The following is a 144,179-nucleotide window of genomic DNA, read 5'->3' as shown; positions in this document are numbered from 1 at the left end:
CTGAGGACCCAGAGGTAACAAGAGGGCTCTCAGTACCAAGTGTCCTATGTCATTTAAACTTTCCAGTAACCCCATGAGATAAGTATTTTCACTCTTACTTGGCAGATGAAGGGGCCAGCTCAGAGCAGTCAAGAGATTCTCAAAGTCATACAGCAGGACCAGAATTTAGTTGTCACCCAGCACCAAGAGAATTTTTCAGCCCAGCCCAGCCCAGGATTGCTGAACCCCTTGAGGTTAGCAAGTGAGGGGTGGCACATGCCGGGGGCCTCAGCCACCTGGAGATCAGGGCCGGTGGGTGGCAGCAACAGCCTCCTCCTTCACCTTGCCCTGTCAAGGCTGGGACAGATGGTGCCACGCAGGCCCCCGAGGACAGGCTTTTCTCCTTCCTGTCTTTCTACACACAGGACAGAGCAGGGGTGCCACCTGACCTGAGCAGGGGAGAGACTGCCGTAAGAGAACCACATGCAGTTGAGAGTCCCACAGGCCACCTTCTCTGTTTCAGGCCCTGTGTGGCAGTATGGCTGTCTGACCAGACTGTCCTTCTACCCCACCCCAGGACCTGTGCTGCTCTGGCTGGGGCACCGCAGAGGCAAGAGGACAGTGAGGCTTGAGGATGTTCCGGTTTAGAGGGTTGGTCTGGATGCCCCCTGCCGCCCACCAAGCCTCCAGCACCCCAGGACTCCCATGGTGACCAGAGACGTCGACAGAAACGCTGGGCTTTTAGAGGTGGGGGGCACCACCCCAGTGTGATTTGGGTGGGAGAGAGGAGCTGCCCACAGTGTGGTGTGACCTCCCTAAAGGCAGGGGTCACCTGGGCCAAGAGCTCCCTGCAGAAGACAGGAGAAAGGCCCCGGAAGGACCCCGGGTGGGGGAGACCATCTCGGGGGCGGGGGGGGGGAGCCTGCTTGTCTCTCATCTTTGCAGGCCTCAGACGCCGCCTCCAAGGCCACATCAACCCATAGAGCGTCCCGGGCTCTCGCCCTCACTGCGGCCCATCCACCTGCACACTCCACTCAGTCACATCCACGCTTAGCCCAGAAAACCTCAGAGGTTCATCCTGAGGGTTTGTGCCCATTGTTCAGATGGGAAGATGGGGGTCAAGAAAGTGCTGGGGTTCGATTCTCTAGCCTGAGGGCTGCTGGTCCTGGGATCTGTCTGCAGCCTCCTGCTGGCTCTCATAGGACACATCAGGGAGGGTCCCCAGGAAGGCCGGAGCATTTGACGGACACAGAAGAGAAGGCAGACGTGCAGAGCTCAGAGTCCAACCGTGGGCTCTGACGTTGGATCCACCAGTGTCTGAGGTCTGGGTTTGTACTGCTGATTAGAAATGGCCCTGAGTCTACAGTCACCAAGACAGGTGGCTGCTCCAAACTGGGGTCATTCCTGACCCGAGTTAGTGCCTTCTGCACTTGTGGAGGGAGCACTCCAAGCTCCCAGAAGTGGACAGGGTGAGGGGCAGGGCGGGACGGATCCAAGGAGAGAGGCCCAGTAGGGAGCATGGCCTGGGGAGGTCTGGGAGTGGGCTGTGGCCGTAGGGTCATCATCCCAAACCCAGTTTAAAAACACATGGCTCCATACTTCTGGTCTCTCCCTGATTCATTTTATCTGTGGCTCTTACATGTGCCCTGAGCCTATAGCTCACTTACCGGGCTGGGGCGGGGGGTTGTACCTGCTGCTTGTTTTCCCACGGGGCCCCTGAGCTTAGAGCATCACCTGCACCAAGGATGCGTGACTGGGTAAAATGGGTGAGCTGAGGGCAGGGGCACCAGCCACCGAGGTCCTCCGTGCCCTCCTGGGAAAATCACCCCACAGCCTCGGCTTCACTCCTCTGTAGAAAGGAGGTGGTTGCTCTCCTGAGGCTGCTCTGCCAGAGCCCCTCGGACTGGGTGGCTGAGACACAAGAATGTTTGTCTGGGGTGCCTGCTGGGTGGCTTCCTTCTGAGGGCTGTGACGGAGACTGTGCCCGGCTCTCCCTCAGCTTCTGCTGGTCCTCTGGCTTGGAGGTGCCTCACCCCCGTCTCTGCCTCCTCTTCACACTCTTTCTGGGCATGTCTGTCCCCATGTTCCCTTTTTACAAGGACACTAGCCACAGTGGATTAGGGCCTACCCTCGTGACCTCATTTTAACTTGATTACCTCCGTGAAGACCCCATCACATTCTGAGGCACTGGGGGTTAGAACTTCAACATATGAATTTTGGGGTGTGAGGAGGGTGGCAGATTCAAGCAAATTACCTCCCAGGCTCAGCACCCCCCCAACCCCGGCGGCTACCATGAGGACCACATTATGGCCCACAGGGATGGACCTGGCGTTATGAACTTTCATAAGATACTGATGCTCCACTCCCAGAGAGTCTGGTTTGCTTGGTCTGGAGTGGGCCCTGATGTGGAGATTGTTTATAAACTCCCAGGGGAACCTGATGTGCAGACAGGGAGGAGAGCCGGGTGCGGCCTGGACGGTACCTGGGCTATATCTGAGGAGGAGGGCCTTCTCCAGGTGGCAGGTCTGGGAGGTGTGGAGATTTCCAAGTCACTGCTTTCCTGTGGATTGCACCAAGGAATCCTACCTGACAGCTTGGGACAGGGAAGGGATGGAGATCTCTGGACCAGTGGTTCTAAGGCAAAAACTGGAGGAAGTCAGAGAACAGGATGGTGGAGTGGGAACTGGGGAGGGCAGGTGCTCAGAAAGGGAGTGAGGCCATGGAGCATGGTGGTGGCCTGGGTCACCAATCGACACAACTTCTCCAAACCTCAGCTTCTTACATCTGCAAAATGTGGAGTGCAGAGCCTGCGTGTGTGGAGCGAGGGTGTGGCGACGTGAGAAGAAGCGCTGGAGCTGGCCCACGTGGCCCTTGGCTTCAATTTCCATCCTTCTTTCCCCGAGATGGAGTCAGTCCCTCTGCGGCACTCCTCTGCAGCCCTGTTGGGGCCACGAGGTCTCCCACACAGGGCAGGCTGCTTGCAACTTCACACCTGTCTTCTGCCCCTGGAGGGAGGGGCCTGGGCATCATGTTCTGTGCCCCAGACCCAGGGTTCATGCTCAGCTGTTGGTCCCTTCTGAGAACCACAGCTGAAGTGAGATAAGCATCTCTAAGGGTTCTCGAGAAGTCCCTTGCGGAGCAGAGCAGCTCGCTTCTGTGTGAAGCAGGCAGTGCTGGGCCTGAGGCTTTGTTCCAACAGGTGCTAGGAAGTGTGTGGCAGAGGGATGGACGGATTTCCCCATGGGGTCCACGGAAAACAGCTCTGTGGGGTGTTTGCGAACGAACATTTCCTGCGCGACAGAGCTCAGTGCTCTACCTGCAGGCCTCGCCGGTTCCTCACAACAAACTCACTCAACAAACAGCTTTTTTCATCCCTGTTTTGCAAACGCCTGGGAGACAGGCTAGCAGTGGCACATGGCCCACTCCCACCTCACCTTCAGGACAGAGGACACCAGGCATCATCTCACCCTCGCAGGGCCAGTGCTGGACACCACATCTGTGCCTGGTTGTGACCTCCCAGCAGACTGGGAGTCCCTGGGAGACGGCATTGAATGCCATGCTTCCCTGTGGCCCGCACACCTGGCCCAGCACAGAGCCCCCACAGTCAGTGGTTCACTAAGAGTGAGTGAATGAGTGAGCGAGAGAACGAAGGGAGAAGGCGGGCAAGCCCCAAGGCCCTGTGACCCGGGGGACACACTATAGTCATGTTCAGAAAGCAGAAGGCCCTAGAAGCATCTGACTCCCCGTCCACACCCAGGACAACTGAAGCTCTCAGCTTCTGTGCCCAGGTGAGGTAAGGAGGTAGGTTGGGGAAGGAGGAGAAGGGGCTTTGGGCACCGTGGAACAAAAAAAAGTGCCCTTTCAGGAACTTCTGTGACCAGGAAGAAGCGAAGGCACAGGAGGAGCAGCTGGCCCAGGCCACACAGGTACTTAGTGTCGGAGCAGGCTCAGGACCTGGGTATCCCGACTTCCTGGCCAGCTGGAGTCCTCTCTCCTTGACTTTGATGACACCGTAGTGACTACTGCCACTACACTCAAGATGGCCCTGTAGGAAGTGGCCTTGAGGGACTAAGCTGGCCCAGCTCGGGGACAACAGAGCAGCTCCTGGCTGTGCCTCCCTGACCCAGGCCGTGGCTCCGGCTCACTCCATTAGCCTTCCAGCTCGGAAGCTGGGTGACACTCCCTGGCTTGGAAACCAGAGGACGAGGCTCAGAGGAGGGGCTTCACTTACCTGAGGGCACACGGCCACAGAAAGCCGAAGGGTTAGGGATGATGAAAGTGTCGCGGGCTGGGTCGTCTCTGTGGTTGCACCACAGTGTGAATGTCCTCTAGGCCACTCAATGAACAGTACACTCAAAAAGGACCCAAGGGATAAATATTATGTTATGCAAATTTTTCTGCACACACCGCACCCATGGCCAGGTGGGATGCATACCTGGGACTACAGGGCACCACGCCCTATTGTCTTTGCCCTCTTCTGCACAGAGGGATGCGTTGACCTTCTCAGGGCCTTCTGTCACCCCAGCCCCCCCCTCCCTCTGTCCGTTCCTTCTTCGCAAGCCTTTTCCTGGCTCCTAGTCTGAGCCGGGCCAGGCTGGGCACTGGAGCCTGGTCCAGGGATGGGCAGGCTGGGCACACCCTCCAGGGGCTCAGCACAGAGACCACCCAGCTCATTTGGGCTATGGGTGCAGGAAACCAGCCAGCAGTGCCATCCAGCCAGGGCCAGAATAGGGACCCCAGTGTCTGCAAGCCACCAGACTTTGCTGGACACAAAAGATGAACTGGTCGAGGATGAATCAAGTGTTATATAAATCACCGCAGTGTGCCGCAGTCCGGCTGCAGCAAAATAATCAGGGGGGTGACGAGCAACTTGTGTAGATTGATACAGCAGGAGAGGGAGCCATTTATTGCAGGACAGGAGCAGTATTTATACATTCCACACAGTTTACCTAATTAGCATAAACTAGATACATCAGTCAACCAATAAGGAATCTCCACACTTAATGGCTCGCTTTTGTTACTTCTCAAACCACTCCCTCTGGCATTTTGCCAGGCACCATCCAGACTTGTTTACGAACTCTAACATTCCCCTGGCAAAATGCCAGGTGTTATTTTGACTTGTTTACAGACTCTAACAGCAGTGCACACCCAGGGCCACCTGGAAGGTGGAACCCAGAGGCCAGGACTCTATGAGAAAGGACACGGAGGCCAGGCCAACGCCACCCAGCCTCACTGGAAGATGAGGGGCGTCCCATGAGTATAGACTGGAACATGGGCGTCCCACTCACCTGCCGCGCGTCTCTTCCTCTCTGACCCTCTGTTCCACAAGGTAAGACGGAAGGGGTGACGCGCTCAGCTCCAGGCTTCTGGGAACTTCGACTCTGTGCCTAAAAATGACTAGCTCAGAACTTTCTCCCTCCTCTCGAACTCCCTGTGTCTCTGCCTTGTCCTCTTTGCTCTGACTGCCCCCTGAAAGAGGACAGTGTTCTCATCTGTGCTGGCCTCAGTCCATGCCCAGGGACTGACCAAGTGAGCCTGTGGCCTGAGCCGGGCTCCTGCTTGGGCCCCGTGTATGTGCCCTTGGCTTTGGGTTTCATCCTCCAGTGAGGTGGATTTATCAATATTCCTCCTACAGAGAACAAACCTGGGCTCCGACAGCCATTTGCTCTAGGCCATCTGCCTCCTAAGCATGGGGTCCTCCCCTCCTATCTTCCTGCTTGGGTGTGTGCAGTGGACCCAGGCCCCAGGGCTGTCACACCCCTCCTTCTGCCACACTCCATCCTGGGTACTGGGCTCTGAGCCCTGTAGCTCGTCCTGCTGTTGGGCAGGGCCTGTGCCCTGGACAAGCTTCCCACAGCCCTGCTTTCCTGCCACCCTGTGGCTGGACCCAGCATACACACACCTGCGGGTGGACACCCAATGCCACTGCCGGCCACTCTGCTCTTGCCCTGGTGAGCACAGCTTGTTGAAGCCGGGCCTTGACCACACGGTGTCCCCAGCTCATGGCAAGTATTCCAGGCTCCATAAGTATTTAAGAGAATACGGAAAGAATGACCCGCTGACATGTCCCTGGCAGCAAGACCCAATGCAGCGGGTGCAGGGCCGCCTGCTCCAGAGGCCAAGTCAGAGCCCTGAGCTGAGAGGAGCCACTAGGAGGGTGTCCAGAGGTTTCCACCTGTGGGGAAGAAATATGAAACCTGGAGCAGGTTCGGAGAAGGGACAGGAGGCAGAAGGTTCTGGAAACGACAGCCAGAGAGGATGGCTAAGGGTACTTGGGTTGCAGGGTGTCACCCTGGAGTCAACTCCACATTCACTGGATCACTCAACAGCTCCCCTGAGCAGCCTTCCCAGGTCACACCTGGGACACGTCATGAATCTGACCCACCCCCCTGCTGTGGAGAAGCTCCCAGAAGTGGGAGGCAGAGCTGTGGCCAGGCAAGAGCGTCCTCCACCCTGTGTGAGCAAAGTACCTCCCAGGAGTCTGGAGACTGCTGCGGACAGGGAGAAAGCACAGTGACGTCCTTGGTTCAGACGGAGCTGGGGGCAGGCTGGAGCACCAGGGACAGATGGCAACTCCAGGACCTGTGGGACCTGAGGCTGCCAGGCCAAGGACACAGCCCTGGAGAGAAACAGGATGGAGAGGGTGCTGAGGCCCCAGAGCCCCTGTGAGTGCCGGGGAGCCATGGAGGGACAGAGTTGACAGCCCTGGCCAAGAGGAAGCTCCTCCCCAAGAGAGCCCAGGCCACTTCCGACCTCTGCTTGGAGCTGGGCGGTGGATAACAGCTGGCCTCGGGCCTTGAGGCAGTGGGGCCTTCCTGCTCAGCACACGGAGGAAATAACTTTATTAGCTGGTGGATGAAAAACAGGAAATGTATGCGATGACTCTGGCACCGGCCGTGGTTCACTCACATCTAGTTTCTAGGAAACAGTTATGAGGCCTCAGACTAGGTTGGGGTTTTCTCAGCCAAGTCTTTCTGGAAATGCCATGCTTTTCTCAGGAAAAACCATGTCCCCCCAGACTAGGGGGTAATAGTGACATACAGCCCAGCCCTGCCACAAGAAGAAGCCCCACTTTCCTTCCCAGTCCCCCACCTCCAGTCTCCACAAGGCTCAGAGTTGGCATTAGCTCGTTTCCTGAGCACCTATTATGTGCTTATAGTAGAAGTCAATTATATACATCAGTTATCACAATAACAAGATGAAGATTGTCAAAGTGCGCAAACAATAATAATTCCAAAACAATAATAATTTTCCAAGAACCCAGAAAAGTTGAAAGTTAAAGGATGAAACAAAATACTCCAAATATTAACTAAAAGAGACTTGAAGATAGAAACATTATTATAATGTTTATATAAAGTCATCATTAAAGAATCAGTTAAGAAAAATAAAACTGCTTAATTCATATATACACAATAGCCTGACATTATGATAAACAGTAGAAAGTCTATCAGGCTTTGAATAAACAAAAATCTGCAGGTGTGGTGTAATCCTAGCTACTCCAGAGGCTGAAATAGGAGGATTGTGAGGTTGAGGCCAGCTTTAACATCTTAATGAGACCTCATCTCAAAATAAAAATAGCTGTCTGGGGATGTAGTTCAGTGGTACATCACCTCTGGGCTCAATTCCCAAACTTCTAATTAATTAATTTAATTAAAATAATCAGTAGGACTTCAGCAACCCCAATAAGAAGTACTTAATGCATATGTATAGAACCCCATATCCAATGACCAGAAAACACACCCAATTCTAAACACACATGGGCCTCCTTTACACATTAGTAGTGAACCAAGCTATGGATCAAGTCTCAACAAAAGTCTCAAAGACCCACCTTTATACAAACCATATTCTCTGACCAGAGAATTCAACATTTGAAAAATTGATAAATTAACTGTTTTATTAACAGAATAAAATTTAAAAACTCATAGAATTATTTCAAAAGGTACATTTGAAATTTTGATAAAATCTGATATGCACTCATGATTAAAAATAAAACTTTTAGCAAATAAGTAACATAAAGAAACCTTCTAACTCTGATCTCTAACCTTGCCTCCCCAAAAGCCTATTGGAAACATCTTACTAAATTCTGACTCTTGAAAGTACCTTTTTAAATCAAGAAGAAGACAAATATTGCCATATTTATTCAACATAGTATTTGAAGTTCCAGAAAAAAAAAGTATTAAGAAAAATGAATGGAAAGTTAAAAGGATTTAAAAGAAGGAAATAAAGCTGTCACATGTCTGAGATGGTGATTTTCTACATAAGAAAACCAAGTAATCTACAAATTGTTAGACTTCATAAGAGAGTTTAGCAATTTGATATAAAATCAACATACAAAGGTCAATGGCACTTCATTTTAGTATCTCTTTTTCACTTAGAAAATGTACTTTAGAAAGGGCATGATTTTTATTAGGAATAAAAATACACAGTATTTTGGAACAAATCTAACAAAAAGATGTGCAAGATCTTGAGTAAAACTTCACTGAAAGACAGTCAAGGAGTCCAGATAAACAGGGATGTATACCACCTCCATGAACAGGAAGGCTCACCACCTCAAAGGTGTCAGTTCTCTCCAAATTGACCTATGAAGTCAATGCAACCCCAGATGAAATTCCCAGTGATGTTTTTATTGGGGAAAAAGTCAGTGTGGGCTTGTTCCCTTGTGATTGACATGTGTTAGGGTTCGGATCTGGAACGTCCCTCCCACCCCGCCAAAGCTCGTGTATGAGGCGCTGCAGTAATGTTCAGAGGCGGGATGACTGGATCATGAGAGCTGCAACCTCTGTAATCCATTTGGTGGATTAATAACTTGAATGGACGACTGGGTGGTAACTGCAGGCAGGTGAGGCCTGGAGAAAGTAGGCCGTAGAGGTGTGGCCGTGGAGATTATATCTGTCCCTGGCCCCTTCCTGTCTCCCTCTCTCTCTCCCCACTCCCCCTACCCCCTCCTTCTTGGCTGCCCTTAAACTGAGCTGCTGTCCTCTGCCACATTCTTCTGCCAGGATGCTCTGCCACACTCAGGCCCAGAGTGATGGAGTCAGGCAGTCACGGACTGACGCCTCTGAAACTGTGAGCCAAAAGCCATGTTCCCTCCTCTAAGCTGTTCTTGTCAGGAATTTCAGTCACAGCAATGAAAAGCTGATTGACCCATAGGGCAGGGTAAAAGTTAAAACAGGTTCCCACTGGTCACTGGGACAATTTGGACATCGATAGAAATAATGGCAAATTGACATACATAAAATTAGTAAGTTTATAATAATATTAAAATTACCTTGCTGAGCACCTTCAGAGAAGGCTAGAAAACCAACTCATTATTATGAAAACTGAGGAGTGAAAGGAAAGACTCATTTGTCCCAACATCTATTTTTACTGCACTTCAAGGAAATGAACTAGTGTAGTTGATGAAAGGAAGTTGTTATTGTTGTTTTAAAGAAAGGAATTCTAGCTAATAAATAGAGAATAGTACAGTTAGAATATCACAACCCTTCCTTTCCTAGAGAATGCCCATATATAGGATGGGGACAGGAGAAATATAAAATCAACATGGAACATCCTACAGTGCCAGAAAGTAAGGACACTACTTTCTCAAAAGGGGTTTCTCAAAAGGAAGCAGGAGCCAGCTTGAAGGGATTCCCAGTGGCCACACTGCAGACATTTGAAACATCAAAATGAATCATGATAGCAAGAGACTACAACTCACTGAATAAAACAGCAGGTTATATTTTTTTTTTCTGAACAAAACAGAAAATTACAAGTCAAACTCTGAAACAAATGAATAAATTAAAGATTTGATGAGGAATGAGATTCTCATTGTTTCAAAGTATTTCTTTAGAGAATCACAAAGGACCTGGGCTTGTAATCCCAGCAACTCAAGAGGCTGAGGCAGGAAGATCCCAAGTTCAAAGCCAGTTTCAGCAATTGAGTGAGGCCCTGTCCCAAAATAAAAAGGACTGGGGAGGTGGCTCAGTGATTAAGCACCTCTGGGTTCAATCCCCAGTACCAAAAAAAAAGAAAGAAAAGAAAACAGTAACTTCACAGTGGAGAAAACTGGCAGACATCACCTTTATCATCCTGAGCAGGCAGACCAATCAAAGTCACACAGCACTGGGTAAGATACCATGAGGAAAATGCAGGACAACTGATACAGTGTCCGCACTTGGCCTGAGTCCACGGGCTGTAGGAGGCGCTGTTGGGCAACCGGCAAGACTTGAAGGAGGCCAACAAACCCACACTGGTCTCCTGGAGTGGCTGGTATAGAGGAGACAGTCCTTATTTGTAGGACGCATGAAAGATTTGGGGGGTGATGGGGAAACAGGTCTGTAGCCCAGTCTCAAGTGGTTCAGTGTGTGATTATTTAAATTTGTTTTAAATTTTTTTAGTTTGAAGAGACGGATTATGTCTGGCTTTTATTTTGGATCTTATTCAAGCAAATTATTTTTTATTTTTTTAATCAACAAATAAAATATATAAATTTATAGTGTATGACATGATGTTCTGACATATATGCCATGAAATGGCCACATCAAGGAATTTAGCATTATCTCTTACACTTACCTTTTTTTTTTTAGGTGAGAACACTGAAACTTCCACTCTCACGGAACAAAATTCCTGCCGTCTAAGTGAAATTTGCAATCTTTGACCAACCTTTCCCTAATCCCGTAAACAAATTTTAAGAAAAAGACAACCAGAGAAATTGACCATATTAGAAAATCATTCATTGTTTAAGGTGTGGAAAAGAGTATCTTTTGGAGACACTTGCTGAAGCATTTATGGATGAAATCATGTGATGTCTGGCATCTGCCTGGAAGTAATTCAGGCCTGGGGTCTCGATGGAACACAGCTAGGAACGGATAATCACTGCAGTTAAGGGATGATTTGTTATCCCATCCAATCTGCCTTTAAAATTTCCAAAACAATTGTAATAAAAGCTGCTGTAGGAACAGTGAAAATATAGAGGGTGGATATACAATGTGTATTACATTCTTTATCTGTTTAATTATTTCCTCAAAAAAAAAAAACACTCTGTACAGGTGCCCGTGTGATCCCAAAAGCAGCGTGATTTAAGGCTAGTGAAAGTATAAATGGTGCCATCTTTCTGAATGGCAATTGGTTAATGAAAGCAAAGTTGATTTAAAAATCAAGCCGCTGGAAGCAACACCAAAGTGTCTAATAAGGAATTGGTTGACTGTTATTACAGTCCTTCCCCAAATGGGATACTCTGCAAGCATTGTTTTAAAAATAAGGCAGTTCTCTTTTTCCACCATGAGAATATATCTAAGACCTATTTATGAAAAAGTTAATGTCAGATCAAATACCAAGAATGATTCCATCATAACATATACACAGATGCATTGTGTAGATGTTGGTATATACACTGAAATTTTTCCAGAAGAATGTGTACCAAAAGATTGAGCTTTTGCTGCCTCTTTAAATAAATTTTAACATAAATAATTCAAATTTGTAGTGATACCAATGCTATTTTAAGAGAATTTTTATATAAATGAACCACTAAGAATTCTTCACATGACTGTTAATAGATATAGTTATAGTGCAAAGATATTCCAGAGGAACAAGAAGAAGTTGGGAGAATTTGTTCTACCTGCTGTCAAGGCTGACAAAGTAAACTGGGAACAGTAGCGCCACCTGTAATCCCAGCAGCTCAGGAGGCTGAGGCAGGAGATCGTGAGTTCAAAGCCATCCTCAGCAAATTAATGAGCCCCTAAGCAACTCAGCAAGACCCTGTCTCTAGCTAAGATATATATCTATTTTTTTTAAAGAGAGAGAGAGAGAGAATTTTAATATTTATTTTTTAGTTTTCGGCGGACACAACATCTTTGTTTGTATGTGGTGCTGAGGATCGAACCTGGGCCGCTCGCATGCCAGGCGAGCACGCTACCGCTTGAGCCACATCCCCAGCCCCAAGATATATAGCTATTTTTTTAAAAAAGGCTGGATTTAAGTGGCTCAGTGGTTAAGCACCCCTGGGTTCAATCCCTGGTACAATTTAAAAAAAAAAAAAAAAAAAAAAGACCAATAAAGCCAAATGCAGTCAAATGACTAAAACTCTAGAAGTTAAGACTACAAGGTATTGAGCAAGGACAGATGCAGGACTAAGATGGCCCTGAAGATCAATTAATAACCCTAACACTGGAGGATGAGGATATAGCTCAGTTGGTAGAATGTTTGCCTCACATGCACAAGGCCCTGGGTTCAATTCCCATCACCACCAAAATAACAATAATGATGGTACTAATGCTAACACAGATGTTAATCTATTCTTTAAAATCAAAACTAGATCCCTTTATTACACCTACACCAAAATCAATTCCAAATTAATAAAAAGGTGTTTGGAGGGCTCTGGTTGTGGCTCAGTGGTAGTGCATTTGCCTAGCATGTGTGAGGCACTGGGTTCAATTCTTAGCACCACATATAAGTGAATAAATAAATAAAGGTCTATCAACAACTAAAAATATATTTTAAAAAAATGTTTGGAGAGGCATTTAAATTTTTCAGGAAAATATAGGAGCATCTCTTATGACCTTGGAGGAAAGGGGGGTTTCTTAAAAACAGATAATAAAAGTTCAGAGCATAAAGAATAAGGATGGACAAATTTGATGACATTAAAATGAAGAACTGCTGCTCATCAAGAGACACCATAAAGAATGTGAAAAGACAAGTCCCAAACTAGGAAGCATGTTTGAACATACATAACAAGCTAATGACACAATAGCCCAATGCATGTCTTTATATATTTATACTTATGTATGCAGTTATAAATTCTCAAAAATCAGTAAGAAAGAGACAAGCACCCCAACATCTCCACCAGATGGCCAGGCACCCTCTTTGTACATATGCCCCGGAGGCAGTCCCTCCTCTGAGGACAGCTCTGACCCGGAGGAAGTTCTTCCCCTCATAGTGCTGAAAATAGAGCCCTGCTCCCTGTGCCTCTCCTGGATTCCAGTTCTGCTTACTTTCTGAGGGGCAGCTAGGCCAATGCCAGTTGTAAGGGTTTTGTAGAGCTGTGGTAAAGTACCACAAACTGGGTGGCTTTAAAACAACAAAATTTATTCTTCCCTATTATTATAGGAATGCCAGTCATGGTTGGGCATGATGGTGCACACTTTTAATCCCAGCAACTCGGGAGGCTAAGGTAGGAGGATTGCAAGTTTGAGGCCAGTCTCAGCAAATTAAGGAGGCCCTCACAATTTAGTGGGGCACTGTCTCAAAAAAAAATAAAAATTAAAAAGAACTGGATGCTAAAGTATTCTTGGGTTAAATCCCCAGTACAAAAAACAAAAAACAAAACAAAACAAAACAAAAAATAGTCAGAACAATGAAACTAGATCCCTTTCTTATACCTACACCAAATCAATTCCAAATTAATAAAAAGGTGTTTGGAGGGCTCCGGTTGTGGCTCGGTGGTAGAGCATTTGCCTTGCACATGTGAGGCACTGAGTTCGATCCCCAGCACCACATAAAAATAAGTAAATAAAGATATTGTACCAACTACAACTAAAAAAATGTTTTTAAAAAATACCAGTCATGTTGGATTAGGACTTGCACCAATCAACTTATTTTAACTTGATTACATGTGTGAAGATTTATTTCCAAATAAGAACACACTCATGAGCACCAGGAGTTAGGATTCCAGCATATGTTTTGGGGGAATAAAATTCAGCCCACAATCCAAGCTCACTTCAGCTGCCTGATCACTCTCAGGACCTGAGAGTTTCCCAACCCAAGGAAAGAGAGAGAATTTTGAGCACAAGTGACGCTTAGGCTCATTGAACCCACAGACCAGCCTCCAAGGGGGCCTTCCCAAAGCCCACCCATGACCATGCATGGCCTTAGAGCCAAGTATGTAAAATTAAGTCCTGATTACGAAATCTTCAACAGTCCATGCCCATTCCAAGCCTCAGGTTCTTCATCTGTAAAATGGGAAGTAATTCTAACTACCTCAAAGGTTTTTTGTTAAGGTCAAATGGGTTGATGCCTGAGGAAGTGCCTGCTGTGGGCCAGGCACATAGTTGGCACTCAGTAAGAACCCTCCCTTCAGCCTCCTGGTGGACAGAGGTGTGTCCTGAGCCTCCTAACTCCCCCAGAGTCCCTGTGGCTGTCTCATCAGTGTCACCATGTCTGAGGCCTGTGACCCGAGGGAAAGGGCAGCCTGACACTGAGAGCAAGGCCTCTGGGAAAGCAGTGGGAGTCTCCACACTCATGTCAGGAAGCGAAGCCTTGACCTCGAGAAAAGAACGAAAAGGACAAAACCCGGACTTCTCAGTGGGCGGCCAGCCACGTCTTCGCTCCCCTTTGCTCCTCCGGAGTCTGGCCCCGTTGAGATTTAGGGATGTTTATTTTGTGTGTGGCTGTGGTGGGGGAAACAGTGGGACGCGATCTTTCCGTGTGTCTGGGGCTATTTTGAGCCGGGTGATGCTCATGCTGATGGACGATGGCTGACCCAGGAGGGCGCTGCCTGCTGGTGTCTCTCCCTCCCAGGACCCAGAGTTCTGTCTAGGTTCCAATCCCAGCCCAGGGGCTCAACCCCTGGGGGGTCTGGGGAAAACCTTGTCTCCCAAGGGGGAGCCTGAGACTTGTGCTGCCCCCTGCTGGTGATTTTCACAGGGGAGGTCAGAGAATGGCTACTTTGCTCTCCAGATATTTAGGATATAGACAACAGGATTGTCACACAGCCTGCTCAGGCCACCATCCCAGAGCTGAAGGAACACCAAGGAGGAGTCTCTCTGACCCCCACCAGTCACCTCCCCTCCATTCCCACTCAGTAGCCACACTGGACCACCTGATTCAACCCCAAGCTCCCGCACCCCTTTCCCAGCCTCCCACTGTCCTCTAAAAGAAGTCAAACCCCACCCATGGTCTGCAAGGCTCTCTGAGCTGGACACCCCTCCCTTCCCAGCCTCATCCAGGTTGGCTTCTGTCCACTCCTCAAACTGCTGACAAGTTACCCAGGAGTTTCCCATGCTGCCTCTTATTTCATCACCAGAATGACACTTAAAGACAAGCGTACCTTACGGTCAAGGGTTGGCCAGCAGCAGTGTTTTGGAATGAGCCTGCCTGCCGCACAATAGGATCTTAATAAATGTTGGTTTCTTCCTTCCTCACAAACACACGCCCTCTTTTCTTTACAAAATCGCAATGGCATACACACAGATCTCCCTCCAGCAGCTGCTGATGCTGGGTGGGCATGGAGGGAGGGGCAGGAAAGTGGACTGAGCGAGGCTGCTAGGGTGGGAGACCTCCTGGCATCCGGGTTCTCTCAGTCCTGCGCCTGCGCCCTGGAGCCTGGAAACTGCCCTCCAGAGATAGGGCTCCATCTACAAAAAGCAGGAGGAGGGCTCTCTCAAAGGCAGGGAGAGAGGAGCAGCCAGACTGAGGTAGGAAGGAGGGAGAATCCCTGAGAAGGAAAGGCACCCCCCCAGTGAGCAGTTTCAGGAACTTCAGGATAGTCTATTGGTGGGATGCAGGAGGGAGGAATCTGGGACCCCAACAGCCCTCAAATATGTGACTTGGGGGGCTGGGGATGTGGCTCAAGCGGTAGCGCGCTGGTCTGGCATGCGTGCGGCCCGGGTTGGATCCTCCTCCGTACCACATACAAACAAAGATGTTGTGTCCGCTGAGAACTAAGAAATAAAAATATTAAAAAAAAAAAATATGTGACTTGGAAGCCCTTAGGGCATCTCCAGGCCCTTGCTCTTAAAATCCGATCCCAGGACCAGACGCATCAGCTGACCCTGGAAGCTTGTTGGAAATGGAGAATCTCAGGCCCAGCCCCAGGCCTGCTAAGCCAGAATCTGCCCATTAACAAGGTCTCCGGGATTTGCAAGCACATTACAGTTCGAGAAGCTCTGCTCTCAGATTCCTCCACTTTACAATAAAGGAACCAAGACCCCGAAAAGGAAATCCTCTGCCCAGTTTCCTGCAGAGAGTCAGTGATGGTCGTAAGCCTGGAGACCAGGGCGCCAGGGCTCCCTCCAGGGGTCCTTGAACTAGTTCCGCCCCAGGAAGGAAGCTGCCCCCCTTCCTGAGTGTGTTGAGCCAGAAAGGGGCTGAAGCTGGGGTAGAAGGTCCTGGTTGCAGAGAGAGGAGGCCTGGAGGCCAACTTGAGGTGTGACTTGTGCTCTCGAAGCCTCAGTTTCCCCCGTGGTTTTGAGATGAGCTGAGGCAGGAGATGTAAACAGGCAGGACAACCAATCACATTTATTTATTCTCAACTGCCTGGTGAGGCAGAGAGCCAAGAGATATCATCCACATTCCATAGACTGGGAAACCGAGGCCTGCCAGGCCGTGGCTCATCTGAGGTTGCCAGACCCAGCTGCCTTTCACTGTCTGCACAAACCAAGTCACTCTGCAATTTGTTCCTCAGCCCAGCCTCCCTCTCTCATGGTCTGTCAGCTCCTGTCAGTTATCAGGGGCCCTGGCTCGGCTGACAGCCAGCGAGCCTGTCTGCTGCTGGTGCTTGGATGCCCACATTCTTGGGTTGTGACAGGGTGTACACCCAGGACCCAGGCTGGAGGCACCCAGAGGGGATCCGCTTGGCTGAAAGCCCTGGGGCCTGGTTGTCTGGGGAATGTCAGGAAGCAAAGAACTTTCTCTTCTTCCTGATGCAGCAGGGGAGATGTCTCCAGTTGCTGGTGTGGCGAGGCTGCATAGAGGGTAGATTGAGCCAGGCCTTCCTCTGGTATTGTGAGCCCAGGAGGAAGAGAACGGCAGGGATGAGCTCAGGACCCAGCTGATCCAGGGACACCTGTCCAAAAAGCAAGACTGAAAGAACTCAGGCTAGGAAATCAGGCCTGGCTGGGTTTTTATCTAAGCTTTGTCACTTTTTAGCTGTGTGGCTGGGGGGCAGGTCACCTGCCATCTCTGACCTCAGATTCCTTCCTTCCTTCTTTCTTTTTACATGTTGGAGATTTGATCCAGGGCCTTGCACATGGGAAGTACACATTCGACCACTAAGCTACACCCGCAGCCCCCAATTATAACTTCTTTGAATCAGAGATCTGAAATCAGAGGACAACAAAGTACCCTAAATCCCAAAGAAGGGCAGGCACCTTTGAGGAGAGATGAAATTGGGACAGAGCACAGGAGGATGAGGCCCTGGCCACCAGAAAAGCAAATAGGAAGAAAACAGCTTAAAGCTTAACCAGCTGCTAAAAGCTGAGTGTTGGCTAGCATGATAGTGTGGAGCCCCACACTCCAAGGGAATTTCAACATACTTTCAGTCTCTTTTCTTGGAAAAAATGTTGAAGGGTGAATGAGACACACAGCACAGAGTGCCTGGCTTGGAGCATCTGTGTGGGAGGTCTTCAGAAATAAGGAGCACAGCCTGGTGCTCCCACCAAGACCCTTCTCTCACATGAACAAAAACCCTAAGCTACCTGGGCAGAGATAGCAAACCTGTTGCTCCAAGGGCACAGGAAAAAAAATCTCATTGCTGATAGTGGAGGACAGAGGAAAAGAAACTGTCCCAGACCCAGAATCCTAAATGAATACCACCAGGAACCTCTTATTAGGGGAGGAGGGCGGGAAATCCTATCCAGTACAAGAACTATCTTTGATGTTTGCAGCAAAGAAGGGGCAGGAATGCAGAGAAAGCCCCTCCCCACCCCTGAGGCCCAGGACTGAGAATGAAACCTAACAAAGGGAACCCTCCAGGCCCCCACTAGCAGCCTGCAAGAACCGGGCAGGAAGCAACATGAGCCTACCAGTGGAAGAAAAGCAAGGGTGTGGAAACAGCCCCTCCGTGGTGCAGAAGTACAGGGATCACTGAGAAGACTGGCAGGGATCACGACATGGTTCCTCCAGCATCTCAGTTCCAGCCCTAATCACGAAGTCATTCTAGAGGAATCTAAAGCTGTGATGCACTGAAGAAGACCACAGTATCAACAAAACCAAATCCAACTCAAGTCCTGATATTAACTCCTCTCCATTTATTAATAGCCCTGTAGAAGACATACCTATTTCCAGATGTAAGAACCATTTATTTCAGTTTCTATACTGTTTCTGACAGTTTTTGACATCCAATCAAAAATAAAAGACCCACCCAAAAAAGCAAGAAACAATCTACTGTAGAGACAAGGCAATCAATAAATCCAGAGATGGAGATGATCCAGATGTTGGAGTTATCACTAGGGGGCTTTTAAACAACTGTATTTTCATAACTGGAACAAAATACGTGAGAAAAACAACTTAGAGGAGGAAAGACTTATTTGGGCTCATGGTTTGAGAGGATTCAGTCCATGTCTGCTGGCTCCATTGCGTTGGGCCTAAGGTGGGGCAGAATCATGGTGGAAGGGCATGGTGGAGGAAAGCTGCTCTGAAACTCAGGAAGCAGAGACAGGGAGGAAGGGGCTGAGGACAAGATATACCTGTCCAGGGCACACCCTCAGTGACATACTTTCTCCAACCTGGCCCCAACTCCTACAGTTTCTATCACCTCCCGATAATGCCATCAAATCATTAATCCATCAAATGGATCGATCGAGTAATGAGGTCAGAGCCCTCATGATCTAATCATTTTCCAGGAGTTCAACCTCTGAACACTGCTGCACTGAGAACCAAACCTTCAACACACCATGTCTTAGGGGACATTTCATATCAAATCATAACAATAATAAAGAGGAATATGTTGCAGAATTTAGTGGAAAAGGTGGACAATATGCAAGAACAGATGGAAGAGCTTAAGTTAAGAGATATAAACTATAATATGGAGTCAAACTGAAATCCCTCAAACAAAATTTGCAATACAAGAGATGAAGAATTTTCTTTTCATAACTTTTCAAAAAACTCAAAATAGCTGAAGAATAAGTCAGTGGACTTGAAGATAGGTCAGTAGAAATTATCCAACCTAAAACACAAAGAAGAGTGAAAACAAAACAAAATAAAAACCAAGCAGGGAATCCAAGAGCAGTGGGATGATACCAAATAGTCTAAATAAGTGCCCTTGGAGTCCCAAAAGGAGGAGAGACAGACTATGGGGAACGAGAACTATCAAAGAGATAATGGCTGAGAATTTTCCAACACAATGAAAAATACACATACATCAAACCACAGATCTAAGAAGCCAAAAATTCCCCAAATTATTACATATAAACAAACAAACAAACAAACAAAAAACCAAGCCCTGAAGCTGATACTTCATATTAAATACACACACACACACACACACACATACACACACACACAAAGGGAAAATCTTGAAGATCAACAAAGGAAAAAAGAGGATACATAACTGTGAGAGGAACAAAGGTAAAAACTGTGCCGGACACCTTGTTACAAACATTCAAACCAGAAGACAGGTTAGTGATACCTTCAAAGCACTGAAAGAGAAAACAGTAGTAACAGTAAGAACTGCTACCCAGTAGCCTATTCCCAGTAAAATAAACACATTTTCAGACAAAAGAAAACCAAAACTGAGAGACACCATTGCTAGAAGACCTAAATGATAAGAAATGCTAGAAGTTCAGACAGAACAGAGGGAATGTCATGCTGCTATAACTTGGATATGGAATGTCCCGCAAAGCCCCGTGTGGTAAGGACTTGGTCCCCAGCATGGCTGTGTGTTCTAAGCTCCATTTATTGCTTGAGAAGAAAGAGGTAAAGATACTGACTACATTGGATTTTGGTAAGTTCAGGAGTATATTTTCTTTCCTAAAGAAACCATTTGGAAGGTAGAGTAGAACAAAAAGGAAAGAGAGGGAGGATTCCTTCCAATTTTCCCAGTAGAATGAAAAATCGAAAATACAAAATAGTCCAGGTGAAGGTAAGAAAGGGAGAGCAAGAAATAAAACAGATGGACTACATAGAGAGCACAAAATAACAATAAATAAATAATAGGTATATATCCAGGATATCCATATTTACATGAAATGTAAATAGAGCAAATGCTCTAGTTCAAAGACAGGTTTTCTGTTCATTGAAGGGCATTCAAGAATGAAAACCAAGCCATACAGTAAGGAAAAACATTTGCAATATACAACATCAGAAGAAAAAAAAAAGTTAAACCCAGAATACATAAAGAAATAAGAAGAAGCCCAGCATGGTGGCACATGCAGCTCAGGAGGCTGAGGCAGGAGGATCACAAGTTCAAAGCCAACCTCAGCAATTTAGTGAGGCCCTAAGCAACTTAGCAAGACCCCATCTCAAAATAAAAAATAAAAAGGGCTGGGATATGGCTCAGTGGTCTAGCACCCCTGGGTTTAATCTCTAGTATAATAAATAAATAATTAGGAAAATAATAAGAGTCAAATGGAAAAATGGACAAAATCTTGAACAGCTATATTTTATAAAAAGAAACATCATATGACCTATAAATATATGAGGATCAAATCTACTTTTATAATAATTAGTAAAAATAAAAATATAATTACACTCAAAATCATTTGTCATTAGGGAAAAATGCAAATTCAAACAACAATGAGATTCTACTACACGCATATTAGAATGCATAAAATCCAAAATCCTGACAATAACAAATGCTGGTGAGAATGTGGAGAACAGGACCATTCCCCAGTCCTGGGGGCATGCAAAACAGAATAGCTACAATGCAAGAGAATGTGGTGGTTTCTCAAAAAAAAAAAAAAAAATAGACTTACAATACTGCCCAGCATCACACTCCTAGTAATTTATTAATGTGAACCAAACATGTAAATAAATACAAAATCCTGAGCATGAATGTTTCTAGCTTCTAAGTGATGGGATGAGGCCACCCACATTATGTGATTTAAAATCAGCTGGTTGTGAATGTTAAGCACATCTATAAAATACTTTCACAGCACCACCTTCATTACAGTTGGATTAAATAACTAGGCCTATAGCTTAACCAAGTTGACACATAAAATAAACTGTCACATCGTGGTACAATAGAATAATATTCAGTGGTAAAAAGGTGCAAACCCTTAATTAATGGGAGAATTATTTATTTGAACTGTATTTTGCTAAGTGAAATAAGCCAGACCAAAGAGGCTACCTGTTATACAAATATAGGTGTGTGTGTATATATATTTTTTTCCTGAAAAAGGAAAATGATAGGGATGGAAAACAGACCAGTGGTTGACAGAGGTTTCGGGACAGGAGCTGATAACAGACAGGAAAGCATAGGGGAGGTTTTAGAGTGATCGAGCTACTCTGTATGGTTCTGGAGAAGTGACATTATGCAGTTGTCAAAACCTATCAAAATTTACAGCAAAGTGAACTTTAATGATTGTAAATTTTGAAAATCAATCAACCAGAAGGTCAAGGGCTCCCAGGATGGAATGCAGACTGCGACAAAAGAAGCTAACTGTATTACAAATGTATGAAACAACATTTGAAGGGGGTAAAGGAAAAAGGAGCTGAGCTAAGTAACTTTTTGAAAAAAGTGTTTTGACTGAAACTGTAGAGGGTAAAGACAAGAGGAATTACTCACAGACACTGTTTTCTAGTTGGTAAAGTTTCTTGCAGGGATATGGGTTCACAACTGTGCATAAGTACTGAGGTTGAACAAATAGATAAACAGATGGTGGATGGGAGATTTCTCACTGTTGGGGCAGAGAGTTACATTTAAGCAAGGGGGAAGGCCAGAGGGAACAGGGTAATACTGGATTTGAGTCTGAGGCATCAGCATAGTTAAGATACATGGACATATACAGAAATGATTAGAGGTGTTGTAGCCATGAATCAGTAGGTTTCTCAGCATGGGGACTGAAAGCAGTGACACCCCAGTAATAGTGATCACACTCCTCACTCAGATCTTGGTTTCTAATACCACTCTCCATTAAAAGGAACCAGGGCTACCTGGAGAGATGGCTGCTTCTAGAGCAGGGTTAGAAAATATGCAAGATGAGCCTGAAGAATTTAGTAGTGCCAGAAAAGAAGGAAGTATTACAAAAACGAAAGGCTGGGGGACATGCCAAGGGACAAAGGTTCCAATCTGAAGGAGTCTCCAATGATCAAAGCTAAAACAACTCCAGCAACAAAATAGTGTGGTAGTATATTATAGCCCAAATTATTTTTTAAAAATTATGTCATATTGATATAAATAAATTATTTACTACAGTAAAAAAATGGGGAGAAGAGACAAATATTTCAAACAGAAGAATTCCAAATAGCTTACATAGATATTCCTTGTCTCCAGAAGTGGAGCATAATATTCTCCCACTTTAAGTGCAGGGATGGTGTGTGTGTGTGTGTAATTTTCTTCTGAAGAATATGGAAGGGTCATCAGCAGTGATGAGTCACACTGATAGCAGGTACACTTGATCAAATGTGATGAGAATTTTGCTTCTCTGGTATTGTTCCCCCAAATTCATAGCCCAAGATTAACCATGAGAAAAACATCAGACAACACAGACTGAGAAACAATCTTCAAAATACCTGACCAATACACCCCAAAATTGTCAAGGCCATGAAAAACCAGAAAGTCTAAGAAACTGCCATAGACAAGAGATGACTAAGGAGACATAAATGGATGGAATCCATTTATGGTATCCTGGATGGAATCCTAGAACAGAAACAAAGGACATTAGTGGAAAAATTAGCAAAACACAAATAAAGTGTATTGTTTAATAGTTGGTTCCTCAGTTATAACAAAACAGCCATGGTAATGTCAGATGCTAGTAATAGAGAGAATTGTTACACAAGACTTCTTTCCTATCTTGGCAACCACTCTATAAATCTACTCTAAAATTTGTGTGTGTGTGTGTGTGTGTGTATTTTTGCAATATGATCACCTGTTCATCATATTGCAAAATATAATTAGTATAAAATGATTACATTTTGCCCAAGATGGGGAATATACTCTGCTGCTAGAATTATAAATTAATACAATCACCTGAGAAAATTATTTGGCATTATCTAGTAAAGCTGAATCAATTCATATAAATTCCTGAGCCTGATAAAATTGCACATGTACAAAAACATTTCTAGCACAATTTTCATAATAGAAAAACTAGAAACCATTCACCTACAGTAGACTGGAAAATCAATTGTGGTATATCTAATAAAAAGAACACTATAAGGCTGGGGTGGTGGTTTAGTGGTAAAGCACTTGCCTAGCATGTATGAGGCACTGGGTTCAGTGATCAGCACCACAGAAAAATAAACAAATTAAATAAAGGCATTTTGTCCATCTAGAACTAATAAAATATTTTTAAAAATAACACTATAGAGGGGCCGGGGTTGTGGCTAAGTGGCAGAGTGCTTGCCTAGCATGTGTGGGGTATTGGGTTCAATCCCCGGCACCACATAAAAATAAACAAATAAAATAAAGGTATTATGTCCATCTACAACTAAATAATAATAATAATAAATTCTTTAAAAAAGAACACTATATATACAATAACAATAATGAATAGTCATATCCTTCCATGCACAAGAATCTTATGAACATAATGTCAAATGAAAAAAGCAAATCATGGAAGACTACATCAGCATAACTCTATTTACATAAAAGTTTAAAAAAACTGATTAATATATTATTTAAACACGCACAAGTAAGTAGATGCTAAAGTATTTTTTAAAGCAAGGTATTATAACAAAAACCAGGAAAGTGGTTTAGTCTTGAGAAGATAGGAAGAGTGTGACCAAGGAGGAGCACACAGACTTATACAGTAGCTAATAATATCTGTATTAATCAGTTTTGCATCACAGTGACCAAAATACCTGACAAGAACAACTTTGATGAGGAAGGATTTATTTTGGCTAATAGTTTGAGAGATCTCAGTGCATGGTTGGCCAATTTTATTGCTTCAGGTTTGTTACTGTTTAATCTACTGTGTATACAGCAAAAAAAAGATGAGAAACCATTTTCTCAACAAGTTAACACGATGATCATGATCATAACATGCTTAGTGGTCTTCTGTATATCAATTCTGGAGAAATGTTTATGCAAATCCTTTGCTTATTTTTCAGTTGGGTTAACTTTTTATTAATGAGTTCTAAGAGTTCTTTATATGTTTTAGGTACTATGTCTTTATCAAATATTTGATTTGCAAATATTTTCTCCCGTTCTGTAGTTGTTTTCCCACCTTTTTTTTTTTTTTTGGTGTGGGAGGGTAGATATTGGGGGTTGAACCCAGGGCCTTGTGCATGCTAGGTAAATGCTGTACCACTGAGTTACATCCCCAGCTTCACTTTCTTGATAGCATCCATTGATGCAAAAAAAGTTCCTTAGTTTTGATGACGTTTAATTTATCAAATTCTTTCCTTTAGATTGTTTTTGGTTTTATCACCTAATGCAACATGACAGAGGTTTAACCTGTTTTTATTTTTAAGAGCAATTGATTTTGTATAGTTCATCTTGGATTCTTCAAACTTAATAAGCTCATATACTAATGTATTTCTAGTTTTCAATGAATTTTCTACAAAGATATTTATGTCATTTGTGAATACAATTTTACTTATTTTTAATTTTTAAATGAAAATGCATTTTCTTTTCTTTTCTTGCCTTATTGCATTAGCTGTAACCTCCAGTGCAGTGTTGAATAAAAGTGACATGAGCATCCTGGATTTGTTTCTGATCCAATGGGAAAAGTATTCAGTCTTTCACCATTAAATATTATGTTAGCTGTGGGGGCCTTTGTAGATGCCCTTTATCAGGTATAGGAATTTCCCTTCTGTTTGTAGTCTTCTCAGAGATTTTATTGGGCATGCATCTGGATTTTTATAAAGTTTTTTTCTACACCAATTGAGAAATATATCATTTTTTTTTTAATTTGTGATTGTGTTGATTGGTTTTCAAATGTTAAGCAAACCTTCTCTCTTGGAATAAATTCCACTAGGTTATGATGTATTCGTCTTTTTAAATTAGATTTGGTTTGCTAAAATTTTGTTTGGAATTTTTACAACTGTTTGTGAGTAAGATTAGATTATGGTTTCAATTCTTGTAGTATGTGTGTTTGGGGTATTAAGGAAGCACTATTTCATAGAATGAGTTAGGATGTACTTCCTTCTTTTCTATTTTGTGTAAGAGTTTGCATAGAATTTGCCTGATTTCTTTCTCAAATGTGGGGTAGAATTCACTACTGAGCTCATGTAAGCCTGGACTAATCTATGTGGTAAGATTTTAAACTACAAATTCAATTTGCCATTTTTCCATGCAGGTCTATCAAATTTCCCCCTGATAGAATTTGAAATTCTATTATTAGGCTTATATGGTTCTAGATTATATAGTCTTGATGAATTGATCTTTTCTTGCTGTAAAATAATACTCTTTATCCCTGATAACATTCTTTGCCCTAAAATCTACTTTATCTCTCATTTATATAGTCACTTCAAATTTCTTATTGTTAGTATGGAATATATTTTAATACATTTACTTATTTTTTCCTCTTTTTAAAATTTTTTAAAAATTTCTTTTAACTAGTTATACATGACAGTAGAATGCATTTATGGACTTTGATGTATCATACATAGATGGGATATAATTTCTTATTTTTATGAGTGTACATATTGCAGAATCATATTGGTCATGTAGTCACATTATACATACAGTAATAATGCCTGTTTCATTCTACTATCTTTCCTATAGCCACATCCCCTCTCCTCCCATCACTTTCCTCTACGTAATCTAAGGTAATGCTATTCTTCCCTAGTGCCCCACCCCATACCTTATTGGGAATTAGCATCCACTTATTAGAGAAAACATTCAGCCTTTGGTTTTTTGTGATTGGCTTGTTTCACCTAGCATGATATTCTCCAACTCCAATCATTTACTGGCAAATGCCATAATTTTACTCTTCTTTAAAGCTGAGTAATATTCCATTGAGTATATATAACACATTTTTTTAAAATCCATTCCTCTATTGAGGGACACCTAGGTTGGTTCCATAGCTTAGCTGCTATAAACATTGATGTGGCTGTGTCACTATAGTATGCTGATTTTAAGTCCTTTGGGTATGAATCAAGGAGTGGGATAGCTGGGTCAAATGGTGGTTCCATTCCCAGTTTTCTGAGGAATCTCCATACTGCTTTCCATAATGATTGCACCAATTTGCAGTCCCACCAGCGATATATGAGGGTACCTTTTTCCCTACATCCTTGCCAACATTTATTGTTGCCTGCAATACATTTACTTTTAACTTATTTATGTCTATTTTGAAAATGTGTAATTGGATCTTGCTTTTAAATCAAATTAAGGATCTATGCCTTTTTATTAGGAGGACACCATTTACATTTAATGTGATTGATTATGTGATTAGGTTTAAGTCATCTTGCTCTTGGATCTCTCTCTTCTCTATTCCCATATATACTCATCAGATTTTCCTTAATGACAACAACCTACATAATAGTGTATTATCTATTTATTTTTTTATGTGGTGCTGAGGATCAAACCCAGGCCCTTGCACGTGCTAGGCGAGCCAGCGCTCTACAGCTTACTACAATCCCAGCCCCATAACAGTGTATTATCAAAATCACCTTCAGTTTTGAAAAATATTTTCAGTGGATATAGAATATTGGTACTGATTTATTTCAGTATTAGATATTGTTCCACTGTCTGCTTGCTTGAATGATTTATGAAAGGAAATCTATTTATTTAATCTTTGTCCCTTTGTATGTAATATGTCTTCTCTCCTTTGACCTTGATGCTTTTAAGATTTTCTCTTCATCATCAATTGTGAGCAGTTCAACTATGAATTATCTTGGCTTAATTTCTTTCATATTTCTTGTGCTTTAGAGTTTATTGAGCTTCTAGACACATGTGTTTATAGCTTTCATCAAACTTGGGGAAATTTCAGCCATTATTTTCACGTACCTTTTCTCCCATATCTTTTATTTCCCAAGGTATCCACTTAATGCATATATTAAACTTCTTGAAGTTGTCTCCCAGTTAACTGAAGATCTATTCATTTAAAAAATTATTCTTAGTACTCTCTCATTTTTGGGTAGTTTTTGTTGTTTTAAGTTTATTAGTTTTTCTTCTGAAATGCCTAATCTGCTGTAATTCTGTTCAGTGTGTTTATTGGTAGCTGACCTTATAGTTTTAATCTCTGGAAGCTTGATTTGGGTCTGTTTTATTTTGCTCACCTCTTCACTTAACTTGTGAATGTATCTAACTAGGCAGCTGTGAGAATGGTTTCAATGTTCTTGTCTGCCAGATTTCACATTTGTGTCAATCCTGGGTCAGTTTCGATTGAATTTTCTCATTATGGGTTGTATTTTCTTCCTTCTTTGCAAGCCTGGCACTTTTTATTCAATCTAACATTATGAATATTACCTTGAGATTTGGACATTTTTATATCTATATAAATATTCTGGGATGCAGTTATGTTGCTTGGCAACTGTTTGGCCCTTTTGGTCTTTCTTTTAAAGGATGAGAGTAGCATTTAGTCTAGGGATTACTATTGCCTGCTACTGAGGCAAGACCCTTCTGAGTCCTCTACCTCATGTCTTGTCAGGCATAAGGCTTTCCAGACCGGACCGGCAGGAAAAGGCACCATTCCTGGCCAGCTACCATTTACACTAATCCTCTCTGGTGCATCTTTCCTTGGCTTTGGGTAGTTTCTTCATATGCACGCTCAGATCTCTTCTGAATGCTTGGTGCGTCCCTCTGCAGGTTCCTGCATGTTCTTGCTACCTTGGTCTTTCTGATTCAGCTGTCTGCTCAATGAGTGGAGTCTACCAGGCTTTGCCTGGGTTTTGCTCCCTTTGCTGGGACAGTCACAGGCTTCCCCTTACTTGTTTCCCATCTCTCAAGAATCTAGCCTTTGTTGCTTAATGTCCAGTGCCTTGAAAACCACTGTCGTATATTATTGTTTCAGGCAGAACAGAAAATCAAGTCACTGTTATTCCATATTGGCCAGAATTGGAAGACTATGGCCTGAGAGGTCATATTGAGGTATGTTCAAAAGTTAGAAAGATCTAAGAGAGAGAGAGAGAAGGAAGAGGAAGAGGAGGAGGAGGATGAGGATGAGGAGGATGATTATGTTGTATAGATTGGGAGGGGGGGCAAAGTGAGGAGGAAAATCTTTGAGAAGCCAGGTCCTTGGTGGAGGATGTGACCTTACCAAGGAAATGGAACACTTCTCCAATGTGACTAAAGTCAGGTGTGTGGGTTCAGCTGTAAGTAGGTCAGTAGAAATCGTGGAGTGGTTGGAAGAAGTGGGTTCCCCAGTAGACTTGGAGACAGGTTATTGATCGTTTATCATTGTTTAGGATGAGATCCAGGAATCCGGATTATGGGAAAGAGGAAGAGGAGGAGGAGGAGGAGAAGGCAGTGAATAAGGGAAACACTATCAAGCAAGCTGCCACTGTGAGTGAGCCTCAATAGAGCTGAAAACACTTCAGAGTGGCCCAGCTTAAGAGTTGGCTTAATTTTACTCCAGCTTCCATTAGCCCTTGGTCGAATGAGGGGCATGAATTTCCCCAGCACTTCAGTGCCTTTCACAGGGCAAGGTGGCCACTAATGGCCAGATAAAACCCTTAGGCAGAGAGGCAGATGCTGCAGATCAAGCCTGCCCAGACTGCCCCAAATTCGATGACTTAAAGGGCTGCGGCACTAACAGCATCTCGGCAGGTGCTACAGGGGGTCAGTCACTGCTGCTTGCAATGACAGTATTTTGGTAATAAAATAAGGCAAGGGCATCATCTGGGGCGGAGATTCAAGCAGAGAGGAAATGCCAGTCCCAGGGTGTCCCAGGGGAGCCTGCAGGGCCCCCCAGTGCTGGTGCTGCTAGTGGAGATCAGTGTTTCGTTCTAACACAGGCACACACACGTGGGACATGAAGCTGGCCTCCATATTCCCACAGTGCCAAGAGTCCACAGGCTGTCTACAGTCAGCACAGACACGCCAAGAGGCAACAACTGCAGTGACACAGCCCTGAGGAGGAGCCCTGATCCAGTCTGGGGAGGTACGTCAGCGGGGACTTGGCTTCCCAGTTGGTACAGTGCTGCTACCTGAACTCCCAGGAGCATTACGAGAATGAAGGGAAACAGGGACTGTGTAAACTTGAGAGCAGGTGCTGTGGAGGAACATGAGTCCCAGGGTTGTGTGCGGATGCCTCAGAGCCAACTCTAAAGATCAGCCTCCCAGTAAGGTCCACCCAAGACCACAAGAAAACCTCAGAGGTCAATTGAAGATTTGAAACCCAAAGTGTAGTCCGTGGCCCCCAGCACTAGTCTGGACTGAGACCTTGTTAAAAATGCAGAAATCAGATCCCAGTCCAGAGTCCAATCTGGATCTACTGGATCAGAATAAGCTAAAATTTTAGCCAACGTGACTCAAAGGTACGTTGAAGTCAGGGATTCACGGGCCGCGTTTAGGGTCAGGGCCAGCGTCTTTCCCTCACTTGCTCCTTTAATTTCTGTGGCTGCTCAGCTATCAAGACCTTGGACTTTGGCCTATAGTTCAGATTCAGGAGAGAGACTGAGCTGCCTCCCAGGTGATAGCACTAAATTACCCCTCCTCCTCCAGCAAGTCTCTGTATACTCAACGCAGGGCTGGAAAATTAGAACTATGTTTATCGTGATTTTGAAGAAATGAGCCAGTGGAATCCTGGTCAGGAAAGTATGATAACACATGTCTGAAATTTACTATCTAAAATGGTTAAAATTAACAACAACAAAAACAACAACAATGTCCTGTTGCTTAATTTATTTGAACTGCAGCAATCCGGAAAAGTCGTCAATGCAAAATGAGTCACTCACTGAAGGTTCTGAATAAGATTCTCAAATCACCACCCATGGTTTTCCTGTACTTTGAAGTAACAGAACAAATGACAGCAGAGATGGGCACTGTCCCCTGAGTCCAGAATGGATGATACACAAACATCTCACAACAATAACATCCTCATCTAAAAACAACCTGAAATAAGGATGTTATTTCTGCGATTTGCTTGTGCCTTTCAGTTAGTAAGAATCTGTGCACCTGTGTGCAGAGACCTAAAACCAGGATGGCTTGTGGGTTTTTTTGTACAGTCAGTCAACAAACTTGTTGAGGCTTCCTCCACACAGACCCTGTGCTAAGGTCAACTCTCAGTGTGAAATGCTCATGGAGGAAGAACTAGGATCTCAGGTGAGAACCATAAAAGAGGAATCAGTGAGGAGGCTAAGGGGGAGGGAGACAGGCAAGGCCCAGGAGGTGAATTTGGAGATGCAGGGTCAACAGGGGGTTTGATCAACAACTAGAGGTAAATCACCACACAAGGACAGAGCAGCCTGTGCCAGGTCCAGAGGGAGAAAAGGCCTGATTGTCAGGGTTCTCCCAGCAAGAAGACAATCCAGCGCTGTGGAGGAAAAACTCAAGCAGCTCTTTGGATCATGTAACAAACAATGGGTAACTCTACAGATCCTGACAAGGCTTTGCTGTTGTGCACTGGCCTCTGGGTAACTGCTCCCTGGTCACCACACACCCAGCCCGTTTCCCACTCACCTTGAGGTGCCCTGTCTGTGTCTCTTCCACCTCTGAACCCCTGTAGTAAATGCCTAATCATCTTCCAGCCTCAGCTCTGGGTTGCCATTTTCTCACGGCCTCCACCATGCTCGGAACACGGACACTTCCCCTCCTCAGCATGGATGAGAGGCCATGGACAGGAGGTAACAGCAGAGCTGGAAGGAAAGGAGTTGGTCTTGGTTTTGGACAACTTAAAGCTGGAACACTTTTAGGAAATCCAGTCATGGGTATCCCAAGGTTTTGACTCAAGGAAGAGTAGCAATTGCAGATATGGATTGGGGAGTCAACAGAAAATTGAAGAAATGCATCTCTCCACCTGCCTGATTCTGTCTCCTCACATCGTCTTTTTCTGTTATAATAGATGCGTCCAGCACCCCTACTAGACCTCACCCCCTCTCATTATTCAAGGACACTGCTCCAGTAATTCTCTTTCCTGCATCATGAACTTGAGATCACCTCTTCATTAGATCAACCTCATCCCAAATCCTCACATTAAAACAAAACTCTTTAGTCCCAGCAACTTAGGAGGCTGAAAGAAAGGAAGAAAGAAAATTAAACAAATGATCAAACAATAACAACAAAAAACACCTCTTGATCCCACCTGCCCTTCTAGCAACTGTCTCATTTCTCTGTTCCTCTTCACAGTGAATTGTTGAATTATCTGTACTTAGCCTCCACTTCTCCCCTCCCATTCCCCTTAGTTTTTGCTCCCAATTCCACCAAAACTTATCTCCCCAAGATCACCAATGACTTCCATGTGGCCAACAACACAAATCTTCTTACTTGACTTAGCTGCAGACACTATCTAAGACACCACAATCTCCAGCTTCACCTCCCACCCTTCTGGCTACTCCTACTAAGTCTCTTTTCTAGTGCTGATTTATCTTCCTGACCTGTGTGTTATCCTACCCCAGGACTCTGTCCTTGGTTCTCTTTTCTTCTCTGTCTACCTTCATTCTTTATTTGATGCCTCGTAGGCATCTTGAATTGAATATACCCAAAACTGAATCCGTGATATTCGTCTGCCAAATGCAATCTTCCCCCAGTCTTTCCCATTTTGGCTAATGGCCATTCTACTGGCCATTCCAAGGTGTCCAGGACTAAAAGCTTGCTGTTGGGTGATGTCAGCAAAATGGCAGAGTAGGCAGCTCCAAGCTCCTATCACTGCAAACAGAATCAATAAACTAACTGAATGTCAGATTTTAGATGAACAGTCATCCAAACACTGAACCAAGAAGAAAAGGAAAATCAAATAGATAGTGGTTACCAGGAACTGGGGGAGGCAGGAACAGGGAGTTAACATGTAATGAATACAGTTTCAGTTTGAGTTGGTGAAAAAGTTCTGGAAATGGATAGTAGTGATGATGGCACAACAATGAACATACTAAATATCACTGAAATATCCACTTATAAATAGTTAAATAGGGGCTGGGGATGTGGCTCAGCAGTAGAGCGCTCCCCTAGCACATGCGAGGCCCTGGGTTCAATCCTCAGCACCACATAAAAATAAATAAAATAAAGGTATTGTGTCCAACTAAAAAATAAATATTAAAAAAATAGTTAAATGGTAGTTTTGCTACATATATACACTATATATATATATATATATATATATATATATATATAGTATATTTTACCACAATAATAAATAAGATGAGAAAACACTTTGTGACATTTTTAATAGGACGTGCCCAATTCCCTGACTTGATGACAGTATTGAAGATGTTAGCCCATGTTTGCACTGCAGGACCCTGCTCCCTAGTTCTGGAAGACGAGAGCAGACTTTACTTACAAATTATTCTGCAGGTGTATTCTAACCTATCTCAGGGCTATTTGAAGGATGGATGCAAGATGCTCACCTCAGTTTTGTCTCAACTTCAACTCACCTAGACCAGAATAGCACCAGACAGCACTCTGGAACACCGTCAGGCTGGTGAACAATCTGCAGATGCCTGAGGCAAAGGATTTTGGTTGGGATATGTAAAAGATCACCTAAGTCCAGAAAGGAAAAGCAGGGAGTTTCCTTGGGAAATTAGGACATTTAAAAGCACCCTTGTGTAAGAGGAAATTTAGAAAGTCTCATCCCATAAGACCTCGCACCTTCACTTCCGATTGGTCCTAGGCCCACTGAAGTCTGGGTAAGGTTAAAAGAGGGTCAGAGCACAGAGGCCATCTGCAAAGACTGGGAGAGGTGTTTTTGTTTGTCTGTTTAGCTTTTGACATTCAAGATCTGTCAATCACTAGCTGATCACAAGCCAAGGAACAGAAATTTAAGGAACCACATTTGAAAAGAAATATAATCTATGAAAAAAAACAAGTAGGAAAAGTCACTAAACAAACAAATTAGTATAACCTCCAACAACAACATCAATAAAAAGCCCAGAAAAACCTGCAGCAGAGTCTAAAAGACAATGATTTACATGGTTTAAAAGACAAATGCATTAAAAAGTAATGATAAATATGTTATTGGCATATAAAGATGTAATCTGTAACAACATGGTGGGAGGAAAGTTTTATAATTTTTGTATACTGTTGAAGTCAGTATTGGTTCAAACTGGACTGCAATAAATTTAAGACACTTTATATAAATACCCATAACAACCACAAAGAAGATATCTAAAAACAATGCAAAAACAATGAGAAGGGAATCAAAACAACTCTTTCTTTCTACACACAAGTACACACAGGGTGGGGCAGTAATGGAGGAAATGAGGGATTAAAAAGGTGCCAGAGGATTAAAAAGGCATAAGACAAATACAAAATTGTAGAAGGAAGTCTTTCCAATCGGTAATACATAAATGTAAATCAATTAAAATCTCCAATCCAAAAGCAGAAATAGTAGAATGGATTTTAAAATCGTGATCTAATATGCTATCCACAAAATACTTACTTTAGACCCAAAGATACAAATATACTATAAGTGAAAGGATAGAAAAAGTATTTCATACAAATTTTAACCAAAAATGAGTTGGGATGGCTATCAGACAAATAGACTTCAAGTCAAAATGGTTTCAAGAGACAAAGGACAATATATACTGTTAAATGGGTTGATCCATCAAGAAGACATAACAATTATAAGTGGATATGTACCAAACAACAGAATCCCAAAATATGAGACAAATATTAATAGAATCAAAGGGAGAAAAAATTCCATGAAAATGAAAACTTTTGGAAATGTCAGTAACTGCTTTCAATAATATATAGAATGCCTAGGTAGAAGATCAATAAGGAAATAAAAGATTTCAACAACACTATAAACCAACTAGATGTAAAAAGAATACATATAGAACACCCCATCCTCCATTACCAGTACACATCCTCACATGTGCATGCACATACCTGTATCATTAGCAAATAGGCCATATGTTAGGCCACAAAACAAGTCTCAATAAGTTTGAAAAGACTGAAATCACACAAAGTATCTTCTCTGACCACAATGGAATGAAAACAGAAATAACAGAAAGAAAACTGGAAAATTCACAAATGTGGATATTACACAACCTATGGGTCAAAGAAGAAATCATAAAGGAAATTAGAAAACACTTTGAGATAATGAAAAATGCACAACACACCAAAAGTTACAGGATGCAGTAAAAGCTCCTTAAGAGTAAAAAAAAAAAAAAAAATGGAAGTAGGGACATTATCACTGATTTTATAGGAGTAAAAAGAATTATAAGAATACTATGAGCCAGACACAGTGGCACACGCTTATAATCCTAGTGACTCTGGAGGCTGAGGCAGGAGGACTGCAAGTTGAAAGCCAACCTCAGCAACTTTGTGAGGCCCTAAGCAACTTAATGAGAGTCTGTCTCAAAAAAAAAAAAAAAGAGACCATGAACAATTGCACATCAACAAATTTGATTGATATAAAAAGTAAAGAGCCAGGTGTGTTCAATCCTCGGCACCACATAAAAACAAACTAATGTATCCACCTAAAACTAAAACTAAAAAGATACATAAATAAATAAATATTAAAAAAAAGTAAAGAGCCAGGTGCAGTGGTATACCTCTGCAATCGGGCAGCTTGGGTAACTTAGCAAGGTGGGGATGCAGCTCAGTGACAAAGCACAATGTTCAATCCCTAACTCTGCCAAATACTTAAAGAATTGACACTAATCCTTCTCAAACTGCTCCCCAAAATAATAGAAGGAACATTTTTCTACTTCATTCTACATGGCTCATATTACCCTAACCCAAACCAGATAAAGACACCACATGGAAAGAAAGTTACAAACGAATATCCCTTATAAATATAGATGTAAAAAATCCTCACAAAATAATAGCAAATTAAATTCAACAACATATTAAAAGGATGATATACCATAACCAAGTGGGACTTTATCCCAGGAGTGCAAGGAGGGTTCCACATAGAACAAAGGGGAAAACCCACATGATCATCTCCACTGATGCAAAAAGGCATCTAATAAAATCTAACACCCTTTCATGATGAAAACACTCAGAAAACGAGGAACCATATGTATGTTGTGTGCACATATGAATATATTACATCAAACCCCATCATTATGTACAACTATAATGTACCCGTTTTAAAAATGGGGGGGGGGAACTAGGAACCAGCTCTCCCCCTCCCCTAATGTCCTACTCTTCCCTCTTCCCTCCCTCTCCATTCACTCTAGTCCTCTCTTTATTCTCCTTACCCTTGTGCATGTGCCAGGTGTGTAACTCAGGGCCTTTGCATTTGCTGTTCCTGCACCTGAACACTCCTCCTGCAGATACCTGCAGAGCTAGCTCTGCAGGTGTCTTCCAATTTTTTTCAAACCCCTTTCTCAGTGAGACCTTCCTTGTCCGCCCTATCTAAACTTTCACATAGACCTTAAAATTTTATGTTCTCCTCCCTTACTTATCTTTTTTTCTTGCTATCGCTAAGATTGTATGCATTTTAAATTTATTGTCTGTTTAGAATGTAACATATGGCGCTTTTTTTTTTTTTTTTTTGCTATTTTGTTTGTTACTATATCCCTAGGAACTGGAACAGTGCCTATGATAAAACTCTTAATAAATACATTCAATGAATTATCAATTCATCTATATGTAGGTGGAAGTTGAAAGCCCCAGGAAGACTGCAGAGCGAGGGTGTGGGATGAGCACAAACCCTGATGAACACCAGCTACGATGCAGGAAAACAGGCGATCCTGTGCAGAACTAAATAGGAATGCAATTAGCTGAATAACAGTGAATCTTATCAAGATTAATGATCTCACTAACAGTAACAAATGAACACTGGCCTAAGAAAAAAACTGAGAAAGCTCAGGGCCTATCACTTAATTAATGCTGAAAGAATGTTTTAGGAAGACTCTCTAGAATATTGTATTTCAAGGACTTCGAGAGGTGTGTTGTGGGGGATTCCAAGGAACCCTCATATTGTATTACAGTGCACACCTAGAATTTCTATCAGGTATCATGAGTTCTGGGTAACTTCAAAACATATTTTTTAATGTGAATCCTTCCCTATATGGAATCCTTGTATACTGCAAGTCATTCACAGAAAGTAACCTGGGTAAGTACTATTAATCATGTGTTCCTCCCCCAAATGCTAGAGAACCCAGCAGTGGGGAGGGACGGTTCCTCACTGAAGAGATCTGGGCAGCCTTGTTGAAGGAAGTGGAATTCATCAAGCTGAACTTTGAGGGATGAGTGAGACTCTCAAGTGCAGGGTATAAGGTGTGTGTGGGTTAGGGAGGTGTGCAGTGGGCAGAGGCAGTGCAATGGATATGAATCTAGAATGCGAGTTCAGGCTTTGGCTCAGAGCCTTAAATGCCAGAATCATACTGTCTTAGGAAACTTTAGAAGATGTTCCAAAAAATGACAAGGAAATGAGACTGACACAAAAAAGACATGCCATTTTTTTCCTCTAACAAAACAACATGAGTTCATCTTGCCAGTTCCAATGGCTTAAAGTTTTCTAAGAAATTGCCATTGTTCTTAAAATAAAGGCACACTTTCCTGAGCAGAGTTGTGCACCCCTATGACTCCAGTGACTTGGGAGGGTGAGGCAGGAGGATCACAAGTTCAAAGCCAACCTGGGTAACTTCTGAAACCCTGTCTCAAAAAAATAAAATTAAAAGGGATAGAGATATGGCTTAGTGGCAGAGCATCCCTGGATTCAATTCCCAGTACTGCAAAAACAAACAAAACAACAAAAGAAAATAATAACACACCTTTATCATAACCTGCAAAACTGTTTGGCTTCTGCCTTCTGCCATTCTCTTGCTCCTTGTGCTGCAGCCATACACGCCTACTTGAGATTTTCTCCCAACAGAATTTTGAGTCTGCTGTCCCTACTACATGGACAATTGTCCCCCCTCCTCTTTGCCTAGTTAAATTGTAATTCTTCTTCTTCCTTCAGGTCACAGTTCATATACTCCTTCGTGAGAGACACTCTCCTCAACCTCCCCATTCAAATGTTATCATGGTACAAAGTATTTCTCCATCATGGCTTACCAGGTAATACATTGTCCTTCTTTGAATAATATGCCTCCTTAGTAGGCTTGAAACCCCTGGTCAACTGCATGCCCAATGTCTGCACACAGAAAGTGTCCAGCGACTGTTTGTTGCAAGGAGGAGAAAGTCAGGACACTGGGCAGAACTATGTGCAGGGAAGACTACTTATCATTTATTTTAAGGAATCAAATAATGTAATGCTGCTCTATCCCCTGCTGTCTTAAGCTTTTTAGAGTTTGTCCTAAAACTTCACATATTGTCAGCTTGTCTGGTTTAAAAAAAAGTACTTTCAGTTAGTGTATTTATGAGCAGGGAAGAGGGAAGAAGGCAGTGAGCCTTCTTACAAGTATAAATCTGACCCTATTCTTGTTTCAATTCTTCTTTTTCAATATATAGGTTGACACAGCTCAAAGGCTTGCAAGCCTTCAAGCTGAGGCAGCAGACTGTTTTTTCACTATCTTTTCTGGGAAAAGTCTTGCTTATATGGTGCTTTTTCACTTTACTTCCTCTTATATGGGATTTGTGACACATAATTGAACTAAGAAACAAACACACCTGAACTGAGCACCTGTGTAAAGACCCTTATGGCCAACAACAGACATGCTCAAGAGTCCCACACCAAGTTCCTCTATCCTTCAACGACCAGTCTCCTTTGGTGGCACAAATGTGGCTTTCTAGAGACAGCACTAATTCAGTGGTTCAGCATGATGCCATCTGCATTTAACCTGTGAGTTCTGGTACAGTCTTCAACTTCTCTGAGTCCTTGTTTTCTATTTATAAAATGGGAGTGTTGTAACAAATGGACTCAAAAAAAAAGAAAAAAAGAAAAGAAAGAATGAAAGAAAAAAGAAAAGAAAACCACCAACAACAAACTGAGTACCAAACCCAATAATTTTACATGAACAATTCATCTATTCTTCACTTCTCTCATGAGGTCAGAAATACTTTGGGTTATACAGAAACTAATGTGGAGAGGGAATGTGACTTGCTGAAGTTTACATGACCAATAATTAGAGGAGCCTGGGACTCAAATCCAGATCACCTAACCACTATTTCCTTTGTGCTGTCTCCTACCCAAGGCAGGTGACTGTGAGAACCTTACAGAAAGAAATGCAAAACAAACAAGTTTTCAGCTATAAAACTATACTAATTAAGGGGCTGGAGTTGTGGCTCAGCGGTAGAACGCTTGCCTCATATGTGCAAGGCCCTGGGTTTAATCCTCAGCACTGCATAAAAATAAATAATAAAGTTACTGTGTCCAACTACAAAAAAATAAATATTAAAAAAAAACTATACTAATTAAGAATGTTAAGCAATTTGGTACATTGTAGAGGAAGAACTATAATTAAGGTGGAAACTTACCAGAGACAGATTACTTTTCTCTTTAGAATCATTTCTTATACTTCAAAAGTCCTCAATTTAAGTAAGAAAAAAGAAAATAATTTGACTGAAAAAATGGGCACAGGGCCTGAATAGGTATTTCACCAAAGACATACCAATGGCTAAGATGCACCTGAAAAAATGCTCATCGTGTCATCAAAGAGATGTAAATCAGAACCACAATGAGGTACCCACTCTACCTACTATGATGGCTAAATAAAAGACAGACAGTAGCAAGGGTCAGCAAGGATGTGGAGAAACTGGAGCTCTATATAGTGCTGGTGGGAATGAAAAACTGGCATTCTCTGTGGAAAACAGTCCGGCAGTTCCTCAAAAGGTTAAACAGTTACTGCATGACCCAACAACCCCATTCTTAGGTATAAACCCACGAGAACAGAAAACATCAGTAAAATTTATACACAAGTGTTCACAGCAATATCACTCATAAGCAGCTCCAAAGTGGAAACAATGTCCATCAACTGATGGATTTTTAAAAGTGACATATCCATATGATGGAATAGTCATAAAAAGCCACTGATGTGTGCTATATAATATGAATGAGTTTTGACAATATTGTGCTAAGAAGTTAGTTATGAAAGACCATCTATTGTATGATTGTATTTATGATACAATAAGAGGCAAATCCACAGGCAGAAAGTAAAGTAGCTACCACCATGGGCTGGAGTTGGATGTTCAGTGGAATAGTGTTTCTTTGGGTGTTGATGAAAATATTCTAAAACTTGATTATGGCAATAGATAATTAGTACTCTGGAAATGTACTAAAACCCACTTAACTGTACACTTTATATGGCATATGAGTATCCCAATAAAGCTATTTTTTTCTATAAGTTGTCTAAATTCACCAAAAGCTCTATCTGAAGTATTAGGCACTTATTAAAGTTTACTTTAAATTACATGGTTTTATTTTAAACCCCATGATTCTTTCTTATCACTGCTTAACAGTTCTTAGAATTCTAATAACTGGGTAGAATTGCATCATAATCTCTGAATATCCTTCAAAGAGATAATATAAAATTACTTTGAACTTATGAGAATAAACATGAAATACTAATAGATACAATGCTAAGACTTTCAGTAAAAGAATGTCTGAAAATCCATATATGGCGTCACCATTAATCATTCAAGAAACCTCAACCTCATTTTGGTTTTCTCCTTCCTTCATTCCTCACATCTATTTCATCAGCTGGAAGCCCTGCCCATGAACTTCTGTAAGGGTAGGATTTTATGTTTGTTCACTATGGTATCCCTGCTTAGAACAATATCTGGCACACAGAAGAGCCCTAATTAATATTTGTTAATAAGTTAAGTTTATGGTCTACTTGGCATTAGCACCTTTGAAAGAAAAAAATATCTTAAATCTCTTACTTGATTTTGTACATAGACTATACCAGTTTCATTTGCCATTTCAGTTGCTGAAACATATTAAGGCTGAATTCTCAGAAGGGATACAGGTATGCTACGCTGTTAGAATATGAAGAACATAACTTTATTCAAGTTCGCTCTTGTTATCTGACCCATGAATATTTAGAAGATTTTATTTTATAAAAACTTACATCTGTAAGTAATGGACTGACCACAAGAGAGGGCTTAACCTGGAATACATGGACACATTTAGGGACCCAAGAGTCCCTAAAATTGTATGTGAAATCTAACATGTATATTGGCATGTGTATCTTTTTGGTGAGAGAGTTCATAGCTTAATCAGATTTTCAAAGAAGTCTATAACCCAGGAGAAGTTAAAAAATTACTCAACTAGAAACAGTCACAAAGTTTTTCAAACATGAATTTTTACAATGAAATGATATCCAACAGCTCCATCTATGGGTAAGTCATTATCACCTAGTAGAAATATTGACAACCACCATAGACCAGTGCATCTGCTTCTGAAAGTTTGTGTTGAAACCTTCAGTGTCATTCTACGGGGAATTTATTAACCATAGTATCACAGCTTTTTTTCTTTCCTGATGTAGACGCAAAAATTAGGAGACTGTTGATAAATTCTACTTACAGTACTTCAGCACCAAAAAATTGGGCAGTTATGCTGATCTATGTATGTACAGTTCAACATTTGTCAGTCTTAAAATGCTTATTTATAATGAAATTTATATAAAACCGTTAAAAATTTTTCTATTTACATTTTTTAAAAAATGAAAAGTATAGTTTCCTTTGCCACAACTTGTCCAAATTGATTCTTACCCTCCACCCCCTTACCCCTCACTCTACTTGTGACAGTGATCACAAGACTTTGTTTAAACAAACTGTGTCTTAAAAAGGTAGAATGCTTAAAATCATTACATTGAGAACTACAGATGAACTTTCTATACATTTCAAAGGGGTTTAAACAAAAGTATGTAAAAATTATTTTCAAAGTCAGTCAGTCTAACATGAATGTGCAATTTCAACATTAAGAGAGCATCATATGATTGAATAATTTGTTTTCCTTAACATAAATGAACATTTCCTTTGGGCCAGAAAATGTTTCTTTTCCTCTGTTTCACAATGAAACATTTTCTAATAAGTTTTTTTGAAGCAGGGAGCCAGCTGAGGGATAATGGGAGGTGGAAAGGGTATGCAATTCTGGTTTACAAGAAATGTGTCAGAAGGAATATGGTCTGCATTGAAATGTTTACACTTAAATAAATAGAAGGCAAGTGTGCCACCTAGAGCACAAAGGAACAACACAATAAATTAGCATACAACAGATGAGAATGTACAAGCCATCCAAAAAGCACTTCTCACTGGTTAGGGATCTGGTTTCTACCATCCAACAAGGAATCTTTAATGCCAGTACTTTCCTAGATATTTATAAACTAATTATGAACTGAGCAAATGTAAAACTTCAACCAATTCAACACTTCCAGGGATTTTCAAAAGCATACAAGATTTTTAAAAAAATTGTTCCTGACACATCATTTCAAAATACAAACTATTCATGTTCTCTTTTTTTGATGGTATTTTTTTATGACATTTTGCTCAGTGGAAACCAGTTGAGAAACATTCACAGGAAAGGTCTCTTTCCACTGTAAGACAAAACTTTTCCATTGGCCATGGTCCAACAGAAAAAGAGTATCAAGTCTGAAGTCTCTGTAGATGTGCATCTTTTTCTTTTCTTTCTTTCTTTTTTTTTTTTAATTTTTATTTTATTTATTTAAAAAGTACATTCCCCTGTGAGCTTTTTCTTGTTAAAATGCTGCTCCTGCAGCAATATCTTGTTGAAACACTGCTGTTTCAGGGTCCACAGCCTACGTACGGGCAAAGTGCTTTTTTTTAGACATCAAAATACAAGTTTCCCTGGACACTTGGTAACCAAGCAGGTTTTAAAGTGCACTCCTGTGTCCAAAACACTAGGACCGTTCGGCAGAACTCTGAGACGGGCTGGGCTCGGTTCCATCCTCCGTGCTACTGTCTATGTCCTGCTCCATTGCTGTCTCATCATCATCCAGCTGCTGACTGGTGAAGTTGTTTAGCTCCAGAAGCCCACTGGGCTCCACAACCACATTGGAGCTGGAGTGGCAAGGAATAGCATACTGGGGAATGGCCTGGAAGAGAAGAGGCAGGAGAGAATCTTTATGGTAAGAAAAAGTGACAAGGATTTCCCCAACGACATGAAGGAAGGAAGGAAAGAAAGAAAACAAAAACAAAAACAAAAACAACTGACATCTTGGACATCTACACGCAAGGCACTGTGCTAGGTGCTTTCACATGATTTTTTACTACATCCCATAACAACGTTATAAGGAAATTACTATTCCCAATTTACAAATGAGGAAACTGGAGAGGGCAAGGACTCAATCAGTCACACAGCTGTCAGGTTTAATGCCAGGATTGAAATCCAAGTTTTGTGCAACTCAAAGTAATCTTTCCTCTCTTTTATGGCACTTCTAACAAAGGAAGTTAAAGTATACTGACAAACTCAGGAAACATATTTTAAAGGATATTTTCATTTGATCATTAAGTCAAATCTTAGTCCTTATTATCTGGAAGATAAATAATTTGCTAACTTCACAATATATTTCAAGCCTCTCTGACAGTTCAAGGGAAAGTAATTTGTTTGGGATAATGATCTTTATTGAAAATGAGAGTAGTGAAAGCATTCAGGTGCAAGAGAACCCAAAACTTGCCTTTTAAACAATAAAAACACCAGTAGATGGAACACCCTGGCTATAGGTCTGTGGGTAAGTAAATATAAACACATTGCCTTGTCATATTATTCTTTTTCCTCACCTTTATCAGATAACTTTAAAAGGATTATCAGTTCATAAACTATATCTGCTAAAAACTCTGTAATCATTACCTTTTGTATTTACCATGCAATTAAAACTCCTCACCATGGCTCCAGCCTCTGGCCAAATTCACTTTTGCACTAGCTTTTCCCCAATTTGGAATCCTTTTCATCAAAAACTCCAGGAGGTTAGCTACTCTGTCATCTGCATCTTAGCTCAGAGGCATAGAGAAAGGCCTCCCTTCCATGACCACTAAACCAAAAGTAATGGGCTGACCCACCCCCCTTACTTTCTGTTACATTTTGTTCACTGCATTTATCATTTGCTGAATTGATCCTGATCCTTGAAAGGTAACTCTGAAAGCATGGATGGCACACAGACTTGGCTATCTTAATTAACTGTTAGATACCCTGATCTTTGAACAGAGGCTGGCACATATTAGATGCTCAATAAACATTTGACAAATTAATAACGTTATTAATATTAAAAACCCAGAGCAAAGTTGAATATCACCACTTTACAAATTATCTAATCAAAACAACTTTCTATTTGGGGAGAGGTAAATTTAATTTTAACACTATCAAGAAAATAATCTAAGATGCCTAGGATTAGTTCCCATTCCATATAGTTAATCACTATTAAAAGGTATTAGATAGGGTCAGGTGTGGATTTTAGTTCAGCTCTGGCTGACTTGCTGTGTGACTCTGAGTAAGTCAGTCCACCTCCCTGGGCCTTAAGTTTGTATAAAGTATAATGGTTGGAAAATATATTCTCTAAAGATCCTTATAATTCTGAGAGTCTGTGAATTCCAATTCCATATATATAGATTCCTTTGCAAAAGACAATATATCCCTCTTGTTTACTGCTTTATTCTCAGCACTTAGCACAGGGCTTAGAAACACAGTGGTTAAAAAATATATGTGGAATGAACCAATGAATGAACTCAAGATTGTCTACAAAGAACAATGCTTTTCCTTCAAACATGTAATATCAAAGATGCTGACTTTTGGGGACTGGAGTTGTAACTCAGTGGTTGAACACTTGCCTAAGTATGTGTGAGGCACTGGGTTTGATTCTCAGTACTACATATAAATAAATAAAATAAAAGGTCCATTGGAAACTAAAAAATATTTTTTAAAAAAAGATGCTGGGTTTTTTTTTTTAAATATTTTTTAGTTGTTGATGTACCTTTATTTTTTATTTTTTTATTTATATGTGGTGCTGAGGATTGAACTCAGTGCCTCACACATGCCAGGCAAGTGCTCTGCCACTGAGCCACAACCCCAGCCCCAAAGATGCTGATTTTTAAAAGAGCATTCTTCAAGGAATCAAAGCACTTCAGAATTTCTTCTTTCATTCCCATAGATATTATTGAATCAGTAAAATCAATTCTTCAGGCTGAAGCTAAGCATAACTAATCAGATATGAAATGTGTTAATGATGAAAATAATAAGAGAACTAACTTTACTGTGCATTGCTCTGTATCAAATATTTTTTTAAAGAGAGAATATTTTTTAAATATATTTATTTTTTAGTTTTTGGTGGACCCAATATCTTTATTTTATTTTTTATGTGGTGCTGAGCATCGAACCCAGTGCCCTGTGCATGCCAGGCAAGCGCTTTACCGCTTGAGCCACATCCCCAGCCCTGTATCAAATATTTTATATTTGATATAGTGCTTTATATACTCCCCCCACCCCATTTAGTCCTCAAAACAACCCCTGTGAGGTAGGTCTTAACTGTCTCCATTACATAGGTAAAGAAACTGAGATACAGAGGTTAATTCGGCTGCCCAAAGTCACAGTGCTATTATGTAATGAGTATAGGTGGGAATCAAATCTGGGGAACCTTGGCTTCAAAAGTGTGGTTCTTAATCACTGTGTTGCCTGTCTTCTGACACAGAACACCTGGCACAAGGGACATGCTATAAGTTAAGTTAGAGTTCTTTAGAGAACCTATTCATTAGCTATCATCCTTGATGTGAAAAAAAATTATATTTTCACTCCTTTTCATCAAGTAAGAAAAATAATTTCCAAATAAGCTATCTAAAATGAAATTTCAATATAGTGAGCATATCAATCTAACCCCCCCAGTAGCCACATTAAATTCTCATAACATTAATAATAGTTACCATTTATTGGATAATAAGTATGAGTCAGGCACTGTGCTAGGTGTTGAATTTTGTGTGAACTTCACATCAATTCTATAAAGTAGGCATTACTTATTCCTATTACTAATAAGGAAAACAAGGTGGAGTGAGGTTAAGTAGCACTGCCCAAAGTAGTGAAAGGCAAAGGCGTAATACCATCCTTTTTCCATCATATACCCATCCTCTTCAGAAAAACATTTTTAAAAAAATCACAATAAAACCTTTTGCCAATAATTAATTAATTCACTGAATTTTTTTATATAGAAACAAATGTTTTGAATATTAAATGGCTATTTCTACTCACCTTAATTATTATTAAGCCCCCATAGTTAATTATGTCTCAATTGGTTTAACAGTGGTCGATTTGTATTATCTCACAGCTTGGCATCATGGCAAGGGGAACGTTTACTACAACTTCCAAGTTACACAACAGTGAATTTATGGTAAATCCTAAACTAGCAACATGTCAATAAATCTAAATTCTCAATTAACTAAAATGTGCTGCCCTGATACCTTTCACACTATATAGCAGCTTAGCAAAAAATGACAAGAGTCAAGAAGATAACCTAATTCCTTGCAAAGCGAGAGGGAATAAAAACACAACTTCTAAGGGCTAGCTAGTCTTGACTCAGTAATTCTTCAGACTTGATCTTTTATGCAGGATGACAGATGCATGGCTTTTAGAATGAAGAAAATGTGAAGCACAGGAAGATATACTGTCAACAAATAATTCCATTATGTTAACTTACCAATGCATGACAATAACCTTAACAAGGTTATTAAAATAAAAATGATTGAAATTAAGAAAGTTTACAGTTAATCTCAAATTAAATATAAAAGTAATTAGAAACATCTCTGTATAATATGTTTCTCCAGATATTCCAGTTTATTGGGTTTTGTTTGTCCTAAGAAGCATAAATTAGATCAAGAACAAGAACTGTTTTTTCAAGGAAAAACAATCCCTGAAATTCACTTGAATAGAAGTATCATCTAGTTAAATTCCAAGATTTTTTGAGCAAATACTGGGATCCCAAAGTGTGAACCCAGGAAACTACTGATCTTTTGGGTTGATTTGCTGAGTTAACACATTGGCAAGGATGGCCATAAAATCAAGCTGAAACATGGGCTTGGGGCCCTTTGCTACCTTTACACTATCTTTTGTAACAATATCCACCAATTTTCTATAATTCTCTTCCATAAAATAAATACAAATTTGTAATTTATAATAAGTAGTCAATGAAATTTTTCAAATACCACCTTGAAGATAATCTCTCAGTATTCTTACCATCTGGGCTTGACTCTTTTCTGTGATATCCCCAAAATGCACCAAACCCACAACCTCCCATCTGCCCAAGAGTTCTCATTTTCCTTCCAATTCTTACCTGGATGATAATTTCTGCTGGGCTCTCTTCAGCTTTCTTTTGGCCTACATTCTGAATACGCATGAATTGGCCTGTCGCAGGCACTCCTGGTGCATCGATTTTTCTGGCCGTTAGGGGAGGGCCAACAGCAGATGGACTTGAACAGGACTCTCTACATTTCTGTTGCTGGGGAGTGGAATTCGCCATCCCTGCCACCACCATGTGGGTGGAGGGTAATGATCCTGCTTCACCCGTGAGCATACTAGTGGCAAGAGCCTTCTTTGGGGGATCCACTACCATATGCTCTACATTTGTATCAATCTGAGCTTCCATCAAAGACATTTTCAATATGTCTGACACTGCTGTCTTCTCAGAGGCCTGAATGGGAGATATGCTTGTAACTGGTGATGTCAGCTTAGGCACAGAACTGCCACCAGTTATCTTTGTAACTGTGGGAGGCTGGCGCCCCTCAAAAGTTATCTTTGTAACAGAGGATCCTTGAGTTATAATTGGCTGCTCCACCTGAAAATAAATTGGGGTTGTGTGTGTTACAGCTACATCTCTTTGAGAAAAACTAATCAAACACCCCAGACAATATGGCAAAAGAAACATTCGTGCGGTATACTAGGAAGACATTCTGAAGCTCAGTGTTTTAGTAAGAGGGCCGGATGGGAAGGATCTGGTTACTTTTAAGGAACCTAGGGAAAGAGGAGGGGTTGAAAGAATTTTTGTTCAGCCAGCCAAAGTTTATAGTAGTAAAGGAAAAAAAAAGTAACAGCAGCCTAGTTTTCCTTTGGGATTTACATCCCTAAACAGTACACATTCAACCTGGCTCAAATTAATTCATATAGTCTTCAGCTTTTTAAAATTAAAAAAAAAAAAAAAAAGTAAAGTTTTTTTTTCCAATCTTTTGCTTCAAAAAACATTTATACAAACATATTCTATTTTATATATATATATAGATAGATAGATATGTACTTATAATACACACACACACATATCATTCCAGGGTCACTGATTTTTTCCTAATAAAATTTTTGTTTTGATTATCCACAAATAATTCCTTTGCAATCTAGAATATAAATCTAGATGATAAATTTATTAACTAGATGGATGATGTAAACTACAAAGGAAGATATTCTGTTTAAGGTAAAGTTCCTTAAAAGACTTTAATTTACTTAGTGTTATTGCCACAGAAATAGGAGTTTACAGGCATGGAGGTAAATTTTTACACCTAAAAAATAAAAATAATTTGGGGGATACCGCTTCTATGCACTGTTGATCACTGCTGAAGAGATTTCATTAAAAACTGCCTGGAAAATAAAGTTCTGAGTGCTATGCTTTTTTTTTTTCTTCCTATGTTAATGAGTGCATTTCTTCCCTAATGTCAACCTTCTGATGGGGCAAAGTAATACCAGCGTAATGAGGCTTTTGGTTTCCTCTTGCCAGGAGAAAGCACTGCTATCATGATAGGGTCCTGATGTTCTCATTTTTTTCCGTGAACAGAGAAGTAACTTTGCATGCTATCAATATTCCGTTACCTGGCTTGCCGGCTGTTTCTCTGACGAGGCAGGGAGCGACATTTGGCTCTGGGGGGTTTGGGGTTGCACGTAGATTTTTGGTTGGTTCGGAGCTTGCTGCAGTTTAGGGAGCTGCTGCGTGGTTTTCACTGCAAGCACCTGTACTACAGTTTGCGGGGGCTGTGCCATTAAAGTAGGAAGCTGCCTGTCTTTGGCCACCATGGGATGCTGTGTGTGCTGTACATCTGGCTTGGGCTGTGCTTGTTCTTGCTGGAGAGGGGTGAGTTTTTGATGCCTGATGGAAAGCTGGGGCATTTGCGGGAGTTTGTGCTGGAGCTGGTCTGCCTGCAGGTGGATGGTCTGCTTCTGTTTAGTCTGGAAGCACTGCAGAGTTTTCACTTGCAGCTGAGTCTGTTCCAGCTGGGACTGGCTAAGTTTCTGCTGTTTAGCTGACTGTGACTGAGTCAGGGCAGATCGGTAAAACAGACCTGTCTGAGGGTCTAAAGTGTCCATCTCTTCAACCTCGCCCTCCTCAGTTCCAAGTTCCTCGCTGTGTTTGGTAAAAGCAGTGTGACTGCTTAATGCCTAAGTAAAAGAGGCACAAAGTAAGAATAAGAAAAACACCTACATTGCTACATTTTCCTTGAACTGGAGAAGACTTTATGAGATCATTCAAAAATTTTCACAAGAGCTTAAAAAAACCAAGAAACCCCAAGGGGCTTTAGATCAAAACTCCTGTCATTTGAATTCTCAGGCATTAAGTACTTCAAAATCTGGTTTGCTTGATAGTACAGGAAAAATCCTTGAGGGCCCAGAACTTATAGATCAGAATTAGAGGAATAAGGTGACCCCTAAGCACAGCCCCCAAATAAGACAGGATCCCAAGCTAAGGAAACAGCTCTGTGGCCTAACCATGAGAAACACTCATCTATCTAAGGACAGAATACAGCAACTAAGGAGTGAGGTGTCCAGAGAAAAGCCAAGGCTCTGAGAAGCCCACTTTGGCCATGTGCATGTCCAGTGCTGTACAGGTCAGGGATATTGCCTGAGACATGCCCAACCAAGTCCCCACAGAGGGCCTCCCTGAGGAGGATGGAGATGGCCCATAGTGTCTACATGCACTCAGATTTCAGATCTACTAGGGAACAACTTCCTAGTGACCTGGCTCCCAGGAGGGAGGGAGATGGGAAGCGGACAAGAACACTGCTGTCAGTAGAAAGAAGACTGCCTAGTGTCACTTATAATTGTGTTAGGAGATCCATCTTGAGTCACATGTTTAGGGACAGCCTGACTGACCTTTAAGTGCCTTAAGAAAGGTCAATGCCAGGACCTGCAGGGTGAAGGTCAGGCTGAGATGCGCTACCCAGCAAAACCTGTAGCTAACTGGCTTCCCTCTGGGACACAAGATCACACTACTCTCAACCTTCCCTCTGCCTTGTCACATACTACACCTCCACTCTAACTTTAAAACTGAGATTCATTTGAAACTTTCAATTCAACATCTCTTCATTGCCTTCCAGAGAGCGTGCCTACAATTAGGTTCTACTGCTATCAGCTGAGTGACAGTGATTTATGTGACTATAGAAAAGTCATGCTTAAAGCTGATATCCATAATACAACTATGTAACAGAGGAAGTTCACTTCAGGTTTAAATCCTGGCTCTGCCACCTGGGGCAAGTTATTTAACTTCTGTGAGCATGAGTTTCCTCACTTGTAAAAGAGGGATAATTCACCTTCCACGATCATGGTTGAGAATCAAACAAATTAATGTACTTAAAGCTCAAAGCACAGTGTCTGACTCAAATCAACTTATCAACATATTTTTTTTCCCCCTCATTACCCTTAATATCAGATGTTTCCATTTTATATTAGCTCACTCTCCTTCCTACTGAGTTTCTTCTTTCTTAATTGGTCACATATAGTTAAAGAGGTCAAATATTTATTTTCCTACTTGTTTATAATGTTTCCATGAGGATTCATTATACAAGTATAAAACAGAACAAACAAAACAAACCATAGCAAACAGCTAACAAGCCAAATACTATTTCATTTGAAAATCTTAATTTACCTTGGTGATAAATGCTTCCATGACAGTAAGATACACAGTTAACAGTGACCAATTCTGATATCATAGATTCATCTAGACTGCCCATCCTTCTGATAAGCTAAGAGTTCACAGAAGGTTCCAAAACACTGTTTCCTATTTTCTGGCATTAAAATCCTCCCCAACTCAGTTCTTCTCCACTCCTCACAGATGCAAGAATTATACAACAGTCTACAATTCAGTTATTTCTCCTCCTAAGACAGGAGATGAAACTGAACCTTATTTCAGGATTGAGGCGGATACAGAAGATAGGAAGGAAAAGAAGATATACAACCTGCTGCATAATGTGGGTGATTGCTCCTGGAGAAGAGGCTGGGATGGACTTCACCACCACTGATGTCTGCGTTGCAGTCTGTGACTGAGCCACGTGTTGGAGCAGGGTCCGCTGGGGCTGGGAGGGCTGTTGGGGCTGGGATCGATGGCTGACTGAAAATAGAGGAGGTGATGATATTTCTCCAGAAATCACCACAGCATCTGTAACCAGTAGTCATTTTAAACAAATGTCTGTGAGCTTGCATCACAGAGAAAGAGAGTGGTATTTCAAACTAAGAGGCAGAAGAGCAGAATGTGCCCATCTATGAGCAGTGTAATTCTAAGAAAGTCTCTTATCTTCTCTGAGACTCTCTTTTCTCATCTGTAAAATGGGAATAACAGAGTTATTGTAAGGATGAGAGGAGAAATGTATATAGAAGTGCTGTGAAAACTATTATCACCAAGGAGGAACAAACCCTTTAAAGTTACATCCTCCTGGGAGTTGTCTCACTTTCTCCAATGACTTTTTTCTCATTAAGGGAACAAAGCAATAAGGAGTCTTTGTAATCCCAGACATATCTTTAAGGAAAGTAGGCAATACAAGTTCTTTAATCCCTTCGTCTCAATTCCAAATGCAATGTGAACATCAGAGACACTTCTTTATATGAATTGACAATGTCTCATAGCTTTATGGTTCCTAAAAATGTAAGAGGCCGGGGGTACTGCAGAAAGAAAATTAGACCAAGGGTCACACTAAGATTCTGTACCACTCTGTCACCAACCAGCCATGTGATTTGAAGAAGTCACTTACCATCTAACAACCTCTAAAAACCCTGAGGTTTTGTTTGATTTTTTTCTTTTCATGGTGCTGGGGATTGAACCCAGGGTCTGTCTCTTAAACAAATATATGGTAAACAAAATAGAAAAATCTGTCATCTTAGATTTAGCTCATCTGACATAAATGGGCTGAGAGTGTAGTGTTTCTACTTCTTATTCTCTTGCTGAAAAGGTCCCAGAGAATAACTAAAACTATATAGGCGCCAATGTATCATATTTTACCTGCCTCGATTTCAACTTTTTAAACAGTATAAACATTTGCCACTTCCAAATCTATAGAGCTTTAAAAATGACATATGAGTCAAACTATCTCTTTGAATCAGAAACAGAAAAAGTAAAATAAATCTGTTAATTAGCTAAGGATTTTGAGATTATCAAAACTCAATAATGCATGATCCTACTGTTCATATAACTTTAAGTAGCATTGGTCCCATGTTTAGAAAATAAAAAGGTGTCTAAGAGTAAACTGGTCACTAAAGAAACTAATGTAAAAATACCATTTATGTCCTAAAGGACAAAAGTTTAAAATTATCTAGTGAAATACATATAAGCTTTATTATCAGCGATACTTTCTCCTATATTCACAAATGCAGTATTTTTCCTGTTGCTACACATATGACTACATGTGATGGGAAATTTTATAGGCAGTATTTTTATAACTGTACTGCAGTACCTTACTGTATTTCACAGCATACTTTATATATACATTTTAAATTATAAAATTTAATAAAATCTTCCATATGTACTTAACTGAATTGAACAAAAGGAAATCAGAGTCTGCATTAAAACAACTACTAAAATAAATTATAATATGACTGAATAGAAGAAAAAACAAATTTGAGTAATATTTAAAGTGAGCAAGTTATTTTTAATGGAAGCATCATTGAAAATGCATGGCATTTAAAAAATAGAGAATTTCTGATAAAATTAACAGAAAATATGAAACATTTCTGCTACCCATACTAATGTTCATAACTGTTACATTTTTAATAAAAAAATAAATTTAATAGAATATCAAGTAACTATTTAAAAATAATCTTCTTCAAGACATGATAAATTTCTTCATAGCAAGTCTCCAGAGATTAGGAAACTGAAGTTTAAGAAAGTCATAAAACTAACATCCACTACAGAATTATACAGCAGGCCAGGGCAGCCAGTCTTTGAAGTCAAAGTAAAATGCTCAATACGACTGGACTGCTTGTATGATGGAAGGAGACTTTGTGGGATGATGTCACAGAGTGAACATTTGGAAAACAGATGAAGTGACCTTAATTGGGCTATATAAACACCATAAAACACTTATATCTTTCAAATAGTCCTCTGTTTTCCAGCATTAAATTGTTCAGTTCTGAGAAAGAATCTTGTTACTCTGCAAAGGAAAATTTCTCTTTCACTAAATGGAGCTTACCTTTCCTCTACCAGATCAGAGTAGAGCGCATCCATTTAAGTGTTCCCCCGCCACCAACAATCATCTTTTACCTTCAATTATACTACAAATGGATGCACACCACTTACCTAGAAGGGGAAAAGCAACCTCTGTTCCCTCATCAGTGCGTTCTGAAAAGGATAAGTAAGGGAAGAAATCATAGGTCTTTTCATCTACTTTACAATTTGACAATTTAGTCTACCCCAGAGTTTAATACTCAGTTCCCAACATAACAGTCACTGCTTTAATTAGCTTTCTGCTAAACAATTCTAAAGATTCTAGATGGCTTTCCATACTATCAACTGTATTTTCCTTTTGTGCAATTTTAACCCATTGGTCCTAATATATACCCTAAATGATGCCAAAGAATTCCTTCTCCTCTACAGTATTTATATCCTTTAAATACTTGTAACTTTATGTTCTCCTTTAATCACTGCTTAAGAAAACTTAAGACAGGAATTCTCTACATCTTGCCTCATTAGTCATCTCTGCTAACCCTTTAATTATTCATAGGACTCTCTAAACTCTTTCAAATCATAAGGTAATGAAGTGTCCAAAACAGAAAGCAGAATTCCACGTGTGGTCTTGCTAAAATATGAGAAAAAGGACCTATTATCCTTCCTATTTTACTTCTCCATATGTGCCATCCCAAAATCTCATTCATGTTTTGCTGCCAGACCACATTTAAACAAATATCTAATCTGCTTTTTACCAGAACTCATAGATTTAAGGTTTTCCACATTTTTGTTTTTTATATAAAAACAAAAGTAGGACTGGATTTTCTATTTTCTTTCTCTCCTAACTCAACTCCCCCCCACCAAAACTAAAAAATCCAACTACATACAAATACTTAATCTTCGACAAAAGATATTTTGTGCTCTTCCTACCAGTGTTGCTCTATATTCACAAATATTATTTATGGCCAACTTGTAGTTTTATATTACTTGTAATCTTTCTAACATCCTGTGAATATTTTTTTTCCACTAAAGGCAGAGCAAATTCCAAGGATGGTATGAGTTTGCTCTAAAAACAAACAGGAAAAGAGCTAGAATATATTCTCCCCCAAATGACCATCCCATGAAATCCAGAAAGGTAGCTTTCCTACTTTAGTACTATGTTTTAAGAGGACACCTACCAGTAGTGATGTATTCAGCAACTAGTTCTGACTCTACCACAGCAATTGATGGACTCTCAGGAGAATGTCTCTTTTCCTGGGTCATCTGAATAGGCACTGCCATTTGACTCAAGTCAATAGTGGGTTGTCTTGGTTTAGATTCCAATTTTTCCTTCACTGCATAAAAAAGTCAGGGGAAAAGTTAAATTTTATTACAAACAAGTACAAAACCAGAGTTGTCCACGGGAATAATGAACCAGACCTCTGGGATGCCACACTGGCAGCGACTATGGAGACAATGAATTGAAAACAGCAGACTGCTATGTATGGCTATCTAGAGCATAACTTGCATAACCATATCCAGGCAGCCTAACAAGGGCTCAGATGCCATCACACAAAAATCCCCTGCCCCACCTATCTCTAGGTCAAACAGCTGGTTCTTTCCCTTCTATATACTCCCCTCAGGGTATTTCCATTACCCTTCAAGGTAGTCCCTGGAGTTCTCCAACCTAAAAATAAGGGGTAAGTCAGCAGCACATAGCATGATTTGCTCTAGGGCACATCTACTCAGAAGAGTACAATCCACTGACTAATTTAATTTGATCTATTAAAAATTTAAGATATCTCCAAAGAATGTTACTAGGTCTTTAATGACAAAAGAATAAAAATTTTCATTGTTAGGAAAAAAAGAGCTGTTAAAGCAAAAACATCTCATAGAATGATCTGGAATCAAGAATGATTTCTGAGTATAGATTTACTATCTATCATCACTTTTTCTATAAAATCTATTCATTCAAAGTTTCTACCTCTATAAACATTAACAGAAATGGCTAAATTTGTCAAAGACAAGCATACAGTCTATAAGGCCAAAAATAACACCAATAGAAGAATTAACCTAAGATTTACATTAAATGCTAGTATTCTTCAGCTAGTAGATAGTCAAAGTTGGAATAAACAGTAACCAATTACTAAGTCCACTGAAAGATTTTTCCCTGCAAAGGACATAATGTGACAAAATAAAAACAATCATTTTAAACAAAGAAAGCAAAACAACTGTAAATGAATACAAAGTCACCCATAAGCAGAGAAGGACTTTTCAACTAGTGATCAACCAATGTGGTGCCTCATTCTGTCACTAACCAATACGATAAACTCTCTTGAGCGCAACTTTCTTATCCATACAATAAAAAGGTTATATGAGGTCATTGCTCTGTCCCCTTAAATACTGATAATCTTTGACTTATATTATGAAAACTCAGTATCATTATCTAGTTTTGTCCTAGAGTTTATTAAAAATATTTAGTGACTAGAAATAATGATGGGATCTTGTTATAGCTTTGCATGGAAATACAAGTGGATAACCCATACAAAGAAATCTGAAAGTAAAACAAATTAGAATGTTAGTAAGAGCTATTAATAATGCTTTATGAGAGCAAAATTGTACTACCAATATCAAAGAGTATAGCAGGAGTCCTTCCATCTGCCCAAATGTAAGTGGAAACCATACTCATCTATCCTTGTGCTTAGAAGTGACAGACCTACTCCTTTCTGGTGGCAAGAGGACTGTACTATTTAAGCAGGAGATGGAGAAGACAATTCTTCCAACTTCTTCCCCTTTTCATTGACTAAAGTCCATCTGTGCTCCAGTATTCCTATGTACACCTTAAAGAACTAACAAGTAAACAGACTGTACCAATGATTAGACAAGTCCAGAGGGGGAAATGTGCTCAAATAATAGCAAAAAATATATAACAGTGATAGTATTTTAGCACAACCCGTCTCCAGAAAAAACATGCTTCACTCAATTGAGCATGTGAATTCATACCTGTTGTCTGTTGGAGTTCTAAAAGAGCTTTGATTGTTGAAGTAGCTGATTGTGATTCACTGGATACATCCTGATATATTATGGTGGGGCTAGTCTCCATTGCAATCTCATGTTCTGACCAATCCTGACGCCGGGAAGCAATTACATGAACTACAGGCTGGGAATCTGTTTTATATTAGTTAAAAAAAAACAAACCCTATAAACAAAGTTTTTCTTTAAAATAAAACAATTTGTTGTTTTTTCTTTTTTGCTTTATTTTAGTATTTATTGTAAAGTTCATGCTTTATCTCCCCAAGAAGACTGTAAGCCCTCAAAGAATTCCTCAGAATTTCAATTCTGAATTCACTTATTTATTCATCCATTTATTTCATAAACTGGACACCTATGTGTAAGAATCTATATTTGGCACTGAGGACATAAAGGAGCTTACAGAATTATCAGAGGATGCTCAAGAAGCATACAGTCTGGTTGGGAAGACGAACATGTAAAAGACAAAATACAATTCAATGTGATTATTGCTATATAAACAGGTGTGCATTTGCATAGATGAATGTATGTTTGGGTATTAGTAAAACAAAATGTTGTAGGAGTCTTATTTCCCCCAATGCACCTGGAAATGTATTGTTATTACAGCTAAACATTCAGTCAACACTTATTAAATGGCTGAATTACTGAAAGGAAATCCTGTTCACTGATAACAAGAAAAGTTAGATGATCTAGAAGCAGCATGATGTAAGAGGACAAGCGCAACATTTAGAAGTCAGTCTTGGGGTAGAGCCCCAACTCGATCAATTATAAACAAGTTGATTCTTTGGGTCTTAGTCTCACTATTTTTAAATTAAGAACAATAAAATTACCTACTTCAGGATTTCTGAGGATGTGATAAAATGATATACGGTTACATGTCACTTAATAACAGGGGTATGTTATGAGAAATACGATGTTAGGCAATTCTGTCACTGTGTGAACATCATAGAACATACTTAGACAAACAGATGACAGAGCTTACTATACATGTAGGCTATATGGTATAATCAGTTGTTCCATCATTGTATATGCAAGCCACTAATAACCACAATGTGATGCAGAGCATGGCTATATGTAAACAAGCTTTATAACTATGAGGGACAACTGAAATGTTATTGTTGTCATTGTGGCCTGGAAGCTCTCAATGCTAAGACTTTTTGTTAGTTTCAAAATAATTAACACCCTAATTCAAAGGTTTATCATATTCATGGTATAAAGTTACACTATAAACACTAAATGTGCATCAACTCAAGTAACAAATTACTGAGTTTTCTAGCTATAAAATAAGCATGTTGGACTAGACTATTACTTCCTAAACTCCTCTATTCAAGACACTACACAGGAAGCTGAAGAGGCTATAAAGACATGATCTTACTATCAAATTTAGATTTTATAAAGGAGAGAAACATAAAGATAAATAGCTTTGTATCTTAAGGCAAATATCAAATTTTTAGGGAAAATAGATAAATATATACAAAGAAACTACTTTGATTTGGAATAGTCAAATGAAAATATCATAGAAAAACAAAAAAGAATTCAAGTAGCCCCCAAACCAAGAATAAACATAACAAAAGTTCCACACTGTAAGAGCTTCATATTTTCGAAAGCCACAAAGTTGTCCAAAAATATTGGGGTAAAGGGAACAACTCCTCAAACAAAACAGTCTTCCTGAAGAAAACAAAATCATTATACAACAATAATTTAGAATTTTCAAATACCATTAACAAACTATTTCCCACCACAAAATACTAAGTGACTATATACCACATCAGGGATGTAAAATTTCCACTAAACTTCCAAGAAACAAACAATAAAAATAGTAACAACAAACCCAGATGATTCAAGGACACTCACTCTCCTGTAAGACCAAATGCTGGGTAAAGGACCTAACAGTTTTTCTTTATTCATTCTAAGTAGATATGCAGAATTAAAACTTAAAGATAACTGATTATATTAGAGTATCATTAGTTTTATATAACTTAAGCTCTCAAACTTAAGAAATTATCATGATGATACAAAGAATGACTTTGCAACCCAACTCTATGAGACACACTGAATATCCAGAAGGAGGCAGGGATTTGTAGAGATAAGGTAGAGACAGACAAAGGACAACAAATTTCCAAACAGGAGCAACAGAGACCATCATCCCAAATAATATCACCCTATAGGGACTTGGAGATTGCACCATCTCTTTCTGTCCATACTCAGAAAGAGTCAACCCTCACCAAGTATCACAGTAGCAACTTCAACAGCTATGACACAAAATTAAAGTGTGACTATATGTGAAAATCATTGCTTGAATGATTCTCCACCTTAATTTTGGCTTGGAGCCTAATCTAAGAATATCATCTGCTTATGCAGCATGCATACATCTAGACTTCTCTGCCTCTCTTGAGGACAGTGCCTGCTGTCCCCCACCCCCATATATTTATTGCACATCTATATGTTGGGTAGTAGTATTACAACCAAAGGCAGACTGGGGCATCTCTATGGGAGAATATCTCCTGTGTCATTATTACAAAAGGTCTACATACATTTTCATATAATCTTAAGATTTCTTTGTTAGAGGGAATCTTGAAGTTCGCTTAATGCTATCATCAATCCTACACTAAAATATTCACAACAATATCTCCAGTCTGGGAACTCCAACACCAGGGAACTTATTATTTGCTGCACAGCTATGATAATTAGAAAGTTTTCTTATATTGAGTAAAAACAGGTCTTCCAGTGGTTTTTTTTCTCAGTGGTTCTAGTGTATGTCCTTGTATCAACAAAGACCAATTATTTTTTCTCTTCCACAACATAGTCCTCAAAATAACTGACAACAGCTCCCATGTTCCTGCCAGCTCACTTCCATTTTCTCTTCTCCATGACAAATCTCCTGTCTCTAACCATTCCTCATACAAAACGATTCCCACAGCCAGGCGTAGTGGTACATGCCTGTAATCCCAACAACTTGGGAGGCTGAAGCTGAGGAACCCAATTTCAAAGCCACTTAGGCCCTAAGCAAAGCAAGACTCTGTCTCAAAATAAAAAATAAAAAGAGGTTAGGGACTTCACTCAGTAAGTAGTAAAGCACCCCTGGATTCAATCCCCAGTACAAAAGAAAAAAAAAAAAAAAGATTCCCAGGTGCCTCACCTACATAAACCATGTCTTCTAAACTAGACTTAAGATGTCTATATTCCTCCAATGACGTACAAGATATCCTTCCTCTGAAGCACTATCATAAAGCTCAAGGCCTTCACAGTATTTGATTGCCTAGGCAGCATTGCCCAAAATATTTCAGAGTACATTATTTTCTCAAAATGTTCTGCAAAAGGAGGGTTTCATGTTCAAAAAATTTGAGTAACAGTTTATATTTTATATCCCATTCTTCATCCTTCACAACACAAATGAGCACATAATGGTTCTGAAAGATTCTGCAAAAAGTATATTAGTAGTTAACCTAGATTTATTTCCTACCTTCATTCTGACCTACCAAGATCATGAATCTTTAGAAAAAAAATCATCCTAGAAACTCAGTTTTGATTTACTCAAAGCAATATTTTTACAATATCATTTTTGTATTTGCCTCATGCCCTGCTCCATTTTAATACTCTACCTTTGATTTTGTCTCCTTGTTCTCTTCCATTTGACTTAATATAATCTTCTATTTAACCCACTTTAAAAACCTTTTGGGAATAAGGCTGAATATAGATGAAAAAATATTTAATACTTTGAAAAAAATCTAGAACCCAATAAGGATGGCCCATTCCTAAATGAGAAAGGGAAAAACAGAAGAGCCAGTTGGGGAGAAAATAAAGAACAGGACTTATAGGAAGCATACAGTCCAATCTTCAGTAAGTGACCTAGCCAAGTAAGGCCTTGATCCATTAGACTTGGTCATCAAGCTATTTATCATTATCTCAGCAATAGTCCAAGAATTATACAACTTAAAAAGCCTATCCATTAGGTTAGGGGGAACTACAAAAAGGAAACATTTTGGATTCAGACAACAAAAATGAATTTATAAGGCTAAAGTTTAACCTTATGCCATAGTCAGTTATAGTTGCTCTTCCACTGTTTGTTCATTCTGAGAAACTTTTACTGGTTACCTACTCGGTGGTACCTAATTTCTTTGCCAAATACAAGATACACGGAGATGAAAATTATCCTCGCTTGCCCTTGAAAAGGTGGCAGACTAGTAGAAAAGAAAACAATTATAATAAACCCAACAAAAGGTACAGAGTGGTCACTGTTAAGACAGCTGGTAGAAAAAAGCAATAATGGCAGCATAAAAATGTAGAAGGAGTTACGAATCCTCCCAGGTGATCAAGGGAAGTCTCACAGTGGGGTAATAAAACTTTTATTCTAGCCTGTGAGGAGACAGTGTAGGAATAACACATAAGGCCTAAACGTCTCCTCTTTGGGGAGAAGTATAGGAAGCACAGGTGGAATTGAGGCTATTTCTTTGGCATAAGATATCCTTACACCAGGACTTGCTTATATAGGGAAGCCTCCCCCGCCACCCCCCAAAAATATCTGAAGTCAAGAAAAGGTTGAGTTTTCCTTGGACTAGAATGTCAACCATCAAATGTACCAAAAAAAAAAAAAAAAGACTTTAATAAATCACCTAAGGATGTTAAAACTACTGGAAAGCAGTTGATGAGAAACATGATATTTAAGGTCTCAAAGCACCTTTCCACAAATAACTATTCATCTCAAAGGGAAATATATTACCTTCATAATGGTGAAAACTGTAAGACATTATCTAAATCAAGTGACATCATGTGTCTCCTGATAAAACTGAGGATACGATACCTATCTGTGAAATTTCTGCTCAATCTAATCATAACAAAATATAAAGACAAAACTAAATAAAAATATTCTACATGATAACTGAAGTACACTATTCAGAAATGTCAAGGTCAAAAAATACAATGAAAGGCTAAAAGACTATTCCAGGCTAAAGGAGAATAAAGAACAAGGACAGTTAAATGTAGCTATATGCAACGCACAATCCTGAATTGGAATGTGGATGGTGTAAAAGCTATAAAGAACATTACTGGATAATTGGTAATATTTGAATATGGATTATTAAATATTAAAATTATAATATTACGACAACATAATATTTCTTGATTTTGATAACTGTACTTAGTTATAAGGAGAATAACCTGTAAGAAATATAGACCTACAAATATGTTAAGGGGCAAAAAGCTACCTATAATTTACTCCAAAATGGTTATGAAATTTTAAAATTATACACATGGAAGAGAAAAGCAGAGAGAAAATAAACAGGCTGTAGGTATAATTCAGTGTAGAGTGTGCACTTAGCATTCACAAGGTCTTGGGTTTGATACCCACTCCCCACCAAAAAAAAAGCGAATAGGGCAAAATGTAAACAAACAGTGTATCTAGATAAGAATACATACTGTATATAGTTCTTTTTACTATTCTTGCACCCTTTCTATAAGTATGAAATCTTATCAAAAGAAAAGGTGACCAGGCATGATGGAACATGCCTGTAATCGCAGCAGCTTCGAAAGCTGAACGAAGATTACAAGTTCAAGAGACCCAGCAACTTCAAGAGACCCCATTTCAAAAAAAAAAAAGGGCAGTTGGGGGCTGGAGTTGTAGCTCAGTAGTAAATCCCTAATATTCAAACAAAACAACATCCAAATGTGGCTAAAAACATTGAAAGCAGCAATGTAGCGGGGAAATGGATTATTAGATACTCCTCACATTCCCAGTAGGCATGGCCCTCCTACACTTTAAAAGTCAGCATGATTCTTTACTGATTAAAACCTTAATCCCTTTCTCTTTAAATGACAGCATATACATTCCCAGCCCTGGCCTTTGTGAGAATGCACTCAAGGAGTTATATAAGCAATGGGGGAGAGGGGCAAACAGAGTATAAAAACTGGCTTTATAGTCAACTCTAATAGATACACTTACTCTAAATTGAGAAAACTTTCTGTTACAGAATACTTTTAATATGCAAGTGGGGCATGGTGGTGCATGCCTGTAACCCCAGCAGCTCAGGAGGCTGAGGCAGGAGGATCTAGAGTTCAAAGTTAACCTCAGCAAAAAAGCAAGGCACCAAGCAACTCCGTGAGACGGTCTCTAAATAAAATACAAAAAAGGGCTGGGGGTGTGGCTCAGTGGTCTAGTGCCCCTGAGTTCAGTCCCTGGTATCTCCCACCAAAAGAAAGAATATGTAATGAAAGATATGGAACAAATAATAAATGAGGCAGAGATCTGACTAAGGGAATGGCATGTTGGGGAAGTACTAATTGTCCTTTAGCTCCCTTAGGAAAAGACTAGCAATTTCAAAGGATAACCTGTATAGTGACATTGACTATTCATGACCCCCTTTTAGCACCAACTCACAAGCTAACCATTTTACCTGCCCTCCATGAAAAATTTCTTATGGGGAAAAAAAAAAGATTAGTATTACTTAAGGAACTACCTGAAGACTTAAAAATAAAAGAGGAAAAAGCAGTTGACTGGTTAAACTAAGAACAGAATCTATAAATACCAAATTAATAGGCCCAAAAGAAATGACTAGAGAATAAACATCACTCCACAAATAGTATATACACTGATTTTATAATCAATACAGAATGATAAAGTGAATCAGAACATCTTTGATAATATGCTGAAAGAAACCATACAGTTTCTAAAATGAGTACTATACTGTTTGTTAAAATCAACATTTTCATTTATTTTTAAGACTGTTTCAAATGCTACCTCCTTCATGAAGATTTCTCATCCTGTCCTCATTGGAGTATGCACTTTCAGCCTTTGACATTTTTTTGTTGTTGCTGTTTATTAATAAAACTGTTACACTGGAGTTGTACGTGTATTTCCTTTTTTTTTTTTTTTTTTAAATTCAACCTCCTCTTCTAGATTTTAAGCTCCTGGAGGGCAAGAACTATATTTTACTCAACCTCTACAGGATCTATCACAATATTTAACACATAGTACACTCAAAAATAGTTATCAAATTGAAAAAAACAGAATGATCCACAATGTAAACCATATAAAACTAATGTGTGAATACTCCAATAAAGAGTTAAAATATTCAAGTGTTGCCAGGCATGGTGGCAAATGCTTATAATTCCAGCTACCCAGAAGGCTAAGAATGCAGGATTACAAGTTTGAGCCCAGCATGGGCAATACAGTGAGACCCCAACTCAAAATAATGATGATGGTGAAGAAAAAGTATTTGCACAATGTGAAGAATATATTTTAGAAAAGTGATGATGCTAAGAAAGCATGCTAGTAAATCTAATGGGGAGGCAGAAAGAAGAAATGGAGCAAGGAAAGAGCAATAAGGAAAATAAACAACTTTGTTTAGATGCATCAGAATGCATAGACACACAGGCTGAGAACTCTAATCCCCAAATCTGAAACTTTTTGAACACTGATAAGGCATCACTGGTGGAAAATTCCACACTTGATCTTAATGGTCCGAGTCAAAATGCAGGTACACTGCAAATGGGAGTTCATAACCCACTTGAATCAAATGTATGAAATATGATATGTCAAGAGCATTGTACTGTTTTGAGCAACCAACAAAAAAAATGCAGGTACATTAAAAATAATGTATAAAATTATCCTTAAACTAAGTATATAGATGCATATGAAACATAAATGAATTCCATACTTAAACATGGGTTCCATTCCCAGGATATCTCATTGTGTATATGCAAAATTCCAAAATCTGATGACTCCAAAACCTGAAACACTTCTGAGTTCCAAGCATTTAGGATAAGGGCTACTCAACCTGTACCACCTGACAAGAAGGGCAGTTAAGATAACTGAGTGATATGAGAACGAGATTTGTGCAAAGTTCAAAGTTATGGCTTGAGTTTATTCCAAGAGACTTCCTAGAAAAGTAAGATACTTAAAAGAGCATTGAGGACAAACAGCCTCTGTCTTATGGAGTCTAGCTTCAAAGTTTCTTCCTTAAAATTAAGACAACCATAGTATTACCATCGTTTTGACTGTGAAAGGGAGCATTATTAATTATGCTAAAACAACACACATAAAAACTAGGACTTATCCCATGTAAACTGAAATTTAAAAGAACCCCACTTATAGCTCATCTCTGGATATCTTGATTCTTTCTCAAGGCTTATCAATAATCATTTCAAAAGGTATATTCAGTTTCTCATATACTTATTCCCCTCCTTACCCAAACCAAACAGCAGAATATAAAAACTACCATTTGGGAATCAAGAGTTTAATATTACCTACCTGGTAAAATTATCATCTGAAGTATATCAATTATTTGATGAATATATGCCATGTAGGAAAGAATGGTAAACTTTACCAAAAGTAAAATTTCAGCCTACTGATTAAACATCAAACTAACAAACAAACAAAAAAACCAAAATCAAAAGAACTGACATACTGAAGCATACAAATTTGGTTTGAAATCCCTGAAGCAATGTCTATTTTGGATCTAGGGTATTATGTCAGGTAGTACTTACATAAATCAGAAGTAAAATGGATCTTACCTTGAGAACTTTGAGAGGACTCTGTGGAAGAGGAACTACTATCCGTATAACTCTGTGGTTCTTCTTTTCCTTCCTGAATAGATGAATTACCAGCCTCTGCTACCCTGGATGCTTGCTGTAATGTTTCTGTTACCAGCTGTCTTGTTTGTTCACTAACAACTGTGGCTTGAAATGTTACTGGTTTGGGTTTAATAAGAACCTACAGGAAAAGCAAAAACAGATGAAATTTTAAGCATTATTTAAAATTCTAAACTTCTAGATTATGCACTAACATTTTTTCTGGTAAGGAAAACATCATTCTGTGTATGCTTCAGGCACAGCATTGACCATCAAAGACAAATTCATTTATGGACAAAATTACAGTTAAACCATGTACATCACTTTAAGTAGTACATGACAGACTGCAACAGTCATAATTTTGACAAGAGCTTTTGTGTCTATTTTTTCTCATCTATAATTATTTCAGAAGTCATTTTACAACCAGTAGGCTTATAATAGAATAATGGCCACAAGATAAGGGCAGTAGAACAAAAGACACAAGGAGCCTAAATTCCCAATGGAATTTTTGAACCACAACATCAGTCTAGAACATCCTCTTGGTTTTTATTAATGTAATAAAAATGAAACCCTCACATGTTGAAGCCACTATTTTTAAAGTGTCTTTTCATCACGAACCAAATGAAATTCTTAACTAACATACCCTTACAAAGAAAATTTGCTTGAGACCTAAGTAATCTTTGAAGAAACCCCAGAGAAACACTGTTGAAACTACTATCAGAAGCAACATAGAAAGTACGATGGATCAACTCCTGGTAAAAGTTAAAATAAAAAATACTGAAACAAATGAAGTGGGAGAAAATTTTCAAACTGAACCTTTCTACTTCAAAATCTGGGCTCAAGGAGATGACTTCAATTCTGTCCATGGAATGAAAATGCCAACTTAAACACAGCCATTTTTATTTCTACCATCTACAAGATTATAAACCTTTCAGACTCTGTGAAGTCATTCATTTCTAAGAGTTCAAGAATGAAAACATGGTTTATATTATGATGGAGCAAATAAAACTTTTACTATTGAACTCAGTAGGCAATATGAATTTACCATAAAATTAGTTTTTTAGGTATGTAAACAATTTGGCTACAATCTGGGGGAATAGATCCTAAAGGCAAATTATAAGTTTATAAGTAAATTACTGTCTTTTATAAAAATGTTATATAGCATTTCTCAACCAAAGCTGATATTACTTTCTTTGTATTCTCAGAAAAGCAATTAAATTATCTACAAAATAGACACTAGCCTGGCAACATAAGATTAAATCCTGAGCCTCAAATTCGTAGGCAAATTTTCAGAAAAGTTCCTAGATCTTCAACTAGTAACTCTGTTATAAAGGGTTCAAGTAAAGCAAATTATATAATATGCAATGTACCATAAAAAAAGACTTTGAGGGGCTGTGGTTGTGGCTCAGTGGCAGAGCACTCAACTAGCATATGTGAGGCACTGGGTTTGATCCTCAGCACCACATAAAAATAAATAAATAAAATAAAGGCATTGTTTCCACCTACAACTAGAAACATATTTTTAAAAAAGTACTAAAGAAAAAAAACCAAAAAATAGATTTTGAGATCAGATTATTATACACTTCAGTCCAAACTTTTCATAATTTTTCTTTTTTTTAAGTTTATTAATCTTTTCCTTCTAATTTCTACCTGAAAATTTTAGGAATTTAAGAACAAAGATCACCATATCTTGTAGCATACCTGTGTTTTCCCTTGCTGCCCATAAACAATTTTTGTTGGGATAATTTTAGCTGCTGGTTGAACTGTGGAACCTATTCCTTTGGGCTGAGTTACAATCATTTTGGTGATGGGTCTTGTAGCAGTGATGATAGCTGGCTTTGCTCCTGTTGGCACTGTCTGAATTGTCTTTTCTCCCTAAGTTGAAATCAATAGTTATATGAGAGATTTACATGCATTTAAATAATAAAAACAGTCCTCTTAGGAAAAAGCACAGAAAGGTTTTTACCAAGATGATGGGAAAAGGATTATATAACAAAGTACAAAGTTCCTAAATTATCAAAAATCCCAGACCTAAATGAAATGATCTTAGAAGTCATCTGAACTTTACCAAAGAAAAAATTAAAATTATTTCCTAATGTGTAAATTTTTTAAAATTATTACATCTAAAAATCCTTAATATACTATGCCATTCATAAAACGCACATATTAAAATAGAGCCAGAAAATTCTGGAAGAATATATGCTAATATGTTAACATCCAAGAGTTAGGATCATAGGTCTCACCCCAACATTCTTCTTTACCTTTCAGTGTATCTGAAATGAATATTTATGAAATTAAAAAATTACTGTGCAATATATTATAACTAAATATACAAATACAAAATAAACTCCCTTAAATATGAAATCACAAGGGGACACAACAGAATGTCTACATGAAAAAGTATAGGCAACAGATGAGAAGAGCAAAGATATTAAAATTCTTTCTAAAGTTATATTTAAAAAAAAAAAAGGAAAAACTTAAGGCATTCCCTGTGTTTTATTATTAGTATGTTACTAATATCACTAGTTACACTAGATAAAGTCCAGTAACTTTTCATCATTTTTTGTATTTTCATCTGCCTTATTCTTAAGTATTATTTTCTGGTCACTTATGATTTCAACATTTTTACTTGAAGTTAGCTAAAATAACTTCAAATATAGTGATTTTACTAAATTATTAAAAAATTTACAATTAAGTTGGGCTTGGTGGCGTATGTAGTAGTCCCAGCTACTTAGGAGGTTAAGGTGGGAGGATTACTTGAACCCATGAGTTCAAGACCAGCCTAGGAAATATAGTAAGACTCTATTAAAAAAAAAAAAAAAAAAAAAAAAAGTTTTAAAATTAAGATCCATGAAATAAAAAGGAAATTAAAAAAAGACCTCACAATTTTTACCTTATTAGTTTTTCTTAATTTCTAGATGTGTGGCCTTCCAAACTTTAGCAGCCAATAAAAATAAAGTGCTTTTTATCCATGTCAGTTGGATAAAAAGCAATCACTCTGTGGATTTGGAGCTAAATATATTTGCATTACAAAAAATGTTAAATTTAACTATCTGTGGTAATTATCTAAGGGAAACAAAGTGTCTGCCAATTGTGTGATTACTTATTTCAACACACACACATCCTTGACAGTAGCATTTCTGGAAAGTGGCCAACATCCACTAGATTGCAAGTGGGCACACCTATCTATTCAACAGCTTGATGGGTCCTATCCAAGTATAACAACAAAACAAAAACAAAAACAACTAGCAGACTTTTTTTAAGAAGCTTTCCTGATGTGTATTGTGGGCATGCATAGGTGAGCAAGTGCATGTTCCTAAGTGGTAAAAAAGCCGTTCTTATATGTTGATCTGCTTATTTTATTAGCATTGCCTATGTCCAACTGTTGCTCAGATATATCTAGTAGAGAGTATTCTCACAGGACTCTTTGATCTCTCCAACCACACAGGACCAATAGTATATGGCATCCCCGCTTATATATCAAGTACTATTGAACTATAAACCACATTTAAAAGGGCTCTGAAAATCTGAATTCTATTCTTGGCTCTATTTTTGGCTTTCTATGTGAATTCAATCTAAAAACAATCCAATTTCCCACATGTTGAAAGTCTACTGCTAGATCCCTTCCAACATTCCAAAAATCATGATGCCTAAGAAGCTTTCATTTGATCTACTTAAAAGGACAACATTCCATTTTCTAGAGAAGTCAGAAAAGGTAAGGACATTACAAAGCCTAAATAGTTAAATACCAAGAGTAGTAGCAATCAAAAGAAAACTAATGATTATGGACTTCCTATGTGCTAGACACTGTTTCAAGCCCTTTTAAAATTGCTACCATAATCCCCAATGTACAAATAAGAAAATGAAAGATTAGAGAAGCTGAATAAGTCACCCAAGATCAAACAAGTACAATATTAAGACACAAGATCAGATCTACCTATAAACCTCTTAACAACTGCCTTTGAAGTGGCACCCCCTTTCTCCACAGAAAAGCCCTCTTCAGCATGGCTGATTTTAGGACTCTCAGCAAAAGAGTCTCTGCGAAAGAGTCCAATGTAGATAAACTTCCTATTTTTGTGTTGCCCTGTTTACTTGGCCACTGGCCGAGAAGATACCAGCACTCCAGGTGCTGGACACCCCCTTATTAGTTTTTCACAAACATATCCAGAATAGTACTTTGAAGAAATGTGCAAACAAGGCCCTGGCCTTGAGCTGGGCTTCACAGAGATGTCTACATTTTAAAGATAAGTTACAAATGGGCTCCATGGTAACAGCTGGCAGGGAGAGGAAAGAAAGGGAAGAAGAAGCTCTCCCCTTCTCAGGTGTTGTCCTTGAAGAGTTAACTTGCCCAGAACAGTGAAAGAAAAAGTTGCTTTTATGTGAACTTCTGCAGACTGTGAACTTCTGAGCCCCTCCCCTTACCTGCTGGGTATAAAATTCTGAAACTCCCTGAACTCGGGGTTCAGGGGATTAATTGATTACAGCAAAAGCTGTGCCCTCTGAACCTGGCTGCAGCCAAATAAAACTGTTTCCTGTATCTTTGGTGCCTCGCCTCATTTGTCCCGACAACACCTTCAGAACTATAAATCAGTTCTTTGACTTTTTAAAAAACTAGGTCAAAGAGATAAAAATGAAAAAAATTAAAGTAACATATCCCCATAAATTAATTTCATCTTAAACCCAAATATTTCTCTTTGCCTAGTCTATGCCAAATACTACTCCGATATCTACTGGCCATAAGTAGGAATAAAATCATGTTCCAAAAGAAGTCTTTCTGCAGTTAAGCCAATGAAATTCTCCATCTGGACCAAGCTAAGTATCTAAATCATGGTCATAAGCAACCTAACTATGAGCAAATAAGAGCAGATGTTTTAGAAATTATTGTAAAAAATGGCATCAGTTGGTGATGTTTTAATAGTTATTATATCACAGTAGTGGTAAATCAAGCCATTCTGGTCATTGTAGGGTTCAAAAGTCCTTAGGCAAATATTTGTATAGCTAATCTTTAAAATTTTCAGTGTATTGTTGAATCTGCAGTTCAAGCTCTTACTTACTCCAGCATTTAACAATGTCGTGACAACATTTTTGCCAGGGAGGCCTTGAATGGTCGTTCCTTTTCCTGTTGTCTTTTGCACAACAATCACATTAGGCTTGGAAGTCATTGGGATTGTAGTGATTTTGGTAGTTGTTCCTTAGAAAAGGGGGAAGAAAAGGAGGCCTGAGTTAAGAACTAGTGATGATCATTTCTGTTTATGTTGTGCAAAATTAAAACAAAACAAAATCTCTCCTTAAGCAAAGGCAAAAAAAGAAACAGACACATAGACCAAGTTGCAGATTCAACACGTACTTTTGTAATCTGCAGAACTCTAGAGATTGTGAGAATGAAATTTTGATTTATACTGTATATTTTATAGGTAGATTTTTATTTTTAACCATTAAGATCTACTATACAAACGTAATACCATATTGTCTTCTTCCCTGCATCCTTCCATAAAATGCTTCTCTTCAACCTATCAAATCTAACCACCTATTAAATCTATGCTCTATATTCTAATTGTCCAAGTTGAAAATCCTTTTGTAAATCCTTGATTTATGCCTTGTCTTGACTCTGCACCCAGTAACAAAATGAAAGCCCATGAGCTCTGAACTCTTTGTGCCACTGATTCCTTCAGTGCTTAGCACAGTGGACGGCAATTACTTTATAACAGTTGTTCATTAAGTATGTCAATGAGCTCACTTTATCAGCAAAGTCGTCTTTTAAAATGTTATCAACGCTAGTTCAACAGGCAGGCCCTCTTCTTCTCTAGTTTCCACATTGCCTCCCTATTTCAAGTTTCTCTATCACAGAAAGAGCTCTGGTGCGCCCTGACATATCCAACATACTAAAAAAAAACAACTAATTTTATCATGTCAAGAATCCGGAACATATTAAATTGGTTAAGAACCTCCCTAATCTCCATTGGATCTAATTCCAACTTTCCCTCTTGTGCTTCAAAATCTTACATGTTCTGGCCCTAATTCTACCAATATGATCTCATTAGTTCCTACTCCATGGTAAATACCATAAATTCTAGGCTAACAAGTAATTTTTTCATTATGGTTTCCCACAAACTACCACACAAAGCCCCAAATTCCTCAGCCAGCTTTCAGGGTTCTGTCAGGTGTGAATTATTAGGTTATCTAACATGTATCTCTCCTTCAGTGTTGGTTTCCATGGTGAGCACACCAACTGCAATGCTACTTTTGCTCCTATAATTTTCTCTGCATAAGAAAGCAGGTAGTCATATTCTTATAAAGGTCTATACATTACTTAACAGTGACTAAGTACAAAATAGGAACTTAATAAAAACATGACTCATTCTTGAAAAGAAAAATTAAACAAAATTTTATTATTTTCCACTGGAAATCAGTAGTAATCATTAATAGAATTTTATAAATAAGATTACACTAAGAATAGAAGTATTCTAGTTGTTTTTATTAAGAATTATTAATTTTGTCAATTTTGATATAAAAATACCTTTATAACATACTTGTCATTATCCAAGATCTCATCAGTTCAAAGTAAAACATTCAGAGATTATATAAAAAAGCACTTTTATCCACCGACTAGCTTCACAACAGTTTTTCCCTTTATCTACAGTCTGAAAAGCAAGTTGTTACAAGCCACAAAAACCAAGCTACCCATTAAAGTTAAAGTTAAACCAACTTAAAGAGTAACTCTTAAGTCCAGTCCCTCGTATGTAATTAACTGTGAAGACCTCTTTGGACATTGCACTTCTCACCAAATATTTGATAACTGAAAAAATGTTTTTAGAAAGGAAGCACAAAAATCTACTTTAAGGAAATGTAAACTATATTTCTAGCTCTACACCAAAATATACGGACCATTTTTTGACAAAACTTGCTCAACCAATGGATTTTATTTGTCTATCCTTTTCATTTCAAAGGCCTGTCAGTTTATAAGAATAGTTGCTAACCATGTCCACCAGTTTAACAAAATGGGGAGGGTGGGGAATAAACTTAAAAAACTCAAAGAAAAAGGATTAGTATAAGGAAAAGCAAGTTCAACATTATATTAAAATAGAATATAAAACTTGTCTACAATGATCAATTATAAATATCTGAAATTCCAGGGAGCATGTTTCTATATCTAGAAATATTACTCATTACACACACACACACACACACACACACACACAGTGAGAGACCATCTTCTGTGCTTTCATAGCAATGAGTTTATAGTTCTCATGATACAACAGAATGCATCCCAAGTCATTTGTTTAGCATTCTTTAGGGCAGAGAATGAAACTCAAGTACTTAAACTCAAGTCTAAGTATCATAGCATCTGAATCATAACATATCAGAGAAATCACTATATAGTCCATACTTAAAAGTAAAGGCATAATGGTTGCAAATAACTGTGAATCACATTTGATTCATAATGGGCTATGATTCTGATGCATTCCAATGATTCTTATTTTTTTTAAAAATACACTTGGAAAAGTTTGCATGTTATGGTAGGTTGGCTTAAAGAGAAACAGAAATTTATTGGCTTATATTTTACTATTCACAGATTCTTAAAACCCACACAATCTCAGTCTCTTGGGTAATGTTTTATGTTGTTTTTCTCAAATAATGTGACAATGAATGAATGAAAAAAAATGTATAAACAAGAGCTCCTTGTCTGGACATTTTAGTAAAGATTAAAAGAATCATAGTCAAGTCTTGCCATTGTCACAGGTTCTTATAATGCCCTCAGAGTCAAGATAATGGATTCATTTTGAAAGGATTCAAACTTCTACATAAAATAGGCATATTTCTTCAACCAACACTCAATATGGCTCACAAAAGCTTACAAACCTGATAATTATCATGTACATACACATATAACTATTTGATTAATATATGAATTAAATGGCTGTAAGAACAGTCATCACTTCCATTTAATTGCTTACTCTAGTTAAAAAAAATGAGCTTTCTAGAAAGTATTGAAGAAGCATTAATTTGCCTTCTAGGGTATTATACAAAGGGAGTAAGGAATTCACAAATAATTTATGTATAATAATATTCATTTCAGGATTATTTATAACAATAAAAAGACCTGTAAGCAACCAAAAACATCAACAATAAAAAAAATAGTTAAATTATGGTAAATCACATGAGGGAATATTATGTGGCAACTGGAAGGGATATCAAAATATATTTACTAGGCATGTAAAAATAATCAACACATTTTATGAAACAAGGATAAAAATCATGTCCTAATTTTTAAAAGTATACATATATTCACATAAACAAATGAGTAAAAAAGGAATGAAAATACATTTCAATTTTAACACATTTCCATGGGTGGCAAAATTATGTGGTTTTATCTTTGTACTTTTCTAAATTACCCCACAATGAAAGGAAAGTTTGTTGTTGTTAAGTCTTCTAGTCTAGATGTCTAAGTGTATTTTAGGAAAACTGCTTTTTGGTGGGGGAGGGAATTTTATTTATTTATTTTTTCATTTTTCATTGGTGCATTATAGTTGTAGTACATAATGGCGGGACTTGTTATATATTTGTACATGCACACAATATAACCATATAATTTGGCCAATATCATTCCCCAGTATTTCTCCTTTCCCTTGAGGGAGAGAATTTTAGAAACTAATATCTGCTTATGGATGAAGACAGAAAACTACTAACTTCATTCAACCAGATTACCAGTTTATGATGAATAGACAAAGGGATTTAAAAACTTCTAATAAACTAACCTAAATCCTAGGATCACAGAATAACAGAACATTACAAAAAAAGAGAACTATCTTTATAAAGAACAGTGATATGTAAACATAGGATCCATTTAGAACAATCAGGAATGAGGAAAAATGCCAAACAGTAAAGGAAATATGAAGACATCATAATCTTCATGCAATGAATAAAGTTGCATGTATACCAAGTAAGTATATGCTACAGTGCCAGAAAAGCTTAATAACTCTTCCCATGTATACCCATTTACTTGAAATAACAACTAAGTGAGTGCTTTTATATTTAATATGAAGGTGGATAATATATACAGGATATAGATCTTAAATCTCTGCCTCTAAGAAAATATGCCTGCTTATGTTCCTCTAACCTACTACAAAACAACTACATCATGAATAAGGTCTATAAATAAGGCTTCATGACATCTAACATTCCCTTCAAGCTATATGGTATTATAAACTCATATATAAGTAAAAAAAGAAAGAATCCTAAAAGTTACCTACCAATGAAAAACATAACTTTTTGAAAAATGTTTAATTGAGTAAATGTTCTATACTATTTGAAGATATTGTCAAGTAATAAATTATAATTTGAGTTATCACTGTGTTATTTAAATATCCTCTTAAAAGTTAAGAGTACAATGACTCTTTCCCTACTTTCATCCTCCTCAGTTTGGCCAACACTGAATTTTCTCACTTGCACTTAAAAGAAGAGCCAAAATTAACAGCTTTAAATATAGTGCTTGATGCCAATACCATGCTCTGCTTTGCTTTTTTTCATTCCTTGAGTTATCAGCAACATCAAATTACTGCCAGAAACTTCAGTCCCTTGATTTTATAATATTAGAACAACTCACCAGGGGCAAACAAAATACGACTAGTCTACAAAAATGGCAGCAGTTAAAATCATAAGGCTTGCTTAATCAGAGATTATTTAGATCATTTTAATTAAAAATAATAATCAGTGAAAACAGATGCCATGTTAACATTCCACGTCAGGGTCCACGACCCAAATATTGTAGGCCAATAAAAACCAGGTAAAATTCCAATATATCAATAAATAGGCAGATGGTTAACAACCTTACTATCTGAGTAAAATATTTTTTAAAAGCAAACAGTTAAGATAAATGGTGAAAAACAACTAAAGATATTCAAATATTTTTATTTTTAACAGGCTAAAGTAACATTAATAATTGAAATTATGAGATATGTTCCTTCAATTGAATTCAATGTATTAATACTACTTCTTCCACTGCTCTAACTTGTACAGACATGGATAGGTCAGTTGGACCTCTAAATCCAAATCTGTCTTCATTTGTAAAATGGGCACAATAATAACCACCTGAAGAGTTACTATAAAGTCTGACTGGGTTGACAAATGGGAGAATATTTTGTAAATTAAAAATCTCTATGCAAAAATCAACCATAATCTTTGCATTGTGATTAAAAACAAGTAATTGTTCTTTTAATTTTAGAACTATCAAAAGCTTTACGTGTGAATATTTAATACTAAAACTAAGAAATATTTAATCTCTAAACACAAGAACTAAAAACAAAGCTTTAGATTTCTAAGCAGAAAAATGAGATCAAGCAATCCTTCAATAGTGAAAATGTTTTTCCTCTCACTATAGGACACCTATGCTTTTGATATATTTCAGATATACCTACCAGAAACTATATTACTGCTAATTATCTTGCCCCCCAAAGTAGCTAATGATTTGGGTACTACTGTAATGATGCTACCACTGGTAGTTTTCACATAGGTTGCAGCTCCAGGTGTTGCAGCCATCCGACCTATGGATGGGCTCACTGTTGGCCGGGTATAGGTTGCCTGTGTACCTACAGAAGAGAAAAAGCCAAAAGAAAAACTCATCATCACTTACAGAAGAATAACTTGTTTAACCATAATTCAATGTAACCTACATTGCTTTAACTTGAAAATGGAATTTTCAGGTGTCAAGACATTAATTTAGAGTTTTACAGTCAGTCTTCAATGCACATAGCAAGAACAAATGCCAAGTCAATTTGAATTAATTTTACACTTAAAATTTTGTGATGTGTTGCATCAAATTACTAACTCAAGAAAAAGTAGCGCTAAGCCTGTTCCCTTCTTCAACTACCTTATTCCACTAGTTTTAAGCCAAAAGAAACTTCAAATTTAATCATCTTTCCTGCCAGAGCATTTTAGATATTTTTATTATAGATTTTAAGGTATCTGCATCTGTTTTATGCTTAGTGCCAAACCCGACATCAGCACTCAGCAAATAAGGCAGTATTATTTGTCTAAAATTTTATAAACTTTTACTTTTTTATACTCTACTGACCTCTAAATATATTTCCATCTTTTAAAGGGTTATTCCATCATTTTACTAGAGATTAAAGCTGAAGCTGCCAAGAGTTGCCAGGAATATTTCTCTGTAGCTAAAAATTTTCTCCACTTACATATTTCCTCAACTTTAACTGACCTACTAGAATATTTTTCTTTATATCTCTCAAAGGATTTCATATCCTTTCCCACTATTTTGGGGACTTTTCTCTTTACCAAACAGGAATTAGAAACTAACCAGATGAGCCTTCTTTATTTCTTACACAGCCAGTAAGACTATTACAGTATAGTCTCAGACTATTCCTGAAAAAAACAATTATTAGCCTTGGGGAAATGAAAAAAAAAAAAAAAGCAACAACAACAACCAAGGTAATACTTTTTTCAACTTAAATTTTTTTGTCATAATAATAATAATTAGATTCAAAGACTATTCTGATAGCCACTTATATTCCCAACCCCCAAAAAAGTTATTTTAGCAATGTATTAACCTTTAAAATATACATCCATTACTCAAAAAAGGGAGGAGTGAAGAAACATTTAGTAGAATCAGTTTTAACTGGTTACAAACATACATCCAAATTTAAACAACAACAACAAAAACCCTAGTAGAAAGTAAATATGGCATGGGCACCAAAGGTTTGAATACTATGAATCATACATTCAATTTTGGCTTTTGTTTTAAAATAGGAAACACTTATTCTAATATAGACAAACACGGGCACAGTATGATTTTTCACTGCCCTCCCCTAACATGAGGAATCATATATATATACATAATATTAATATCTTTGAGCCAAATGGAGAAGAGTTTAGGCTAAGTACGATATATTTAATATGAGAATAACAGTGTTTAAAATAGAAACAGAAAGTAAAATGGTGGTTGCCAAGGGCTATAGAAAAGGGGGAAATGGAGAGTTCTTATATAAAGGGTATAGAGGTTCAGTGCGGGAAGAGGAAAAAGTTGTGGAGATAGATGGTACTAATGGTTATACAACAATGGGCAAGTACTTTATGCCAATGAAATGTATATTTGAAAGTGGTAAATTTCATGTTATGTATATTTTAACCAAAATTAAAAAACAAAACAAAACATAGGTTCTGGAGTCAAACAGATATGGATTCAAATCTCAGCTCTCTTCTTATTTGCTATGTGACCTTAGGCAAACTGGTTGATGCAAGCCACTGAAAATGGAAATAATAAAGCCTAAAGGAGATTAAATACAATGCTTGTATAGATCTCAACATACTGATCTATAAAGTCAGCTTATAATACTTGAGATAGGTATCATTTTGTACTGCTAAACAGTACAGTCTAAAACTGTGTCATCTAAATACTGGCCCTCCTCAAAAAGTTTGGTTAAGAGTTAAAGACACTTTGGCCATGGGCATAGCTCAGCAACTGGAGTATCTGCCTAGCATTCATGTGGCCCTGAGTTAAATCACCAGCACCACTGGTGGGGAAAAAAGAGTTACAAGATATTTAAAATATTAGTAATGGCTAATTCTAATATTAATAGTAATAGCTACTGAACACTATACTGGGGACTTTAAATGAAATCAAGTTACATACTTGATTTCATTTAAAACTTACAATAATCTATGAGTTAGATATTAGTCTCCCCTTTAAATTAGACAGGGGAAAAGATTTAGAAAAGTAAGTAACCTGCTAAAGGTCACAAAGGATAGTACTATTTACAAGGTCCTACGATATCACTTTCTCAAACACAGGCTGACTGCTTACTCTTTGCATAATGGCATCCTGTGCTTCCCTCAGCCTCAATAACACTTACTATCCTATGACACAGGTTCTTGATCTCAGCAGAGTAAGATCCTGTGTGTTGGCATTGTTTTCATTTGGTCAACAAATCCTCAACAAGCACCTACTTACAGGCCAACTCTCTATATATGATGAATAAACAAGACATGATCTCTTACCCTCAGGGAGCTTACAATCTAATAGGTGAAAAATAAATTAACCACTAGCAAAGTATGAGAAATTGTGGTAAGTTCTATAAAGGAAAAGAACAGAGGACCATGAGAAAGAATAGTAAGAGACAGCCAGTTTTAGGGAGGTAGGTGGATCAAGAAAGGTCTCTCTGAAGAATTATTTCATTAATCTCTCGATCCCCAATGTAGAGAATATCACTGGTACAGATTTTGCTTGATGAACATATGAATGAATGGACTGATGCTCATGAGACTTACCCGTAGGAGTGGTTACCAGTTTAGTTGTCATAATTGCACCATTACTGCTAACCACCATAATAGGGGAATTGCTACTGGTGGGAAGAGTTGCAGTCACTGGTTTAGGTAAGATTTTACTTGGCTGAACCTGTTGTGTGATGATTTTAACACCTTTGAAAGAAGAAAGATGAATCTCAGTACAAAGTTTTTTAAAAACATGTCCCTTATACCAACCCAAGAGGGCAGTAATACATATATTTACTCAGTCTTATGCAAGGAGATGTTTTTTTTTTTCATATTGATGAGACTCTTTCAACTTTTAGCCTCAAATTCCTGTCTTTCCTAATTTTTTTCATTTCAGGAATGAAAGTAAGACATTACATTAACAAAGTTCTTGAAGAAAAATAAATCTTGACTTTTTGTATATGTTGGGATCATATAAGAGCTTTTAAATCAAAGTTAGCAATTGTACTTTTATAAGCAAATAATCTGTTCCACACAAATACTTGGGATGAAAGGAATATCATAAGAAGTCAAACCAAGTCACAATACTATTTTCACTGAATAATTCATGAGACAAAATATTTCACTATAGATAACCACCAAGGATTATAACTTTTTTAGATGGTGACTTAGGTTGAGACATTATGAAGGAAACAGGTCTACATATTTAACAGCCTTAATAATTAAATAATTCTTAATAACTTAATTCTTAAATAATAAACTTCTTATAGTCAATAAAAATTTAAAATTATGGTATCTAGGCATAATTAAACAAGTTACTTAATCTCTGTGACTTAGTTTTCTCATTATTAAGTAAAAATAATATTAGTTTATACCTCATTGGGCTATTGTGAGGATTAAATAAATTCAAATTACAAACTGACTAATACATGACAAAAATTCAATAATTATTATTGTGAAAATAAATAATTATTGATAATATAATATAATAAGCTATAAACAGTGAAGCTGTAAGATGAAAAATGACTTCTATTTCATTAATGACTTCTAATAAAGCAAATATAAAAAGAAGCCACTAAAGAAATAATCACAGACACAGAAAAAAACAAGAGAATCATAAGAGATAATTCTGCTCAATCCTAAACAAATAAACTGAAAATCTGGATTGGATGATATTCTAGGAAAATATCCTTTACTAGAATTGACCCTGGGGGGGCTGGGGTTGTGGCTCAGTGATAGAGTGCTCACCTAGCACATGAAAGGCACTGGGTTTGATCTTCAGCATCACATAAAAATAAATAAATAAAAATAAAGGTATTGTGTCCGTCTATAAATAAAAACATATATATATATATATATATATATTTTAAAGAAAATTGACCTTGGAAAAGAAAGTAAATTAAAATAGACACGTTTACATAAAAGAAATTTTTAAGAACTCCATCCCCCATCAATAAGTAGAAGACCCAGATACTTGCACTGGACAATTCTACCATCCTTTAAAAAATAATAATTCCAATGTACTTAAAACCATTCCAGAGATACATTTCTGGTAAGACAGCATGAAGGCCTAAGCTAATCTACTAATCCAGTGAAAAGTGATGAAAATTATGAAACAATAATCTTGAAAGGCTCTGGAAATGGTTTCTAGGTCAAATAGCAAATGAAAAAAAGAAATCTACTCAAGAAAATCCACCAAAAGTTCATAAGAAAGGCAAGATCCGTGCTATTTGAACTAAAATAGTTTCTTCCTTTGTCCCTTTCAGTTTCAGACTGTTGTGGGCAAGGACACAGGGTTCCTTCTGCCCCTACTCCAGTTAGAGGGCCTTCTTCTTAGAAAGAACAGGACTTAAGCTATCTCATCTTGCCCCTAGCTATTTGTTGTTAAGGCTAAATTCTGAGCAAGTGCAGTTAAGCGGTGGGTGCTTCCTTCTTCTGTTCAGCCCCTAATTCATGGACAAATGCTCTAACTCAGGTGGGGCATCACTAAGAATACTGGAGCACTGATCACCTCAGCCCAGCTTATGAGGCAGTGGATCTACCACCAGGAGCGGGAAGCTTAACGAACTTCACACTGCTCTCCAGATCCAACCTTCACTGAGCACTTAGTGCCTAAAGCAGGGGTGCTACCTGGAGAGTAGTTTACCATTGACCCCACTCCTCCCAGTTCCAGAGCGCTGGCTCAGGGACTAGTCTGAAAATAGAAATAAGTCATAAAAACAGACAGCTCCTACTATCTTCCCAAAGGAACTGACTTCATTTGTACCAGATTATGGATAAGTTCAAGCTTTGAGCATTTTCAAGAATACTGGCGGATGTGGTGAAAGGTAATTGGAAAGAGATTCAAGAATTTAATGAAGACAACAATCTAGATTACAGGCTAATTTATAGAAGAGAACTGGGGAAGAAGAAAACTGAAAGGAGCTCTCCTTGGGGTCAGAACAAGTATCAAAAATGAACCCCAGAAACTATTCTGTCAAAGGATTCAAAATTTGGATTTGTGTATAGAACAATTTGTGTCCCAGGCATTGTTCAAAACAACAGAGAAATTATTCAGCAGTTGTAGAGTTTAATAGCTGGATGTGGCCAGGGGAAAGAAAGAGCCATACTAATATTATTGTCATGCCAAAGTTCCCTGAGGAATAGTATCAGAGTTAACATGGTAGAGGAATAGGGGAAAGTGGGAAGATTGGAATGGGAAAGAGAGTAGAATGAATCAGACATAACTTTCCTATGTTCATATAAGAATACATGATCGGTGTAATTCCACATCAAGTACAACCCACAAGAATGGGAAGTTATATTCCATGTATTTATAATATGTCGAAATACATTCTACTGTCATGTGTAACTAAAAAGAACAAATAAAAAATAAAAACTTTGGGCTGCGGTTATGGCTCATGGCAGAGTGCTTGCCTTGCACAGGTGAGGCACTGGGTTCAATCCTCAGCACCACATAAAAATAAACAAACAAAATAAAGATATTGTGTCCATCTATAACTAAAATATTAAAAAATATATTTAAAAAAATAAATAAAAACACTATAGAGGAGGGGGTGCAGGAGGGAGAAGGAAATAGACTTCTAAAATAACTATCTAAATAACCAAGCAAATAACAATAACAAATTCTTGGAGGGAGGAGACCAGTACTTGGCTACATTATATTACCTAAATGTCCAATTTCCAATAAAAACATTAGGGGACATACAAAGAAACAGGAAGAAATAATGGCTGAAAACTTTCCAAATTTACCAAAATGCAATAACCTACACATCCAGATAGCTTAAAAAACTTCAAGTAAAATAAACATAGAAAGATCCATAGTAAAAATGCTAAAATTCAATGTTAAGGAGAAAAATCTTGTAAAAGAAAAACAATTCATCACTTATAAAGAACGGACATGAGGTTAACAGTTTACTTCTCAGTAAAAACAACAGAAGTTAGCAGGGTGCAGGATAAAATAGAGCTCAAAGAAAAAACTCACTGGAAAATCCTATAATTCAGCAAAGCTATCTTAACAATGAAGGTGAAACAAAGTCTTTATCATAGAAGTAAAAACTGAAAAAATGTGTTACCAGTACATCTGCCTCACAAGGGACACTAACGGTAGTTCTATGACTAGAAGGAATATGGAATAAGAGAATAATGTCTGTTTTTCCCACTTCTGTTCAATACTGTACTAGAGGTTCAAGTCAGGGAAATTAGGCAAGAAAAAAGAAATTAAAATATTCAGATTGGAATAGCAGAAACTATCTCTATTGAGATGACCTGATCTTTTATTCAGAAAAACTTAAGGAATCCACTAAAAAAAAAAAATTCGTTTTCTTTCCTCTTTTTTTTTTTTATTTTAGGACATGGGGTCCACTATGTTGCACAGGCTGGCCCTGAAATCCTGACCTCAAGCAACCAACCTGAACCTGCCTCAGTCACCTAACCCCCCACCAAGTAACTCAGACTATAGGGACACACCAATGTGCCAGGCTAGGAAAATCTAAATTATGGGAAAATATATCATGTCCACAAATCAAATGATTTAACATTAAGATGATAATATTCATCAAATTAATCTACAGAGTAAATCCAATTCCTATTCTGATGACTTTTGTAGAAATTGATAGGTGAATTACAAATTTCATATTACAACTGCTGAATAATTTCTCTGTTGTTTTGAACAAGGCCTGGGACACAAATTGTTCTATACATAAATCCAAAACAGAAAAATCCCACTTTAAGATTTCAAAACTTCATACAAACCAATGGAAATCAAACCAGTACATTACTGGCATAACACACAGACACAGACCAATGGAACAGAACTGAGTCCAGAAATAAACCAATACACCTATGGTCAACTAATTTTTTTACAGAGTTACCAGGACAATTCGATGGGGAAAAGAAATATTTTTTCAACAAGTTATGCTGGGATAATTAGATAGCATATACAGAATAATGAAATAGGACCTTGTATTTGTCTGTTTTTTTATTACTACACCAAAATCCTTGGGACAGGCTAGTTTTATAAAGTAAAGAGGCTTATCTAGCTCACAGTTTTGGAGTATGAAAGTTCAAGATCATTGGCCCGACTGATTTAGCCTCTGGTGAGAGCACTGTGGTAGATGTGTAAGCAAGAATAAAACATCACCAAAGAATAATTCATGGGTAGAACTCAATTGTGTGTGTGTGTGTGTGTGTGTGTCTATGTGTGTGCTAGGGATCAAACTAAGGGCCTTGCACATGCTAGTGCTTTAACACTACACTACATCCCCAACCCTAGGCTGTCTTGTAACAACAGACTCTCACAATAACTCAGGGGTACCACAAGAGTTTCTGAGGATAGCTGCTCAATGACCTAAGGATCTGCCATTAGACCCCATCTCTTAAAGGTCCACACCACCTCTCACATTATCACTCCGTGGACCAAACTTCTCACACATAAACCCTTATAGAACACACTCTAACCATATCCAAACAGCATACCTTTACTTCACACAATATACAAAATTAAGTCAAAAATGATCAAAGATACCAAAGAGGTAAAACAAAGTGTTAGAAGATAGGAAAAAAACTTTATGATCTTGGGTCTTGGCAAAGAATCATTAAATATAACACTAAAAACACATGCAAAAATGGGGCTGGGGTTGTAGCTCAGTGGCAGAGCATGTGTGAGGCACTGGGTTCTATCCTCAGCACCACATATAAATAAATAAAAAATAAAGGTACATCAACAACTAAAAAATATTTTTAAAAAAACACATGCAACAAAAGAAAATGATATGAACTAGACATCATCAAAAATTCAAATTTTTTTGTACTTTAAAGGATATCAACAAGAAACTGAAGAAACAACTAAAGAGAATGGGAGGAATATATGCATATTGCATGTGATAAGAGTTTAATATAAGCATATAAATTCATACAATTCAATGGCAAAAAGACAAACAACCCAATTTAAAAATGAGCAAAGAATCTGAGTAGGTATTTCTTCAAGGAAGATATGTGAAAGGTCCAACAGGTACATAAAAAGATGCTTAACATCCTTGTCATCAGAGAAATGCAAATTCAGACCATAATGAAATACCACTTGTTAGAAACTAGGATGGCTAGAATCAAAAAGTAGGAGAACTACAAGTATTGGCAAGAATGTAGGGTATTTGGAATTCTCATGCATTCATTGCTGGTGGGAATGTAAAATGATGTAGTTCTTTAGAAAATAGTCTGGCAGTTTTTCAAAGAATTAAATATAGAGTTATCATATAACCCAGCAATTCTAATACACACACAACACACACACACAAACGAAAACTGAATATTCAAAAATTCATACACAAATGTTTTTAGCAGCATTTTCATAATTGCCAGCAGGTAAAAACCATCCAAATATATATCAATGTCTATCCAAATAAACAAACACATGCATACCCATGTTTTTAGTAGCACAATCCACAACAGCCATAGTACGGATCCAGCCATGGTGTTCATTAACAGATGAATGGGCAAAGAAAATGTGGTATTTGTTCACAATGGATTCAATCATAAAGAAAAATGAAATTGTCATTTGCAGGAAAGTAGATGGAATATAAGAACATTATGCCAAGCAAAATAAGCCAAAGATCATGGGCTGAATGTTTTCTCATATGTGGAAGCTAGACAGAAAAAAGGAAAAGAAAGGTGGAGGAGGGATCTCATGAAAAATCTAAGGGAGATCAGTAGAGTAAAGGAACCAGGGGGAGGAAGAAGGGGAGGGAAGGGGAAATACTGGGGAATGATACTGGCCAAATCATATTATGTGCATGTACAAATATATAACAACAAATCCCATGATAACACACTAATAAAAAATACAGAAAAAAAGAATCAAATACTAATATATGCAACAACATACATAAACCTTAAAAACATGTTAAGTGAATAAAACCAGACACAAAAGATCACATATTATATAATTTCTTTCATATCAAAGTACAGGATATGAAAATCTAGAAATCAAAAATAATAGGGAGCCAGGCATGGTAGCTCGTGCCTAAATAATCCCAGCACCTAGGGAGGCTGAGGCAGGAGGATAGCAAGTTCAAAACCAGCCTCAGCAAATTAGCAAGGCCCTAAGCAACTCAGTGATACTCTGTCTCAAAAAATAAAAAATAAAAAGGGTTGGGGATGTGACTCAATGTTTAAGCATCCCTGGGTTCAATCCCTGGTACTAAAAATAAAAGAAAGAAAAAGAAAAGAAAAACATAACAGGGGATGCTTATGGATGGGTACAGGGAGTAGGAGGTAATAGCTAAAGGTTATAGGGTTTCTTTTTGAGGTGATAGAAATGTTTTAAAATCATAATAGATGATCTGTGAACATATTAAATACCACTGATGGGCTGAGGTTGTAGTTGTAGCTCAGTGGTAGAGTGCTCACCTAGCACGTGTGAGGCCCTGGGTTCCATCCCTAGCACCACATAAAAATAAGTAAATAAAATAAAGGCATTGTGTCCAACTACACCTAAAAATTAAATATTTTTTAAAAATACCATTGAATTGAACACATTTAATGAGTTAAGCAAATGCTTTGTGAAATAATCTCAAGAAAACTTGATTTTATTTTTAATTCACACAAAAAAGGGAAATTTTTAAAATTCTTGCTAGGAAGCACACATAACATGGAAACAAAAACCCGACGAAGCCATGAGTGGTGGTGCACACCTGTAATCTCAATGGCTGGGGAGGTTGAGGCAGAAGGGTCGCAAGTTCAAAGCCAGCCTCGGCAAAATCGAGACGCTAAGCAACTTAGTGAGACCCTATTTCTAAATAAAATACAAATAGGGCTGAGGATGTGGCTTGTGGTCAAGTGCCCCTGAGTTCAATCCCTGGTACCAAAAAAAAAAAAAAAAAAAAAAATACACCTGACATGAACTGTACACACACACACACACACAAAGACTACAGATGAATGTCAAAATAAATAAATAAATAAATAAATAACTGGATCACAAATAAAAATGTAACCAAAACACCTCAGAAACTAGAACCTTGCCAAACTAGTAAACAGTGTATATACATATAATTAAATCCCCTTTTTACTAGAAAGATAAAACTATTTCAAATACAGAGTAATATGCAGGGGAAAAAATCAACTGTGATAATTTTTTTCAGTATATTATAATACCACATTACACTAAACTAACACTAAGGAAGTAGAACAAAATGATATATATATATACATTATAAATAAATCAAAATTGAATCCTAACATATTTTCAAACAAGCTAGAGGAAGGCAAGAAAATACAAACAGAAAAACAAGAAACAGAAGAAACAAACAGAAAACAAATAATAAAATAGCACTTAAGCTCTACCATATCAACAATTACCTTAAATGTAAGTGGTCCAAAGACATAATTTATAAGACAAAGACTGGCAGAGTGAATTTTAAAAAACCCAACCACACTATGTTCTGTCTACAAGAAAATCATTTCAAACACAACACACATAGGTTGAAAATAAGATGATGGGAAATTATATATTGTTGAGATAATGAATCCAAAGAAAACAGGAGTGGCTATCTTAATTATAGATAAAGTAGACTTTAAAAGGCAATACAATTCACTGTGTCCAATCAACATAATACCTGGCAAATCCAAAATCACTATGGTTTTCTACTACATGGACTAAATATACTAATGTGGGTTTGATATCATCATTTTGTAGATTATGTGTCAAGCTTTCCAAATTGAAATTGGAATAAAACTTCAAGAGTGGAAATAAAAATAAAACATCATCTTTTTTTTCCCCCTAAGAAAAGTAGACTTCAGAGCAAAGAAAATTACTGAGGGAAAAAAAAAAAAAAAAAGGGATACTAAATAATGAAAAAGAACCAATCTACCAAGATATATGATGTTTCTAAATATATATGTATGAAACAACAGATGCATTAAAATACATGAAGGAGGGCGGGGTTGTGGCTCAGAGGTAGAGCGCTTGCGTGAGGCATTTGGTTCAATCCTCAGCACCACAAAAAGTAAAATAAAGACACTGTATCCACCTATAACTAAAAAAATTTTAAAAATAAATAAATAAAATAAAATACATGAAGCAAAACCACATAAATAATTCTGGGGTGAAGTCCTACAAATATAGTTGCAAACTTTAACATTTCATTCTGACCAGTGATAGATAACCATATGAGAAATTTAACCATATAGGAAATCTAACAAGACTACAGGATAACTGCCAGGCTTGGTGGCGCATGCCTCTAATCCCAGCAGCTTAGGAGACTGAGGCAGGAGGATTGCAAGTTCTAAGCCAGCCTCAGCAACTTAGTGAGGCTCTAAGTAACTTAGCAAGACCCTGTCTCTAAATAAAAGATAAAAAGGGCTGGGGAGGTGGCTCAGTGGTAAAGAGCCCCTGGTTTCAACCCCAGGTACCAAAAAACAAAGACAAAAACCAGGATAAATTAATAACACAAAGAACAAGATCTGACTTACACATTATACATATGCACCCAATATTAGTATATTTCTTTAAGCACCCGGAACATTTACCACAGTAGAACATATCTTGAGCCAAAAACAAGCCTCAACAAATTTAAAATAACTGAAATGATAGTATGTTCTCAGACCACAGTGAAATCAAACTAAAAAATCAATATTGAAAAGACCATAGAAAAATCTCCAACCGGTTTAGAAATAAAATAAAACACTTATAAATAATCCAGGGATCAAATAGGAGGTCTCAAAGGAAATTTTAAAAACACACAAAATTGGATGAAAATGAAAACACAACATATCAAAACATACAAGATATGAGGGAAATTTATCACAAACATATTTATACAGATGTAGACATAAATGTTAAATGCTTAGAAAAAGTCTTAATAATGTAAGTTCCAATCTCAAGAAAGTAGAAGAGCATATAAATCCACCCAAAATAAAAGTAAGGATATAATTCTGAATTTGAAAACAGAAAAATGATGGGAAGGAACAATCAAAAATCTATTTCTTAAAAAACAAAAATACTTGGGCTGGGGTTGTAGCTCAGTGGTAGAGTGCTCATCTCACATGTGGAAGGCACTGGATTCAATCCTCAGCACCACATAAAAATGAAAATAAGGGTATTGTGTCCATCTACAACCAAAAAAAAAAATACATTAAAAAAACAAAAAACTTCAGGCTGGGAATACGGTTCAGTGATAAAATGGGCTCAATCCCCATTACCACACACACACACAAAATCTTCAATAAAATAAATAAACCTTTTACAAGTCTGACAAAGAAAAAGACATAAAACCACTAATATAAAATGAAACAAGGAACATTAATATAGATCCTGTTGCCATGAAAAGGATAATAAGGAACTAATACTAACAAATATACATATATACAAATATATACACACTCATAAATTTTGATAACTTAGAAGAAATGGACTAAAAATCATAAATCATCAAAATTCAACCAAGATGAAACAGATAATCAGAATAGTCCTCTATTGAAAGAAACTGAATCATAATTTAAAAGCTCCCAAAACAGAAATCTCCAGGCCCTGATGGTTTCATGTAAAGAATTAATGCTAATGTTATACAATCTCTTTCAGAAAATAGAGAAGGAAGAAACACTTCCAAACTCATTTTATGAGGTCAAGCAAACTGAAGACAGTACAAAATAAGAAAACAACAGGTCAATATTTCTGATGAACAGAAACAAAAATTCAAGCCAGCAATGTGTAAAACAGAATTATATATCAAAACCAAGTAGGGTTTATTTCAGATATGCAAGGCTGATTCAACAGAAAAATCAATCAGTGTAATCCAGCATACTAACAGACTAAAAAAAATCATATCCATTGAACAGAGAAAAGGTATTTAACAAAATCCAACATCTATTCATAACAAAGTCCCAGAAAAATAGGAGGGGTACTTCCTCGACTTGATAAAAAGCATGTTCAAAAAACCTACAGCTGGCATCATACTTAACGATGAAAGCGAATGCTCTCTCATCAATCATTCAACAACATAGTACTGGGAATTCTAGCCAGTGGGAGAAGGCGGGAAGAAGGCAGGAGAGCAAGGAGGCAGGGAAGGAAAAAGAAAAAGAAAGGAAGGAAAGAAAGGAAAAGGAAGGGGGGAAAGAATGGAAGGAACGAAGGAAGGCAGGCAGACAGGGAAAAAGTTTTCTCTATTTATAGATGACATAATTAAAAAATTATTCTAGGCTGGGCACACATGCCTATAATCTCAGCAATTTAGGAGGCTGAGGCAGGAGGATCATAAGTTCAAGCCCAACCTCAGCAACTTAGTGAGACCCTGTGTCATAATAAAAAATAAAAAAAGGGCTGGGTATGTAGCTGAGTGATAAAGCACTTCTGGGATCCATTCCCAGTAACAAAAAAGAAAAAATGTAAAGGTAAATTATTCTATGTATGTAGAAAAATCTCAAGGAATTTACATAAATATTCCTAGATATAATAAGTGAGTTCAGCAAGGTTTAAGGACATACATTTAATACCATTTTTATACACCAATGAAAACCTCAAAAACTGATACTAAAAATCACAATGCCATTTATAATAATTCCAAGAAAATTAAATACCTGGGTATAAATCTAACAAAACATGTACAGCAATTGTCAAAGACAACCTAAATACATAAACACACCATGTTACGGACTGGAGGACTCAGAGAACGGGTGATTAGGAAAGAGGTAGCATATCTTGTAAACATTTTCCAATTACCTGACTCCTGTTTGATTTGGATGGTAGGTTTGATACCAGGTGGCAAAGGGGACTGCTGAGGCTGTTGCTGATGAGATACCGGAGAAGGCTGGGCCACTTGTTGCTGTGTCTGTTGTTGCACTTGATGTAACTGCTGCTTAGGAGACTGTTGATGCTGTTTAGGAAACTGTGCGAGAATCTGGGTTGGAGCACTCACTAGGCTTTTGGGGGAAGGAAGTCTTGTTGATGCCATTTTGATTGCTGATGTAGATACACCTATAGAGAGGTAAAGAGAATTTGACAGGAAAGCATAATTAAAATTGCTTTAGATTACTACAGTAGACAATAAAGTCCAAGAAATTTAACAAAAACTATGGTTTTCTGAGCACCTTGTAAGATATAATGTATGGGGCTTTATATATTTGATGCCTTGTCCTCAAACTGCAAGGTAGTACTGCTCTCAGATGAAAACAACTGATTTTCCCTTGGTGAAGGGTAGAAAGAGTAGCAGACAGAAAATTTGCAGAAAGATCTCTCTATAGGAAGTGAACTAATTATTTAATCCTATATGCAATACATATTTTTAATATTACTTTTCAAGTTGTCATCACCCAATTTAAACATAGCATCAGATAAAATAACTCACACTTAACCATTTGTCTTCTCAATTATTTAGCATGGCAAAGTAGCTTTTCTATATCTCATCGCTAATCATCTATAAATTCATTTCTTAAGAACTCTTGGTCATTAAATAATCTTGTGAAAAGTTATAAGTGTGCATATGCAATATATCCACAGTTAAAATTCTGGTGGTTCTTTTCAGTAGTATATTGGTATTAGCAAGCACACTCAGATAAAGAGTACTAGTAACTTCCACTAAATATATATGAGTTTGAAAAGTTCTTCCCTCTCTCTCAGAATTTTCAGCTGTAATATTATTGTAATTTATTAACTCTTCAACTGGACATTGTCAATGAGTTAATATTCCTAGCAGGAACAACTAGAATATAACTCACCATATTAATTTTTTAAGTTTTGCTGAAAAGATAAAAAGAAACTAAGTATAAGGCTGGGGTTGCAGCTCAGTGGTGGAGTGCATGTGTGAGGCACTGGGTTTGGTACTCAGCACCACATAAAAATAAATAAATAAAATGAAATGAAGGTATTGTGTCCATCTACAACTGAAAAAAAAATTAAAAATTAAAAAAAAAAAAAACCTAAGTATAAACAGCCTAATACTCAAGTACTAGGGATGTTATTTAACACCTTCTTCTACCACATTTCTACCATGGCAAATACATGCATTACAAAATAACAACAACAACACATTCTCTTTTAATGCAGGGGATAGGTGGGCAATCTTTTGGGTGGAGGGATTGAATCCAGAGCATCCAGCAAGGCAAGTACCCTACCCCTGAACTACATCCCCAGTCCTAATACCACATTCTTACATAAATGTCTCTCAAGAATAGCAAAGATGGAGATGGATAAACCTTAAGAAGTCAGTCTCTATAGGCTCAATGTCCTCATGTGTTGTAATTTTCCTTTCCTTACAATTCTGCAAGAGTTACTGTGCGGATTATGTAAAACCAAAGACGAGGAACACTTTTCATTTCTTAGACATTTCCCCATCTCCTTCACTCCCACCCATTTCTTGAAATCAGCTTGTTGGAGCAGAAAAGGAATGCAAGTAGCAGATTCTAGAGGCAGGTTCTCATTTAACTCAAAGAGAGGACATTGGGAATTATCCCTCATTACAGTACCAGGTTCACATTCTTCATTATGGTCTATTAGGGGCAGTGCTCATTGTTAGGAGTCATTTTTGTGACATATGTATTCTATATTGCTTAATCATGTTGAATTAGACTATCTCTGGAGCTGAATTAGACTATCTCTGGAGCCCCTTTTGGTGCCAACATTTTATGAGTTTATTATCCAATGAGTATAAAGTGTTATACAAGTGAAAGATTATTTTTAAACTATTTAACCTCTATATTACCTCTATATTATAATATTATTGTATTATATCCACATACTTTTTTTTAAAAAAATGGGACAATTTCCTTTATAATAAGAAAAATGAATATAACTTACCTGAAAGCTTTAGAGTTCTTCAGTATTGTCAAACAATATAACGAGTAAACCTCTGTGAGGTAAAAAGATTTTCACTCCATATGCTTTTTTTTTTAGTTGTAGTGGTATATATTTTATACATGTATGGTGCTAAGGATCAAATCCAGTGTCTCACACGTGCTAGGCAAGCGTTCTACCACTGAGCTACAACCCCAGCCCTCCATACACTTTTGTATAGGAAAAGTATCAGATGTAAAAGCATTCAGGGTGACTTAAGAATCAAAGAATTCTATTTAAATCATGCCTTCAACACATAAACACATAACAGCCTGTTACCTGAATGATGTACTTAGACTCTGAGTATTTATTCATTCAGTAATAACTCACTGAACACAAACTATATGCTACATCTTGGGGAAACTATTTTGCGAATAGTCCCTACCTTGGGGAGGGTTCAAGTTTAGAGAAGCCTAGCATAAATGAGGAGCCGGGTTTAAGTCCTAGCACTGCAAAAACAAAGCATACAGGAGAAAATAATCATATGTGATCACACAAATCTATCCTTTCAAAGAAAGGGGTTATGTGTGCTTTAACAAGTAAAAGGTCCTCTTCCTTTGCCCTTAGGTTCCCAAGCAAAGGGGTGGCTGGGGAATGGCATTAGAACTCAACTAATGTGAGGCAGAAGTATGTAGGTTATCAGATCTAATGGAGGGAAGATAGGGAAGGGGGCCATAGCCTGAAGGATGAGAAATAGGTTACATATTAGAGGACTGATAAAACAAGCTAATATATGATGGTGGAGGCTAGGTTTTCCAGTATTAAAGTAGGGAAAGAGAAAAGTAGAATTTAACATGCAGTGTTTGATTGAAACTGGATGTATCAGTATGAACAGTTTTCAACATATGGGAAATACACGTAAACATAAATATGTGTGTGTATTAATGTGAGTGAACATGTGCATGTAGACACACACGCACAAGTTTTTATACGCACATATTCTCCATCAGTAAACATATTTAGCACTCATATCTTAGCTTCTACTTATCACTTTCCACTAAACAAACTATGGCTCCTTGGAGAAATAGCTGATCCCAAGGCTGGATTAGCAAAAGTACAGGATGAGCTTGATAATTACCCCCAGATTTTTTTTCACCCTCTTTTATAATTCCTTTAAAAAACAAACAAGTGCCTGTTTAAGCCTATTAACAAGGCAAAGTTCATATAATAGAGGTTTGTACATATACAACAACCATAACACAAAGATGGGACAGAGGAAATACATTCTAACATAAAACCCAAAGTGTCTTATTGTTTGAAGGTAGATTGTCATAAATTTAAAATGCATATTGTAAGCTCTAAAGCTGGGTTCTCAATTGAGGGCAATTAAGATATTTGGCAATCACTGCAGACACTTTTTACTGTTGTGGGTACACTACCAGCATCTAATAGTTAAGGCCAAGGATAATGCTAAACATCCTACAATGAAAAAGTCAGTCCCCACAACAAAGAATTATCTGGACCAAAATGTCAATAATATGGAGTATAATAACACTGAGAACATATGCTGGAATACCTTACTTTAGGATACCTATTTTTTTAAGTGTAACTATTAAGCCAATGGAGGAAATAAAATTGAAATCCTTTTTTTAAAAAAAGAAAACACAATAAACTCTAAAAAGGACTGGAAAGGGAACAAACAACAGATAAGATAAAAACAACTGTCAAGATGATGAACTTAAGCTAAATCATATTGATATTTAAATTAAATGTTAAATGGATAAAAACATTCCAATTAAAAGTTAGAAATGGTAAGACTGGATAGAAAAGCAAGACCTAATTATACAATGTTCATAGGAAATATATTTTTAAACAAAGACACGAGTTAAAATGAAAAGGACAATCATAATAACAAAGTTGGAGTAGCTATATTAATGTCAGAAAAGGTGTATATTGAAACACTAATGTTAATTAACATCAAGAGTTACCAGAGTTAAAGATGGGCATTTCATCTTTATGATTCATGAAGTGACCAAAAGGGTCAATTCATCAAAATAAAACAATCCTAAATTTGTATACCTAATAAGAGAGTTCAAAATACATGAAACAAAACCCGACAAAATAAAAGGGAGAAATGTACAAAGCTATAAATATAGCTAGAAATTCTTATATTCCTCTCTCAGTAACTGACACAAGTAGACCACCCCACCGCCCCAAAAAAAAGAAAAGTCAATATAAGCAGGATTTAGCCGGGCATGCTGGTGCACGCCGGGCATGCTGGTTCACTCCCAGCAGCTCAAGAGGCTGAGGCAGGAGGATCTTGTTCAAAAGCCTCAGCAACTTAGCACAACCCTAAGCAACTTAGGGAGACCTGTCTTTAAATAAAATATAAAAAAGAGCTGGGGATGACTCAATGGCACCCAGGAGTTCAACTCCAGTACCCCAAAAAACCAAACAAACAAACAAAAAAAAACAAGTAGGATTTACATAATTTTTATCAATCACTTTTAGGTTTATCAGTTTTATCAACCAGTTTTTTTTTTTTTTTTTAGAGAGAGAGAGAGAATTTTTTAATATTTATTTTTTAGTTTTCGGTGGACACAACATCTTTATTTTTTTTTTATTTTTATGTGGTGCTGAGGATTGAACCCAGTGCCCCGCACATGCCAGGTGAGCGCACTACCGCTTGAACCACATTCCCAGCCCATATCAATCAGTTTTATATTTAGATTTATCAATCTCAGACATGTACAGATTCAAATGAAAAATCAACTCTTCTAAGACCATATATTAAATAATCTAATGCAGCACACACTCTTGGTTGTCAATCTGGTTTCTTTTCTCCTTTGCCCTCCCTCCTTTTAAACAGAACCCTTTTTTCTTCTTGTAAGGATCTATATTCCTGGATATTGGCATGTACTTTTGGGGAGAATGGCCCTAAGGCCAGCCCTAGAGGGCAATTCCTAACTGATTTAAGCTAGTCATGGTAGCTCAATTATTTTTGCCAACATAACATGAAGGGAATCTTGTCCTCAGAGACTTTTGGGAAAGGTTTTCTCTTTCCCAAGATATATCTCAATAAGGAAATTGTATCTTCAGTCTTTGGGGATGTTTTCAAACCTGAATGTAATACTTGGAATGTACTCATCCTGCTCATGATGGCATTACCTGGAAAAAAAGCTGATAAACCAAGAAAAGCCGAAAAGCAAAAAGTCCTTGATGGTCAATATGCTACTGCCTAACTTAAGTGAAGCCTTCCTCCTCTGGACTTCTGGATTTGTGAAATAATAATTTTTCTTTTTGTTAAAAATCAGTCATTCAACCAATACAGATTTATGTGAAGTCATGTATTCAATCACTTATCACTGTAACCACTGCAAACACTTACTTGGCAAGTAAAATTGGGTATTAGCAATCCAGGAGCTCTGTAACAATCAATTTATTAAACATTTGAATGTCCAAAAGAATATCAGTGAACACCACTAAAATAAACATATTAGTCCATGTTTGGAAGAACTATAGTTCAGGCTACATTTTGGTAATTCAGAATAAATATGTGCTATAGTTTAGATATGGTTTGAGTGTCTCCCCACAGGGCTCACATTCTGAAATTTAATACAAAAAATAATATATTAAAAGGGAGAAATAATCCAACTATGGTATTTAGAGGCAGAACATTTAGGAGGTGGCTCTGAAAAGGAGGGAAAGAAGCTAGGCAAGTGGTATAAACCTGCAATCCCAACAATTCAGGAGGCTGAGGCACAAAGATCTCAAGTTTGAGACCAGCTTCAGTGACTTAGCAACAAATCTTTAAGCAATTTAGAGACCCTCTCTCAAAATAAAAAATAAAAAGGGCTGGGATGTGGTAAAGCACCCTGGGATCAATCCCTAGGACCAAAAAAATAAAAAAAAATTAGAAAAAAAACATGAAAAAAGACCTGAAGAGAGACACATTTAGGCTCCCTGTCTCTTGCCATGTAATGCACTACACTATCCTGGAACTCTGCCAGAAAGAAGGCCATCACCAGATGAGGGTCCTTGACCTTAGATCTTCAAAACCATAAGCCAAATAAACCTCTTTTGTTTATAAAGTTATACACTTTCAGATAGTTCATTGGAATAATAAAAAGGAATATGAAATATTTGAGTTGCAACATGAGCCCCAGAGAAAAAATGTAGCCCCCCCTAAACAAACATTAAAAAGTAAAGCCACGTAAATGAAAAGATGATATATATATGTAAGAATATAACCTATGTTTTGTATTTTAGGATGTTAAAGAATATTAAACAATATGCTGGTTAAACAGTATCAATCATTTTCATCCTAGGCATTTTCCCTCTACCATTTTTTTTTGCTTTTTTTGTAAATTAAAAAGAATAAGGAATTAATATTGGCCAAATCCTAGAGAAATATTCCAAGATAACACGGTGTAGTCAGATAAAATATGACACACAGCAAACTCTACCAAAAAAATTCCAAACCTGCTGGGCAGTGAAGCCCCTAAGCAACTCAGCAAGACCCTGTCTCTAAATAAAAAATTAACAAAGGACTGGGAATGTAGCTTAGTGGTAAAGGCTCCGTGGTTCAATCCCCAGTATAAAAAGAAAAAAGAAAATGGCAAAATACAATATATACATGTTTACTTCTTTGTTTAAAAATGGAGCGATAAATAAAAAACCAATTAAAAGAAAAAAAAAAAGATTAACCAAAAAAAAAAAAAGAAGGACAAGACAGAATGTAGGAGTCAGATACAAGACAACTGAGTAACCTACCAATTTGACATTCTCAAACTGAGGTAAGTGGAAGAGTAAGTAATCACTTAGATAAGAGTACAGATCTTCACACATACCCAGTTTTCTTCAAATTTCCATACACCAACAGAGACAGAATTAAATGGTAAATCACTCACCTTGTGCTACTGTTGACATGACTACAGACGGTGTTGAGGATACCACAGCTGTTACTGCAACTGTATTAGGAACAGGTGATGGCGTAGAACTGCTGCTGCCACTGCTGCTACTACTGACCAGAGAGGACTGTGAAGCAGTTATAACAACTGGTGGCTTCTGAGTTGTGGAAGCAATGACTGATGTTGGTACAAGCTTAGTGACTGCTGCGTAATTATGGGATTTGGAGAGAATGTTGGGCACGAAGGTTGAACTTGGTGATGTGGTCACTATAATTACCTAAAGAAGGAAAAATGTGTTATTTCCACATATATCTACTATACTATTAATGCATTTAGACTCATGTACCACTTAGAAATAGATTATAAACTACAAAAAAATTCAACAGAGAGGAATATACAACTAAAAATATATGACAACTCTACTAGCAATCATCAAAATTATTTAAAAGTAACAATTTTTGCTAAATATTTTAAAGGTAATATTCAGTAAGATGGAGTGAACATTTCAACCTACTACTTAGGGAGTATAAATTGGCACAATCTTTCTAAAAAGTAATTTGGACATTCATTTATAAATATATATTGAGCATCTACTATGTGCCAGGCATGGTTCTAGATGCAGGGGATAGAAAAAGAACAAAACAAAGTTCACACTTTCATGGAATTTACATTCTAGTATGGCGAGAGAAAATATAAAATAAATAATGTCATGAAGATATAACTGAAGGGACAATAAAGCGAGGTAAAGAAATAAAGCATGATAGGAGGAGTACTGTATGGTATTTTACAAAGTATTCAATGAAAACCTCTCTTTAAGATGACATTTGAGCAGAAAGCAGGAGGTAGGTGTATGAACCGTACTTCTGTCTAGAGGAGTGTCTGATGGTACAGGGAGTAGCAAACACAAAGTCCTTAGGGCAGAAATGAGCTTGGTACAACCTAAAGAATATGATTGAAATTTATACGGCAGAGAGCAGTAGGAGACAACTACAAAGAGGTAATGATAGATTAGGTCATGTAAGACCATGATGACTCTTTATACCTTTAACAGGATGAGATGAAAGTGATACTTTCTGTGGTTTTTCTCCCCGAAGCCTATAACCCTAATCTAATAATGAGAAAAACATCACACAAATCTTAATAGTGAGGCATCCTACAAAATATCTAAATGGTACTCTTCAAAATTATTAAAGTCATCTAAAAAAAGGAAAGTCTGAAAAACTCCAGTCAAAAGGAGTTTAAGGAGACATGACAATTAAATACAAAGTAGCAATCCTGGAAGGAATCCTGGAACAGAAAAGGACAATAAGTAAAAACCAAATAAATCTAAATAAACTATGGACTTCAGTTAATACTAAAGCATTAATATTATTCATTACAACAATGTTTCATATAATGAAAAATATTAATAGGGGAAATAGTATAAGGTGTATGAAAACTCTCTGTTCCATCTTCTTAACTTTTCTATAAATCTAAAACTGTTCTAACAAATAAGATTTTGTTGTTCTTTTTTAAGTGTCACTGTATCTGATAGGTAGAAAGTACAGGAGGGCAATGAAGGTAGAAACAGAGACAAATTAGGAACTTTTGTAATAAATGAAGCAGAAATGATGGTGACCAAAGTGTTTGCAGTGGAAGTCATAAAAAGTGAACAGATTCTGAATATGTTTTAAAGGAAAATCCAACAGAATTTGTTCATAGGTTGGTATGGAAAAAGGAAAAAAGAAAGGCAGGAAAAAGACATCAAGGTTTACAGCCTATACGGCTAGAAAATTGTAGATTGCTTTGAGAAAATGCATTTCAAACAAAGAGAACAGTATTGAATAAAAAACCTAAGGTCAGAATTAGCAATGTATTTATAAACAGAAAAAAAAAGGAAGTGTAGTAAAAGCATATAGGGCAAGGAGAGATTAGAGTAAGCAGAGGCCAGATCAAATTTGAAACCTAAAGAATTTAGATTTTATACTAAGAATAATGAGAAATTATGGGAGCACTTTACATAAAGAAACAACAAAATGGGTTTCATATTTAAGATTACTCTAGATGCTATGTAGTGAGAGGTAAGAATAGAAGCAGTGAGAAGCTACTGGAGTAGACTAGGCAAGTTTTTAGTAGTACAAATAAAAAGAAATTATCAAATTCAGATTATTCTGAGAAGTAGAGAAAATAAAACTGGTTGATGAATGGAAATGGCAAGATGAGGAAAAAAATAGAAAAGAGAATACCTCCTAGAGCTAACATATATTGGCTTTTAAAAATAAGCCAACAATCCTATGATACAGATACTATTATTATCCCCATTGTATAATTGAAAACCCTAAAACTATTCATAAATCTGTAGTATCACAGTTTTACTCTGAGGTGAAAAAAACGCTCCTTTAGCAATACCCAAAAGAGAACAGAGTATCTTCTTCCAAAACAGAACAGAGTATCTTCCTCTTCTTTCACTGACACTATCTTTACCTATCCAGCACAGAAAAAAAAAAAAAAAAAGTTTTGAAAAATCCCAAGAATTTAAGGGAGAAATTATTTTTCATTTTTACACTGGTCGTAAAGAAAGCCTGAAGTTATATTAGTCAAAATGCACTAAATAAGTCTGTACTCAGTATCTGCATCTCAAAGAAGCTTCAACTGTTAACAATGTTATTTATTTTCAGTTTTATAAAGAATTGCAAGATATAAGTACTTGTTCATTACAAGTATTTGAGGAGTCAAGAAAGATAGGTCTTGAATAGTAAGCACCTTTATAGAGTTGACCAGCATATTTACATATAGACTTAATCAGCAAATATCTACATAGTATTTAAAAAAACAAAACAAAACAAAACAACCACCAAGAAACCATCATACAAACTGAGAAGACAACCAATAGGATAACAGGACTACAAACATAAGAGTCAAATGAACCTGTGCTTAGATCCTGCCTCAGCCACTTAGAAATGGCAGGCCCCTAGACGATAAAATCTCTGGTCTCCAGTTTTCATCTATAAAATGGGGATAATAATGCCCACTTTGCAAAAATCATTACAAGGGTTAGAAAAAGTAATCATGCAAAGCATTTACTAGGCACATAGCAGGTGGTCAATATTTGGCAGTTAACAAACAGTACTTATTAGTAGATTATTCCTACATAATAAATGTTAAAGGGTTATCAGTAAAGGCATTATGTATCAAATCAATCTGGAAATGTATTTAAATGTGCTTCATTTTTGTTTCATTAAAAACATTTTCTTTATCTTCACTCCAAATTCTACTATCCCTTAAAATCCAAAAAACTCATAGCTACTACTACAACCAAACTTATTAGAGTAGCAACAGCCATTAGGTTTCACTTTTGTCAATTCTAAACCAGTAGTGGTTTCTTCCTGGAGACACAATGTTTATAATGACTGTGGTATAGAAGAGCATTTAACCACAGTGTGGCAGGAAAGTATGCCTCAGTTAATTAGCAATTTCTGTCATGGGCAAGGGAAAAGGAAGAGATCACTTTGTTATATATTGCAATTTCAGAACAAGAGTATGCATGTAGACTTACACATTAAGACAACAAAAATTTCAGCAAAATAAATCTGGAGAAGAGCACATTTTAGGTTATAGATACAAATGATAAAGCATATTTTGAGATTTCACTGTGCAAGATGATTTCTGATCTGTAAAGGGGCTACCCAAAATTAGAGATCCACCATGAGGAAATCTGCTTGCACTTTAAAGTTACTTGTTACAATAGGGAAGTAAAGGGGTTTTGAAACCAAGTGAACCAAACAGTGTTTATTCAGGCCATAATTCAAATTACTGACCTTCTAGCACTCACAAAAACTCCTTAAGAGTGCTGGGACTTGCACCCTAAGGACAAAATGAAAAATATCAATCAAGCACATGAAAGCATAAAGCTATATTCTGCTGCTTTGTTTATATCAGTGCTGTACCAATGTTATATTTAAAATTAAGGCACCACATTAATTAAAGGTGGAGATTTGTCTACTCTGAAAACGAACAACTTATCTGAATTTGAATAAAGTCCACAAATTGATAAATAATTATACTTAATTTAAAAGTCACTTTACCTAAAATAATGCCTAAGTTGACTTAAAACAAATTTGTGAGAAATTCAAGGCAAATGCAGTAATGACAACAGCCTTGGATAGATTCCAAGGAAATCCAATTACCAAGCAAAAGGACAACAAAAGAATAAAACAGCCACAGAATATTTCGTAGTCCAACCCATACTCCACTTGTCCAAGAAATAATAAAACTGATGGCACTGAGTACACATGAAGTAGAAGAGTTTTACCTCTGGAACTTAGTAGATGCTCAATAATTACTTGTAGAATAAATGAGTCTTTTTTTTTTTTTATCTCCCTTTAATGTTTAGCTTTAAATACAGTAAACAAATCTAAGATTTTAAATCTGAAATTTCATGGTATGGCTCATAAGTGACTTTGGAGATAAATGTGCCCTCTTAAAAGTACCACAAGCCTAATAAACTTAAGTACCCACTCTCAACTGAAAATTCGAAAGAATAAAATAAAGACATACTAAAATCAATGAATCAAAAGAAACTTAGTTTACAGACATCACTTACACATGAACCCCAGCTATTATAAGCATTTTTACATGAGTCTACCAAGAAAGAAAGACTGTAAAGTTAATAATGTTAGGCGACATAAAGTACAATGTTAAGTAAGTATTTTCCAAGAATCATCCCTTTTAATTCTCCTAATAACTCAAGAAGTACTATTATTATCTTTATTTTACAAAGAAGCTGAGGCTCTAGGGAAGTAGCAGAGCTAGTATTGGAACCAGATCTATTTATTCATTTTAATTAATTCACTCATTCAACAAATATTAATTAGCAACTAGTACATACCAAGCACTATTCTTAAACACTAGAGAATAAAGTGATGAATAGGACAAAGTCTCCATCCTCGGTAGCATATATTATATAGAAGAAATAGAAAATGAGCAAGTTTAAACTATAATGTGTCATTTTATTCATAAGTATAATGAATAAAAATAAAACACAGTAAGGGAGCAGAAGGATATGAATCAGAGATAGGTGCTCTTTTAGCTATGGGTTACTATGCTATTTCTCAGATACAACATTTTTAAAAACAGAAGACAGGAAGAGAGAATTACTACTGATTTATAATAAGATCCAGTAATGAAGGCAGTAAAAACATTACAGTAAATAGCCTTAGTAATTCAAAATATAGCAGGCTGATGCCACCTAATCTAGGACCAGCTCAGAAAACAAGAACTACAATACTATATAACAAGTAACATTCAGAAGGATTATCTTAAGCGTCATCAAATAAAATATAAAAATTATGCTCAGTATGACATTTAAGGAGTCATCAAAATAGTCAGTTTTAACACAAGGCGTAAGCTTTGGAAAACTGATAAACTTACTTAATTTGGAACAACTCCTTGCCAACAGTGTAGATAAACAAAACACTACTTTCTATAAAACACCTAGACAGAGACAGAAAGGAAGCTAACCTTCTTTTAGTACATACCTTATATTTCACTTTACCCAATCTCATTTAATCCTCACAAAAACCTCTTAAGATGGGCATTACTCTCATCTCAAAGATAAAGAAAAACATTTAGAAAGACTGATTTATCTGAATTCACGCTGGAAAACTGGATTTCCAACCCAAGACTCCTGAAACAAAATTTCTTGCTTGATTTTAATATTATACTATAACCTCTTATCCTCAGACTGAAAATAAAACCAGCTCCATTTATCACTTCCAGTCATTAAGAATAATTTATATATTATGTAATGATATTGTTTCAGAAAACTCAAAGAGATTCTAATAAAGTTATCATGAAATTAAAGATTCGAAAGTGGAAATAACATGCACTGAACAGAATTTATGTCTACTCCTAACCCATAATCCCTCTAAAACAGTAGGGTTTGTATTTATTTATTTGTTTGTTTGTTTATTAAGGGGGAAAAAGCACATAAACCTTGTAGAGTTAAAACAAAAAACAGCCAGATGTAGAGGCACATTCCAGTAATCCCAGCTAAGTGGGAGGCTGAGGCAGGGGGATCATTTCTGCCCAAGAGTTCAAGGACAGCCTGGGCAACATGGTGAGATGTTATCTCAAAAGAAAAAAGAGAGAGGGAGACACAGCTACAAAGTTTTGGAAACTGGAAAACAGACAAGTAATGGATCAAGCATACCCAAGAAAGTGGTAACCTATGGCAGCAAACAAAAGAGCAAGAAAAAACAAACAAACAAACAAAAAAACCCTGAATATCCCAGAAAGACTCAGGAATTAAGAACACCAGACAGTTCTGAAGTGAGAGTAAAAGTGGGACTAAAGAGAGGAAAATTAGTTAAAAATCTCAAGGAAGACTAGGACTTCACTGTCTTGAGAGAAGGACTAAATCTGAAGGAATCTGATAACACTAGACATAGCTGGGGTGGGTTGGTGTTATACTGAAAACAGATTAAGTCAAATCAATATAATGAGTTTATCCAGACCTCTTCTTCTAGTTAATCTCAAATACTGGCAGTTAGAGTTATACTGCTCAAGGCAGGAGACTGGAAGATTCTTCTCTGAGGAATCTGACCAATCCAAGAAAAAGCCCTAAAAAACAGTGACAAGTGCTGGAGATAAAAAGATAGTGTTTCTTAACAAAACAGCCACTAGGAAAATTCACAAAAAAGTTACCAGTCGGGGCTCGGATTGTGGCTCAGTGGCAGAGTGCTTGCCTCGCATGTATGTGGCACTGGGTTCAATCCTCAGCACCACATAAACATAAATAAATAAAATAAAGGTATTGTGTCCACCTACAACTAAAAAAAATATTTAAAAAGTTACCAGTCAACATGCCCCACTCATATAGACAGATTTCTGTCTTCTTTAGTTCCCACTTTCATATATAAATAGACAGCCAGACACTTAAGGAAATTCTGAAATGAAAAAGATCAAAACAAATAGATAAAAGGAACTTACAAGTAAGATAAAGAACGTGAAAAAAATTATCATGAATATCATCAAATAAAATAATACAACGATTCTAAGCTTTCATAGAATCTTTAGCAACATGCTATTTCAATTAAAAAAAGGAACTTTCAGAGAAGAAAGAATTACTAGAAATTAAAAGTATGATAAGCAAAAATGAAAAATTCCATACAAATAGTGAAGAAGGTTAAAAGATCAGAATACACTAATAATACTTACAGAACATTTACTATGCACTAGGCTGTATTCAAGTAGCTTTACATAAATTATCTCATTTATTTATATCCCCAAATCCTAAAAAATATATTGTTTTCTCTATTTTATAGATAAGAATTTTTATTATACAGTTTAGTTTTCCCACAGTCATATATCTAGTAAGTGGCAAGAGCTGGGATTCGAATCCACAAAGTCTGCTTCCAGAATTCAAATTTTTAACAACTATGCAAAAGTGGGGCATGGGGGAAGCAAATGGAAAATGGGAATGACAAGAAATAAGAAAACTTCAGGATCAATTCAGGTAGTTCAACATCCTAAATAATAGATGATGCAAAAAGAAGAAATGGGGGGGAAAAAAAAAAGTAACTCAAGAAATTTCTGAGTCCTGAAGAACATAAATGTTTAAAATGAAAAGGCCCACTGAGGATACAAGCTAATGGATAAAATGAAGATCCAAATCAAAGAACATTACCTTGAAATTTCAGAACTCTGAAAGTTATTGAGAGTGAATTTTCAAAGACAACTGGATTTGAAATTAGAATGGCTCTGGGTTTCCCAAAAGCAACAGTGGAAGCCAGAAGCCAATGGAACAATATCTTAAAAGCCTACAAGAAAAATGATTTCCAGCCTACAACACTTTACCTAACTAAACCATTAGGAAAGTGAAAGGGTAGGAAAAAAAAATTCTGCATTCTACCATGCAAAGTCTCAAGAAATTTACTTGTCATCTACCCATACACCAGAAAACTACTAGAAAATATGCTCTAGAAAAATGAATGCATAAACTAAAAGAGGGGAAGATCAGAATGATGGTAAAGGGAGAGTCCAGAAATACAGATGCACAATAAGCCTAGAAAGCCATGAGTCCACATTAGTGTGGGAAGACTGGGGGTTCTAATAACATGAAATTGACAGAATACTGATGTCTTAAACATACCTAGGGAAGAGCTTAGGAACACATTCATGATAGCATTCAATGAATAAAAAAGAAAATAACAATTATTCACTTAATTATATTCCTCCATTTTTCTAAGAAACACCTATTCTGACAGCTTCATTATCTGACAGAGAAAAAAAAATGAGTTCCTAAAGGTAAGCTTACTGTTAAGTTCAAAAAACTTATTTCAAATTTTTTCCAAAAGACATTACAATTATCAAATAGAGCACAAGTCTAGAAGTATACCTGCTAGCTATGTCACCTTAGGCAAATCATTCCACATCTAAGTCTCATATACAAAAAGTGAAATAATAATACCTATCTCAAGTTTTACATGCAGAATTAAACAAGTAAGACATGTGAACATTCCCAGCATAATGCCAAGCACACAGTAAGCACTCAGTGCAAGTCTGTTAAATCAAAATCATACTTTCCCAAAGCAATGAAAAGAAAAACTGGTAGACAGAGACTCCCTCCACTACATACCTTCTGTGTTGTTGTGTTTGTCGTTTGTGTTGATGGTTTGGTGAAGGTTATTTTCACAGGAGACATGTGGGGTGGTAAGGAGTTGGCAATACTCTGCATGATATTGCTCATCTTGGGACTGCCACTCACAGGCACAGTGATGGTCTTTGAGACTGGAACAACAGCCTTTGGAACTTCCTTTAGGACAACGGGAGAGGAGCTAGAGGAGTTTGTTCGCCTTCGTTTTCTGGGTTTTTCATCTTCATCTGAACAGCTAACACCTGAAAGGCAATGATAATATTGTTATATTTACATCAAACTAATACTGTATTTTATACTTATCTTTAAAACCTGTTTGTGATCAAGTCATCCTTGACCTTTCCTTTTGCCTTTTGTCCAAACAACCAAGGAGCCCTGAAATTTCTCCCTTTTTTTTTCTAGCCACTTCTCCATGTCAAGCCTTCTTACCTCCTGCCTGTATTTTAGCAATCACCTCCTAAAAGATGTTGGTATTTCCAGTCTTTCCACCTCTATTCTACGTTCCATCCTTTTATCGGTTACTAAATTTCACATCTAATCATGACAAATTCACTGCCTAAAAATTTTTTAGTAGTTTTAGCTCCCTGTAAGATGTGGCACAAAATCATTACCATATCATTAAAGGCCCCATATCTTTCCAAAAACATAATGCCTTGTGCATCTGATCCTGGACACCTCTATAATCCTGGCATACTGAACTACTCATCATTTCCCAGAGATACTCAATTTCTGGGTCTCTATGTAGGATTGTCCTTTGGGGAAGAACAATTAAAGACCATTAAAGACCTCTTCATCATCCTGCAAACTATTTCCTTAGTGAAGCTTTCCCTTACTCCTCTAAGCAAAGCTAATCCACATCTCCTCAGAATTTACAAAGCACTTTGTAAATTCTCTTCTGTACCACTTATCACATGGCAATGTGACTACTTATGGGCATATCTCCCATTATTAAAAAGCTCCCAGAAGGAAATAACTAAATCTTACTGGTTGGTTTCCCCAGTATAGTGCCTTACACATACAAAGTTAGGTAAATCAACAATTGATTATATCCTAAACTAATGTCATTTAGTCTGATTTCTGAGTATAAAGCAATATACTTCTTATTTAAAACTGCATGCTTTGTGAAATGGTTTCTTCATGTTGGAATTCACTTCCAGTGTTTAAAAACAAATGATCAAAAATTGGGTTTCTAGAGTTATTTTAAAAGACCACCTTGGCTAAATCCACAGAAATCAATTATAAACTTATTAATAGTCCAAGGCTCTCAGTTTATTCTTTATGCACTAAAAACCTCAACTGTATTTGTAGACTTTTAAAAAATCAAATTAGAAATATACATAGCAACCTACACAGGAGATCTCCATAGGGAAGACATACAAAAAATTATACATTATAACTCATGGGTTGGTAATAAAATGTAACTCTTTATGCCTTTAATGTTTAGACACTAAACAGGGCTGACAATGATCTAGAATTAGCTCTATCTAAAACAGCAAACTCTAAATGTTCTAAATGTTACAAATTCACCTTACAACTACATTGAGTAAAATGAAAAGCAAATGCTAATGATTTCCAGTTGACATCAAAAGCGAAACAAAAAACAAAATTATTTTTAAGTAAAATAACTTTTTACAGTATCACTAAAGCCCCATATCTTTGACACCAAAAAAAAAAAAAAAAAAAACAGAAAAAAACAAAAAGCGAATAGCACATCAGAATGCTGCATAGGGTAGAATCAAGGAGTTAAAAAATCACAAAAATAAAAACTTTTTTAAAAGTTACAACCAAGTAGAAATATAAAAGACTCTGTAGAATGCTTCACTGAATTTAACATTTAGATAATATTTTATATGAAATATAAAACACTACAAAGATTACAATTATAAGAATAGACATTGAATAAATCACATAAGCTCATTCTTTCCATTTCTATTCACACTTCTATTCCATGACAATCAAAACAAGTGAAAACTTGAAGGATAGCACGTTCAAAGCAGATTCCCCAGAGAGAACAAAAAAGAAGTTATTTCTCAAACCCCAGAACTGATTTGAAAGCAGTATATTCCTGGTCACATGTAAGAAAGGAATTCTTTAGAATCTTTGAAAACTAACCACTACTAATAGTGGCCTGATGATTTATTCCAGGAAGCAGATCTAATTGGAGCCTATGCTGCAGTATTTAGCCAAGATGGCCCTGATAACACTGAGAGTATCACTTACTTTTGACATAAACAGTACTTCCACTTGGCAAGACAACTACATTGGAGGCAGGACTGGCAGGTCTTGGAGACTTAACCGTTGCTATGCTGCCACTTGGAACAGGGGTAGAGGTTGGGGTTGACGTGGTACTTGTGTAGGAATAACAAACCACTACTGAAGGAACGATAAAAAAGTTTGCTGTTAACTTTTACCAAAATTGCCCAGGCACACAGAAAAATTATTTTTACTGCAGGCCAATTTTATTATTTTCATGTGATCAGAGATTAGAGGCCAGTACTAGGTATTAGGTCCATGGATTAAAAGATATTATCCTGAAAATCATCACTTAAAGGAGTTTTCCCCAAATATTTAACAGTTTATCTGCAGGTGACTTTGCCAATGGAAAACACAGCTACAAAGAAATCAAACTCAAAGCTATACTAAAAAAAAAATGAAAATCATTTTTCATTCATGGCAAGAGTTGGACAACGACACATATCTGTATTCCCTTTTAATACTAATGGCATCAAAGACGGGGTGATGGATAATTCTTCCCTAACCATAGCAATTTCTAGAAGAACCAAGATAAGGTTCTTTTATATAAGCCAACTCACTAGTCATTTGCCACCCAAGTGGTACAACAGTAACTCACTAAAATAATGACAACATTAAATTTCAACCTCTTTGTCATTCAGTGAAGGGATACAGCTCAACGACAGCAAGAATAATAGCTCATAGGCACCATTTACTGGATACCATGCACTATATGCCAAATCCTCTCCACACATTATCACTAATTTTCACACCACCGAATCCTCATTTTAGAGAGGATCCAAGGCTCACAGATGCTAAGACTTGCTGACAGTCACAAAACTAGGAAATGGCAAACTCAGATTCAAATATAGATTTGACTACTGGAAATCATATATTCTTTCCACTCTACCACAGTTGGTAGGTGGAAAAGGCAAAAGTGGGAAGAGAAGAAAGATGCCTCTCCAACAACAGAGAAAGCTGGAACCAAGTGGAGGCTAAGTTTTGCACACTAATAACTACTTCCCTGCAAATACACCTTCCTTGAGAACCTGGCATGCATGAAGTGTCTCATTTTGCTCCATAGCCCATGGGTAAGCAAGAAAAAGCAATTCTTCATAGTCTGACAAAATGCATTGTTTTCAGGGTTGTTATCTTACAAAACCAGCCTAAACTACTACAGTCAATTTAAAAATGGTCTCAAATTTAATATTACTCTTAGTAGCCTCAGGAGAATTCAAGAATTTTTAAAGCATGTGTCAATTACTAGATTAAACAACAATGAGAAAGTATTTCCATCTGCCAGGTAATGGATTCAGCACACTGACTAGAACAGATTGGAGTCATATACCATTGATTCCAGAAGACAAAAAAAAAAAAAAAAAAAATAGAGAGAGTTCTATTTTCTAAAGAAATTAGTTTAGTATCTTTTTTTTCCCAGCACCTAAATGACTTTTGCCATCTTATTTATTTTCTAATGCCTTCCATTAAAGTCTTCTACTCATTTCTAACAAGATACACTGATGTCAAAAATTCATCCCAAGAAGGCTTTGCAATTTTATATTAACATAATTCACATTTTCAATAAAAGGAAGATTTAATTTGGGCTGAGGCTAAAAACTTGGTAGTTTTTAGTTTCAGAATAGTTATCCATTATGTTTCATAACCTTTAAATACTGGGACAAAAATAGATGAAAAATAAGACAACTTTTATTGAAAATTCTGGGAAAAGTAATCACTAATACAGAATTATTTTTCTACTCACCTTCTTTGCTTCCTGTTTCTGCAGGCACTGGAAGGGATGCATTGTGCTGGATGGCTGCATTTGCAACAGCATTAGCTGTTACAGTGAAGGCAGTTTGGGGAACTAGCCGGGGCATCAGTGGTACCAACCGACGACCTTCAATGGACCATTCTGAGGAGCTATTAGGTCCAGACATACTAAACAAAAGAGAAAATGCTGCTACAAGGGTTCTCAATTATTAAAAATGAATCAAATAAACATAACTTTTTAAATTACAAAAAGTACTCTTAATGAATAGGAGAGGCTTTATTTTAAGCAAGCAAGATCAAACTTATGAATACAAGGGATATCATACACTTAGGTTTTATACATTTTATTCTATAATCTCAATCTTATAATAAACATAATTGATAATATGAAATTTTTCTTGCCTTCTAAATATTTTGTTTTCATTAATTTAAATGTTTTCACTAATAAAAACTGTTATTTCTACTAACTCTTAGAACTTTATTTTATACTTAAACCAAGAAAGTAAAAAGTGCTCATAAAAAAATCAGATTTTCTTTAATAATTAAGGATAGAATTCACTGAACGTTTGCAGAATTATCTAACTGCCTGAATGGCCAGAGGTTCTAAAGGCTTTCAAACAAGGGAAACTGAGGCAGTAAACGAGGGGAACTAAGTAGTAAAGGAAGAAGACAGCTGTATGACAGTATGTGTCACTGTCCATGTTCATCATATTATTATATTAATCTCCTATTAAAAATAGATCAGATATGAGGATGGTAAAAGAAATCTGCTGCTATTTTATATTTATTTGTTGATACCACCCTTCACTCTAAGACAGATTTGAGGCAATTTGACTGTCTCTAGGCAGATAGCACTGTCAGTTTTCTACCCTAAATTCTTGAGCAAGTTTTGTTCCAGGAATCTGACCAGAGATTGCAATATCAAAGGACATTATCAGTTCTCTTAATTTGGTTCCATGAAAGACCCTAATGATTTATCCAGAAACAATTGATCTCTTCACAAAACCAGAAATATCTGGACTTTTTTTGAAACCATAGATTATACAACCCAACCTAGAGTTTAAGATTCTGTATATTCACTGATTCTTTAGATTTAGATAGACTACACAAAAGCCCTTGTTAGTGGGCGGTGGAATTATAACAATGATGATGATAATGATGATGGCAGCAATGATAATTAAAATCAATTAAGGACTTAATATATATCAGGCATTATTCTAAACACTTTACGTGTATTAACTCATGTAATTCTCTCAACAACCTATGAAGTTGATAGTCTTATTATCTCTATTTTATAGATGAAGAAACTGAGTTACAGACCAGTGCAATAACTTGCCTAAGATCCCACAACTAACAAATGTCTCCTTCAACAAGCACACAACATGCTGCTGAAATTATCTGCTTACATAAGTAGAAAATATAAAATTTTCCAAATGGCTTTTATGTCTAACTTTTGCCCTTGATTTACACCAATTTGTGCACTGTTGTCTAATGACTACCAACTTTCACTGAATAGAATAAATTATTTCACAGCTTAAGAAGGACATTAGTTCAGAAAGGACTTTCTAGAAATTGCCGAGTCAACATGTGTTACTGTGGAAAATCTATAAATTCCCTCATAATGTAACACAGTCCTATCTAAGACAAAGAAAAGAGGAGATCCTGAAACCCTGATAAGCCTCACAAATTACATAAGATCCACGTTGATACTAGTTGGAAAACTAAAGTGGCATGAATAAGACAGAAAAGAGTATAGCTAACTGGTTAAGGAAAAAATTCTAAAAGCTACTTAGTATTTATTGGCTTACTTCTATTTTGCTAACATTTTATTAGAGTATCCCTAATAAACTTGCGTGGTGTGAGTTACCACACAAAGTGATATCTACACTTACCTGGTGCATTGTTTAAATGGTGGCAGAAATTATGGAAGATTAATAATCTGAAGCACATGAATATATGCTATTGAAAAGACAAACTTATGGTGCGAAAGGCACAACTGCAACTTTTTAGATCTATAAATCTTCCAAATTTCCACTCATGCAAGCATGCTCAAACTTTTTTAAGTAAGTGAAATATTAAATACTGTGTTAGAATTAGATCAAAATTCCTATTTGCTTAGTAATGAGGGTGTAAATATGCATTAGTTTACACAAGTCATCTAAACTGAATTTACAAACTGTGAATATCTTACTGAAGGGCTTCATGGGATATCTTGGTGTAGATGTAAGCATGCCTCTCTATTTATACTAAGTAGGACAAAGGAAGGTGGAAACCTTGCTCTAGCCCTTATTCTAAGAAATCTAAAATGATACTAATGAAACTACCTTGACCCTCACATCAATCCTTTGGTGTGTTGGGTACCACCAATAAGAAATTCTCATCCTCACATAGAAACACAAGTATCCTGGGAACATGTGACTGATGGTGAAAGGATTAAAGAGGGCAGAAATTCCAGACAGCCACTTTATTCTTACTGTAGAGACAAAGCAGGCAAGAATGGCCCAACAACAACAACAACAACAAAAAATCTGAAGCTTTAATATTCTGTTATAATTCAAAACTGAATTATAGTATCAACTTAATAAGTGGCCTGGTGCTAAACAATAAACACGCACTATGCTTTAAGCCACAAGCATGGCTTCACTTTGATCCCAGACACCTCACTTTTGATCCCTTTGTTCTCCTTCCTTTGTGCTCAATCTCTTCTGGGCTTTCTCATCACCTTTCAGCCACATTCTTTCTGGCCTAAACTGCTGTAGTCAGTGGGGGAGGGAAAAGAGAGGAGACAGGGAATGCAGGCAGTTCAAATGCATTCCTCTAGTTGTTTTTTCAAACTCAGAGTATGAAGCCCTCCCATAGATAATCTTTGGAACTAGGCTCTGTTGCTACTTCTCAGAAGAAGGCAGTCATCAGTCCCCACTCACCCTTGGGCTCACCAAATAAATACATCTGGTCAAACCAAAACCACAATGTAAAATATTAAAACAGGAATATAGAAAGACCTAAGAAGCTTAAAATTATACACTGAAGTAAACTCTTCAAAAAACGAAATTCATATATTAAAGAAATCAGAAAGGAGAGAAAAAAAGAGGAAACACAGGCAGATAAAAGCCAACTCTCAATTATCCATGCTAATGGAGAGAGGAGGGAAAGGGAGAGGTCATATAGATTAAAGAAACCCATATATTATCCAAAAATATTTTGGCAAATACTAGTAAATTCTTCCATCAAATCTTTTCCAGGACAACTAACAAGCAGTAAAATGACTAATTAAAATTTTCACCTCCTCTCCCTTCCCACCCTCTGACTAGAGGTACTCCCAAGCAGCAAAATGGCTAAAGGATGGGCAATATTAGGAAGGGGAGGAGGGGAAGAGAAGGAAAAGCAAGGGGCATGGTTAATTAATAAATGGAATGATGTGCCCCTGAATAATTGAGAGCTTCAATTTGGAAATAAATACAAGAAAAAGCCTGAAATAATAATAACCTATTTGCATACCTGTAACTTGGTCTTTCACCCAAATATAAGGATAAATTCATTCTTTAAAGGGGAAAAAAGGAAAAGGAGACTAAATAAATGTTATCCTTTAAGTATGACACTGATGCATCAACTTACAACTAGTTGCCCCACAATACTGTTCCAACGCTTCTAAAGTACTAATTTTGTCTCTAAGTGCCTCTGAACACAAGCTACTGTTGTTTTCTGCTTTATTATCTAGCACAAAAATTTCCTATTACCAGTTCTCAAAATGGAATCTAAGGTCAGTTATTATTACTTTTAGAGCATCCCAATTCAAAAGTTTGGAAACAAATTAAAGAAGGAACACATTAATATTTGAATGTTTCAACCATGTTACCCTAACAACTAAATTCTAAATGTCTCTAATGAAAAATTTCCAAATTTCTACAGTGCATACCTCCCACTGAAGAATCTCAAAATTGCAGGATTAACACCTCAACTTTCAAACTATGCTGTTAAAAAGACAGCACCCCATTTTATGTGTTAAGTAAAATGAGGAACAGTGAAGCACAACATAAAATTAAAGGATCTTTAAGGTAAATTCAAATTCTGCCAATTGATTTAAATACAAGTTTAAGTTATCACATTATGGAAATGCACTGAATTTTTTCCTTTATTTTTATTTCATATTAAAACATAAAAATAAAGAACAAATGAATTATAGTATAACATTTTATGAAATGTTTCTATCATCTTATATTAACAATGAAAGGATCATTTTGTTCCTCTCTATTCTTTAGGAGGCACTGTCTCCATTCATATTCAATTAATGTTTGATTCCTGCTCTCAGTCCTCCACCACCCTCCACCCATCTGTCACTTCTAATGATCTAAAATTTAATATGAATTTGATATGAATCCTTTATCATTTTGTTGGTTTTTTTAAGGTAAATTAAAATATATTCATATTTTTTAAAAGCAGAACATACCTTTTACAGTCTTGTTTTCTGAATCTCAAAATATGTGAAATAATTAGAGCCAGATATCAAAGTTATAGTGCCTACTTATGAAATTACATACATATCAAATATCATTACAAAGAACCTCTAAGGGACTTTCAATTTGAGGAGGCATATTATTTTGTTATTGAACTTAGCCTTCATGTAAGTGAATCATCTGCTAAACTGAGTTGATCTTTGGTTAAACAGAGATTACCTTGTAACGGGATTTGACCTGAGTACTTCAAGCTTGCCTTCAGCTATCTACTAACAAAATGCAAAAAATATAACCAATTGAATAAACAGTTACCATTATGGTCAGGATCCCTGAGTATAGAGATATTGTTATTAAGATAAAGGACTCAGGAATCTGCTACACAATAGGAAGACTGTTTCAAAACTATGTTATACTATGTCATAAAAAATCAGGGTGGTATGACTAATGGCTTACTTATGTGCAATTGTTGTTAACCGTTCATCGTTTACTGCTCTCCGAACTTCAGCACGATGGCGTTCTGTTGAGATGCTATGAAAAAAAATAGCCATTATAGAACTCTGCCAAGCAGGCAGTTCTCTTCTATACTTTCATTAATGGTTAAACCAATATTTTGTTGCGGGCAGGAAACAAGATTGTTTTGTGAAAAGATATAGACAAGAGCCTAACATATATCTCTAAATGCTTCAAAGTCTTAGAAAAGGATTCATACTGATTCTGTGTTAACTGAAGAAAAAAAAATAGCTGTAAACTAGAAATTACAGGCAGATAAATCAGCCTGCTATCTATCAAGGCATTACTTCCAAATCTTAGAAATCTTTGGTCATGGACAAGATTAGCAGAGTTTCTGTTTATCTAAATATGCAAACAGATATTCAATGACCTCCTAATCATGATGCTGATTGCTGATTGACTGACTGCATGAAAAGAAGATTTGGGACTTAGTACAAAATCTTCTAAGATCTTTCCTAAAGCTTAAGTGTCCATAATTCATGTTTAGTGAATATAATAAAGAAATGAGAGTGGCAATATAATGCTATATGCTATGAAACTTAACACCAGGGCAATAATATTTTATTACTCATTACTTCAGCTATCATCTACATTTTTGTATGTTACCAGTGGTAAAAATGTGCTTATATTGATCCTTTGCCTGCAGTGAATACATATAAAGTTAATACTAAACAATTTTTTTAAAAGAAAAACCCATTCTATTCATAAATAATAAAATAAATACCACTCTCCCAGTTGGATTCTTTACTACTTAAAGCTAAAGGTGTACCATAGACCAAAACATTTAAACGGCTAAAAAGCAAAATTCATGAGGAAACATAAACAACAAACAATAAGACTGAGAATTTGGCTCAACAATACCCCTATATTAATGTGAAATAAGAGGACGAGCCTCTTCCATATTTTCACTTAAAAAAAAAAAAAAAAGACAAAATGGGTTTAAATGCAGAAAGCAAATTTCAGTTTAGAAAACATTTTCTAAAAACCGCTCCAGATGTTAGAATGGATCAAGACAAAAGTACCAAGGAATACCTTTCACCATAACTTTTTATTGGATTCAAGTACCACTCTAGTAAAGCAGAAGGGACAGTTTGTGTAAGATTATAGTACCACCCACTTTCATATCAGGTATCTTCCTTGCATCCCTTTCTTCCCTCCAACTCTAGATCTTATATTCATTTGCTGCCACCTTTTCTTTCCTTCACCTATGTCAAAAGTATCTTCCTTTCCCAAGAGGTCCAAAATTAAAATAGCCTGCTTTATACCCTTTCTGAGTGTATTACAAAATAAAGGGTAAGTCACACAATTTTCTGTAATGAAGCACACAAACTGAAATAGGATCTCAAAGCACTAAAAATTTGAATACCTCTGTTCTTCAACTTTAGAGTGAAAAGTAATGAACCCCCTCAAAATGAAATGTCTAGAGTCACATCACCCAAACTTTTATGATAATTTACCTAAGAACTTTTGAGAGTTCTCCAAGAAGATCTTTCTTTTCCTTGGTGAGATCCCCCTGTGCCCGAAGTGCACTGATAACTCCAGCATATGCCTCCAATTCTAGAAGAAGAAAATTATTTTATCAAGATAGGCCTTTAATATTTTAATACTATGGCTATGCATACTTAAACTTCAGAGCTAAAAGCCTAAAATCAGTTAAAAGCAACTATTTTTTAAATTCCTTTCAAAAATTGAATCTAATAAGATTAAAATGTGGCTTTTACAATTTATAGCATTTATTTCCTATTGCCTCAAATCAATCATATGTAAAATGTTTTGGTATAAAAATCTCACACATCATCACTGAAGAAACTTTAACTCATATGCTACCAACACTTGGAATAAGTTCTAGGTTATAAAATTAGGCTGATAAGTTCTTAGCATTATTGAAAGGTACCTTCATGATGTACCCTTGAAATAATTCCTTAAGCCTGACTAAGAACTTAAACTACACTCTGCCTGCCACCTGGGTAGTTTAGAATACTCTAAGTGCCTCAGAACTGAAATTCAGGAACAAAAATTCTGGTTCCAGCACTGCTGCTTACTAGGTGTGTGATCTTGGACAAATCCTTTCTCATCTCTGAACCTGTTTCTTTACCTAAAAGGAACTTTGTAGGTAACTTCCAGATCTAACATCCTCTACATCTACAAAAACTACCATCAAAATGTCTAGTTAAGTAACATGAAACATTCTTTAAAAAAAAAAAAAAAAAGTGGGGGGACCATAATGTACTGAATTATAATACCCAACAGCTTCATTTCACTCTTCACACAGAAACAACCATTATGAAATGAAACTGTCAGTCTCTAGTACTGGTTAAAATATAAAACCAAAAGTTTTCAAGTGCTCTCAATGAAACATGCCTGCCTCCCTATGTAGCCTTTGTACAGTCCTCCCACACTGACTTTAGGCTTGGCGACTTGCTCTGACCCAAGGAATATGACAAATAGGGTGCAAGCAGATGCTTGCAAAGCACTTGCACTTGAGGCTTTACTCTCTTGAAACCCAAAGATCACCAATCTGTGAAGAAGCCCAGAAAAAAGGACACATGAAGAGATGCAGTCACCTCAGCTGTACCTAGTCCCCAGCTAAGCTCAGCTGAGTAAAGCTGTACAAGAGAGCTCAGATAATGCCAGCAATTTACAGAATGGAAAGAAATAATATTTGTTGTTTTCAGCCATTAACACTATGAAACAGATGTTTGAACAAAACAGAACAAAACTGAATGCCTCATTCAGTTCATATCATTCACAATTCTGTCAAAAAGAAGCTTTATATCGAAGAGTAGCCTAATTACATTAGACAGAAATGTCAGGTCCAACTGAACTACCCTAAGCACGGCCATCCTGAATGTTCACTCTGTACTACATACTATGGACATTTACGGTTTCTCTTGAAGGACAAGGCTCTGCCACTCTGAAATAGTAAAGGAAATACTTAGTTCAAGGAAACAGACCCAGAATAGAGTACAGAAAGGCACTGAGGGTAACCAAATAAAGAATTCACTATACTCTCAATGTTTATGCCCCCATTTATAGACTATTTTATACAACAAATCAATAATGAGTTCTATTACACACATGCCAGATAAAACCATGCCCCTGAGGAGTTAACTGTAGAATACAGCTACAGTGAAACCAGTCATTAGGCAATTATGATACAGTTTACATGCAGCGTAAAGGCACAGAAGAGAAACAATCCTCTAGTTTGGAAACACAAGCTTTAATCAGAAAGAGAATTGTTTCCAAGTGGAGAGGGGAGGGTGCAAATGTGGAAAAAGAATAGAGAGGGTAGAGTAGATAGTATTTTATATTACTTCAGTTAACTTCCAAAAACATTTAGCAACTTACAATTGAGAGTTTTACACTAAGGAAAGTAAAATGATTGACTTGGATAGTCACTAATTCATTTCAAACTACTAACTGAATATTACTACTATAAGATGCCACGAGAAACACTTATAGGACCAAAAGTTCATTACTCAAAATGATTAAAACAGAACAAGGGAACTATATAAATATATAAAAACAACTATTATAAAAGTCTTATTCACACATGTACAGGAATAAAGAAGATAAAAATGGAAAAGTAGGGTTGGGGTTATGGCTCAGTGGCAGAGTGCTTACCCAGCACATATGAGGCACTGGGTTTGATCCTCAGCACCACATAAAAAATAAATAAATAAATAAAAGTCATGATGTCCATCTACAACTAAAACATATATTTTTAAAAAAATATGGAAAAGTAGTTTGTGGCCAGGCTAAGAAAAGTCTCTGATTCCTGCCTAAAAAGTTTTATTTGCTAGGGCAAAGTAATTGACTAATTGTGGAAGTAATGGCAGAAGAAAAAAAGTCAAGTTTTACCATTTGTAAAGTGTTTAGAATGGCAATGCCATAAAAAGAAATAGATCAGAGGAAGGAGGAAGTTAGAGGAAAAAGAAAAAGAAATTCCCTTTGACCTATGGAATTTATGATGATCAAGATACTATTTCAGGCCTGGGGATGTGGCTCAAGAGGTAGAGCGCTCGCCTGGCATGCGTGCGGCCCGGGTTCGATCCTCAGCACCACATACCAACAAAGATGTTGTGTCTGCCGAGAACTAAAATAAATAAATAAATAAATATTTTAAAAAATTTCTCTCTCTCTCTCTCTCTTTAAAAAAAAAAAAAAAAGATACTATTTCAAAGAAAAAAAAATATGGCAAATATTTAAGTCTCTCTCTCTCTTCCCCCCCCCATTGAGCATTGAACTCAGGGGCATTTTGCCACTAAGCTACATCTGAGTCCTTTTTTTTTTTTAAGAGAGAGACAGGATCTCACTAAATTGCTGAGGCTGACCCGCAAACCTGGATCCCTCAGTTTGAGCCTCCTGAACTTGCTAGTATTGACCACTGCATCCTGGTCAAGTCTCATTTTAAATCTAAATAAAAAGTCATACACAAAACTAGGAAGTAGTAACCTCCTACTAACAAAACTGGGACTCTGACCAGTTATCACATCTAGGCAATCCATAGCACTTCCTTCAAGAAATTCACTCACTGTGAAGAAGCCTTTCTAGCTTCCCAAATTCCTTCACGTTTGTTGACAACCATTTTCATGGGTTTTCTCAAATCTTCATATATGTTAAACTTGAATTTCTGGAATTGTTTTTAATCTTTAATTTTTTCTTTTTTTTTTTCTTTTTTTTTTAAGTTTTAAATGGACACAATACCTTTGTTTTATGTTTATGTGGTGTTGAGGGTTGAAACCAGTGCCTCACAGGTGCCAAGTAAGTGATCTACCACTGAGCTACAATCACAGCCCCTCTGGTATTATCATTATCATTACTATTATTATTATTATTATTTGTGGTGCTGGGGATTGAACCCAGGGCCCTGTGCATACAAGGCAAGCACTCTACCAACTGAGCTATATCTCCAGCCCATATGGTATTATTTTTTATGCCATTCTTTTATAGTGTTAAAAGTATAATGAAGTAATAAACAAGAACACTTCAGAAAACAAAAGATTAGTCAAACCATTTTTATAAAGCTCTCAAGCCATTCCATTTAGCCAAATCAGCTATTCAATTATACTCTAGTCCATAAAGCCTCATGTTAATGATATAGTTCAGGAGTGTTCTTAAAAATAGGACAAGGGAGAAACAGGACAGAAAGTAAAAAGCATTTACCTATCACTGGTATATTCAGTGTATCATAAAGAAATTCTCTATACCAATTTCCTGATAATTAAGTAAAATCTGTTTAGCATATAACTATTATAATTATTTTAAAAGGACAAAACTAATCTTAAAACTGTTTTAATTTTTAAATAAGGAATCTTCCCTAAACTTCCCTAAACTTTGGACCTTTGGCTAGCATTTGAAGGCAATTCAAAGGTTTATTGTTATGAAAATGAGCCAATAGGTGGGGAGGAAGTGTTTTGGCAAATCACTAAGAAGACTCACACTCCCAAAGGGTCACAGAAGATGATATTACCCTGTAGGATGGCTGTTTTCCTCCAGCAGCATTACTCACAGCTCTCACTAATTTTTTTTTAATTTGCATTTATTTTATAATGAATTTACTTCCGTACTGTACATTTTTGTTTCTTCAGTTTCTTCTGTGATACATTCTTTTTTCATGCAACCTTCTTTTCTGGTTTAGGAATAACTTGTTCCTTTTCAGTAAGGATCATCTTGATGTGATAGGGGGAGCTCATGAATGGGTTAATATGATCCTAAACTAATTTGTTCACCTGGATATACTCAAAGACCACAAAAATCTACACATAAACCCCAAAGTTCAGCATTATTCACTGTATGTTAAAGCATGTGCTTCAAAAATTCAGCATTCTTTTCCGGATACTGACCCTGTATCCAGTTCCTGTTTGCTCTGGGCAAATCTCCTAGCATTGTAATGATAGAATGGTACTCATCACATCTACAAAATGACATCTTTCAGATACTTCCTGGCTTTCAGGTATGCATACCTTAACAGTCTGGGCAGCTTCACTGGTATGCTTAAAGTGAACATGAAGATTTTAACCTCTTGATTTTGTAGGGTTTTCTTGGTCACATGAATAACTAACCATTTTCATAGATCACTTCAGCCATTTATGAGAACAACTAGGGATAAATTTAGACTTAACAGATACTGGGTTACCATTTTTATATTAAAATATGACATCTAGATTCAGGCCCCAAAACCTAGAAAACTCTAATTTAATCTACTGTCTGTTCCTCCGTAACAATTTCAGTTATGAAATAAATATGAGTCTCGCTTATAATCAGCAGATAGGAAATTATGTTAATTGCTAGCATATAGAAAACGATCTTCAAATTAGTACTAAAAGTTGAGATATAGCATAAAATTTTAAAGAGATGAATGATTGACATCTTCCAGCACACCCCCAGAAAAAATAACTCTCTTCAACTTGCTAAAATACAATACTAGGAAGTGGTTTGAAATCCTCAAAGTAGCCTGAGGGGAATAAAAAGGGCAAGAATTATTAGCAGGCAGGGCTAAAGTAGTGATGATTCTATCTGATTTAAATACAAGAATTCCCAACAAAGATTTCCTTTGAAGCAAAGATTTAGCTGCAAATAAGTGATGTTTGAAAGTAACTGCTTTAAACACGCTCAGATGTCAGGAATCATCACAGGCCCTTATCTAAGTAATTTATACCCACTGCCAACACATTTGCTTTCCTTTTTCAAGTTATTTTTCATTTATTTCATTTATTATACTAGCCTGAGACTTCAGTGATAAGTCTGCCTTAGAGTCTAAGACAGCATTTCTCAACTATGGATCTTCATCTGAATCAAAGAACACAGAAAACAATTTGGGTAACTTTTTCTCAAATTTTACCAATGATGACACATGACTAACACCATTCTAGATGCATGGGAGAAGTCAGTCCATTACATACAATAGCATTAGGACTTAATTCTCTCCCTAAATGTCAGTTGAGAAAGGTTGCTGTAAGGGAAAAGAAGCGCTAAATTGTATATTATTAATGTAAAGTGTGTTTTATTTCTGATACTAATAAAATATAAGTTAGAAAACAAGGCAAATCTTGCATTAACTGAGAATACAAAAATAGTACATAATTCACATACATGCTAAAGTGTGACTGAAAATCATATTCTCTAGGTCAAATACTGACTCCAAGACTTACTGTCAGCTTTATCTTGGGTTCCAACCTTCAATCTTTAAGATATAGGACCAAAAAAAAGAACCCCTACCTTTTAGGCTAAAGTGAGAATTATGTGCGATACTGAGTGTAATGGACCCAGAATAGTCAAACAGCTCTCAATGAGTCTTAACTACTCATATTATGATGATTCATGCACCTCCTATGTACGAATCGCCATGCTAAGCACTAGAAAAATAACAAAAAAAGTGAGGACTATACCACCAAAGGATCTGCGGTATAGCAAGAGATATTACATCCATACAAACAACCATGATCCAAATAGAAAGGAAAAACATCATAGAATGAAATAATGAAACATCATTTCATTTCATCAAAAATGAAAATCATACCCAATTTTCGAAGAATCCTTTTGCATTCATCCCTGCTGAGATCCAAAAGGGTTGGCCACACAACAGGCATTGCTGCTTCTGTTTGGTAGCCCCAAAGAGCTTGTCCTCCCTACCAGAAGTAAAAACAAAATAGCAAATTACCAAAGTACATTCCAAAGGCCACTCACCTGGAAATCCATCCATGGGTTAAGAAGTTAAAAACAGTAAGATGTCTCACAATAATGTTTTACTACCACACTTTCCAACTTCTGACAAGTGAAAAATTAAATTACCATTGAAGAGTTTACTATCACAGGAAAGACCATAAGCTTTAGAGTCAGTTCCTAGTTCCAATTTACTGGTTGTGTGATCCTGGGTAAACTGACCTCTCTGAACCTACACTTTACAAATCTATTGAAACAGAGTAAATACTACCAGTTTGTTATGAGTATTAAAGAACAGTGCATGTCAAGTTCTTTCATAGTGGCTGACATGTAATTTAAAAATAGACGCGTGTATCTGTGCAACCTTGGACATGATAGTTGACTTCCCTGAGCTTCCTCTTGAGATAAATAAGTAAGGCTCCTAGCGTGTCACTTGGGTTAATGGAACTCAATAAAGAACTCTCCTGTCAAATCTTAGCCATGAAATATTAATTTAGACCCTGTAGTCATTAAACCATTACTTGCCGAAAGTTTAGATGCCAGAAACTTATTTCCTACTGGGAATTCCCTAGTCTAGAAGACAAAAAGACACAGCGCTGGGTGTTTACACAAAACCTGCTTAGCACACTGTAGACCCGCTGTAAATATTTGCAAAACAGATAAAAAGAATGGCTGGCGGGAGAATAAAATGAATGAATGAATGAATGAATGCGCTCACTTTCTAGCCTAGAAGTAAAACACTGAACAGAAATAACTGTGTATCCCGTTCCAGGTGCTGGGGCTGCTAACTCCGACTCTACGCCCGAAGTTGAGCCCCCCTCCCCCTACTTCCCATAGTCCTCTCAGCTCAGAACCAACCCAGAGCAAGCAGAACTGGACTGCGAGCCGCAGATGGCAGGATGACATAAAGAAAAGGGGTGTGGAGGAGGAAGAAGGGGCAGAGCCAAAGGAATCCTCTCCCTCCACAAGCCTGTCCCCGCCTCCCGATAGGATCCTGAAGGCGGCCGGCGGCCGCCGGAATCGAGCACCACGTCACGGCATCCCAACGCGTCCCCGCCAGCAGAACCCACCGCCCGGCCGCAGCGCATCAGAAACCGGGCAGTGGTTGCCAGAGCCCGCTCTCGGAACACGGATCTCGTAGAATCCTCCCCCACTCAAGTGTCAAGGAGGCATGCCCGCCCCGCCCCCTCTGCAAACACGCACTCTCTCGCACCACCACAACAAGAGCAGCCCGCCCAGGCCCTGCGCCCGCGCCTCTCAGAGCCGATCCCAATGTCAAGCCCGCGAGACCCAAGTCCCTTCAGCCAGCAGCTGGTGTCAGGGGCTCCAGCCGGCATCCGCGCCGCGCTCCCTCCTCAGCGGAGAGGACAACGGAGAAAGAGTAGGCGCGCGGACAGCCAGCCAGAGCGGACTCGACGGGAGGCTGCCAGAGCTGGACCCCGGCATCCCAGCACCAGGCCTGCCGGAGCTCCCCTCAGTCCACCTCCAGGAGCCCCACGATCCCGTTAGGAAACAACGGAGGATGGGGCTGGGCGCCCCAAGCCGGGCTCCGAATGCCTGGCTCGGCACTCCTCTGCCCTGGCTGCTTGCCAGTTCTTCCTAGGACCCTGCCTAAGAGTCACCCACCTGCCCGGCCTTTCGGGGCTCATCTAAAATGCTCCTCAGCCAAGACTAGGAGACACCAGGAATTGGGTTTGTTTGCGGTGCCTCAGAAGGGGCAAGATGGCGACAAGTACCAGGGCGCAGGCGCAGCCGCGCGCTGCCGGTCGGGAGGTGTAGTTCGCCTTTCCCGCCTTTCGAAGAACGGGTACCAAAAGGCCCTCCATTCATCCTGTCCCTCTTTTCCTTCGCGTATTGAAAGGGCAGGCATCGCGTGGGCTGCTGGGAGTTGTGGTCCGAATCCAAACTCCATCCTCTTTCGCTCCCGGTTTGCCGTCGCACGCGCAAAGAAGGCTGGGATTGTAGTTCCTTTGGCTTTGGCTTCTCCCACATACCCTCCTGTCTCCGGCTTCGCGCGCCTCTCCTTCGGCTGCTGTCTTCCATCCAATCGACTGCGCTCTCTGCTACGTGTGACGCCACACGTAGCGGCCAAGATGGCGCTGGTATCTGGAGCTGAGGCTTCTTGGCGACCTTTACTCCAGCGAGGTTAGGTACATAGCTTCGTTTCTGAAGGGCGATTGAGGATTAGGATCAGATTCCTCAGCGTCGTGGGGGCAAATATCAGTGTCCTCCAGCCGCCTAGACGACCACTCGAGAAGAGATAGTCCACGCTTTACGAGAACAGTGAACATCGCAGAGATCCTGCCCCGATCTCGGGGTAACGGAGTTGCGAGTAGAGAAGGAGAACCGGAGGTTTTTCGACCGGGTTCCTGCATACGTGAAGTGGGAATGATAATGGTATCTGGCGCTATATCTGTCAAAGGAAAGAAGCAGAAGGGGTTTATTTGAGGCACTACAACGTGGTAGGTTCACCCTCAGCCTTTGGTCTTGTTTAATCACTCAACAATTTTGTAAAGGTCTTGTCACCCCATACTTTACAGATAGAAAAGCGCCCAGTATATTGTTATTCAGGGCCGTGAGATCGAAGCCAGTGCCTGGTATTTTTGAAGATTCTAGCAAATTTTGTGGTTGTCCTCCCTCTAAATTTTGCCCTTATGGTAATATAGGATGCGGTAGAAATGCTTAAGTCAAAAGGAGTTTTTATTATGGATTCTGCTATTTCCATTCCTTCTCAAAAAATAGAGTTGCGGCTGAGCAAGCAGCTGAGTGGTAGAGTGCGGGAGGTCCTCGGTTTGATTCCCCAGCTCCGCGGAGGGAAAAAAAGAAGAAAGGAAAGTAGGAAGGGTTAATACTACCCAGTGGGGATGTTGTGATACACAACTTAGATAAAAGTTTTTTTTATATATAAATTATGAACCAGTATGAATAAATGTGTGAGATCATTGGTGTTGGAGGATAGGAAGAGAAAATAAGTGACAGCATTTAAATTTCCTACCCTACCTTACCCTTCCTCTTTGATCTTCCAGTACATTTGTTTGAGGCCAGTAGCTTAAGAATTCTTGGTAAGATGGTAAATGAAATCTTAATAGAAGACTTCGTAAAATTTAACATACATTCTTGGATTTGAGCCTTGCAACATCTCAGGCAATTGTAATTAAGGTCCAATTAAGGGCTGGGGATGTGGCTCAAGCGGTAGCGCGCTAGCCTGGCATGCCTGCGGCCGTGTTGTGTCCGCCGAGAACTAAAAAATAAATATTAAAAAAAAAATCTCTCTCTCTGTCTCTCAAAAAAAAAAAAAAATCCAATTAATTAATTGGGGTTGTGGCTCAGTGGTAGAGCACTTTCCTAGCATGCATGAGTCTCTGGGTTCCATCTCTGGCACCACATAAAAATAAATAAAATGAAGGTACTGTGTCCATCTACAATTTATATATCCCCCATGCTATGAATGAAACTGGAACTCATCCAGTTTCACACAGCTAGGAATTGATAACTGGGCTGTGTAACCCCAAGTCTTTTGGAACTCCAAGTGTCCTTTCTGTACAAGGAATATCAAAATGGCAGAAATGGAAATATAAGGACTTATAAAAACAGAGCCTTACATGAGAAGCACCATTTAAGTGAATGTGGTTACCTGCATTTGCTAGGTGCCAACCATTTTTCTAAACAATTTAAAGTTAGTATGGTTACCAACCACTTCTTGAGGTAGAAACTGTTATCCCTAATTACAGTTAAGGCAACTGAGGCAGAAGAAGGAGGTTAAATAGCTTGATAAAGGTCAGACGTAGTTTTTAACGAGCTCCTAAGTGATGGTGCTGTCAACCACTACTTTCTACCTCACTCCCCTTTTTTCCTAATAATTTTTATTTATTTATTTTACTTTTTTTTGCAATCAGAAACTACTGTTTACATTTTGTCTCTAGCTGCTTCATAATATTTTCTTCTTAAAGGATCAGACTCAAACTACCCTCAAAAAACTTTCCCTACCCCTACCATTCCCTATAGGATGAAACAGGCAGTCAATCCCATGTCTGTCCCCACATCACTTACTACACACGTCATTACAAAGCGCAGAACACTAATTTATGGTCATTTGAAAATTCCTGACTATAGATAACAATTTTTTTAAGGCAAGGGGCCCACCAGATCTGTGTACTCTTGTGCCTAACACATAACTAAAATGTATCCAGGGCTTTCTCTGTTCCAGGTGCCTCATACTAGCCCCATTTTATGAATGAAGAAATTAAGCCATAGAATGTTTAAATAACTTGCCCAAGGTAACAGGCTAGTAATTAGCAAAACCATGATTTCATGTGAAGGTACTTTGGCTCCAGGAAGTGTGTGGTCAATAAAATGAGAGTCACCCTACACTTACAAAGAAGAAACTTAAGTGTTTTGTTTGTTTGTTTGTTTGTTTGTTTTGTTGGTTTTTTTTTTGGGGGTGGTGGTGGGGGGGGTGGGTGTGATGCTGGGGATTGAACCCAGGGCCTTGTGCATGCAAGGCAAGCACTCTACCAACTGAGCTATATCTCCAGGCCCCAAAACTAAGATTTAATTATCCTATTAGACACAAATAATTGTAACTACCTCTAGCCTGGGAAAATGTACAAAAGCATAATACCTGTATAAGCTTCATTCCCCTACTAACTAAGCAGCTTGGCCTTAAATTTCAAGATGCCTTCTATCTACCACTCTTTTATTGTCATGCTATATTGGTAAAGGTAGATCTCACCATTATGACAAAAGTGTCTGTGAAAGGCAAATTAGAATGGGTAAGTCCTTAGAGATTTGTTTCTACATTTTAAAAAAAGAAAAGAAAAATCAGTTATGGTCGTGGATGCCATTAATTAAGCAGCTTGGGAAGCTGAGGCAGGATGATCACAAGTTTAAGGCCAGTCTGGGCAACTTAGCAAGACTCGTCTAAAAATAAAAAAAGACTGGGAATGTGGCTCAGTGGTATAATGTCCCTGGATTCAATCCTCAGTACTGAAAAAATATAATGAGATCTGAAGAAGTCAACAGTTTAACCAAAGTCAATGGGAATTTCATGGCAGTACTGGAGCTGGACTTTGTTGACTGCTCTTCTCTATACAATATGGCCCTTAAATTCTTACTTTTAGGAAGTTTATTACCACACTGATAATAGCCAAAGTGTGTACTAAGAATGGAAATAGCAAGACAAAAGAGTAGAATATCAAATATTAGATAACATAAGTAGATCCAGGAGACAGAAAAAAATAAACTGGAGATACCTTAGAATTACATGCCCAGGTTCAAAGGATTATCAAAAACAATTCTGAACAATCTAAAATGGATCGGAAAGTAATTATCAGTTGTCTTCATTCAGCACCCTCGCCTTCCATTGAATTTTTGTAGTTTCTGCTTCCCAAATAGCAAGCTTCATTATTTTAGTGGAGTGACAGGTCCTTATCACCTATGTGGATTGGGCTTTTTACAAACCCTTTTCCTTCACAGGAACTTCAGTGTAGCCTTTGCCCAGTACGTCCACCATATTGCTACGGCTGTCAGAGTGAGCAGTCAAAAACTCATTGTATCAGTTCTCTTAAATTTTTCCATGACTCCTAATTACCAACAAAATAAAAATTATAGTGTTTTTTGCAAGCAAGCCTGTGCTAGCTGTATATCTCACCTTTTCCTAGAGCACTGCTGCCACCTCTTTACCTTGTCTAGAATCTTGCATTTTCCTTAAATTCATTGGTTCTCTTGAAGTTCTTTTGAGACTTCTTCCTGCTCTCCCACCTTCCATGTCTTGAACCAGGAATAAAAATTGACATTCTTGTAACTTCTCACTACGATATCCAAACCAATCTACATTGAGGCTTTCACCATTAAGCCATGTAATCTCCATTCCTTCACTGTTAGGGAGAAGATTTTTGACAAGTGTGCTATCATCAGCTTAAGTTGCTTCATTGTCCACTGTGACCTTAACACCAGTATAAAAGCCTTTCATTACTGCTGCTGTTCATTTCTGGGACCATATCTTGCACTTTGTTCTCCTGAACTGTTCTGAATATCAGCAGCCATGGCAGTTCATGTTCTAAACAAATCCTTCTTTTATTTCAGATTTCTTAGTCCTTTGCACTCACCAAACCTGCTCTTCAACTTCAGTGAAATCTGCTGGCTTACAATTTTCCTAGTTCTCCAAGTCTGTTCCCCTTCACTGGATTTACTTCTTCCCATTCTATCCTGGACCCTACAGTCATTTATTTCAAACTCAAGTCTTTTCAACACTTTTCAATGTCTCTCTCCTTCCACATTGACCCTAAAACAGACCTTAACTACAGGTCAGTTTCTTCCTTACATCCTTGCCCCTTATGTATAGAACTATTAACCATTAGTGCATCATAAATTATCCCAAATTTTAGGGGCTTAACAACATTTAATATGTGTATTATAAATTTCATACTGTTTTTGCAATTTCTGTTGGAATCAAAAGTGGCTTAGCATAGGGCAGAGGGGTGGGAAGGAAAGGGAAGGGGCAGGGGATTAGCAAGGATAGTGGAATGTGTTGGACATCATTATCCAAAGTACATGTATGAAGACACAAATTGGTGTCAACATACTTTATATACAACCAGAGATACGAAAAATTGTGCTGTATATGTGTAATAAGAATTGTAATGCATTCGCTGTCATTTAATTTTTAGAAAAATCAATAAAAAAATAAATCGAAACAAAAAGTGACTCAGCTAGGTGATTTTTGCTCAGGTCTCTCAAGAGTTTGCAGTCATCTGAGCCTAATAGACTGGAGGGTCAGTTTCCAAAGCAGCTCACTCAGTGTAGTTGGCAAGTTAGAAAGGCAAGAGGTCTCAGTTCCTTAGTAAGTGGATCTCCCTACAAGGTTGAGCATTTTCAGGATGTGGTAGCTGAGTTGCCCCAGAACAGTGATCCAAAAAAGAACAGTATAAAAGCTACAGTATCACAATGTGTACATATGTAGGAATATATGATATAAAATGAAGTTTATATATACATGCATAAATGGATATAACACATCCCCTGAAAGGGAATTTGTACAAAGCAGAAAAGCTAGAAAAACTCGATGGGAACAAGTTGAAAGAGCATTAGATAGCATTTGCCAGGTGCGGTGGTTCACTCCCGTAATACCAGTGGCTTGGGAGGCTGAGACAGGAAGATTTCCAGTTCAAAGGTAGCCTTAGCGGGGAAAAAAAAAAAAAAAAAAAAGCATGGCACTAAGCAACTTAGTGAGACCCTATCTCTAAATAAAATACAAAATAGGGCTTAGGATGGGCTCAGTGATCAAGTGCTCCTGAGTTCAGTCCCCAGTACCCCCCCCAAAAAAAAAATGTGTGTGTGTGTGTGTGTTAGATAGCATTTATTGAAGACCCATTATAAAAGAATAACTGGTGTGCATCTCATTTAAACCTTATGCTGTCCCTAAGATATAGTAATTATTGTTCATTTTACACCTGAGGAACCAAGCCCTAGACAAAAAAATTATTCATCCAAAGTCACGTATCTCCGAAGACTCTTCCCAAGAACACACAGATATTAAGGAATTCTAGCTATCCACGTTTGCCTAACAAACCATTGCTCACAAATTTCTAATTTGAGTAGGGCTTTGTAGGGTTAATTAACCTCTACTCACATCATCTGGACCAGTCTGAAGGCTGAGAGATGAGGTATGGAATCATCTAAGAGCTCTTTTATTTCTATAATCAACGTAGGCTGTTGACTGGAATCTGGTGAGGTTATCAGCTGAAACATCTGTTTGTGGCATCTCCATATGAGGTAGGCTTCTTTACAACATATGGGCAGGTTCCAAGGCAAGTGACCAGAGAGAAAGATGAGGAAATTATCATTTTTATAATGAAACTCTGGAGGCAATTTAGCCTTATTTCTACCATATTTATTAGAACAGTCAAGCCTACCTAGATTCAAGGAAAAGGAAAATAGATTCCATCTCTTGATGGAAGTGTGGTAGAATTCATAAAGACCATGTGGGACCAGGACTATTACTGTGGCCATTTTTAGAAAATATCAACTGCCACAGTTCGTAACAATTTATATCCTCCCCTACATGCAAAAATAGTCCTTCAATTTCCTTTACCCAGGATCCCTCAGAGTTTCTTCCCATTATGGCAGAAGACTTAGGCTTGAGGACCAGGATTCTGTCATCTAAATCAGGGCCAGGTGTAGGTGAGATTTCTCAGATGTAGTTCCTCTCCCTGTGAAGACCTGAAAACTAAAGAGACTTTTCACTATACATCCAACATACAATGGTGGAACAGCCATAGGATAACCACTTTACACATTTATGTTAAAAAGGGAAGCAAAGGCACACAGAGTCATTGGACCATAATAATTCTGAAACTTTCTCTAATAAGGGCTCAAGTCTTATGGCCTATGCATGATCCTCTGCAGCTCTTGATTCCACCTTTAGTACTTTGTGAGTTCAGCTTTCTGAGTCATTCTTTTTCCATTTAAAAAAAAAAAAAAAAAAAAGCTGATGTTTGAAGCCAAGTAATTTCTCATTCTTCCAGCTCAGAGAAGTTCAGGAATCCAAAGGCCAATTTTCTTTTTAAGCATTCTGTTGCTTTTGATCTAAATGTGAAGTATTTACTTGGATACAATTCTCTTTAAAAGTTTGTTTAGTTGTTTTGTTTGCAGTACTGGGGATCAAACCCACAGCTCACACATGCTGGGCAAGTCCTCTACCAAGGCTACATCTCCAACCCTGAATCTTTCTAACAAACCATATGAAAAACCCACTAACAAACCTCAAGATAAACTCTTCTGAATCTTGCTCTTCCTGTAAGGGTATTGTGGGGCAATAAGCTTAACATTTATTACAATTTTATTATTTATTAAAGATCTTCAAGGCATACTTCTAAGATCCTCAGCAGGGAGCTGGGCTGTATGTAGCTCAGTGGCAGAGCTGCTTACCTAGCATGTATGAGGCACTATGTTCAATCCTTAGCACCACATAAAAATAAACAAATACAATAAAAGCATTCTGTCCATCTTCAACTACAAAAAAAAAAAAATTTAAAAACAAAAAAGATCATCAGCAGGACTTTTGTCTGAAGCGCCACCATAACTGAGGTCATGCCCTTGACTTTACCTTTAGACCATGTTGTCCCAATAGCACCCAAGATTTAATCTCCATCCAGAAGTAATTTCTTAATTTTAATATCATCTGCCTTCTGTAGAAGCTAAGAATGATAAATTTTTATTTTTAAAATTACCAAGTCCTGGCTCCCTTATCATTTTTTTGAATACTTTTAGTTGTAGAAGAACACAATACCTTTATTTAATTTATTTAAATGTGATGCTGAGGATCTATCCAAATGCCTCACATATACTAGGCAAGCAACCCCAACCCCTCCCTTATCCCTAATAGTTTATTCTTTCTTTCTCTCTACTTTGTTTAGAAAGCTTATCAATAAGGCCATCTAATCCATTAGGCACATTTTCTATTTCCATGTTATCACAAGTGACAATATCACTAGAATTTCTTCTTTTTTTCCCTTTTGCAAAAAACTGAGGATTTTTTTCCTTTGCTGTACTGAGGATTGAACCCAGGCTAGACAAGCTTTCTGCCACTGAGCTACAACTACCACCCCTTTTGTTTTTTGAGACAGTCTCACTAAGTTAATCAGGCTGGCCTCAAATTTATGAACCTCCTACCTTAGTAGCTGAGATTACAGGTGTGCTGTACTATGCCCAGCTGCTGACAGCCCTTTTGAAGACCTTTAGGTTTTCTCCAAGACAATCCACTAACACTGGTCACAAAACTGTATCTTAGATATATATTATAAGAGTATTCCACTCCTGGTATCAAAATTTGACCTGGTGATCAATTGCTGCATAACAAAACAAAATTTTTTGGCCCCAAATAGTAAGATTTATTTTCACCCAAGAATCTGAAATTTGATCAGGGTTTGGCAGGAACATTGGCCATTTTTAGGAAATGCAAACTGCAACAGTCAAACCAAGATTTAAAGTTAGATCTGATTTCAGAAACACATGGTTTTCCCACTGTATCTGCATGATACAATTGTCTTGCTTTTTAGATGGATGAATATTAAATTTTAAAACCAAAATGATCTGTGTGCAAAAGAAGAATTAAAGGGGGAAAGATATAATCTGAAAACAAACTACACAGAACTGCCAACCAGCTCCATACTAATATGGTGAAAGCAGTTAGTCTCTGCTTTTACTTTGCTGTAAAAAAGAATTGCGTTGTATAAGCAAGGGAGTAATTCTTTAAGGTTAGGTGTGTCATTTCTCTCCTAAAAAATGATTTCAGTTAAACATTAAAGAATTTGCATATTAGTAAAGTTCATTTTTTGTTTATTATTGAGTACTCACTGGGTGAAGCAGTGTGCCTGACTCTGGAGAACAGATTAATAAACTGCCTTTTGAGATCTCATAATTTACAGAGGGGAGACAGATGTATAGATAATTGCCATAGAGATGGTGTCTGTGGTTTTATGAAGTTGTGAGTAAAAGAGTTAAGGAGCCACTCACTCTTCTGGGAGCTAGCAAGAAAAAGTTACCAAAAAGACAACACATAAGCAGGGCCTTAACAGATAGGATTAAATAAAGAACAGATACTCAAAGCAGAGAAAGAAATAGCAATGGCAGATTCACAAGCATAAACACTGGAATTTGGGGGAAACACAAACACAAACATTTCAGTTTAGTCAGGGATTTTTGAGTCGCCTCATCACTAATCAGAGATGAAAGTTCTGACTCTCACTAAGCCTTATCTGATACCTTCCCACCAGAGAAGGGGAGGGGCACTACATTACCACCAGGTGCAGATAGAAATCCATGGTCTACATGTGGCATTTATTGAGAGGGAAAGGGGGAAGTATTGAGAGAAGGCCTTGCTACTGCTCTTTGGGACATATATATATATATATATATATATATATATATATATATATATATGTAGTTGGACACAATACCTTTATTTTATTTGTTTATTTTTATGTGGTGCGGGGGATTTGAACCCAGTGCCTCACGCATGTTAGACAAGCACTCTACCACTGAGCCACAGCCCCATCCCTTGCTACTACCCTTTGAGAATGATAGTCCAAGCTTCCCTCTGTCTTCTCTGACATGAACACAGGAGTGGGGAGAGGGAATTATTTCATTTCAGCCTGGCTAGGGTTTGGCCTTTGTGGGGGAAGAGGGTGTTCTGTTGTATTCAGCTGGAGTAAAGCACTTATAGTCTTAGCAGTTTTCTGTCTTGTGAGGCTGCTCCTTTCCTAAAGTTTCTTTTACAAGAGAGAGCTAGACTTCTCAAGGCTTTAAAAAAAAAAAAAAAATCTACCCATTGGGCATTTCTGAGTAGTAACTTCTCCCTTGCCCACTCCAGAATACATGAGATAAAAAGAAAACCCAAAGAACTCAGCACCATGGTATTCTTTGAGTATTAAGTTCTGCGCTGGCCAATCTGCTTCTCCACCTTTCATAGTCGTTGTCGTCGTCGTTGTCTTCTTCTTTGGTAATTATTCGTTCTTTTTAGTTATGCATGACAGAAGAGTGTATTTTGATATGTTTTATATATATGTCAGTGTTATGTTTATGTGTGTTTTACATATAATATTTTAAATGTAATGTCCAGGATTTTTAATTCTACCTAGAAAAAGAGTAGAAGTAAATAAACTACATCTTCCTGTAAATGAAAGTCTCAGCTGATTTTTCATAAAGGTGTGAAGGCAATGCTCTGTGCAAGAGACCTCAGAGAATGAAAAGGCAGGCTGCATGCAAAACACTTAACTGACAAAAATAAACAGCCCAATTTAAAAATAGGTAAAAAAAAAAAAAAAAACAAAACAACAAAAAACCTTGAAAAGACTCTTAACCAAAGAGAAAAATATGCACACAAAATGTGCTGAACATGATAAGTTATTAGAGAAAAGCAAATAAAAAAATCACTATGTGATGCCACTAATAAAATGGCTAGAATAAAATATCCTGACAATGCCAAATTCTAGTGAGGATGTGGAGCCACTCATTCATTGCTGGTGGAATGCAAAATGGAACAGAAGTTTCAAAATACACTTATGAAATGCTGTGGGAGTAACGCCTATAATTCCTGCAGCGTGGGAAGCTGAGGCAGGAGGATTGCAAGACCCTGTCTCTAAATAAAATATTTTTTTAAAGGGCTGGTGATATAGTTCAGTGGTTAACACCCCTGGGTTCAAAATCCCCAGTACAAAAAAAAAAAAAAAAAAAAATTATGGGAGCAAGAAAAGGATTTTTCCCATCACAGAGGGCTTCGTAGCACGGTAGCATTTAAACTGTGCCTCATAAAATTATCAGGTGTTTACCAGGCAGAAGTGAGGGGAGAATATCAGGAGTCTCAAGGCAGGGGAGTAAGAGATGTAAAGCACAGAAACACAAGAGGACATATAGCATGGCAACCTCTAAAAGCAAAGTGAGCTGAATGTGATGGCACAAGCCTATTATTGAGAGACATAGCAAAGAGGATTGTGAGTTCAAGGCCAGACTGAGCAAGTTATCTAGACCCTGTCTCAAAAAAAAAACAAAAAAAAAAAAACAGCATAACATGAGGAATGTTAGATTCTTTGTAGTCCTCAGCTGGGAGTTTTTGCCAAATAACTTCAAGCCCTCTATCAAAAACTGTGATGGACACTCCGGGATGAAAATCTTAGATGTCCTCTGAGCTGGTTTCTATGCCCTAACAGTTTCTGGGTCTGTAATTTCCATAGTACCTCATGGGAGAGCACAAGACTTAATAACACACGTGATTGCTATTTAATCCTTGTTGTAACCTGAGTGGCAAGAATTTTGCCTGTGCCTTGGACAGTGATTTGACACTGATTAATGACTTGATTATTAGGAAGCCAAAGAGAATTGCAAATGAAAACAGAAATAAAGACACAGTTTCACACATTGAGTTTTCCCTTAGTTCATTTTGGAAAAAAAAGGCATTTTTTTTAAGGTTCACCCAAGTGCTAAGATTCCTCAGGTGAAGAGCTGATGATAATCAGTAATTATCCAAGGTGAGATCCAAGATATTTCATAAAGATGGAAATAATAACCCTGTCAGAAATGGAAATGGAAATCAGCTATTATGGGGGGAGGGACCTATAAATTCAAACATAATATCCAACTTGTCTTCACCTCAGAGAGTTTCCAGCTGTTTATGACGTTCTGCTATGATTTGCCAGAGATGAAATGCATTTTTTAAAACTCTGCTGTAAGCCAGCTGAACGTAAGGCTTGGAACCATATTCTTTTTCAAGAAGTGTTGAGCTCTTGTGAAGTCTGCAGAGAAATGATAGAAGGTGTCCACTTTCTTGTCAGTTCCAATTAAGATCTTTCCCTTGTGACCCCAGCGTTGATCATTATTTTCTAAGTGAGCTAGTAGAAGATCAGGTCAGGTCTCTCTTGGGTTGAAAGGGCACTTGTTGAGAAGCTGTGGGCTTTAAAGGTATCACTTCAAGGCCAGCAGTTCATATCCAACCCTTGTTAAAGGCAGAGGTAATAGAGGAACACACGCTTATGGAGAGCTCAGGGAGTATATTGTTGAGAAATGATTACAGGAAGGAAATGATCCAAATAATGCTTGTATGAGTATGTGCACATGCACACACAAACACATGCACATGCACACAAACATCCTGCATATAAGGCAGTAGTAATAGCAGTTATCTTACCATATTATGTTTAGTTGGAGACTCCTTGAGAGCAATGACTGAAGCTTTTAAAGCTCTGAATCCTCAGCAGTACAGAATTAATAAATGGAGTGTTGAATCTGAGAAGGCAGTGACACAGGCATGTGGCAATGTTTTTCCAATAGTCACACCACCCTACCTGAGTTCCCCACAAACAGGCCTTGCCCTTCATGCCCTACCTTGTGGCTGTATCCCTCTCATTCATTCTCTTCCTAGAATATTTTACCACATCCCTTCTTCCACCTCTTTGCCTTTTTAAGTCTTTCAGAATCCTTGTTCCGTGTAGTCATCTCACTGTCTTTTCTTTTTTAGATTTCTTTTTTTTACCTTTCTTTTATTTGTTTATTTTTATGTGGTGCCGGGGATCAAACCAGTGCCTCACGCATGCTAGGCAAGTGCTCTACCACTGAGCCACAACCCCAGCCCTGTCTTTTGAAAATAATTCTCTAAGCACTAATGGGAGCAGGGAATGTTCCTTAGAAGTCAGAAAGTTCTGAATTTGAATCCCAGTTCCACCATTTTTCAAGTTCTTTACATCAAGTTCAAGTTACATAACCTCTTTATGCTTCAATTTCCTCCAGATGGGTTTTTTGGAATGATTTTATGTGATAAAATATGTAAAGCACCTTGCTCAGTGACTGATACAGGATAGATTATCAATGAATAAATGTTAGCCTTGCTCACCTTCCTGTATGAAACCCAGGTCAGTTTATTAAGTATTAGTTTCCTCTGCCTATACATTATTTGACACCTCTCTGGTTCCTATCTCCAACTTCTCCATTTCTTTATCAGATACATTTACCACTTTCACCATTCCAGAGTTCTTATTTATGCCTTTTTTCTGGAACTTACTTACTATAGGCCAATTTGTGCTGTAACTTATTGTGTTTCCCTCCCCCATAGACTGAAAATGTCTCAAAGGCAATATCTCCAACAACTAGTATGGGGACTAGTTTAGGATAGACATTCCATAAATGGTTGTCTAATTGAAGTAATATTTAATCCTACATTCCACAAGGCAAATGAACATGTAATGTGTCTTTTCCCAACAAGTGCTGCATGGTCTAAGTAGCAAGGAGAAAATTTCCTGGCAATTAAGTGGTTTACAGTTGATTGTAGTCCATTCAGACCAAGTAAGCAGAGCCTCAATTCCCAGATGTCTTTGTCTCTCTCACTTCTAACCTAGCCAGGCCAGGGAAACATTCCCATAAGAGTAACCCAAAATATCTTCTTTTGCTGATCTGATTATAGAAGAAATACTTTCTTTGGAGAAAATGCACAAGAGTAAATTTTTTCTGCACTCCCCACCCCAACGATAGAAAGTGGAGAGAGGAAAATTGAAGCCAGGGGAAAATCTCAACTGAAGAGATGAAGAACAGATATAGCCAAGATAACAGATATTGTTCTGGGTCAAAACTTCAGAGTCTAGCCAGGCATGGTAGCACATGCCTGTAATCCCAGCAGCTTGGGAGGGTAAGATAGGAGGATCACAAGTTCAAAGCCAGCCTCAGCAAAAGTGAGGCACTAAGCAACTCAGTGAGACCCTGTCTCTAAGTAAAATACAAAATAGAGTGGGAGATGCGGCTCAGTGGCCAAGTGCCCCTGAGTTCAATCTTTGGCACCCCCCAACCCCGCCTAAAAAAAACTTTAAATAGAGTCTAAACCATAAAGGATTAGATCTATACCCCTAAATTGATCTTAGGAAAAGAAACAGAAGCAAAACAAAATCTTTCCCAGAAGCTATTTTTTGCAATAATATCTGCATTAACAACTAACTGGAAGTAATCTAAAACTTCAATTCAACAAATATTTTCTGAAATACCAAATACAGAGCACTGGACTTGTGGAAATGTAAACCTAATCTTAGTCTGTTATTTTGTGCACTCGATTATTTTCTTCATTGGGAAAGCACAGCATTTTAGCCAGTGTTCAACTAAAGAAGCAGAACTACTGTGAGTTAAGGAATAAAGGGTTTATTATTATAAGAATTTGAACTTTTATGACTGTGAGAGTAGCTGGGGAAAGCATACTCTGAAGATAGCTGGAAGCAAGGATCACCAACTAGTTAATTCCAGAAGAAGCCAAGCACAACCAGCTGTCATTTAGGGGCTATAAAAGAAGAGTTGATGAAACATCTACAGAATCTTTGGATCCGTAGCCAAATGTCTGGTGGTGGGCTTGAAGCAGGTCAGGAGTCAGGAAAAGCTGGGTGAGTTGAGGAAAGCGAGGACAAGCTGGAAACTTCTGTCACCTCTTCATCTGTTACTATTACAAACTCCCATTATTGTCAGAGCACAATGGCTGTAAATTCACTTCTCCTTCCCAAAACTCATGCAACTATTGCTTTTTAGTCAATTTTAATCAAGAACCATACAGTTGCAGCTTACCCAAGATGACCACACACAAATTTCTTCCATAACCATAAAGTCATTTCTATAGTGGAAAATAATTCACTAAAATGGAAAAAGTCTGGACTTTAAGTCCATCAGGCCTGGGCTCTAATCCTGGTTCTGTTCCTCTAGCAGTATGACCACAGGTAAATTCTCATTTGGAGGACTTAATGGATCAGGCTTCCTTCCTCTATGCTGCCATAGTCCCTGTGCTTCTCTCTATTGAAACATTTATTGTGGAGAGCCATCCTCACGCGTGACTGGGTGACTCCCGGTTTGGGTCTGAGGCTTCTGGCTGTGTCGGAATTTTCCCGGCCCTCTCCTGATGAGAGAACCCGTCCGTGTGGGGGTGTGACTGACCACTGACCCCGGGGGCCCAATCACTGACCCTGACCTTGGAGTGCGCCCCCCCCAACCTTCATTGGATGGAATTATCCCCTGAATTTCTTGTTCCCCAATAAAAGGCTACTCCCTGGCATGCTCGCTCTCTCTCTCTCCTGCTAGCCCTGAGTAATCCTTGCTGCCCTACGGGTGGTTCGAGGTTGGAGCCAGAGAGGGGAGCCGTCTCGGACCTGGTCATAGAAAAAGGTAACTGAGTCTGTGTGTTTTATTTCGATCTCTGCTAGCTAACTTTTATGCCAAGAACCTCATTAATGAAACCAATGCACAGGCCGCATGGTGGAATTTATATTGTTTTATTGTCATTATCTGTTAGTTTATATGTTCATTTTATAACAGTTCATAGTTTTCTGTAAATTCAAGCACAGTGGTAATATCTGGCTCCTCTCTGTGTTTATCATGTTTGAGTGCCTAGCACAGTGTAAATGTCCAATAGATGTTTCCTTTGACAATGAGTTTTTTAAACAGAGAATAGAGGGGCTGGGTTTATAGCTTAGTTGGTAGAGTGCTTGCCTAGTATGCACAAGGCCCTGAGTTCAATCCCCAGCACCACCAAAAAAAGAAAGAAAGAAAGATTGAAACAGAAACTCATCAGACTATGAAGCTGGTAGTGGAACCCAGTACTAAGACATTAAGGCAGTGAGACCCATATCTCTGTCACACTATCAGCACCCTTTAAAAACAGGCTCCAGACACCCTCACCCCATCAGTAGCTTATGTCTTAAACCATTCACTACATCCTACTTCTCAACTCATAATCATCCCTATTTCAGACTCCTGGGCTTGGCTTCTGTTTATGACCCATTATCACCTCTTAGACCTCTTACTTGAAATATTCAGGCCTTGGATCTCTCTCATTTGAGTTTTCGTTTTCCTCTTTGATTACGCTATTTTTACTTTGATGGCATATTTTCCACCCCCTACCTGAGGTTCTTAGGTTAAATACTATGAAAGTCCTTGCCTTCGTGGAATTCTCAGGCTGGTAAACGACAGAAAAGGAGGCCAGCAGTTTCAGGACAGTGTGGTAAGAGGTCTGGCTGAAGCATGTCCAGAGTACTGTGGGCATATAGAAGAGCACCTAACCTCTCAGAGAGAAGGCTAGCCCTCAGAGGAGGGTAGTTTGATCTGAGTCTTGAGAAATTGCATAGGAGGTTCTCAGGCAGAGAAAGGGAGGATAGCCTTACAGAGAGTAGCAATGCAGAGGTGTGAGGACAGGAGAGATCAGAGTTTGGGGGACCACAGATGGCTTGGTGTGGTGGGAAGAACATGACAACATGGTTGGCAAATGGAGGAAGATGACTAAATTTCAGGTCATGAATGTCTTCGGTTCCAAACTAAGGAGTTCAAGCCTTACCCAGAAGGACAGAAGTTGTAAATTATCAAGATGATTTGGCCCAGAGATGTGCTTTATTTGCCCTACATAATTTTTGTTTTTTCTTGTTTTGTTAAAATTTTTAAATTGAGAGCTCTCATAGGAAGTTCTGGATCTCTACCTTCTGTAGAAAAACAAGAAGATCTGGCCATGCTAGACTCTCATACATTCCTACATGAACTGAGTGTTGTTTGTCTTTTTAGATCCCATATGTGTTTTGGAACTGCTACTCTTCACCACACCCTTTGTCATCATATTTGCACTCTTGTTTTTCTTTAAAGGGAGAAATAGTTCTGAGTACCACTGTCTCTTTGAAAAGAAGAGAAATGGAGGTTTAGACCAAAGGAGCCAGGCATTTCACAAAATGGGAAAGATGCATGCCTCTGCATGGAAGCAAAGAAACTCCCCGCTTTGAAAGACTTCACATTTCTCCTAAAACCAGTTCTTTTGTTTGTTATCTGAAGAGTGATGACTTCACAGGGCCACCTTACTTTCATAAGATCTTGCAATACTCAGACCATCAGGAAGGAATGTGTCGGGTGTGCTAGTCTTAAAGAAGGTGTAGGAGACATGTACATGTCTGGGCAGAACTTGTCGAAGAGAGGCCAGCACTCGCTCTCAGAGCCTCAAATAAGTGATGAATCAAATAGAAAGAAATTGAGAAGACACAAAAGAGCTTGTCCTGGGCCCAAAAGCAGCTAATGGCAGGAGTTCTCTGCAGCCAGCAACAGCCCAGAGGGAGTGCAGTACACTCCCAACCCCTGGAACTAGGGCCAAAAGACTGAGCTGCTCCCATATAATTGGGGGCCTGGGAACTTCCCAGTTTTTCAGTAAGAGGGTTACTGAATCCTTCAGGCCAACGCCCACTCCCCCTAGCCACCCCATCCTGACATCCTAGGACTGCACTTCATTTCTAAGTATCCAGCCCCCTGAGATACTTGAACTCTTGCTTCTGCGCTCCAAACAGCTGGTGAGAGAAGGCTGCCTTGGGCTCCTTGGGGGCCTCCTGTCTTCAGTGATGATTCTCTGTAGCTCAGCTCTGGCAGTCTTACCTCCTCTCCCTGTGTAACTGATCCCAGTCCTCTGGTTCTGTCAGCGCCTCTGCGATGTAAACTATGACATGTGTGAGCCCCCAGCTGGGCGGGAACCCTAGAAGTGAAGTGTGAGTTTCCTCCCAGGTCATCAAAGCTGCCTCTCTGCAGCAAGCCAGATGTTTGGGATCCACTAGTCTTAGAAACAGTACTTTCACCTTGGGGATCAGGGAGAAGGGATCCCCAAGCTTTCAAATTGATCTCCCTGCTCCCCAACTTTTCCCACATCAATTCTGCTTATAACTGCAGAGTTAACATACATTATAGCACATGCTACATATGCCATGCTTCTGGTCAAAAGCCTTCAGCAGGTCCTCATTTTCTATAAAATTAAAACTAAATTATGTATCCTAGCATATTGGGCCTTTCCCAGGATGACTCCAAAATGCTTTATCTAGTCTTATCTCCCACTCTAAATGACACATGTGCCAGCTAGAGTGACATTTGGCATTCTCTGCAGGCATGGAACTTTCTTGCCCTGGTTCTTCTCTTCTTTCTTGCCCTGGTTCTTCTCTTCTTTCTTGCCCTGTCCATCCTATAAATCTCATCACAATGTCACCTTTTAATGCCCCTAATAGCCCAGTCACATGTTACTTCTTTAAGCTTGACGTACCTGCAACACATCCTGGGTATAGTCTACTTATTTTAATTATATGGCCTTATAATTATATAAAAATTATAATTTTAATTATACCTTAGCCTTTTTTTCCAGACTGAGCTTTGACAATGGGTCAGATATCATTTATCTGTATCACCATATCCTGGATAGGGCCTGGTGAATGCAAGATGCTCAGAAATATTTACTTGAATTGGTTTTGTTTCCCATTCCTGCCATATTTTAGGTGGATTTGAAAAAAGCTTTCATGGTACCTCTCATATAACCCTATATTCTTTAGCAAAGGACTAGCTCCTAGGTGTCATTTTGTCCAATCCTTAATATTAGGAATCTCCCTGGCATCCCTGCCAGGGGATGATGTCAAGTCATTTTCCATCAGGACAGTCAGAAAAGTGGTTTGATCCATCCAGGTGGAAATAAATACCTGGGACAAGAGAGGAATTTTGTGCAGAAAGGCTCCAGATTTAGTCCCATTGTGTCTCACTGGGGTCTAGGCTAGATGTTCTCAATCCCCAGTGCCAAGAAAAGCCCAGACTGCTAGCAATAGAGGACTAAGGCCAAACCAACTCGTGTGTTACTTGCAGCAAAACTGCCCTGTGTCCTGTGACTGACCTGCCTCATCCTTATGGGGGGCATCATGTTTTAAGTACCAAACATCAAAGATTCTATGAAGTTCATCCAGAAATCAGTAGGCAATGAAATGTGGAAGAAAGAGCATGGTTTTTGGAGTCAGCCAGACTGGATTCAGTTTTCATTGTCTTGCTCAGTGTGATTGGTTAAGAACTCTAGGGTTAAGCAGAACTAGGTTAAAATGTTTTTCTGGTATTTCCTATCTCTGACTTGGGACAAATTATGCAACTTCTCTGTGCTTTCATTTTCTAATATGTAAAATAGAGATAGTGACACCATCCTCATTGACTTTTTTTAAATAGAACTTTTTAAAAATATTTTTTAGTTGTAATTGGATACAATACCTTTATTTTATTTATTATTTTTATGTGGTGCCTCACACATGCTGGGCAAGTGCTCCACTGCTGAGCCACAGCCCTGGCTCCTCATGACTTTTGGTGGCAATTAAATGAGAAAAATGTGTATCAGCCAGGATGCCAAGTAACAAATGAGAACTCAAAATAGCCAAAACAGTAAAGACAATTTATTATTTTACATAACAAGTTCAGAAGTAGAGAATTCTCTGGATTGGCTCATTCTTTTTTTTTTTTTTAATAGCTTCTTTATGTATTTATTTATTTATTTTTATGTGGTGCTGAGCATTAAACCCAATACCTCACACATTCAAGGCAAGGCAAGTGCTCTATCACTGAGCTACAGCCCCAGTGCCTCATTTATTGTTTAAGTCAGTTTTTTCACTGCTATGACTAAAGGACCCGACCAGAACAAATGTAAAGGAAAAAAGGTTTATTTGGAGGCTCATGGTTTCACAGTTCTTAGTCCACAGAAGGCCAGCTCCATTCCTCATGGCTTGAGGTGAAGGAGGAGAGGGTAACAAAGGGAAGCAGAGAGAGTCCACTCCCCAAATACAACTTTACACCCAAAGCCACACCTCATTTCCCACCTTCTCCATCCATACCCTACCACTTCAGTTACCTCTCAGTTAATCCCTATCAGGGGATTAAACCACAGATTGGATTAAGACTCTCACAAACCCACCATTTCTCCTCTGAACCACCTTGCATTGTCTCACTCTGAGCTTTTGGAGGATACCACATCTAAACCATAACATTCATTAAGACCCAGGTTTGGGCTGGGGATGTGGCTCAAGCCGTAACGCACTCACTGGCATGCGCGGGGGCCCTGGGTTCGATCCTCAGCACCACATATAAAAAAAAATAAAGATGTTGTGTCCACCGAAAACTAAAAAATAAATATTAAAAAAAAATTCCCTCTCTCTCTCTCTCTCTTTAAAAAAAAAAAAAAAAAAAAAAAAGACCCAGGTTTGTTTCATGGTTATCCTCTACACTAACCTCAGTGTGAAGGCTTTCCTAGGCTAGATTTCCTCATGATCTTAAGGGGCTGTTACAGTTCCAAGCATTACATACAGACCCCAATATGCAACAGCAGAAAAAGGTCATTTTTTTCTTTTGTGTCTAATAGTGAGAAAACCTTTTCTAGAAATTCCTTATTGATGTTTTCTCCCACATCTTTGACCAGAGCTGGGTAATAAACCTGACTGTAATTCAGTGACTGACAAAGGTGTGGCCAGTCATACTGGAGATAGAGTCCGTTTTCCTAAGGAATGGGTATCTGAACAAAATTAGGATCATGTTAGCAGAGGGCTAACAGAAAGACACCTAACAATGCCTGCTAAAACATTAAGTCTGGCACATGGTAATCATTGAATATTTGTTAGTTATTCTTGTTATTTATTCTTATTCACTGTACAAATTTATTCAAGTCACAAATCTCCTAAAGCCCCTATTTCCTCCTCTATAAATTAGGAATAGGATTATCTAATTTGTTGAATGGTTATAAAATTAAATGAAATCACATATGTAGTCTTTGGTGCTTAGTAAATAATAGCTAGTTACTATAATTATCTATAACTATTGCCAGAATACTTGGGCTACAGATCTCCTGTGAAGGATGTTGGGGTTGGTCCCAGCCTGAAAAAAATCTCTGAAGAACGTGCACTAGTAACAATTTATAATTATTGTTCTACAGTTGTGATTCTGTATATTAATGTGCCAGACCCTAATCCGTTCCATTCCCAGTAAGTAGTTCCCCTTTGTTTCAGGAGGCCCAATGACACAATGATCTGTGCTAAGTGGTCCATTCCCCTGGCTTCCTTGCCCTTAGATGGTACTAGAGGCAATCCCACCTCCCCTAATAAAGGGTTCGATGGCCAAGACTAAAAAGCCAGATCACTTTGAGTCCTCAACTCAGGATGGGAACTTGATGGGCAGGAAGCATCTCCTGTCTCCTTTGCTTCTCCACAGCACCCAGGACCATGGCTGTGTGTCAGATCCCAGCTCCTATCCCAGCTCTGTCACTTACTGGGAGTGTGACCTTACGCAAAGCATGTTATTCTAATTCCCAATATGTGTAAAATGGATTGGAGGGTCATCTTTTGTCACTTTCCCTCAACCTCAAGCCTCCAATCCTTGCAAAGACTTGGTGTTCCTGAATGACCACACTGCCTCTCCCCATCCTTTACCTATGCTACTTCCTCTGCTGAGATCAATGCCAACCTCATTACTATTCTCACCTGAGTCACCCCTCCTCTCCATTGAGGATGAGGTTCAGGAAAGTACTTCCTCTTTCTCCACTTCCCATCCACAACTTAAGTGATCTTAAAGCACCTTGCACTCAGTTGTATCACTGCATTGATCTCCCAGGATTGTAACTCTCACTTTTCTGTCTTCACCACTAGATTGAGAGCAAGGTCACACATAAATACACCCCTGACTTATTCACTGCTTTACTTTTTTACTCATCTGATGAGTAAAGGGCATGATCAAGTATTATCACTGCACTGAAGTCTTAATAAGACTTCAGGGAGCTCTGCAGTTCCCAGTAAAATTGCCATGGGTGTTGCATGGAGCCCCAGATAGCACCCTGGAATCATTCCCCCTTCGTCCTTCTTCACTCCTGGAATCCCAACCACAGCAAAAAAGCATGATGACTTACTTCCTGAGGAGACTGTCCCAGCAAGTGGAGCATTTCAATAAACAAATAATAACAGTGTAGAACAAATGGAAGAGGGAAATATAGGCCCCCAAGAGGAGGATTGGAATCAGACTTGGCAAAGGGCTACGAATACATCCAAAGCTGACAGATTTATGATAGGGAATTTTGTGTTTCCACATGGACCTCGCCTGCCTCTAGTACAATAACAGGCAGGATGGGACATAGCAGCAGAGTGATTTGGAGGAGGTAGGACACCTAGATTCATTTTACTTGGAAAGAACTCTGAATTTTTACAGTACATCTTCAAACATACGAATCTTGAATGGTCTTAAGGGGATACAGATACCTTAATGCCCACATGTGCTCTCACTTTCTCTTTTCTTCCTACTCTCTCGCTACCCCCTTCTTTTCTTACACGCTCACTCTCTTTCCCCCCATCCCTCTCTTCCTTTTGCAGGATTAATTTAAAAAAAAAAAATCATGATCATATTCCCATCCTTCCCCCAACAAATTAGAAAAGAGACACTTAGCTTATTTTTTATATTTCTGGAGCTCAGAAGGATTTAGGCATACTAGATTCTTCTGTTTGTCTGAGTTGACCCAAATGTCTCCATTCCACATTTTAAGGTCCCATTCCTTCCAATCTGGTGCCTTAACTTCCATGTAAGAAGCCTGAGGAATT

General features: G+C 38.0%; 1 protein-coding gene across 12 annotated transcripts; it reads right to left on the bottom strand.

Annotated features, from left to right (window-relative positions):
- Positions 1-39,685: 39,685 nt before the first annotated feature.
- On the bottom strand, positions 39,686-122,058 carry Emsy (EMSY transcriptional repressor, BRCA2 interacting). Of its 12 annotated transcripts, none has more exons than XM_058578551.1 (22): positions 121,912-122,058; positions 120,143-120,251; positions 114,078-114,177; positions 112,564-112,638; positions 111,155-111,196; positions 107,649-107,824; positions 105,875-106,024; positions 103,637-103,896; positions 95,020-95,296; positions 88,061-88,315; positions 76,903-77,052; positions 74,040-74,210; positions 68,679-68,815; positions 65,326-65,499; positions 63,568-63,766; positions 55,033-55,197; positions 53,229-53,384; positions 52,183-52,224; positions 49,853-50,052; positions 47,496-48,059; positions 45,976-46,476; positions 39,686-41,760 (listed from the first exon to the last, which is right to left on the bottom strand). In XM_058578551.1, the coding sequence occupies exons 2-22, from the start codon at positions 120,210-120,212 to the stop codon at positions 41,566-41,568; spliced, it is 4,059 nt and encodes a 1,352-aa protein (XP_058434534.1). In that variant the 5' UTR covers positions 120,213-120,251; positions 121,912-122,058; the 3' UTR covers positions 39,686-41,565. The 12 variants fall into 12 exon arrangements, with proteins under 12 accessions (XP_058434534.1, XP_058434533.1, XP_046297969.1 ...); XM_058578550.1 differs by having other exon boundaries at positions 105,875-106,027; positions 121,912-122,057; XM_046442013.2 differs by having other exon boundaries at positions 49,853-50,004; positions 105,875-106,027; positions 121,912-122,057.
- Between the last annotated feature and the right edge of the window lie 22,121 nt (positions 122,059-144,179).

Source organism: Marmota monax, unplaced genomic scaffold (genome assembly GCF_021218885.2).
Source record: "Marmota monax isolate L192 unplaced genomic scaffold, Marmota_monax_Labrador192_F-V1.1 WCK01_AAM20220418_F8-fsc00068, whole genome shotgun sequence".
Taxonomy (NCBI): Eukaryota; Metazoa; Chordata; class Mammalia; order Rodentia; family Sciuridae; genus Marmota; species Marmota monax.
This window is presented reverse-complemented; position numbering and strand designations above follow the sequence as displayed.

What these genes read in the sequence shown, in the direction of transcription:
- Emsy (XM_058578550.1), bottom strand. Translation starts at nt 120,212, where the DNA reads ATGCCTGTTGTGTGGCCAACCCTTTTGGATCTCAGCAGGGATGAATGC. An exon ending in GTCCTCTCAAAGTTCTCAAG is followed by an intron (nt 55,198 to 63,567) that starts GTAAGATCCATT and finishes AATATAAAACAG; the next exon opens with ATTCCCAGCCTGTAGTTCAT. An exon ending in GGTTGCTTTTCCCCTTCTAG is followed by an intron (nt 50,053 to 52,182) that starts GTAAGTGGTGTG and finishes TACTGGTTACAG; the next exon opens with ATGCTGTGGTGATTTCTGGA.